This window comes from Leptodactylus fuscus, chromosome 3 (genome assembly GCF_031893055.1).
Source record: "Leptodactylus fuscus isolate aLepFus1 chromosome 3, aLepFus1.hap2, whole genome shotgun sequence".
Lineage (NCBI taxonomy): Eukaryota > Metazoa > Chordata > Amphibia > Anura > Leptodactylidae > Leptodactylus > Leptodactylus fuscus.
In genome coordinates, this window is record NC_134267.1 from 226,332,513 (window position 1) to 226,476,691 (window position 144,179).

The 144,179-nt window shown below is 42.8% G+C and overlaps 5 protein-coding genes across 9 annotated transcripts; all 5 read right to left on the minus strand.

Moving 5' to 3' along the window:
- Positions 1-3,955: 3,955 nt before the first annotated feature.
- On the minus strand, positions 3,956-74,795 carry LOC142198270 (cytochrome P450 2K1-like). The gene is made up of 10 exons (XM_075269227.1): positions 74,711-74,795; positions 11,786-11,985; positions 11,360-11,522; positions 9,694-9,843; positions 7,362-7,522; positions 6,515-6,691; positions 6,257-6,398; positions 5,056-5,240; positions 4,722-4,863; positions 3,956-4,134 (listed from the first exon to the last, which is right to left on the minus strand). The coding sequence occupies exons 2-10, from the start codon at positions 11,966-11,968 to the stop codon at positions 3,956-3,958; spliced, it is 1,482 nt and encodes a 493-aa protein (XP_075125328.1). The 5' UTR covers positions 11,969-11,985; positions 74,711-74,795.
- On the minus strand, positions 17,224-55,730 carry LOC142198271 (cytochrome P450 2K1-like). 3 transcript variants are annotated; one of them, XM_075269229.1, is made up of 11 exons: positions 33,684-33,865; positions 33,274-33,429; positions 31,998-32,194; positions 30,587-30,749; positions 29,893-30,042; positions 25,299-25,459; positions 23,764-23,940; positions 23,493-23,634; positions 22,291-22,475; positions 21,573-21,714; positions 17,224-20,902 (listed from the first exon to the last, which is right to left on the minus strand). In XM_075269229.1, exons 3-11 carry the CDS (start codon positions 32,175-32,177, stop codon positions 20,724-20,726), a joined length of 1,479 nt encoding a protein of 492 aa, XP_075125330.1. In that variant the 5' UTR covers positions 32,178-32,194; positions 33,274-33,429; positions 33,684-33,865; the 3' UTR covers positions 17,224-20,723. The 3 variants fall into 3 exon arrangements, with proteins under 3 accessions (XP_075125330.1, XP_075125331.1, XP_075125329.1); XM_075269230.1 differs by lacking the exons at positions 33,274-33,429; positions 33,684-33,865 and adding an exon at positions 55,711-55,730; XM_075269228.1 differs by lacking the exon at positions 33,274-33,429.
- On the minus strand, positions 40,624-59,077 carry LOC142198273 (cytochrome P450 2K1-like). 2 transcript variants are annotated; one of them, XM_075269231.1, is made up of 10 exons: positions 58,842-59,077; positions 51,946-52,142; positions 51,568-51,730; positions 49,280-49,429; positions 47,279-47,439; positions 46,588-46,764; positions 46,317-46,458; positions 45,271-45,455; positions 43,641-43,782; positions 40,624-42,702 (listed from the first exon to the last, which is right to left on the minus strand). In XM_075269231.1, exons 2-10 carry the CDS (start codon positions 52,123-52,125, stop codon positions 42,524-42,526), a joined length of 1,479 nt encoding a protein of 492 aa, XP_075125332.1. In that variant the 5' UTR covers positions 52,126-52,142; positions 58,842-59,077; the 3' UTR covers positions 40,624-42,523. The 2 variants fall into 2 exon arrangements, with proteins under 2 accessions (XP_075125332.1, XP_075125333.1); XM_075269232.1 differs by having other exon boundaries at positions 58,837-59,077.
- On the minus strand, positions 62,677-77,454 carry LOC142198275 (cytochrome P450 2K1-like). Of its 2 annotated transcripts, none has more exons than XM_075269235.1 (10): positions 77,365-77,454; positions 73,473-73,669; positions 73,046-73,208; positions 71,152-71,301; positions 68,161-68,321; positions 67,888-68,064; positions 67,617-67,758; positions 66,366-66,550; positions 65,742-65,883; positions 62,677-63,784 (listed from the first exon to the last, which is right to left on the minus strand). In XM_075269235.1, the coding sequence occupies exons 2-10, from the start codon at positions 73,644-73,646 to the stop codon at positions 63,606-63,608; spliced, it is 1,473 nt and encodes a 490-aa protein (XP_075125336.1). In that variant the 5' UTR covers positions 73,647-73,669; positions 77,365-77,454; the 3' UTR covers positions 62,677-63,605. The 2 variants fall into 2 exon arrangements, with proteins under 2 accessions (XP_075125336.1, XP_075125337.1); XM_075269236.1 differs by lacking the exon at positions 77,365-77,454 and adding an exon at positions 74,711-74,786.
- Positions 77,455-105,688: 28,234 nt separating this feature from the next.
- On the minus strand, positions 105,689-121,057 carry LOC142198274 (cytochrome P450 2K1-like). Its single transcript, XM_075269234.1, has 10 exons — positions 120,829-121,057; positions 116,042-116,238; positions 115,639-115,801; positions 113,797-113,946; positions 112,984-113,144; positions 111,758-111,934; positions 111,468-111,609; positions 110,128-110,312; positions 108,252-108,393; positions 105,689-106,512 (listed from the first exon to the last, which is right to left on the minus strand). Exons 2-10 carry the CDS (start codon positions 116,213-116,215, stop codon positions 106,334-106,336), a joined length of 1,473 nt encoding a protein of 490 aa, XP_075125335.1. The 5' UTR covers positions 116,216-116,238; positions 120,829-121,057; the 3' UTR covers positions 105,689-106,333.
- Between the last annotated feature and the right edge of the window lie 23,122 nt (positions 121,058-144,179).

Below are 144,179 nucleotides of genomic sequence, written 5' to 3' on the forward strand. Positions count from 1 at the left end.
CCTCTGGTATAAGTGGTGTACCCCATTGTTCAGTGCTGGGTCCTCTGGTATAAGTGGTGTACCCCATTGTTCAGTGCTGGGTCCTCTGGTATAAGTGGTGTACCCCAGTGTTCAGTTCTTGGTCCTCTGGTATAAGTAATGTTCCCCAGGGCTCAGTTCTTGATCCTGTGAAATAAGTGGTGTACCTCAGGGTCCAGTGCTTCTATTGTCCTGTTGCGACAATAGAAGCGGTGCGGTTTTCTCAGCTGTTACTACCGACTGCTGGTCCATTGCCCGGACTATTTATAGCCACCTGTATCATAGACTGAATCCTCAAGGGCTAAAAACAGACGATAACATGGAGCTGTAGGTATCAGATACCAGATGTAGGTGTCCGTCACATCTGCTCAGTCCCTATGTAGCTAAATCTAATTTCTCTTTTTATTAATGTAAATTGTCTCTAGACTATCCCTGTCCAACGCGTTTCTGCATTGTACATGTATTGTCAGGGAGTCTGCAAAAGAAAAAGACAAGGAGCGATGGCAGCCACTATCTAGTGACACTGCCTGATGTCAGCTCTTCTGTCTCTGCACTATGACCTGCCGGAGCGGCCGACATGCAGTGGGGGTTAAAATAACCCCGGGTGACCCAGAGTAGAATGAGTCACAGGAGTACAACAGTATCTAAACATATATATATATCGCAACTTTATTGAAACTGGCACTACAAGAAATAAGTCCTTGGACAATGATATCAAACATTCCTGATAGATCTGTCCTACCTAGCTGGCATGTTAGTAATGGACACTGTAAGACATAAAGGAGCGGATAAACTAACATGTAATAACTAGAGATGAGCGAGCGCCGTTCGATCAAATAAGCATTCGATCAAATATCAGGCCGTTCGAGGTATTCGATTCCAATCAAATACCACGCGGCAAACAAAGTAAAAGTTCGTATCCCCTCCTATCTATAATCCATCTATGAGTATAAATGTGGGCACGAGTATATAAGTACATGTATATATGAGTGTAGAGGAGTATATAAATATGTGTATAAGAGTATAAAAGTGTACAAGAGTATATATAAAATAAATATAAGTATAAATATAAATAAGTGCGTGAGTATATACATTTTTATATATACTGTATATATATATATATATATATATATATATATATTGTGGGGAATCGCTCAGGTAGATGCTTGTAACAGTGCAGGAAACAGGGACACAGACACTAGATTGTACACAGGCTCAGGCTTTATTCACATGTAGCGCATACACTGCTTTTGCAAAGCCACAGGATAAACTAAAACAAAAACAAAACCCTTCTCGGCTGAGAAACTAACTTAAACGTAAGGAAACTTTTCCCTGACTATACAGGAGACTGGCTACCAGTCTCCCACCTTGGCAATAACAACGGGTGGCACAGTACCTGCTTTGGAGGTCCGGTCTGGACAGGTCAGCTCTGTCAGTGTGGTGCCACCCTGCTAGTCTTCACACTCAGACTGTTATTATTAGGGCCTGATTAGTCAGCTGACCTCCCTGGTGTGAGTCTTTACCAAACACCCTTTAGCTGACTGGCTGGGACATACCTGTCTTCCCAGACCTTTCCCTTCACTCTCACACAAATAAATAAATTTTATATATATAAAAGTGACAAGGTTATCGAAAGTCACTATGTCCCCCTCTCTCAATATATATATATATATATATATATATATATGAAAGTGACAAGGTTATGGAAGGTCACTATGTCCCCCCCATATTCCTTACTTATATAATGTGAGTGGGGTTACAATACAGGTAAACCATAAAAAGAACTCAGTTGTCTTTTTCTGTCAGGGAGCATTCACACTTGCGCCTGCTGTCTTTCCATTGTGAATCTGCAAAAAGTGAAGGAAAACAGATTGGGAACGGTTTGCAAACGGTCTGTTTAAAAACCCATTCGCTTCAATTGTTTTTTAAGGTGTCTGTTTGTAGCCTCTCCGCCATGAATCCGCTTTTTTAGGATAGACACAAAGGCCTGCAAGTCCAACTTTGGTCTCCAATCAAAAGTACAACTTTTTGCCTTCTTTGTGTGAAACCCTGCATCTCATTATTCTTTCCCATTGCTTCTGTATTGAGAGCTGTTTCCGCCTCTCACTGAATGTTGCTGTGTACAGAGTACGGGGCTGTGTAACATGTAGAGTAATGAGGGGAGGTGAAGGTCACTTCAAAAAGTTATATCTCATACATGATAAAACCTATAAAAATTACACTAAGATACAGAGCTGTCTATTATTTCCAGAGCTATGACTGGATAAAAACACAGGTTGGGACTGGGATATATTGACCTTCACCTCCCCTCATTTTCTCTACATGTTACTCAGCCCCATACTCCATACACAGTAACAGTGGCGTAACTAGGAATGGCGGGGCCCCGTGGCGAACTTCTGACATGCCCATTTAGGTTGGTAGTATAACACCATAAAGAAACAAGAATGTGGGGGGTGAGAGTATAAGAGGGGTTCAGGGAATACAAAAGGCATAAACACAATGGGGGGGTGAAGGTTGTTGGAGATAAGAATTGCCTAGGTTGTATGACTGTATAGCACTAAACATGACAATACGGAGGTGGGGGTTATATATGTAGATAATACAACAGTGGGTACAACAACAGATGGATGAACCTCTCATGATTTGTTTTGCGTCTGATTCCTAGTTCATTCAGGGGCGAGCACGTTCAGCAAGAACCACATTATAGAATACTGTCAGGGCTCCTAGGAACCCATCTATAATACATAGTGTAGAATACTGTCAGGACTCCTAGGAACCTATCTATAAAACATAGGGTAGAATACTCTTAGGGCTCCTAGGAACCTATCTATAAAACATAGGGTAGAATACTCTTAGGGCTCCTAGGAACCCATCTATAATACATAGTGTAGAATACTGTCAGGGCTCCTAGGAACCCATCTATAATACATAGTGTAGAATACTGTCAGGGCTCCTAGGAACCTATCTATAAAACATAGGGTAGAATACTCTTAGGGCTCCTAGGAACCCATCTATCCAATTTTTAGCTCTAAGGCAAACACAGCCGAAGTTACATCAAAGTGAATGTATCTATAGAAAATGAATGGTAAGTTGAGAATACAAGCTCAGAGTTTGACCATACAAGGGGCTAAAACTCCCTTTTGCACATTTAAAATGCTCCAACATTACCCAATTTAGCAAGAAAATGTGCATGTCTGGTTTTTCACACACACAGCAGTTATATTGCAAATGGTTTTGTAGAAAAATTACCCGATTTTTATGGCTTGTAAGTGCTACAGAAGCTTTGTTATTTGGGAGACCAATTTGTGCCAGACACTTAGAATGTGATGAAGAATTGAATTTTCAAAAATAAAAAAAAAGCCACCAAATATTATCCCATGATGGCAGCGGATGTGAAATCGAATTTTTTTTTGTGTGTTTTGTCTTTATACCAATATCGTGCTATAGTGGAATGTGATGGTGGACCAGGCCACAGGACATGTCTATCCGAGTGGCAGTGGTCATGGCAATATGTGTAGCAGTGTGGCAAGGACGAATATGATGGACCAGGCCACAGGACATGTCTGACAGACTGGTGGCAGTGGTGGTCGGCCCTAGGCAGCTTTGGCCACGTGTATCAGACTGCAGGACATTCAAAGATTTAATTCAGAACAACAATTCTCCACCTCCTTCACACTGTGTGTGGACCAGACATCAAACCAGAGCAAAAAAAACCCATGAAATTCCTAATCCTTAATATTTTGTAGGTTAAAATGTATTCAGTGAACACACAAAAAGTCCTGCAAAAATAATGGAGATTCTTTTATTACATTAACAAAGTGTGCAGTACTAGAACCACGGCCACCGCTACTATTGTGTGATGTGTATCTAGACTGTTCTGTGGTCAGATGAACCAATTGCAATTCTTAATGGAAACCACAGACACCAGAGGTCTCAGTTACACACGGGGTAAAGCACAGATCTTATGGGGCATTGGTGAAGCTGTGAATCCAACAGCAGGGGTGAGATCTAGAGTGTCCCCAGGAGGAGCCTGGAACGTGAAGTTCTGCAACAGTTTTGTGAAGAACAGGAACAGCTCCATTTTGGCCAAGTTCTCTCCGGCACAACTTCTCTTCCCTACAGCAATGAAAGATGAAAGGGAAAATGTATGTGAAAATATGGCTTCCAATATAGACTATATAAAAAGACGGGTCAGCCTGGTGCTACAATATCATGAGTGGGCCAATCCAATATAAACATTTCCATAATCCATGACATTTAAAAATGGAAAAGAGGCAAAGCCACCCTCTCCTTACACAGATGCCATATATCCAAAAATTGAATACCATTGGAAACCAATTAGTGGTCTTAAAGGGATTGTTTCACCGGATCCCTGAATATCAAACCCACTCTGCAGGTAGATAGGTTACAATCGCCTGAATCAATCATTTGTTTTCCTCATTGTGAATCGGTGTCTCCATTGCTGAGATATCACAAAGGTGACCCTGGATACAATTAGAGATGAGCGAACACTGTTCGGAACAGTCGTTCCGAACAGCATGCTCCCATAGAAATGAATGGAAGCGTCCGGCTCGCGGGGGGTTAAGCGGCCAGCCGCCAGCAAAGTCTGCATGCCAGGTGCTTCCATTCATTTCTATGGGAGCATGCTGTTCGGAACGACTGTTCCGAACAGTGTTCGCTCATCTCTAGATACAATTACTCACCCGCTGAGAATGGCATGAATGCTTCTTTCTTTACAAAATTTCCACTGGAATCCAGAAAGTGTTCTGGATAAAACTCATCCGCTTTTTTGAAATGATCCTTGTCAAAGAGTATGGAGGTCAGCAGCGGGATCACATGGGTGCCCTGGAGGTCAACATAGGCGTAATCATATTACCAATAGGACTTAAGGAGAACCTGTCAGTGATTTAGGGCGCTAAACCTTCCATGGATCCTTATGGGCTGGAGGTTTGGTGTCTCAAATCGCCCTATTACACAATCCACATGCTATTGTACTTTAGAAAGACTAATAAGCCTCCATATTTCCATTTTACCTACTTTGGGTAGAAGATATCCCCTGAAGTTCACATCTTGAGTAGTAGCATGGGGAAGGTTAGCTGGAACAATGTTTCCAAAGCGTTGAATCTCATGGATGACGGCGTCAGTATACGGCATCTCTTTCCGATGAGTCACTTGGGGCTCAGCCGACCCAATAACTTTCTCAATCTCACTTTGGACCTTTTCTATTTTCAAAAGAAAAACAAATCTAGGAATGAAAAAGATCATTGAACAACCTGATAAAGCATTAACTTTGATCACGTTCAGTCTTAAGACTTTTGTTTGTGTGGTGATTATAGTGAAATCACCGGATAGTGCAAGCATCACGTAACCCAACTGTTCATTCATTTCTGCTATTGTCACAAATTTTTTGATGTTTTTTCCTGTAGAGAAACATTGAGATGACCCTTTCAAGATTTGTTTCGGTTTCAGAGACTCATCCCACACATTTGTTTTGGGTCAAACAAATACAGTACAAAACACAACTTAAATTAACTTAGTGTAGCACATTCACAGAGCTCCTAGGAACCTATCTACAAAACATAGTGTATAACACTGTCAGGGCTCCTAGGAACCTATCTATAAGCATAGTGTAGAATACTGTCAGGGCTCCTAGGAACCTGTCTATAAAACATAGTGTAGAATACTGTCAGGGCTCCTAGGAACCTGTCTATAAAACAGTGTAGAACACTCTTAAGCTACTTGCATACGACCAAATCTGATTCCTGTCCTATTTTGTGGCTCCTATTCAGGGCTCCTAGGAATCTATTTATAAAACATAGTGCGGAATACTCTTAGAGCTATCTATAAAACAGTGTAGAATACTGTCAGGGCTCCTAGGAACCTATCTATCCAATTTCTAGCTCTCTAAGGGCTCATTCACATGGAGTAAATGTGGCACGCAATGTGCCGCGTGTACGGGACGTTTGCACCGCGATTTTGACGGTGCATGTTTGCGGTCGCGTAAACGCGCGTTAACATGGCGCTAACACGACCGCAAACATGCACTGTCAAAATCGTGGCGCAAACGTCCCGTACACGTGGCACATTGCCTACTACGTTTACTCCATGTGAACGAGCCCTAAGGCAAACATAGCCAAAGTTATGTCAAAGTGGAAGTGAGTCATGACATTCGTTATCCCCAGGTCACTGCTTGATAGGATACAGGAGATATACCTCCACATACAGGTTAGTCACTTACTTTGGATTTCAGGATATTTCATCATCAGCAGAAGACCCCATCTCAGAGTGGTTGAGGTTGTCTCCATACCGGCCTCAAAAAGGTCATTAACAAGCATGATTAGGTTTTCATTGGTGAAGTATAGTTCAGGATTTGGCTTTTCCTAAAATATAAAATATATCACATGTAAAGAAGACACTAGACCCTGAAGCTAATGTGGTAAGTGAAACAAGTAACAAATAACACATTGCAATGTAACCATGTTTTAGTGTTTGTTACCTCTTGTTGTTTGACCAGGAATGCATCGATAAGGTTCCTCTGGTCATTGACATCTAATTCTTTCCTCTGGTTGGTGAATGTCTCTTGAAGAAACCCATGAACTTCCACTACATTCTTAGCCATCTTATCTTTGATTGAAGTAAACCATTTCATCACAGATGGATATGTATTATAAAGCTGCAAGGGGAGAAATATGATGTATGGATGTAGGAGGACCAGCAACTTACTAATATACTTTTATTTCTACTACTATAAAACCCATATCAACCTTGCACCTCTCATACAGTGTTTTGTAGTATATATCAGTCTAGGATAGAAGAGAAAAAAAATAGTTCACCACCTAGTGGTAAAATGTAGATGGCTATACATGGGGCACTTCCAGGTGACTGACTCAGTGGCTCTTATATCTTAACAATAATTTGCACTTGTACTAAACCAAAGTCAAGAAAATGTAAGAGTGGATGCATCTGTATTTCACCTTGTTAGGAGGTGCAGACTGACTGTCTTGTCAAGGGCCCTTACTGTCCTACACTGGGCTTGGCTTACTCTGTGGCTGCTTAAGAACACCCTTCACCACCTCCACCAACTCCAACACTTCGCGTCCATCAGTAGGTTCCCCCCCAATAATTCCAACTGTAAAGAGATCGCTCTGTGAGACCCAAGCCTTATATTAGTTTGGTTGGCTATGTAAATGGATATTTTTGATTGTATTTTGCAAACACCTTAATGTTTGTAAGTTTTGCCTAACCAATATCACATTAGATGTCCTAAGGATAGCCCATCTATCGTTCCATCTATCATTTCCCATAAGACCCCTTTACATATAATATGGAATGGAGCTGCTCACAATGGCCATTGTTCCTCCAGACAGTTGAACATTTTCATAATTCATCTTTAATAACTTCACAAGTGTGGGGTCTTCATAGTCAAAGCGTTTACTCAGTAGGATGAAGACGATGATGTTGGCTACGGCAGCGTTTATTATCATGATGTTATTAAAGGGCTCTCCTGGAAATACATGAAAAGACACGGGTCATAGAGACATCCATTAACATGTAGCTACATTTTTGGAGGACTTTTCAGGTTAAGCTTGTAAAGTAGACACAGACTCTGTAGAAGTTGCAAGGTAAAAGGCAGACCAATGGGTGTCACATCATTTACTTGAAGAACACGTCTTCGCCAATACACCAAGGATCTGCCTTCGTAAGTTGCAAACAATAAGCAGGTTCCGGCTGCAGGTCTATGACTGTCTCATGTACTTGCTCTAGACCCGAGCACAGACTGTATCATGTGCACTGCAGAGTAGTCTTCATGGACTGTCATCTCCCAGCTCTTTCACATTGAACATCACGGTCTCTCAGCCTTGACTCATAACCAAACTCCGCCATGACTGTTACGTTCAAATCTTTGCCTCAAATAACTACCGGTGTGAAATATCTTACTATTACACTAGGTTCACACCTGTGTTCTGGTCTCCGTTTGTGGTTTCTTTCTTCTTGCATGCAGAAGTTGGAAACCACAGACCGGGTCCGGCCGTGAGCGTTTTATGCTCTCCGCCACGAAACAGTTTTTTTTAAAATCCAGACAGTACTGCATGTCTGACTGTGTCCAGATTAAAAAACACGGTTTCGCAGCGGAGAGCATAAAACACTCACGGCCAGACAGCTTTCAAACCCATTCAAATGAATGGGTGAGAAAGAGTCCTGCAGGTTTCCGTCTCCTGCTCTGTTTTATGCAGGAAACGGAAACCTGCATAATGGAGTGCCGGGCGCACTAAACTAAAAACTAATAAACACAGGACCCCAAAACTCTAGCTCTGTATGTGATACAGTGTCCAGCACCTTCACATCCCAATGAGATTGTGAACAATCATGAACCTGGTACAGCAGTCCCTGGTCGTAAAGCCCTACACATTAAACAGACAGCCCTGTAGCTGAAACCAAACCCAAAACAGTGAATTACTGAGCATGTAACATACTGAACAGAACAATAGGGTGTACTCAACATTAACAGTGGTTTGTTAGAGAACACTAGTGAACAAACAGCATCATGAAGACCAAGGAACTCGCCAGACAAGACAAAGTTAAAGTTGTGGAGAAGTTTAAAGCAGGGTTAGGTTCTAAAAACATATCCCATGCTTTGAGCATCCCAAGGAGCACTGTTCAATCCATCATCCAAAGATGGAGAAAAAATTCTGTAACTGCAGATCTACCAACACATGGCCGTCACCTAAACAGGTACATCAAACAGAGGACTGGTCAGAGAAGCAGCCAAGAGGCCCATGGTCACTCTAGAGGAGCTGCAGAAATTCACAGCTCAGGTGGGCAAATCTGTCCACAGGACAACTATAAATTGTGTACTGTCAGCCTTCTAGTGGTATATAAAACCGCATGTGCTCGAGGACATAAAAGGTACTCTAAGTTTTTGGTTGTAAGGTGGCAAAATGTGAAAAAGTTCAAGGGGTGTGAATACTTTTGCATGGCACTGTATAAATTGTAATCACATGTTTTTAGCAGTTTTTTCATTTTTAGTCTCTAACTCTTAGTTATTCATGTGCTAGTGGGTGAGGACCAGCTACATTGATATCTCCCATAGACAGCACATGGAGGAAGCAGGAGATTTTTCCCTCTTAGGGTCCATTCACACAGCGGAAGTTGGTGCTGATTCTGGCATGGAACCCGCGTCAGAATCAGCGCTGAGAAAAAAAAAAAAAAAAAAAAAAGACTCCCATTGACTTCAATGGGTTCCGTACGGAAAACAGAACCCATTGAAGTCAATGGGAGTCTTTTCCAGCGCTGATTCTGACATGGGTTCCACGCCAGAATCAGTGCCAACTTCTTCCGTGTGGGTGGAACCTATCTCACTCAAAAGCAAGATGGAGTCCATCATAGAAGTATACTGAGCAGTACTGATGTAAGTAAAGCATTGGGGTGAGATAGAAGACTTAACCATTAAGGTCTCCTGCATATGATCAATTTTTTTTCAGATTCGGAATTGAGGATCAAAGTATGGATACACTCCTTTCTATGGGCCCATACACACAGTCATACTGGCCGTAGTGAAGAGCCATCAATGCCATTTTTACTGGCCCGTACCCCGCACCCGCTCATGTAGCCTTAGTATTTCCTAAATGTAAGATATGTGAATGGCTATGAACAAGGTTGGATTGGACGACCTACCTTTGTAAGATCTGAACTTCTGTACCAAAAAATCACTTTCTTCAGAAATCTTGTTTTCGATGGTTTTCTTCCCCATTCCAAAATCTCGAAGTGTTGACTGAGTAAACCGTCTCATCACTTTCCAGTTTTCACCAGTAGCAAGAATAACTCCTGAGGGTGTCAAATTATGAGTGAAAAATAATGAGATTTACAAGATGGCGACCAATATTTCTGGTTTATTTAGAGCGCAGTGTCAAAAGTTTTCATTGATGAAATATTGTGCCTTGACTATCTAAAGTTTTCTTAGAATCGCACATTTTAGAATAAAGTCAAGCTAAAGTTACTTGGGATGTGGAAGTTTCAAAATTTTAGACCCCACGGACCTAATCAGTGCCTTTTACTGTAGGATTATAAAGTTCCGATTAACAATTTTTCTTGTGGTCATCCTGGGTCAGGAATGGGAAGAAGTGTCACAAGAAGAAAGTCACTGTAATAGGAACTTAAGAAACTGGAAACCAATAAATGAGTGACTATTAAAAAAAAAATAAATTAGAGCAGACCCTTATACTCATGGGTCAGTCTCTCTGGCTTGTACTGTGTTTACTTTAAAGGGATCCCATCATTAAAACTGATTTTTTTCTGCCTATCACGTAGGAATAGCCTTAGATGTCTTCTCCGCGCCACCGTTCGGTATATAATCCGATTTTTGTCATTATGCAAATGAGTTAGCTCGCCGCACTAGGGGCAGTCCTCAACGCTCAAGCAGCACTGGGGGTGTCCTCAATGCTGCGAGAGAACTCTCCAGCGCCGCCTCCATCTTCTTCAGGAATGGGTCTTCCGGCGGTGTCTTCAAACTTCTAGGTCTCAGGCCTAGGGAAAAGCCGAATGCATATGCCCGTCAGCCACTAGAAAATGGCCATTTAAACAGTATTGTAAGCAACCATTTTCTTGTGCTTGGCAGGCGTGCACAGTAGGCTTACCGAGGCCTAGAAGTTTGAAGCCACCGCCGGAAGAAGACGCAAAGTAGACCCGTTCCTGAAGAAGATGGAGACAGCACTGGAGAGTTCTCTTGCAGCATTGGGGATGCCCCCATTGCTGTTTGAGCGCTGAGGACTGCCCCCAGTGCTGAAAGAGAACACATTTGCATGTTGACAAAAACCGGATTATATACCGAACGGCGATGCGGAGAAGACATCTAAAGGTAGGAGAAGAATAGCCTTTCTTAAGGCTATTCCTATGTGGTAGGCAGAAAAAAAATTCAATTTTAATGATTTTAACGTAGTTACCTGTGTCAGAATAGAAATGACCAAGGGATACAGATCAAAGGGGCATTCCCATCTCAAGGATCATATTAAGACTTAGCTTATGCTGTCTAATGCATTTTACCCAATACACTACCTTATCTATCTCGCTCCTCACCAGATACAGCTAAATTTCTCTCCTCAGCGTTTGCAGCTGGTTGCGTAGGTTACAGAACTAATCTCAGGTCGGGCTTAAAACAAAGTCCCAGCTGCTGGCCACATATTTTCTACTCTCCTTCTGATTTTAGTCTTTGAGTCCTGGTAAGCATGCTGCTGGACTGAGATGAAAACCAGGAAGTGAAAGAGAGAGGAGACAGGAGGGCAGGTGAAATCCTGAGATGAGAAAACCCCTTTAAACCATTCAGCACTAACCATACGATCCTTACCACGTCCTTTTACTATATCATCAAAAAGTGGTATTTCTGGTCTTCCTGAAAATTCATCTGCATGATTGACAAGGGCGTCTTTTACTGCCTCGTATCCGCACAGCATAACAACTTTTTCTCCTCCCATCTGTATTGTGTACACTGGTCCGTACTTCTTAGAGAGCTGCAAAAGTGAAGCAGGAGAGTCTGATAGTCTTGACACTTCTTCTTGGTGTCCATTTGCAAGATAATCTGATCACCTACAACCTGTTTATATATATCCTGCTTGAGGAACCCTACTCAGAGCCACAAAAGATCCGCCAAAACCCCCCCCAAAAAAAACGACATGAAATGGTCAATACCTTTAAATATTCACTCTATGTAGTACAAGTTTCAAGGAGACAGAACCAGAACCCTTTAAGATACAATAGCCATACAGTCTGTTACCTGATGAAGGGTTTGATACGGTCGGTTCAGGTCTAGCATGTGCAGGTTCCCAATGATGGGCAGTGGTCTAGGTCCAGGGGGCAGCTTAGAATGAGCATTTCTTTTCTGTCTATAGAAAAATAGGGCAATAAGAAGGCCTAAAAGGATAGACAGAACCAATATGGTGGGATTGGCGATGATCATGGTGCCAGGAAAGGTTTCTGTGGAAAGACAAATATGAACATGTTTTATCGACGGTATCAAGACATTGTATCCAACAATTAAAGTCTATTTCATCAATTAATAAGCAGTACAAGAAGAGCACACAACATCCTAGGGGAAGGAATTTCCATTAGACTTCCCACTAAAGGGAATCTGTCACCAGAGCCCAGCATATCAACTCAGCCCCAGATAGATAGGTTAGGGTCACCTGAATCAGTATGGTGTATTCCCCTTCCTCCATTGCTGAGATATTACTGTTTATGTCAATATGAAAATGAACTCCTTGGAGCAATGAGAGTGTAGCTGTTGCTCCAAAGAGGTCCTACTTACAAAGACAGCAATATTGCAGCAACAGAGGTACAAGAGGAAAGCACCACTTGATTTGGGTTTGTGTTATGGTCAGCGGGGTTTATTAAAAAAAAACTAAAATGAAAACCCTGCGGAGCCCTCTGGGCTATGACTACTAAAAACATGGTGTGAACAGTGACTGACAGTTGATGTCACTGCCAACTAAATTAAACCACCAGGTTTGCTCTGTTACCAGTCACAGAGTCCTGTGCAGTCAGAGCAGCCGCACAAATAAACAAACTGGCTAGCCTGAACTCCAGGACTAGCCAGAGACCATGTAAACCCTGTGTGCAGTTGTTCCACCCAGGCAACTACTGCCAAGCCCACTCCCAGTCACCATGTCTGAGAAGTATTGCTAGCTGACCCTACTGAGTTACACCACACACACAAGGCAGCATGCTGCCTGACTAACAATGGCATTGCTAGCTCAGGGGCAATTTACTAGCTAGGGCCAATAATGTTTACAGGCTGGAACCCATACATACACACACACATCGTTTCATAGAGTGCCAGGCGTCCAGACCAGCCCCCTTATATAGGCAAGGGACGGTCACCGGCAGCCCAGCTGCCCAATCCGAGCGTCCATAGGTCGACACAACAGTCCATCAACCAGTCGACCACGCCCAGCTGTTGCAAGGCAGGTTAACCCTTGCAGCCCTGGACTGTGCAGAGGAACAGACAGCGACGCCCAGATCATGGCCGCAGTTACTGCACAATCCTAACAGTTTGTATGTTGGGTTTTGGTGACAGATTCCCTTCAAAATATCTTCATTGCTGGTCATGTGTGTCTCGTGTGATCTTGGTGATCTTGATTCAGATATGATACACATATAATACAGAATTAGTCGGGGCGGAGCCTGACCGCTGAACAAGATGGCCGCTTAGTGATGGAGCTCCTGTCTGCTCGCCTGGAAAACCAGCCTATTTAGCTCTCACCTTGGCCGAAAATGGTTAAACTGCTTAAGGAGAAGGTAGGGGATAGACCGGAGACCCCGAAATCCAAGAAGGGAACAGGGGACCTTGATACATTCCTCCACAAGAAGGCCTTGTCGTCCCCGGCGCGCCTTCACAAAATGGCGCCGATACACTCCCCTGCTACAGACCCGGAAGGCCCAGAGGAATCGGATCAGGAAGGCTCAAGCTGCGGTATGGAGGTATCGGATTCATATGACTCTATTCCCATTTCCCGTGCTTACCTGAAAAAGGTCTTATCCCAAGCTTTAGCACAGGCCCTCTCCCCTGTAATGAAAGAACTGAGTGATATTAAAGCTGAGGTCAGCCACATGGGTGAACGTCTAGACATGGCGGAAACCACGCAGTCAGACATTATTTCTTTTTGCAATGCAACTGAAACATGCTGCAAACAGCAGCTTAATGCGTTAAATATTGATTTGGAGAGAATAGAAGACCAGGAAAACAGGGGAAGGCGTAAGAATATCATATTTAAAGGTATACCAGAATCTATCTCCCACCAGGACTTGCCTGAGGCAGCTGCAAAACTTTTCACTGAACTCCTGGGTGAGGAACAAGCGGTCTCCATTACCATTGAACGTATCCACAAGGCTCTGCGCCCTGCTCCACAAACTGGTGACCCACCAAGGGATGTAATTTGTGCCTTACTTTGCTACACTGATATGAAAGCTGTATTCAAAGCCTCTAGGTCCTATAAAGATTTTACCTTAGGGAGGGTTCACACGGTGTAACGTGCCGCGTGATGTGGCACGTCTACGCCGCGGGACCCTTTGCAGGCTGTACACGCTCCCATTGATTTCAATGGGAGCGGGGATCGTATGCGCCGCGCTAGTTTGCGGCCGTGATTTTGCGCGGCGCATACGATCCCTGCTCCCGTTGAAATCAATGGGAGCGTGTACGGCCCGCAAAGGGTCCCGCGGCATAGACGTGCCACATCACGTGGCACGTTACACCGTGTGAACCCTCCCTTAGACTGCGAGCCTATCTTCCTATTCCAGGACTTAGCTCCTTCTACTTTATATAAGAGACGTCTGCTGAAACCACTTACTTCCTACCTGAGATGAAAGAAAATTCCTTTTGGAATTCAGTTTCGATATGAGGGTAGACGCTGCACCATCAGAGTCCCAGATGACTTACCTGCTGCGTGGGAATGACTCCACATTGAGCCTATTCGTATCACATCATGGTTGTCAGTCACAGATGAACACCTCAAATTCCCAAAACTCCCCTCCCTGGAGCAATGGTCTAATGGTCTAAGGGGAAATCAGCGAGAATCAGAAGATTCCCTTTGTGAAGTCCCTATGCTATATCACTACCGGTCTAATGTTTTGTGTCTTTATGTTTATATGATATAACTGTCTCTTGCCTTTTAGCATGGACGTATGCAACTGCATTCATCGGGACTCTTTGGTTACTAGTCCATTGACGTTAACTTACATTTTCGTACTTGGTAATGTTTGCTAAGCAGTGGTTTTCCAGGCGGCACTGACGATCAGGTGATCATGTGCTGTACGTGGTCTTACATTATCTCCGCATCCCCCCCTCCCCCCCCAGAGACCAGTTATCCGTTCACCTTCATACCTACTTTTGATCTGTTAATGTGTGTTTGGTTTATTTGTTTTCTATTTCCCCGGTCCAGAGGTATTCGACTTATTCTGTATATGATGTAATCTCCTGATTGCTCCATTATATTCCATCCACAGTGACCACTCATGGCGACTATCAGGGTGACATCTTGGAATGTCTGTGGACTAAATACACCGCAAAATAGGTCTCAATTACTAACTCTACTGAAGAAATTTGGCTCAGAGCTTTGCTTTTTAACTCATTTTAAGGCTTCTTCTGTGCCAACGCTACCTACCACCCAGTGGCGTATCTAGGAATGGCGGGGCCCCATGGCGAACTGTTAACATGGCCCCCCCTCCCAACAAACACCGAAGACCTCGACCGACCCCCTCCTCCGCACTCTATTATGTCCCTTAGTAAGCCCTGCACACAGTATTATGTCCCTTAGTGGTCCCTGCACACAGTATTATACCCAATAGTGGCCCCTGCATACAGTATTATGTCCCCATAGTGGCCCCTGCACACAGTATTATGTCCCCATAGTGGCCCCTGCACACAGTATTATGTCCAGGATTGGCAAGTAAATAGAGCCCATAACAGCCAATTAAAAAAAACAAAAACAAAAACGCAGCGGTAGCGGCTGTCACCGGGCCCCCTAATGGCCCGGGCCCTGTGGCAGCCGCCTCCGCTGCCTCTACGGTAGTTACGCCCATGGGCACGAGTATATAAGTACATGTATACAGTATATATATATATATATATGAAAGTATGAATGTGACAAGGTTATGGAAGATCACTATGCCCCCTCCCATATTCCTCACTTGTGTATTGTGAGTGGGGTTACAATACAGGTAAACCGTAAAAAGAACTCAGTTGTCTTTTTCTGTCAGGGAGCATTCACACTTGCGCCTGCTGTCTTTCCACTGTGAATCCACAAAAATTGAAGGAAAACAGATTGGGAACGGTTTGCAAACGGTCTGTTTAAAAACCCATTCGCTTCAATTGGTTTTTAAGGTGTCTGTTTGTAGCCTCTCCGCCATGAATCCGCTTTTTTTGGATAGACACAAAGCCCTGCAAGTCCAACTTTGCTCTCCAATCAAAAGTACAACTTTTTGCCTCCTTTGTGTGAAATCCTGCATCTCATTATTCTTTCCCATTGCTTCTGTATTGAGAGCTGTTTCCGCCTCTCACTGAATGTTGCTGTGTACAGAGTACGGGGCTGTGTAACATGTAGAGTAATGAGGGGAGGTGAAGGTCACTTCAAAAAGTTATATCTCAGACATGATATAACCTATAAAAATTACACTAAGATACAGAGCTGTCTATATTATTTCCAGAGCTATGACTGGATAAAAACACAAGTCGGGACTGGGATATATTGACCTTCACCTCCCCTCATTTTCTCTACATGTTATTCAGCCCCGTACTCCATACACAGTAACAGTGGCGTAACTAGGAATGGCGGGGCCCCGTGACGAACTTCTGACATGGGGCCCCCCCCTTCCTGACTGATACTAAAGACCTCGACCGACCGACCTCCGCCACATTCCTGCGCGCTCTATTATGCCCCATAGTGGCCCCTGCATACACCATTATGTCCCATAATGAACACCCATGAGCAATTATTAGAGTATAATAATTGGAGACCCTGAAAGTAACCGCTTTTTAATTCATATAGGTTTTAAACCTGAACGCAGATGTGAACCGGGCCTAAACATCACATTATAAAATACAATTCTAGTATGTATAATTATAGACATGTATAGAAGCAAATACAAATAGATGGATGGATGGATGGATGGATGGATGGATGGATGGATGGATGGATGGATGGATAGATAGATAGATAGATAGATAGATAGATTGATTCTGTGTGGCCCTTATCTGATGGTTAGTGGTGTCTGTATTTTGTATCTTCTAAGATTACCAATATCTTAGTGTTAGGAGGTATTCACACAATGTAACGCAGCATTGATTCTGACACGATAAACACATTGAATTCAATGGGATTCTTTTTTGTAGTGCTGATCAACGCCACATTACATCGTGTGAATGCCCCCTTAACCCCTTCCCGCCGATGGCACTTTTTGACTTCCTGACCAAGCTCGATTTTTCAAAACGGACATGTGTCACTTTATGTGGCAATAACTTTGGAACGCTTTAACTTACCAAAGTGATTTTGAGATTGTTTTTTCGTAACACATTGTACTTCATGTTAGTGGTAAATTTTGGTTGATATGTTTTGTGTTTAATTATGAAAAAATTGGAAATTTGGTGGAAATTTTGAAAAATATGCATTTTATAAAGTTTGAAATGATGTGCATTGCATACAGATAGTCAGACCGCCAAAATTATATCCTAAATCTCATGTCCCAGATCTCTGCTTTATGTCGGCATCAAACTTTAGGCGCCCTTTTAATTTTTACAGACATTATAAGATTTACAAGTGAAACAACAATATTCAAAATTTTCAAGAAATTTCTAAAACCCATTTTTTAAGGGACTAATCCAGTTATGAAGGGGTTTTGAAAGACCCTTGTATTAAAGCCCCCCATAAATCACCCCATTTTCAAAACTGCACCCCTTAAATAAGCCACAATAACATATACCTAGTAATTTAACCCTATAAGTGCTTAACAGGAATTAATACAAAATGGAGGTGAAATTTTCAAATTTGAATTTATTTTACTCATATTTTCGTTTAGCCCTAGAATTTGCACATTCACAAGGGGTTAAAGGAGAAAACGCATCCCACAATTTGTTAGGCAAGTTCTCCCGACTACCATAGTACCCCACTTGTGGGCGTAAACTAATATATGGACGCACAGCGAGACGCAGAAGGGAAGGCGCGCCAAGGAGCTTTTAGAGGGCAGATCTGGCTGTGATCAGTTTCAGGAGACATGTCGCATTTACAAAGCCATTGAGGAGTCAAACAGTGGAAACCTCTAGAAAGTGACCCCATTTTGAAAACCGCACCCCTCAAAGAATTTATCAAGTGATGTAGTGAGCATTAGTAGTGAATGTGTAAGCTGTGCGGAGTAAATTGGGTACACCAAATCCCATTCTATTTTCCCACTAGCTCCTATGACACGGATGGGGAAGAGGGGCATTCTGGGGGGTCAGCACTGGTGTATTATCTCTCATAAACTCTAAATATGGGGTGTCCTCTGAAAACGCTCGCACTGATTACACATTTCCTTCTAGTCGCAGCCACTTATGTCCTAATGATTTGGCGACTTTTGGGGTTTTTGTCTTCACATTGTACAAGGTAGATTTTTATCTTCTGGCAATGTGGCCATATGAGGGCTTGGTGTTTGCGGTATTAGATGAGCTTTTCAATGCCACTATTTTTGGCCCTGTAACTTATTGACTACATTTTATTAACTCTTTCTGGGTGGGATGTAAAAGGAAAGATCAATTCTGGCATTGCTTTTCAGCATTTTTTTTTTTCCCGTGCAGCGTACAGCAAAAATAACATATTACCTTTATTCTGTGGGTCGGTACGGTTACGGCGATACCTCATTTATATTATTTTTTAATGCTTTGCTATTTGTGCAGAATAAAATTCAATTCAGGGAAGAAAATCAATTATTTTTGCATCGCCATCTTCTGAAAGGCATAACATTTTTATTTTTCGCTAGACAGAGCTGGTTGAGGGCTTATTTTTTGCGGGAAGACCTCTTCTTTTTATTGGTACCATTTTGGTTTTCATCTGACCATTTGATTACTTTTTATTGAACATTTTGTAAGGGAAAGGTGGTGAATAATCATTATTTTGTGCGGTTTTCTACGTTTTTTTTTTACGACATTCGCCGTTCAGGTTAAATAATGTTATGATTTTATTGTTCAGGTTATTATGGATGCGGCAATACCAAATATGTAATGTTTTTTTCTATTTTTCTTTATTTTACATAATAAAACATTTTATATGGGGAAAAAGGGATTTTGGGGGCTTTATTTATTTATAATTTATTTTAAACTTATTTAAACTTTTTTATTTTTACTTTTGTCCAACTTTTTTTTCTGTCCCCATGGGGGATTGAAGCAGTGATCGGCTGATCACTGCTTCAATAGAGATACGCTGCAATACACGTGTTACACGTGTATTGCATTGTATAGGAAGCTGTGAGCCTGTGTAGACGCACAGGCTAACAGCTTCCTTTACGGCAGGATCAGCCAGGTGCGAGGACGGGGTAAGTGATGGGGCAGACCCGGGGTCACTGATCAGACCCCGGGCTTCCCCCTACGAACACCGGCACCCCCCGAAACCGGCGCGGGGGGTGCCGATCGGCACCATTTGTTAACCAAACCCCGGAGGTGCCGGCGGTCATGTTGATCGCCGGCATATCAGGGGTTAACACCCGCAATCGGACCCGGTTTCGACCGCGGGTGTTACGGGGCATTGTCAGCCATGTATTACGGCTGACACCCGCAGTGCATGGTGCGCACACAGGTTCTGTGTGCGCACCATGCATCCGCAGTAATAGTACGGCGGTTTGCGGGAAGCCCTTCCCAGCAGCGCCGTACTATTACGGCGAATGTCGGGAAGGGGTTAAGCTTACTAAGAAAAGTCCTGCTGGTTTTGAATAGATAGATGAAGGGAGTGAGTACAATACAGTTCATACAGCAAAGATCATGAACATAATGGGAGGTAGCAAAGTAGAGGTATAGAAAATTTAGGTCGGTACTGCAGTATAACACCATAAAGAAACCACAAGAATGTGGGGGGTGAGAGTATAAGAGGGGTTCAGGGAGTACAAAAGGCATGAGCACAATGGGGGTGAAGGTTGTTGGGGATAAGAATTGCCTAGGTTGTATGACTGTATAGCACTAAACATGACACAATATGAAGGTGGGGGTTATATATGTAGACAATACAACAGTTGGTACAACAACAGAGAAGGATGAACCTCCCATGATTTGTTTAGCGTTCAGTTTTGGTCCTCTGATTCCTAGTTCATTTAGGGGTGAGCACGTTCAGCTTGAACCACACTATAGATTGTTTTAAAACATAGTGTACAATATTCTCAGGGCTCCTAGAAACCTATGTATAAAACATAGTGTAGAACACTGTCAGGGCTCCTAGGAACCTATCTATAAAACATAGTGTAGAATATTCTCAGGGCTCCTAGGAACCTGTCTATAAACATAGTATAGAACACTGTCAGGGCTCCTAGGAACCTATCTATAAAACATAGTGTAGAATACTGTCAGGGCTCCTAGGAACCTATCTATAAAACATAGTGTAGAACACTGTCAGGGCTCCTAGGAACCTATCTATAAAACATAGTGTAGAATATTCTCAGGGCTCCTAGGAACCTATCTATAAACATAGTGTAGAACACTGTCAGGGCTCCTAGGAACCTATCTATAAAACATAGTGTAGAATACTCCTAGGGCTCCTAGTAACCTATCTATAAACATAGTGTAGAATACTCTTAGGGCTCCTAGGAACCTATCTATAAAACATAGTGTAGAATACTGTCAGGGCTCCTAGGATCCTGTCTATAAAACATAGTGTAGAATACTGTCAGGGCTCCTAGGATCCTGTCTATAAAACATAGTGTAGCCAGTGGTCGTGGCAATATATGTAGCAGTGTGGTAAGGACGAATATGACGGACCAGGCCACAGGACATGTCTGACTGAATGGTGGCAGTGGTGGTAGGAGATATAATGTAATGGAATACAATAATGGAGATTCTTTTTTTTACATTAGCAAAGTGTGCACTACTATTTCCACGGCCACCACTACTATTATTCTACAATGTGTGATGTGTATCTAGACTCAGGGAAAATGGACAGATGAACCAAATTCTTAATGGAAACTACGGACACCAGAGGTCTCATTGGTTATACACGGGGTAAAGCACAGATCTTATGGGGCATTGGGGCACATGTAAATCCAACAGCAGGGGTGAGATCTAGTGTCTCCCCAGGAGGAGCCTGGAACGTGAAGTTCTGCAACAATTTTGTGAAGAACAGGAACAGCTCCATTTTGGCCAAGTTCTCTCCAGCACAACTTCTCTTTCCTACAGCAATGAAAGGTAAAAAATATATATTTAATTGGGAAAATTTATGTGAAAATATGGCTTCTATATCATATCATGAGTGGGCCAAACCAATATAAACATTTCCATAGTCCATGACATTTAAAAATGGAAAAGAGTCAAAGTCGCCCTCTCCTTACCCAGATGCCATATATCCAAAAATTTAAAATACCATTGGTAACAATTAGTGGTCTTATAGGGATTGTTTCACCAGAACCCAGAATATCAACCCTACTCTGCCGGTAGATAGGTTACAATCATCTGAATCAATTGTTTTTCCATTGTGAGTCCCCATTTCTGAGATATCACCAATTTTGACAATATGGAACTGAGTTCTTTAATGGGCATTTACAAATAGGTCATCTCTCTTTTTGTCTTTCAGTGCCCTGATTATTACATTTGCACAGCACAGTGGGTCGTGGTAGGGTTAAATTCTCATAGCTCTGCCTCCCCTGCTGAGGCTTAGACTATTAGTCCCATGTCCGACTCTGCACTACTCTATGTGAAAGCAGATGGAGTAGAGCAGAGTCAATGAGGTCACAGAAAGACAAAGCAGCAGCTTGGGTGGTTGAATATGGAGTCAGTAATCTCTCATATAGCTAATTACGCATTGGGAGATTGGCTGTAGATGACTCCTGATAGAATTACTCACCCGCTGAGAATGGCATGAACGCTTCTTTCCTTACAAAATTTCCACTGGAATCCAGAAAGTGTTCCGGATAAAACTCATCCGCTTTTTTGAAATGATCCTTGTCAAAGAGTACGGAGGTCAGCAGCGGGATCACATGGGTGCCCTGGAGGTCAACATAGGCAAAATCATATTACCAATAGGACTTAAGGAGAACCTGCCAGGGTGATTTAGGGCACTAAAACATCCATGAGTCCATATGGGCTGGGGGTTTAGCATCTCAAGTTAGCCTATTTTAATGCAATCCCTATGCGTAATTAAATTTTTTAAAAAGCCACAAAGAATCCAAAGAATAGCACAGAATAGACAGCTAACAGTCCTGAATACATCAATTCTTCTTCCATTACTGAACAGCACGTGGAAGGAGCTATATATGGAAACCTCAGTGGTGCTCAACCTCAATAGGCAACAGTATGGTAAAATTGTAATACACTGCACTGTTCTTCATTGAAGCCAGAAATGTAATCCACGGCTTCACTGCGCACGCGCCTGAAGTCCAGCACATGCACATTGAAATGTACTCACTGAAGAACTGCTCCAGCACGGGAAGTACAGACAATAGATGAGTACAAAGCTTTCTTTTTTTAATTCATTTTATTGTTAACAGTCTATTTATGGGCATTGCTACTTGCTATTATACCTTAGAAAGACCAATAGGCATCTATATTTCCTTTTTACCTACTTTGGGTAGAAGATATCCCCTGAAGTTCACATCTTGAGTGGTAGCATGGGGCAGGTTAGCTGGAATAATATTTCCAAAACGTTGAACCTCATGGATGACGGCGTCAGTATACGGCATCTCTTTCCGATGAGCCACTTGAGGCTCAGCCGACCCAATAACTTTCTCAATCTCACTTTGGACCTTTTCTGTTTTCAAAACAAAAACATAAATTTAGGAATGAAAAAGATTGATCACATTCAGGCTAGAGTTAAGCTTTAGGCTTTTGTTTGTATGGGGATTGTAGTGAAATATCCAGTTAGTGAAAGCATCATGTAACCCGACTGTTCATTCATTTCTGACAATTGTTTGACTTTTTTTCCGTAGAGAAGCATTAAGATGGCTCTCTCAAGATTTATTTCGGTTTCAGGGACTCATCCTGCAGATTTGTTTTGGGTTAAACAAATTCGGTACAAATCACAACTTAAATTCTCTTAAAACATAGTGTAGAATACTGTCAGGGCTCCTAGGAACCTATCTATAAAACATAGTGTAGAACACTCTTAGGGCTCCTAGGAACCTATCTATAAAACATAGTGTAGAATACTGCCAGGGCTCCTAGGAACCTATCTATAAAACATAGTGTAGAATACTCTTAGGGCTCCTAGGAACCTATCTATAAACATAGTATAGAACACTCTCAGGGCTCCTAGGAACCTATCTATAAAATAGTGTAGAACACTGTCAGAACTCCTAGGAACCTTTCTGTAAAACATAGTGTAGAACACTGTCAGGGTTCCTAGGAACCTTTCTATAAAACATAGTGTAGAACACTGTCAGGGTTCCTAGGAACCTATCTATAAAACATAGTGTAGAATACTGTCAGGACTCCTAGGAACCTATCTATAAAACATAGTGTAGAATACTGTCAGGGCTCCTAGGAACCTATCTATAAAACATAGTGTAGAATACTCTTAGGGCTCCTAGGAACCTATCTATAAAACATAGTGTAGAATACTCTTAGGGCTCCTAGGAACCCATCTATAAAACATAGTGTAGAATACTCTTAGGGATCTTAGGAACCTATCTATCCAAGTTCTAGCACTCTAAGGAAAACCTAGCTGAAGTTATGTCAAAATGGAAGTGAGTCATGACATCCATTATCCCCAGGTCACTGCTCGACAGGATACAGGAGATATACCTCCACATACAGGTTGGTCACTTACTTTGGATTTCTGGATATTTCATCATCAGCAGAAGACCCCATCTCAGGGTGGTTGAGGTTGTCTCCATCCCGGCATCAAAAAGGTCATTAACAAGCATGATTAGGTTTTCATTGGTGAAGTATAGTTCAGGATTTGGCTTTTCCTAAAATATAAAATATATCACATGTAAAGAAGACACTAGACCCCTGAAGGTAATGTGGTAAGTTGACCTGCAGTCATGTGTAATAACAAATAACACATTGCAATGTAACCATGTTTTAGTGTTTGTTACCTCTTGTTGTTTGACCAGGAATGTGTCGATAAGATTCCTTTGGTCATTGACATCTAGTTCTTTCTTCTGGTTGGTGAAGGTCTCTCGAATAAACGCATGCATTTCATTTATATTGTTTGACATCGTGTTTTTGACTGAAGTAAACCATTTCATCACAGATGGATATGCATTATAAAGCTGCAGGAGAAAAATCATGTATGGATGTAGGAGGTCCAGCAACTTTCTCATATACTTTTATTTCTACTACTATAAAACCATATCGACCTGGCACCACTTAGTGTTTTGTAGTATATATCAGTCTAGGATAGAGGAGAAAACACAATCCATCACCACCTAGTGGTCAAGTGTAGATGGCTATACACGGGGCACTTCCAGGTGACTGACTCAGTGCCACTTATTTCTTTCCAATGATTTGCACTTGTACTTAATTAAATTCTATAAAAGGTAACAGTGGACATTTTGCCTTGTTAGGAGGTGCTGACTGATTATGTTTTTTGCCAAGTACCCTTACTGATCTACACTGGGCTTGGCTTACTCTGTGGCTGCTAAAGAAGACCCTTCACCACCTCCACCAACGCCAACACTTTGCGTCCTTCAATAGGCTCTCCTCCAATAATGCCAGCACAGTTGGAATTTTTTTTTACCGTATTAAATGTAAAAATAAACAAACTATACACAGTTGATATCTCCATAGTTGTACCGTCCGACCCACCGAATAAAGATAACAGGTCATTTTGGCTGCATAGTGAACATCGTAAAAATGAAGCACCCAAAAAGGTTGCCCTAACGCAGTTTTTCCCAAATTCCACCCCATTCTGATTTTTTTCTACATTCCCAGTACATTATATGGAATATTAAATAGTACAATTATAAAGTAAAATTTTCCCAGAAAATATTAAACAAATAAATAAAAATGAAGTCTTCATACGGCTCTGTGAATGGAAATGTAAAAAAAAAAAAAAAAAAAAAAAAAAAAAAGCTATGGCTTCTGGAAGACAGGGAGTAAAAAAATTAAAATCGGAAATTAAAAATTGCTGTGGCGTGAAGGGGTTAATTAAAATTCTATGTTTACCAAAAAGCACACGCGTTATTCAGATGTGTTTACAAAATGGCATAAACTGTAAAGAAGTCGCCCTGCGAGACGTGAGCCTTGTATTAGTTTCATTGGGCTATTTTTGATTGTAATTTGGAAACCCCAGAAAGTTTGTATTTTTTTTTATTTTTTTATGTAGATTGTGAGCCCCATATAGAGCTCACAATCTACATTTTTCCTATCAGTGTGTCTTTGGAGTATGGGAGGAAATCTATGTAAACACGCGGAGAACATACAAACTCCTTGCAGATGTCCTTGGCAGGATTTGAACCCAGGACTCCAGCGCTGCAAGGTTACAGTGCTAACCATTGAGCCAGTGTTCTACCCCTCTGAAAGTGTGTAAATTTCACCTAACCAATGTCACATTCCATGTCCTATGGATAGACCATCTATCATTTCCCGTGAGACCCCTTTACATATAATATGGAATGGAGCTGCTCACTTCAGCCATTGTTCCTCCAGATATTCGTACATTTTCATTAGTAATCTTTAACAACTTCAGAATTGTGGGGTCTTCATAGTCAAAGCGTTTACTCAGTAGGATGGAGATGATGATGTTGGCTACGGCAGCATTTATTATCATGGTGTTATTAAAGGGCTCTCCTAGAAATACACGAAAAGATACGGGTCATAGAGACATCCATTAACATGTAGCTACATTTTTGGAGGACTTTTCAGGTTAAGCTTGTAAAGTTGACAAGGTGAACAGTAGACCAATGGGTGCAATAAACAACATTGTCCATTATCTGTTGTATGTGCATTAAACAACTCTTCATTTACTTGAAGAATATTTGTTCGCCAATACACCAAGGTTTTGGAAACCTTAGTAAGTTGCAAACAATAAGCAGGTTCCGGCTGCAGGTCCCGGACTGTACTGTCTCATGTACTTGTTCTAGACCCGAGCACAGATTGTATCACATGCACTGTAGAGTAGTCTCCATGGACTATCATCTTCCAGCTCTCTCACAATGAGCACCATGGTCTCTCACGCTTGACTCACCACCAAACTCCATCATGACTGTTACGTTCAAGTCATTGCCTCAACTAACTACTGGTGTGAAATATGTCACTAATGAAAGCGAAAAAATAATAAATACAGGACCCTAAACTCTAGTTCTATAGGTGATATAGTGTCCAGCACCCTCACATCCCAACGAGTGTGAGCAATCATGAACCTGGTACAGCAGTCCCTGGTCGTAAAGCCCTACACATTAAACAGCCGAAACCAAACCCAAAACAGTGGATTATTAAACATGTAACATACTGAACAGAACAATAGGGTGTACTCAACATTAACCACTTACAAGCTTCTGTGTATGGAAAGAATATGCAAATCTGTCTTCCATGATGTAATTAGGAAGTCAGATGCTGCCTCTGTATTGCAAACCAATAGAGGGCGCTCACTGGAATGTGCAAGCCTATCTTCCCTGATGTAGTTGTCTTCCCAACTACATCAGGGAAGATAGGCTTGCACATTCCAATGAGCGCCCTCTATTGGTTTGCAATACAGAGGCAGCATCTGACTTCCTAATTACATCATGGAAGACAGATTTGCATATTCTTCCCATGGTCCTTTGCAAAGTGGAGTGCTAAAGGCTTAATGAGTCTCCACACACCTATATGGTGGTCTCTCCCTAAGGAGTGACAATATCCCCGTAAATCTTCTGTGTGTATACATGAGGAGTAATACTATTTTTCCCCATTGTACTGTGGCTTGCAAAAATATTCATACACCTTGAACTTTTCCACATTTTGTCCCCTTACACCCACAAACTGAAATGTATTTTATTGAGATTTTAAGTGCTAGACCAACCTAAAGTTGCAGATAATTGTTAAGTGGAAGGAAAATGACACACACTGTTTTTAAAATTTTAATCAAATAAAAATCAGAAAAGTTTGACATGCAAAAGTCCTCAGCCCCCTGTACTCTGATAACCCTAACTAAAATCCAGAGTGTACAATTACCTTCAGAAGTCACTTAATGAGTTAGTAGAGTCTGGCTGTGTATAATGTAGTCTCATTATACATACTGGTAAGAACTTTTTCACCAGCAACCGATTTCATAAAACGTAACTTTTACTGTACAATCATAAAAAAAAATGGGAGTTACATCACCATATGAGGAACACGAACATCGATAAACAGCTGACGCGTTTCAGGCCATGTGTATCATCATCCCTTACTCATAGCTTTCACAATAATGAATGTTTAGACCGGATATATAGGATTGGAGATGAGAACCACACCCATCCACCACAACTTAAGCCTTGATAACCCTTGATACCCATAATAATAATAATAATAATAATAATAATAATAATAATAATACCACCACCCTAACTTTGGGTTCTAAATGAATGATATAAAGTTCTAACCACTAATGAACATACATATATGAACTGATCACTGATAAAATATACATAAAGACTAATAGATGAAACTTAAACCCTGTCTAATGTTCAGTCCGTGTGGATCCCTGGTATCCAGTTTCCATATCCAGTGCGCTTCACGCTTCAGGGCTCTCCTGTCCCCTCCGCGCACTGGACATGGGACATGATCAATAACAAAATATCTGAATAATGTAGTGTCACCATGATGAATGGAAGAAAAATGTCGTGAAGCATTGGACATGTTTTCAATAGATGTTCGTCCAATATCAGCCAGATGTTCAGATATATGCACCTTAACTGGACGTATGGTGCATCCTACATAAAGAAGCAAACATCTGGTACATTCAATAACGTATATTACATATGAACTGTTGCAAGTATAATGATTCAAAATTTTATAGGACTTAGTGCCTTGCGAAGTGTTAAAAGTAGTAGTTTTTTTACAGTACTTGCAAAAAGCCGTTAGATTGTAACCATGTCATTTCTTTTGTTGTACCTGAATTGAATAGGCTAGGTGATAAAATGTCATTTAAGGATCTACCTTTCCTTGATACAAACCTGATGCCCTTATTAAGGATTTCTTTAGTTGTACTGTCAGTTTCCAATATTGGGAGATTAATTTTTATAACCTGGACAATCTCCAACCCTATATATCCGGTCTAAACATTCATTATTGTGATAGCTATGAGTAAGGGACGATGATACACATGTCCTGAAAAGCGTCAGCTGTTTATCGATGTTCATGTTCCTCATATGGTGATGTAACTCCCATTTTTTTATGATTGTACAGTAAAAGTTAAGTTTTATGAAATTGGTTGCTGGAGAAAAAAATCTTACCATTTAGGCTATTACCCCTACACAGTCAGGGGGTTTCCGTGAAACCAGGTGGTTCTCAAAAAACATTTGTTATACGTGCAGTGCAGCGGTGGGTTTTGGATATTATTCATTATACATACACCTGTACTGTGAAGGCCTCAGTGAGAGAACACTAGTGAACAAACAGCATAATGAAAACCAAGGAACTAACCATAGTAGCGTTATGGAGAAGTTTAAAGCAGGGTTAGGTTATAACGGCATATCCCAAGCTTTGATCATCCCAAAGAGCACTGTTCAATCCATCATGCAAAAGTGGGAACATTATTCTACAACTGCAGACCTACTGAGACATGGACGTCACCTAAATGGACAGATTGTGCAAGGAGAGCACTAGTTAGAGAAGCAGCCATGAGGCCCATGGTCACTCTGGAGGAGCTGCAGAAATCCACAGCTCAGGTGGGAGAATCTGTCCACAGGACAACTATAACTTGTAACTTCACAAATCTGGCCTTTATGGAAAAGTGACACAGCAAACATATGGAAGAAGGTGCTCTGGTCACATGAGACCAAATTTGAACTTTTTGGCCTAACTGCAAAGCCCTATGTGTGGTGGAAAAATAACCCTGCTCATCCCCAGGGGTGAACCTGCCTGTTTCGCCGCCCGAGGTGGACGACAGAAAGCCGCCCCTCCCCCCCCAGAGTGGAGGGAGGCATGGCGAAGCGAAGGGGGCGTGGCGGAGCGGCGTTAGCAGGCAGAAAGCAGGCACAGAGAGGATCTGCTCTCTGCCTGAGCATGAGGGGAGGCCGCTGGAGCAGCGCTGCTCCAGCGGCCTCCCCAATCCATCTCTCGGTGACTCTAAGCCAGTCCAGGACACCTTGTCCTGGACTGGCTTAGGTAAGCAAAAATGCCGCCCTCCCCGGGGCCCTGGCATAGCGCCGCCTGAAGCGGTCACTTCAGGTCGCCTCATGGGAGGTGCGGCACTGCTCATCCCCGTGAACACACTATCTCAACTGTGACACATAGGGGGCAGCATCATGCTGGGGGGAGACTTTTCTCCAGCAGGGATGGGATGCTGGTCAGAGTTGATTGGGAGATGGATGGAGCTAAATACAGGGCAATCCGGGAAAAAAAACCTGTTGGAGGTGGCAAAAGACTTGGGTCTGGGAAGGAGATTCACCTTCCAGCAGGACAATGACCTTAAACCTACAGCCAGAGCTCCAGTGGAACACTTTAGATCCAAGAATATTCATGTGTTAGAATGGCCCAGTCACAGTCCAGACCTAAATCCCATTGAGCATCTGTGGCAAGGCATCAAAACGTCTCCATCCAATCTGGCTGAGCTTGAACTATTTTGCAAAGAAGAATGGGCAAGAATCTCAGTCTCTAGATGTGCAAAGAGACAAAGCCCAAAAGACTTAAAGCAGCCAAAGGTGACTCTACAAAGTATTGATATAGGGGCTGAATACTTTTGCACCTCACAATTTTCAGATTTTTATTTGATTTGAATTTTGAAAACCATGTATCATTTTCCATCCACATCAAAATTATCTGCTACTTTGTTTCGGTCGATCACTGAAAAGCTCAATAAAATACAATTAAAGAGGACCTGTCATGATTTTTCCCTCTTACTCACTTAAAAGTAAGATAGAGTACATCATGGAAGTATACTGAGCAGTACTGATGGATGACGCACATACACCAATCCATATTTCATCAATGCCATTTTTACTGGCCCGTACCCCGCACCCACTCACGCCCATGTTGCCTTAGTATTTCCTAAATGTAAGATATGTGAATGACTATGAACGAGGTTGGATTGGACCACCTACCTTTGTAAGTTCTGAACTTCTGTACCAAAAAATCACTTTCTTCAGAAATCTTGTTTTCAATGCCTTTCTTCCCCATTCCAAAATCTCGAAGTGTGGACAGAGTGAACCGTCTCATCACTTTCCAGTTTTCACCATTCGCAAGAATAACTCCTGAGGGTGTTAGATTATGAGGGAAAAATAATGAGTCTTACAAGATGGTGACCAATATTTCTGGTCTATTAGAGCGCAGTGTCAAAAGCTCTCATTGCACATTTTAGAAGTAAGTCATGCTAAAGTTCCTTGGGGTGTGGACTAATGCGTTTTACCCAATACACTACTTTATAAATCTTGTTCCTCATCAGATACAACTAAATCTCTCTCCTCAGTGTCTATCATTGATTGCCCAAGTTACAGATCTGATCTCAGGACAGGTTTAAAACAAAGTCCCAGCTCCTGACCACACACTTTCTACTCTCCCTCTCTCTGATTTTAGACTTTAAGTCCTGATACCTTCTAGTAAAGTTTCTCAATCAGTGTCTTTATTATCTGTGTATGTAAATCCAGAGATAACTGTGAAGTTTACAACAAGCACCAGCATGCTGCTGGACTGAGATGAAAATCAGGAAGTGAAGGAGAGAGGAGACAGGAGGGCAGGTGAAATCCTGAGATGAGAGAACCTCTTTAAACCATTCAGCACTAACCATACGATCCTTACCGTGTCCTTTTACTATATCATCAAAAAGTGGTATTCCTGGTCTTCCTGAAAATTCCTCTGCATGATTGACAAGGGCGTCTTTTACTGCCTCGTATCCGCACAGCATAACAACTTTTACTTCTCCCAACTGTACTGTGTACACCGGTCCGTACTTCTTAGAGAGCTGCAAAAGTGAAGCAGGAGAATCTGTTAGTCTGACAGTTGGTGTCCATTTTCAAGATAATCTGATCACCTACAACCTGTTTATATATGTCCTGCATGAGGAATAGGTGTTAGGACTGTGCGGCATGTGCAGCCATGGTATCAGGGTCACAGCCTGTTCCACAGGAACTGCTCAGTCCAGCATGCATGGGGTTAATCCCTTGCAGCCGATGGGCGTGGTCGATCTGCTGACTGGCAGTGGTGTCAGCCTATTGGCACCTGGCTTGGGCACCTGGGCTGGCTGATCAGGACCGCCTTCCCTCCATTTAAGAAGGCAGTTTTGGGCTGTCCGGTGCTCTAGCCTCAAATTCCACATAGTCATAGTGCAAGACTTAGTACAAGACTTAGTTTTGGCAGCAAGCTGCCTAGTTAGGTAGGTAAGTAGTGAGAATTGCTTCTATTTATTTTAAATTGTGGGTACCCTTTCCCTTAGCTAGTTTTCTGGGAATCTCCTACCTTAGACAGGCTGATACCTGTGGTGCTCCATAGAAGGTGGCTTAGGTGGGTGCGGCCCAGTAAGCTACTGGGAGCACACAGTCAAATTTGTGTTTGTTTTGCAGTGCAGTATCTGCAAGACTTTATAATTCATTAGCGGCTGCTCTGAAACTACAAGAGCTTTCACTGAGAAGCTATCAGAGAAGCACTCAGTTGGTGGTGTAGCCCGACAGTGACGTTAACTGTTGGGCCTTGTTCACACCAGGGTGCCCTGCAGTTCAGAGTCAAGTTGGGCTCCGCAGGATATTATTATTTAGTTTTTTTAATATATCCTGCTGACTGTAACAATAGGGTTGAGCAATCAGGATTGGAAAAGATCACATCCCAATTGGCGATCGAGCAAATTTCATGATCGGGATCGGCTGGAAAATGATCAGAAATCGCATTTTGAATTGTCAAGATCAGCTCAACGCTAAAAGTGACTTTTCCCATAGAGAAGCATTGAGCGATTGGGGTTGGGAAAGATCGGATCTCGATCGGCGATCAAGCAAATTTCACGATCAGGATCGGCTGGAAAATGATCGGAAATCGGATTTTAAAATCGATCCTGAAATCTCAAGATCGGCTCAACACTATTGAGGAACCCTGCTCAGAGCCACAAAAGACCCACAAAAAATGACATAAAATGGTCAATCCCTTTAAATATTCACTCTATGTAGTACAGGTTTCAAGGGGACAGAACCCTTCATGATACAATAACCATACAATCTGCTACCTGATGAAGGGTTTGATATGGTCGGTCCAGGTCTAGCATGTGCAGGTTCCCAATGATGGGCAGTGGTCTAGGTCCAGGGGGCAGCTTAGAATGAGAATTTTTCTGTCTATAGAAAAATAGGGCAATAAGAAGGCCTAAAAGGATAGACAGGACCAACACGGTGGGATCGGTGATGATCATGGTGCCAGGAGAGGTTTCTGTGGAAAGACAAATATGAACACGGTTTATCAATGATATCAAGAAATTATATCTCACAATTAACATAGTCTATTTCATCAATTAATAAGCAGTACAAGAAGAACACACAACATCCTAGGAAGGAAGGAATTCCCATGGGACTTCCCACTAAAGGGAATCTGTCACTAGAACCCAGCATATCAACTCAGCCCCAGATAGATAGGTTAGGGTCACCTGAGTCAGTATGGTGTATCCCCCTTCCTCCATTACTGAGATATTCCTGTTTATGTCAATATGAAAATGAACTCCTTGAAGCAATAAGGGTGTGGCCGTTGCTCCAAAGAGGTCATACTTACAAAGACAGCGATATCGCAGCAATGGAGGGTACGACAAGGTCCAAGACATTAGGGGGCCTGGTGGGTCCCTGATGTGTGTTTGTTTTTTAGGGGGCTGGGAGAGCCCCATGTCAAACGTTGGCGGTTCCTAGTTACGCCACTGATTCTCATGTACATTAAAATAACTTGGAGATCTTGACTTTCAATTCTACAACTCTGTTATATAATTATAACTATGAATACTATTATATGAACACAAAGGCCCAGTATTATGGTCATGGGAGCAGGGGGACTACGCACGAATAATATGAAAACCAAATCCCAAAGACACAAAATCCTCTTTGTTTGCACAAAGATCAAGAATTCTATAGAGACTGCAGATATAACTTATATAACACCCCACCCCATTGGATTTCATCCAGAAATGATTTCATCATCTTTCAATTCCCTAAGGAACAGGTAGAAAGTCTAGCTGACAATCATTTACTTTCTTAAAGAGAGACTGTCTTATAACTCAATAGTTCAGGGGAATGCAAGAAACCTTGTAACATATCTTATCAGATGGAAATGCTACCGATTCCTCTTATCAACTCTCGCCTGATTCCTAAATTGCCCAGTTCACTGCTCTAATTCCCTTCTTAGAGCTACTAGTTTGGCTTAAGGCCACTCTTAAGGACATTGACCAAGTGGCCTCCCTGGTCTGCAACTTTTATCTCCTGGACAAAGATCTGGACTTTTCTGCAGGGAGACCACCAGGTTGTTACCTCTTAGAGTGTCCCAAATATTGGTGACAGCGGACCAGGCAGGTGAGGGACTATGGTGCAGACCACCAAGTGGTCAGTGCTGGCGTAGCTTTCACAGAGTGGGTAAACAGTCAAGAGGTCTTGGCAGGTAGCAGAGGTTCAGTGGTCAGGAACAAGCTGGAGTCAGAAACAGGTAGTCAGAAGAGAGTAGTAGCAGAGACAAAGTCAGTGACCAAGCTGAAGTCAAACACCATAAGTTATCCGGTATACAGTATAGCTTAGCTGGAGTCTATTAATTTAGGAACCTAATACCGCATACCAGGGTGTGTCCAGTAAGATTGACTGGTGAAGAATTACTTATAGATAGGTCGCTCCGTCTTCTACAACAGTCTCTGGTTTGGCTGATATGAGTTTATATAACAAAAACTTACCGTGCTGCTCAGCAATGTCTGTGTATTGTCGCCTCCAAGACGTTCCACTTTTTAATTCCTCCTGGTTGCCTCCTCACCTTGTTGTCACTATTGTTCTGGATCCCTTTAGTAATCCAAGAAGACGTTCACGAAATACCAGAAGACTCTTCTCACAAATACTATGAGCAGCAAAAACAGTCAGAACATAGTGTAACAACAAGAACTGAGCTATGAACTGTGCGCCTCGCCAAGTTCCATCCCAATCTTGGGTTTCTTCCAGGACATACAAGTCATGTGTAGTTTAACAATTCAGTTTGACATTTCACCAAAGAATGTGAAGGAAGCAAATTTAGGTGAAGATGGTGAGGATGCAGAATTTTTGTTGGTGGAATTGAATAAAGATGTGACCACTGATAAAATTCTTTTTGGCATAATCTATAGACCCCCCAATATAACCGAGGAGTTAGAGCAGTCTTTCTCAAAGTGGGCGATAACGCCCCCTTGTGGGCGCTGGAGGCCTATAGAAGGGCAGTAAAGGGCACAGAGAAGATTGGGGGGCATTGAAGCGGTTTAGGGGGCGATGGCTAATTTAAAGGGGTGGTATCATAACAATGATCCTATCTATACTGCTTGTTAATATGGATTTAAGACTTTTCCTAAATACACTGCTTCAGCAAAACTGCTTTGTTTGTCCACTATCTTACTTTATTCTCTTCATTATGGACACTAGCACCTGGCCCCCTGCTCATTGCTGAGGGAGCCACATGACGTAGCTCCCTGCTGTGTGGGGGCTGAGTGTACGGAGCCAGCCTGTGTCTGCACCACACATACACATCACATACACATCACCTAGCTCCCTGCTGTGAGATAGAGGGGGGGGGGGGGAATAAGTGCTGCTTTCTTATATAAAGCAGTCTAAATCCTACTGGGCTAAAGGACCTGGTCTCTCTGTTCACTAGGATAAAGCTTTATTATATAGAGCAGGCTGCTAGTGGGCAGAGGAGCCAGGTCCTTTAGGAAACTCCGTACAAGGTAAATCCAAGTCTACAGGACCTTTTGATTACATCACAGGCCCTTCAGTCATCCCATAGGATCATGCTATGTGGTGGGCGGAGCTCATGCTAATTTGGGGGCGTGGCTAATTGACACGAGCAAACAGGAAGAAAGAAGATTTTTAGGCAGCTTAGAAGGCAGATCAAGCTTCATGAGGCTACCCCTTTAAAATTGTTTTTTTGCTTTTAACACAAACTTTACCGCTTTTACCGCTTTACCAAATTTTGGCTACAAAAGCCAATCCCGCAATTGTACCCTGGATTGTGGCCCATCGTTCAACGATTTTTGATAGCATTCCCATCATCGTATTTGTGTGAACGTGGATTTAGTGCTGTGGCAACGTTGCTAACTAAAAAGAGAAATCGGTTGCAGATTACCGAACGCGGTGACTTACGGCTGTTTTTGAGTAAATTCGAGCCTGATATTAACAAACTTGTTAAAAATCATCAAATTCATCCTTCACATTAGATTAGTTTTAAAATTAAAATGGAAATGTTTGTTTTAATAACATGAATAAAAGTTTTCCTAAAATTACAAAATGGTGTTTTACATTACCCTCATCAGAAAGTCTTATTTTCACATGACACACATAATTTAATTATTAACATAATGGCTGCGATTGTGATTCTTAAGATGTAGTAAAGTAAAAAAAATTGGGGGGGGGGCTAGAAAATAATTAATTTTCGAAGTGGGCGGTAGACAAAATAAGTTTGAGAACCTCTGAGTTAGAGGGTCAGTTGTATAATCAAATTGAGTGAGCAGCACAGGCAGGTACAGTGGTCTTCATGGGAGTTTTTTTTTTTTAATTACGGCAGCACTGTGGCCAAACAAAGACAAGATCTACAAGGAGTTGTATGTTCCCTCTATGATTTCCTCCCATACTCCAAAGACCTAATGATAGAGAATGTATACTGTGTGCCCTATATGGGACAGTTATTCAAAATGTCTGTCTGTAAACTGTTGCAGAATTTCATTAACTTGTTGCAGGATAATTTTATGGTCCAGCTTGTAGAAGATCTAACTAGAGGGGGCGCTCTACTGGATCTGATCATCTCTAATAATACAGGATCAAGAAAAAGTAGAGCTACCAGATGGATTCAGGGTTGGGTCCTCTGTTATAAGTGGTGTATCCCAGGGTTCAGTGCTGGGTCCTTTTTTATGTGGTGTACCCCAGGGGTCAGTGCTGGGTCCTCTAGTATAAGTGGTGTACCCCAGGGATCAGTGCTATGTCCTCTGTTATATATGGTGTACCCCAGGAGTCAGTCCTGGGTCCTCTGGTAAAAGTGGTGTACCCCAGGGATCAGTGCTAGGTCTTCTGGTATAAGTGGTGTACCCCAGGGGTCAGTGCTGGGTCCGCCATTGTAAGTGGTGTACCCCAGGGATCAGTGCTGGATTCTCTGTTATAAGTGGTGTTATAAGTGGTGTATTCCATGGGTCAATGCTGGGTCCTCTGTTATAAGTGGTGTACCCCAGGGGCCAGTGCTGGATCCTCTGTTATAAGTGGTGTTATAAGTGGTGTATTCCATGGGTCAGTGCTGGGTCCGCTATTATAAGTGATGTACCCCAGGGAACAGTGCTGGATTCTCTGTTATATGTGGTGTATTCTGGGGTCGGTGCCGGGTCCGCCATTATAAGTGATGTACCCCAGGGTCCAGTTCTGGGTCCTCTGTTATAAGTGATGTACGCCATGGATCAGTGCTGGATTCTCTGTTATATGTGGTGTATTCCAGGGGTTGGTGCCGGGTCCGCCATTATAAGTGATGTACACCATGGATCAGTACTGGATCCTCTGTTATATGTGGTATATTACAGGGGCCAGCGCCGGGTCTGCCATTATAAGTGGTGTACCCCAGGGTTAATCTTATTTATTTATGATATAGAAGATGGGATTATTAGCACTGTCTCTATTTATGCAGATGACACAAGCTATGCAGTACACTGCAGTCTATGGAGGATGGGAGTAGGTTACAAGCAGACTTGGACAGATAGTGTTTGGACAACCACGTGGCAAATGATATAAAATAATAAAATGTGGTAGAAATGGTTTATTGTTTCTACAAAACTGGTTATTAACCCCTTCCTGACACGGCGGATGTCAGATATTTAAATATGTCAGTCGCTCAGCTCCTGGGTCTCTGCTGTATTACACTGATCACTGTACTGCACTGATCGCGGGTATTAACCTCCATGGCGCCTCGGTCAAAGCTGAGATATGATTGGTTGAAAACAGTCGGGATTGGGGTATTTATATCATAAATATTATACAGCCATACAGAAATATCCTAATCCGTGTTTTCAACCAGTGATATCTCAGGAAATAATACAGATAGGACTGCACCCACCCCAGGTATAACTGTTTAAAGTGACCATCCCCCCCTTCATTTTCTGTACATGTTACCCAGCCCCCTACTCTATACACAGTAACATTCTGTAAGAGGCGGAAACAGCTCTCAATACAGACGCCAGGCACAAAGTGAAAAAATGCAGGATTTCACAGAAAGGAGACAAAATCTTTTAATAAAGTATATTACCAAATTTATTAATGACAATTACTGCCAGAAAATAAAAACTTGTCCGAAACTTTACTCTTTAAATTAACCCTTTCAGATACATATACATTTAATTACTTTGATAATCATCATTTAATCAAATAACTTCTCAGATGGCTTCAGAATGTGACTTTGAACATCACAGAATGGGAAGTTAATAAACATATCGGTGTCTCCTGTCAGTATAGACCATTATGCGCTGTCCAGATTTCCGGGTTAGTTTTGTCTATTTTGTGCACCTTCTAAGATTACCGATATCTTAGCATTAAACTTGCTAAGAAAAGTCTTGCTGGTTTTGAATAGATAAAGGGAGTAGGCACAATACAGTCCATACAGCAGTACAGCAAAGAGCATATACCCCTACCATAATGGAAGGTAGGGGTATAGCAAAATAGGGTAAAGCAAAGTAGAGCTATAGGTGGTACTGCAGTATAACACAAAGTAGCAACAAGAATGTGTGTGCCAGTTTTTATGACAGTGCTAAACTGCACTAAACATGGCACAATATGGGCATGGAGGTACAGCAGATATAGACAATACAACTGTGGGCACAAAACACAATACAGCTGGAACTTCTCAGATTCATTTTTTGTTTGGGTTTGGCAGCTCAGGTTTCCAGCTCATTTCGGGGTAAACAAGTTCAGTATGAACCACAACTTAAATTGGTATTAAAACATAGTGTACAACACTGTCAGGGCTCCTAGGAATCTATCTATAAAACATAGTGTAGTATATAGAGATGAGCGAACACTAAAATGTTCGAGGTTCGAAATTCGATTCGAACAGCCGCTCACTGTTCGAGTGTTCGAATGGGTTTCGAACCCCATTATAGTCTATGGGGAACATAAACTCGTTAAGGGGGAAACCCAAATTCGTGTCTGGAGGGTCACCAAGTCCACTATGACACCCCAGGAAATGATACCAACACCCTGGAATGACACTGGGACAGCAGGGGAAGCATGTCTGGGGGCATAAAAGTCACTTTATTTCATGGAAATCCCTGTCAGTTTGCGATTTTCGCAAGCTAACTTTTCCCCATAGAAATGCATTGGCCAGTGCTGATTGGCCAGAGTACGGAATTCGGCCAATCAGCGCTGGCTCTGCTGGAGGAGGCGGAGTCTAAGATCGCTCCACACCAGTCTCCATTCAGGTCCGACCTTAGACTCCGCCTCCTCCGGCAGAGCCAGCGCTGATTGGCCGAAGGCTGGCCAATGCATTCCTATGCGAATGCAGACTTAGCAGTGCTGAGTCAGTTTTGCTCAACTACACATCTGATGCACACTCGGCACTGCTACATCAGATGTAGCAATCTGATGTAGCAGAGCCGAGGGTGCACTAGAACCCCTGTGCAAACTCAGTTCACGCTAATAGAATGCATTGGCCAGCGCTGATTGGCCAATGCATTCTATTAGCCCGATGAAGTAGAGCTGAATGTGTGTGCTAAGCACACACATTCAGCACTGCTTCATCAAGCCAATACAATGCATTAGCCAGTGCTGATTGGCCAGAGTACGGAATTCGGCCAATCAGCGCTGGCTCTGCTGGAGGAGGCGGAGTCTAAGGTCGGACCTGAATGGAGACTGGTGTGGAGCGATCTTAGACTCCGCCTCCTCCAGCAGAGCCAGCGCTGATTGGCCGAATTCCGTACTCTGGCCAATCAGCACTGGCTAATGCATTGTATTGGCGTGATGAAGCAGTGCTGAATGTGTGTGCTTAGCACACACATTCAGCTCTACTTCATCGGGCTAATAGAATGCATTGGCCAGCGCTGATTGGCCGAATTCCGTACTCTGGCCAATCAGTGCTGGCCAATGCATTCTATTAGCTTGATGAAGCAGAGTGTGCACAAGGGTTCAAGCGCACCCTCGGCTCTGATGTAGCAGAGCCGAGGCTGCACAAGGGTTCAAGCGCACCCTCGGCTCTGATGTAGGAGAGCCGAGGGTGCACTTGAACCCTTGTGCAGCCTCGGCTCTGCTACATCAGAGCCGAGGGTGCGCTTGAACCCTTGTGCACACTCTGCTTCATCAAGCTAATAGAATGCATTGGCCAGCGCTGATTGGCCAATGTATTCTATTAGCCTGATGAAGTAGAGCTGAATGTGTGTGCTAAGCACACACATTCAGCTCTACTTCATCGGGCTAATAGAATGCATTGGCCAGCGCTGATTGGCCAGAGTACGGAACTCGACCAATCAGCGCTGGCTCTGCTGGAGGAGGCGGAGTCTAAGATCGCTCCACACCAGTCTCCATTCAGGTCCGACCTTAGACTCCGCCTCCTCCAGCAGAGCCAGCGCTGATTGGCCGAATTCCGTACTCTGGCCAATCAGCACTGGCTAATGCATTGTATTGGCGTGATGAAGCAGTGCTGAATGTGTGTGCTTAGCACACACATTCAGCTCTACTTCATCGGGCTAATAGAATGCATTGGCCAATCAGCGCTGGCCAATGCATTCTATTAGCGTGAACTGAGTTTGCACAGGGGTTCTAGTGCACCCTCGGCTCTGCTACATCAGATTGCTACATCTGATGTAGCAGTGCCGAGTGTGCATCAGATGTGTAGTTGAGCAAAACTGACTCAGCACTGCTAAGTCTCTGCATTCGCATAGGAATGCATTGGCCAGCCTTCGGCCAATCAGCGCTGGCTCTGCCGGAGGAGGCGGAGTCTAAGGTCGGACCTGAATGGAGACTGGTGTGGAGCGATCTTAGACTCCGCCTCCTCCAGCAGAGCCAGCGCTGATTGGTCGAGTTCCGTACTCTGGCCAATCAGCGCTGGCCAATGCATTCTATTAGCCCGATGAAGTAGAGCTGAATGTGTGTGCTTAGCACACACATTCAGCTCTACTTCATCAGGCTAATAGAATACATTGGCCAATCAGCGCTGGCCAATGCATTCTATTAGCTTGATGAAGCAGAGTGTGCACAAGGGTTCAAGCGCACCCTCGGCTCTGATGTAGCAGAGCTGAGGGTGCACAAGGGTTCAAGTGCACCCTCGGCTCTCCTACATCAGAGCCGAGGGTGCGCTTGAACCCTTGTGCAGCCTCGGCTCTGCTACATCAGAGCCGAGGGTGCGCTTGAACCCTTGTGCACACTCTGCTTCATCAAGCTAATAGAATGCATTGGCCAGCACTGATTGGCCAGAGTACGGAATTCGGCCAATCAGCGCTGGCCAATGCATCCCTATGGGAAAAAGTTTATCTCACAAAAATCACAATTACACACCCGATAGAGCCCCAAAAAGTTATTTTTAATAACATTCCCCCCTAAATAAAGGTTATCCCTAGCTATCCCTGCCTGTACAGCTATCCCTGTCTCATAGTCACAAAGTTCACATTCTCATATGACCCGGATTTGAAATCCACTATTCGTCTAAAATGGAGGTCACCTGATTTCGGCAGCCAATGACTTTTTCCAATTTTTTTCAATGCCCCCAGTGTCGTAGTTCCTGTCCCACCTCCCCTGCGCTGTTATTGGTGCAAAAAAGGCGCCAGGGAAGGTGGGAGGGGAATCGAATTTTGGCGCACTTTACCACGTGGTGTTCGATTCGATTCGAACATGGCGAACACCCTGATATCCGATCGAACATGTGTTCGATAGAACACTGTTCGCTCATCTCTAGTAGTATACTGTCAGGACTCCTAGGAACCTATCTATAAAACATAGTGTAGAATACTGTCAGGGCTCCTAGGAACCTATCTATAAAACATAGTGTAGAATACTCTTAGGGTTCCTAGGAACCTATCTATAAAACATAGTGTAGAACACTGTCAGGGCTCCTAGGAACCTATCTATAAAACATAGTGTAGTACACTGTCAGGACTCCTAGGAACCTATCTATAAAACATAGTGTAGAATACTCTTAGGGTTCCTAGGAACCTATCTATAAAACATAGTGTATAATACTCTTAGGGCTCCTAGGAACCTATCTATAAAACATAGTGTATAACACTGTCAGGACTCCTAGGAATCTAATCTATCAAATAAGCTTTATTAGCATGTCCAAATAGATATTTGGCATTGCCTAAGCTAGTAAAGTGGGGGGTGGGGAGAGTTGGGGGGAGAGTGGTGGGTATGGGGGGGTGGGTGGTTTGGGGTATAACAGTCCGTGGGGTCTCATCTTCCTCTTAGTTGGTGACAGCTGTATGGGGGGGGGTGAGATGGGCGATTTAGGGTATAACAGTCCTTGGGGTCTTTTGGGTTGTGGTATAAAACATAGTGTAGAACACTGTCAGGGCACCTAGGAACCTATCTATAAAACATAGTGTAGAACACTGTCAGGGCTCCTAGGAACCTATCTATAAAACATAGTGTAGAATACTGTCAGGGCACCTAGGAACCTATCTATAAAACATAGTGTAGAACACTGTCAGGGCTCCTAGGAACCTATCTATAAAACATAGTGTAGAACACTGTCAGGGCTTCTAGGAACCTATCTATAAAACATAGTGTAGAATACTCTTAGGGCTCCTAGGAACCTATCTATAAAACATAGTGTATAATACTGTCAGGGCTCCTAGGAACCTATCTATAAAACATAGTGTAGAACACTGTCAGGGCTCCTAGGAACCTATCTATAAAACATAGTGTAGAACACTGTCAGGGCTCCTAGGAACCTATCTATAAAACATAGTGTAGAATACTCTTAGGGCTCCTAGGAACCTATCTATAAAACATAGTGTAGAATACTCTTAGGGCTCCTAGGATCCATCACGGAAATGCTCATGTCTGTGTTTATTTTATACACACATTGCAGTTATATTGCAGAAAGTAATGGTTTCGTATAAAAATTAGCCTGTTCTGATGACTTGTAAGTGCTACAGGGGCTTATTGTTATTTGGGAGACACATTTGTGGCTGTCAGACACTTGAAAAGTGATGAAGAATTGTTTTGTTTTTAAAAAGTTGTGAAATCAAAATAGTTTTTTTTTTTTAATCCAAGACTGTGGTAATAGCGCCAATATTGTGTGATGGTAGATCAGGCCACAGGACATTTTTGCTTGAGTGGAAGGTGGTGGTGGGCTCTAGGCTAGACTGTATTGGGGGAACACACAAAAAAACCTCCTAAAATACCTGAGATTTTTTTCTTTTTTTACATTAGCGCAGGATGCACTACTAGGACCACGGCCACCTCTATTATTGTACTGTACTACAGTGTGAGACATATCTAGACTGAAGCAGAGCGGAAAACTGTCCTGTGGTCAGATGAAACAAAATTTGAAATTGGAACGAGTAATGGAAACCATGGACTCCAGAGGTCTCATAGATTATACACGGGGTAAAGCACAGATCTTATGGGGCATTGGTGAAGCTGTTAATCCAATAACAGGGGTGAGATCTAATGTCTCCCCAGGAGGAGCCTGGAACGTGAAGTTCTGCAGTAGTCTTGTGAAGAACAGGAACAGCTCCATTTTGGCCAAGTTTTCTCCGGCACAACTTCTCTTACCTACAGCAATGAAACATTGGATAAATAATATAAAGTTTAGATACTTTTATGGGAACATCTTACTTCCAATATAGGTGCACATTGGTCAGTCTAGTGATAAAAAATTTTTTTCAAAATTTCATGATCTTGTAAAACTGGAAAACAGACACAGCCGTCCTCTCAGCCCAGTTTGTCCAGCCTCTCATTACAAGCCAGACCTTCCATCTCATTTAATAATCTGGTTTTCTGTCTTTGAACCCTACCTTGTTCTCCGATGAACCCAAAAATTGATGGTCTTAAAGGGAGTGTATCAGCAGACCCCAGAATATCAACGCAACTCTGCAGATAGATAGGTTACAGTCACCTGAATCAATCCATTATTTCCCATTGTGAATATGTGTCCCCCATTGTCAAGATATCACCAATTTTGACAATGTGGAACTGAGCAATTCGGAGCAATGAGGGCGTTGCCATTTCTTCAAAGATGTAACTGGCAATGTTGTTGTTCTACAAAGCTCAGTCACATATATGGACAAAAATTATGATATCTTGGCATCAATTCATAGGGGGGAAGGTTAGGGTCACCTGAATCAATCTTTCTGCGCGATAAGGTTGATATATGAGATTCTGGTGACAGTCTCCCTTTAAAGGAGATTCATAGATGGGTAACACTAAATTGGGATCCTGTGTTTTTAACTCACTGTCTCTTTCAGTGTCCTTATTATTATATTGGCACAACACAGTGATGGGGTCAAAGTCTCATTCCTTTGCTGACACTCAGACTGTTGGTCGCATGTCTGACTCTTCTCTAATCTATGTGAAAGCAGATGGAGTAGAGCAGAGTCAAAGTCACAGAAACTCTAAACACCAGCAGACAAGGCTGAACTGGTAATCTCCCCACGTAACCCCTTGGAGCGTTGTCAGATTTGCTGTACAAGACTCCTGATAGAATTACTCACCCATTGAGAATGGTATGAACACTTCTTTCTTTACAAAATTTCCACTGGAATCCAGAAAGTGTTCCGGATAAAACTCGTCCGCTTTTTTGAAATTATCCTTGTCAAAGTGTACGGAGGTCAGCAGCGGGATCACATGGGTGCCCTGGAGGATTCAACATTGGCAAAGATCATATTAACAATAGGACTTAAGGAGAACATGGCAGGGTGATTTAGGGCATTAAACCAGCCATGGGTCCTTGTGGGCTGTGGGTTTGGGGTCTCAAATCGCCCCGTTATAACAATCCATGTGCATATTGGATTAAAAAAAGTCACAAACATCCAAATAACAGCTAACAGTCCTGAAATACATCCAAATATTTTTAGGTTTATAAATTGCACATGGAAGGACCTATACAGAAACTTTAGCGGTGCTCATCCTCAATAGGCGACAGTACGGCAAAGCAGTAATGCATAGTATCACTGCTAAAAAACACAAAAAACAAACAAACCCATATACTTACCCAGAAAAGTCCAAAGAGTCTCATCAGACTATGTGGTGATCCCAGTGCCTGAACTGTTCTTCAATGAAGTCAGAGATGTCCACCCTTGTTTCACTGCGCATGCGCCTGAGGTCCTGGACTTGAGCACTGAAGCCGAGATGTACTTCATTTGCTTCGCTGAAGAACTGCACCAGCACAGGAAGTATAGCCAGGGGTGAACCTACCCCTTACGCCGCCCGAGGCGAACTACGGAAAGCCGCCCCCCCTCCCCCCCAGGAGGAGGGGGCAGAGCAGAGGGGGCGTGGCTGAGCAAAGGGGGCGGGGCTTAGTGCAGTTCACAGGCAGAGAGCAGGCACGGAGAGGACCTGCTCTCTGCCTGAGCGTGAGGGGAGGCTGCCGGAGCAGCGCTGCTCCAGTGGCCTCCCCAAACCACCGCTCGGTGCTAAGCCAGTCCAGGACAGCTTGTCCTGGACTGGCTTAGGTAATCAGAAATGCCGCCCTCCCTGGGGCCCTGACATAGCGCCGCCTGAAGCGGTCGCTTCAGGTCGCCTCATGGGAGGTGCGGCGCTGAGTACAGCCCATAGGAGAGTATAAAGCTTTTATGTTTTTTAATGCGGCCATGGACTGCGTAATAACAGGGCAATTTGAAACACCAAAGCCCAGTCCTTATGGACCCATGGGTGGTTTAGTGTCCCAAATTGCCTTTACAGGTTCCCTGTAACCTTAGTGATGAATTTGATGAATTATCCTCAGAATTCTGTTTAGAGCCTTTGACAGTAAAAAAAGGAAAGAGGAGTTCTGCACGCAGCACCATTCTTTCCCTCAACAAGAGCAACCAAATTCCTCAGAACATCAAAGGGTCTATCAGAACCAGTAGTATACATCGTACGATAGATCTGACTATGTTATACATGGAAACCATAAAGCAAATATCAACATAGTCCTACAAGAAGGCAATGCATAAATATCTTGAAATCGTGTTCAAGAAAATGTGAAGTGAAAAAACTGCAACGAGCGGTTACATTTTTTCCGGGAAGGACATCTATTTACCTTTAAGTTCGTACAACTGGTAACAATCTATTTACGGACATTGCTACTTGCTATTGTACCTTAGATAAACGAATAAGCCTCCACATTTCCTTTTTACCTACCTTTGGTAAAAGATATCCCCTAAAATTCACATCTTGAGTGGTAGCATGGGGCAGGCTAGTTGGAGCAATGTTTCCAAATCGTTGAATCTCATGGATGACGGCGTCAGTATACGGCAACTCTTTCCGATGAGTCGCTTGAGGCTCAGCCGACCCAATAACTTTCTCAATCTCATTTTGGACCTTTTCTATTTTCAAAACAAATTCGATAAATAGAAGAATGAAAAATATTGTTTAAAGAGAGATTTCTTGGGCAAAATTTTTTTGCCAGTCACAAATTGATTTTTTTCCCATAGAAAAACATTGAGATGACCCTCTCAAGATTCGTTTTGTGTTCAGATTTGGCATCTTGACTGTCTGATTTTTTTTTTTAGGGTCAAACAAGTTTGTTACTAAGCACAACTTAAATTGGCTTATGACATAGTGTGGAATACTCTTAGGGCTCCTAGGAACCTATCTATAAGACATTGTGTAGAATACTGTCAGGGCTCCTAGGAACCTATCTATAAGACATAGTGTAGAATACTGTCAGGACTCCTAGGAACCTATCTATAAAACATAGTGTAGAATACTATCAGGGCTCCTAGGAACCTATCTATAAAACATAGTGCAGAATACTGTCAGGGCTCCTAGGAACCTATCTATAAAACATAGTGTAGAATACTGTCAGGGCTCCTAGGAACCTATCTATAAAACATAGTGTAGAACACTGTCAGGGCTCCTAGGAACCTATCTATAAAACATAGTGTAGAACACTATCAGGACTCCTAGGAACCTATCTATAAAACATAGTGTAGAATACTATCAGGACTCCTAGGAACCTATCTATAAAACATAGTGTAGAATACTATCAGGACTCCTAGGAACTTATCTATAAAACATGGTGTAGAATACTCTTGTGGCTTCTTGGAACCTTAATATCCAATAATCAGATCTGTAAGGCAAACATAGCTGAAATTATGTCATAGTGGAAGTGGAAATGAGTCATGACGTTCTAGTCATCGCTCAACAGGATGAGACATTCACACACATACGGTTTCGTCTCTTACTTTGGATTTCAGGATATTTCATCATCAGTAGAAGACCCCATCTCAGGGTGGTTGAGGTTGTCTCCATCCCGGCCTCAAAAAGGTCATTAACAAGCATGATTAGGTTTTCATTGGTGAAGTATAGTTCAGGATTTGGCTTTTCCTAAAATATAAAATATATCACATGCAAAGAAGAAGCTAGACCCCTGAAGGTAATGTGGTAAGTTCACCTGCAGTCCTATGTAATGACAAATAACACATTGCAATGTAACCATGTTTTAGTGTTTGTTACCTCTTGTTGTTTGACCAGGAATGCGTCAATAAGATTCCTCTGGTCATTGACATCCAGTTCTCTCTTCTGGTTGGTGAAGGTCTCTCGAATAAACGCATGCATCTCCTCTACATTCTTATTCATTGTGTTTTTGACTGAAGTAAACCATTTCATTAGAGTTGGATATGTATTATACAACTGCAGGAGAAAAATATCATGTATGGATGTAGGAGGTGAAGCAACTTTCTATTATACTTTTATTTTTACTTCTAAAAATTCACATCTACCCTGCACCTATCATACATTTTTTACAATATACATGAATCTAGGCTAGGGGAGAAAACATAGTCTATTACCACATAGTGGTCAAGTGTAGATGGCTACACAGGGCACCTCCAGGTGACTGGCTCAGTGTCTCTTGTTTCTTTTTAATGATTTGCACCTGTACTTAACCAAATTCAAGAAAAGGTAAGAGCGGACACATGTGTACTTTACCGTCTTAGGAGGTGCAGCCTGACTATGTCTTTTGCCAAGTTCCCTTACTGGCCTACACTGGGCTTGGCTTACTCCGCAACTACTAAAGAAGACCCTTCACCACCTCCACCAACTCCAACACTTTTCCTCCTTCAATACAATAGTCTCTCCTCCAATAATGCAGGCTATAATTTCCTGTAAGACCCCTTTATATATAATATGGAATGGAGCTGCTCACAACGGCCATTGTTCCTCCAGATATTCCTGTATTTTCATTAATAATTTTTAATAACTTCACAAGTGTGGGGTCTTCATAGTCAAAGCGTTTACTCAGTAGGACGGAGATGATGATGTTGGCTACGGCAGCATTTATTATCAATATGTTATTAAAGGGCTCTCCTGGAAATACAAAAGATAGAGACATCAAGACGTCATAGAGACATCAATTAACATGTAGCTAAATTTTTGGAGGACTTTTCAGGTTAAGCTTGTAAAGTTGGCACAGACTCTGTAGACATTTCAAGACAACAGGCAGACCAATGGGTGCTATAAACAACATTTCTTCTTCAATACAGAGAGATATTGGAGAAGAAATGTCAGAGACCGACCGTAACAGAGACTGACCGTAATAGAGACTGACTGTAATAGAGACCAACAATAACAGAGACCGGCTATAACAGAGACCGACCGTAATAGAGACCAACAATAACAGAGACCGGCTATAACAGAGACCGACCGTAACAGAGACCGACCGTAACAGAGACCGACCGTAACAAAGACCGACCGTAACAAAGACCGAACATAACAGAGACCAACCATGACAGAGACCAACCATAACAAAGACCAACCATAACAAAGACCGAACATAACAGAGACCGACCATAACAGAGATCGACCATAACAGACATCGACCATAACAGAGATCGACCATAACAGAGATCGACCATAACAGACATCGACCATAACAGAGATCGACCATAACAGAGATCGACCATAACAGAGATCGACCATAACAGAGACCGACCATAACAGAGACCGACCATAACAGAGACCGACCATAACAGAGACCGACCATAACAGAGACCGACCATAACAGAGACCGACCATAACAGAGATCGACCATAACAGAGATCGACCATAACAGAGATCGACCATAACAGAGATCGACCATAACAGAGACCGACCATAACAAAGATCAACCATAACAGAGACCAACCCTAACAGAGACCGACCATAACAGACATCGACCATAACAGACATCGACCATAACAGAGATCGACCATAACAGAGATCGACCATAACAGAGATCGACCATAACAGAGACCGACCATAACAAAGATCAACCCTAACAGAGACCGACCATAACAGACATCGACCACAACAGACATCGACCATAACAGAGATCGACCATAACAGAGATCGACCATAACAGAGATCGGAACAACTTAAAGACATATGAGAAAGTAAACACAGCCCTTGTAAATGTGCTTTTTTTATATATATATAGTGCTTTGAAAAATACTCTCATTGGGTGCTCAAGACTTCATAACCTCCCGGTCCAGGCAATGCATACGGAAAAACAAAACATGGGAAGTCGGCACTCCAAATGGTATCCAAGATTAAAACATTTCTTTAATGTCCATTATTAAAATATTTTTGACATAAACAGAAGACCAGTGCAAAAACTTGAAAATAGGCCAAGGTCAAGGCCCTGAAACGCGTAGGCAACTAACGCTGGTTCATCTATGCCTTAGCACGTCTATTTTTCATCATGCTGTAAGTGTTTTTCAAATTTTCAAGTTTTTGCACTGGTCTTCTGTTTATGTCAAAAATGTTTTAATAATGGACATTAAAGAAATGTTTTAATCTTGGATACCATTTGGAGTGCCGACTTCCCAGGTTTTGTTTTTCCATAACAGAGATCGACCATAACAGAAATTGACCGTAACAGAGACCGACCATAGCAGCGACCAACCATAACAGGTCCATGAATTATAACAGAGGACAACTGGGATTTATGCATTTTTGGGTACTAAAGAGTTTTCCTTTTTATATACAGTATGTATGCAATGATAACTGTAGAGGTGAACAAGTAATGTCAGAAGTAAGGATGACCTTCTTGGACTTTAGGCCTTAAAAACCATCTGTTCTGGTGGGTCCTGTGCACCCAGTCCTACTATTATAGGAATTGTAATTATTCATCATAAAGCAGCAAAGTATAATGGAACCCTTCACCAACCTTTGTAAGATCTGAACTTCTGTACCAAAAAATCACTTTCTTCAGAAATCTTGTTTTCAATGGTTTTCTTCCCCATTCCAAAATCTCGAAGTGTTGACAGGGTAAACCGTCTCATTACTTTCCAGTTTTCACCAGTAGAAAAAGCAACTCCTGAGGATTTAAAATGATGTGGGAAAAATAATAAGACGTACAAGATGGCGACCAATATTTCTGGATTATTTAGCGCGCAGTGTCAAAAGTTCTCCTAGTGCATATTGCACGTTTTAGAAGAAGGTCACACTAGTTACAGTACTTGGGATGCGGGAGTTTCTAAATCTTAGACCCCGCGGACCCATCTATTGTAGGATTATAAATTTTCCATCAACAATTTTACTTGGGGTCATCCTAGGTAAGGATTTGGAATGTGACGATTTTTGCAGAACCTGGGCAGGATAGTGAGGTTATTTTTGTATATTATGGGAAGAAAGTCACTGTAACAAGAACTTAAGATACTGGAAACCAATGAGTGACAATTAAAAAAAAAAAAAAATTAAAACATAGAGCAGACATACAGTATACTCATGAGTTAGTCTGTACAGTCTTGTCTTCTCCAAACCTGCTAGAGAAGCAGATGACCTCTCACATAGTCTAATCTCTGGCTGGTATTGTATCTACTTTAATCTCTATCACTTGTTCATTTTAATTCTGATATTGGTAACTAGATTAAGGGGGTATTCCCATCTCAAGGATCATATTCAGAATTGTAGCTTAAAGGGGTTCTCTGGGCAAAAAAAATAAAATAAAATCCAAAAGGTCAGTTAGTGCTAGTAACAGGTTAATAAGTGAACCCTAATACCTTTAGCAGTGTGATTTCTGGTTTTCTCTGTGAGCTCCTGGCATCTTCTGCATTTGTTTACTCGGTGTAGCTTCCTCTTCTGTTTTCCTCTAACTACCATAACTCCTTCTCTCTCAGTCATTCCCACTCCATCACACCCCTCCCTGTTTCTGTTTCTCTAGCTATCCTGCCTACTACTAGCTCTTCCCAACTAGAGATGAGTGAGTAGTATTCGATCGAATACCTCCCCACCATAGGTATGCGTGTAAGTGGCTGAACACCAAGGGGTTAACGCATGAAATATTCTATGTGCTTAACCCCCTGGTGTTCGGCCGCTTACACGTATACCTATGGCGGGGATGTATTAGATTGAGTACTACTCACTCATCTCTATTCCCAGCTAACTAACTCAACCCACCCCATCATACTTACTTGTCTTCCTACTTACCTCTTCTATTGCGCAAGCACTGACAGACATTTATAAGAGGAGGAACCCCCCTGAGAAGGAAGTGATGTTCTGTGCCCAAAAGATCCGGAGAGAAAGACAGGTAAGTACGATGGAGTGGGGGTTAGTATAGGAGACGTTCCGGGGCTGAAAATGTGCCCGGGGTGGTCACATGACTGCCCTGGCAATGTAGGTAAATATTTATTTTTGTAAATTAAGTAACCCCCCCAGCTCACATCTGCATTTGGAATTCCATTCAGAGAGTCCATTTGGGAAACCTCAGAACAGAAACCTATACACAATAAAAAGTGGTTAGCTAAGAAACCACACAGAACCCATAGTTTATAATGGGGTCCATGTGGTTTCCGCTTGGTGCCCGCATGAATCCTGTGGAAAGAAAAGTACTTTCCTCTCCGCATGTTTTGAATGCAGATGTGAACTGGGAGCCTAAGATAGAAAGTAGATGGGGGTGGAGGGGAGGGAGCGAGTATTTAGCTTAGTGTAGAAAGATCATTTTATCCTGGACAACACCTTTAATAAAGTTTCTTGATCAATAATCCGTGTATGTAAATCCAGAGATACCTGTGCAGTTTACAACAAGCACCAGCATGCTGCTGGACTGATCTGAAAACCAGGAAGTGAAGGAGAGAGGAGACAGGAGGGCAGGTGAAATCCTGAGATAAGAAAACTCCTTTGGCCTCATGTGGCGTCCCGCTGCAAAAAAGTACTGCGGGGAAACTCAAAGCGGCAACGCACCACTGTTCTTCCCACACGGTTTGCACAGAAAGCTTGCAGAGGTTTTCAATGGGGTCTTTCTGCTTCAATTATACCTATGGGGAAACTGCCGTCATTTCTGTAGATAGAATTGACATGTTGCAATTTCCAAACCCGCAGCGGTTTTGCAAATTGCCAAGTGTCCACACCACAAATTTTCCCACAAAGTGGGGATGGGATTTCCACTTTGATGTGACTGTATGCCACATAGTGTCCCGGCCTTAATCCATTCAGTGCTAAGCATACAATCCTTACCGTGTCCTTTTACTATATCATCAAAGAGTGGCACTCCTGGTCTTCCCGAAAATTCATCTGCATGATTGACAAGGGCGTCTTTTATTGCCTCGTAGCTGCACAATATAACAACTTTTTCTAGTCCCAACTGTATTGTGTACACTGGTCCGTACTGCTTAGAGAGCTGCAAAAGTGAAGCAGGATATCGATTTGCAAGATAATCTGATCACCTACCAGGTTTAGGAACCCTACTCAGAGCTTAGAGCCATTGTATACATCAGCTCACATCCAGAGGAACTGCAGGTGCCCACAACAATTACCCAAAATGGTCAATCCCTTTAAATATTCACTCTATATACATGCAAGGGGACCGAATCCTTTAGCCATACAGTCTGTTACCTGATGAAGGGTTTGATATGGTCGGTCCAGGTCTAGCATGTGCAGGTTCCCAATGATGGGCAGTGGTCTAGGTCCAGGGGGCAGCTTAGAATGAGCATTTTTCTGTCTATAGAAAAATAAGGCAATAAGAAGGCCTAAAAGGATAGACAGAACCAACACGGTGGGATTTTCGATGATCATGGTGCCAGGAGAGGTCTCTGTGGAAAGACAAATATGAACACAGTTTATCAATGGTATCGAGACATTCTATCCAACAATTTACAAAGTCTATTTCATCGATTAAAAACAGTGCAAGGAGAACACATCACAACCTGGGAAACCCGCGCACTCCATAGACTATAATGGGATCAGGGTTCTGCACGAAACATGCGGAGAGAATAGTCCTGCAAGCAGCACTTTTCTCTCCACATGTTTTGTGCGGAAACCGCATGGACCCCATTATAATCTATGGGTCTGTGGATTTCCCAGGTAACCGCTTTTTAATTTGTATAGGTTTCCCTAGTAGAGATGAGCGAACACTAAAATGTTCGAGGTTCGAAATTCGATTCGAACAGCCGCTCACTGTTCGAGTGTTCGAATGGGTTTCGAACCCCATTATAGTCTATGGGGAACATAAACTCGTTAAGGGGGAAACCCAAATTCGTGTCTGGAGGGTCACCAAGTCCACTATGACACCCCAGGAAATGATACCAACACCCTGGAATGACACTGGGACAGCAGGGGAAGCATGTCTGGGGGCATAAAAGTCACTTTATTTCATGGAAATCCCTGTCAGTTTGCGATTTTCGCAAGCTAACTTTTCCCCATAGAAATGCATTGGCCAGTGCTGATTGGCCAGAGTACGGAACTCGACCAATCAGCGCTGGCTCTGCTGGAGGAGGCGGAGTCTAAGATAGCTCCACACCAGTCTCCATTCAGGTCCGACCTTAGACTCCGCCTCCTCCGGCAGAGCCAGCGCTGATTGGCCGAAGGCTGGCCAATGCATTCCTATGCGAATGCAGACTTAGCAGTGCTGAGTCAGTTTTGCTCAACTACACATCTGATGCACACTCGGCACTGCTACATCAGATGTAGCAATCTGATGTAGCAGAGCCGAGGGTGCACTAGAACCCCTGTGCAAACTCAGTTCACGCTAATAGAATGCATTGGCCAGCGCTGATTGGCCAATGCATTCTATTAGCCCGATGAAGTAGAGCTGAATGTGTGTGCTAAGCACACACATTCAGCACTGCTTCATCAAGCCAATACAATGCATTAGCCAGTGCTGATTGGCCAGAGTACGGAATTCGGCCAATCAGCGCTGGCTCTGCTGGAGGAGGCGGAGTCTAAGATCGCTCCACACCAGTCTCCATTCAGGTCCGACCTTAGACTCCGCCTCCTCCGGCAGAGCCAGCGCTGATTGGCCGAAGGCTGGCCAATGCATTCCTATGCGAATGCAGACTTAGCAGTGCTGAGTCAGTTTTGCTCAACTACACATCTGATGCACACTCGGCACTGCTACAGATGTAGCAGTGCCGAGTGTGCATCAGATGTGTAGTTGAGCAAAACTGACTCAGCACTGCTAAGTCTCTGCATTCGCATAGGAATGCATTGGCCAGCCTTCGGCCAATCAGCGCTGGCTCTGCCGGAGGAGGCGGAGTCTAAGGTCGGACCTGAATGGAGACTGGTGTGGAGCGATCTTAGACTCCGCCTCCTCCAGCAGAGCCAGCGCTGATTGGTCGAGTTCCGTACTCTGGCCAATCAGCGCTGGCCAATGCATTCTATTAGCCCGATGAAGTAGAGCTGAATGTGTGTGCTTAGCACACACATTCAGCTCTACTTCATCAGGCTAATAGAATACATTGGCCAATCAGCGCTGGCCAATGCATTCTATTAGCTTGATGAAGCAGAGTGTGCACAAGGGTTCAAGCGCACCCTCGGCTCTGATGTAGCAGAGCTGAGGGTGCACAAGGGTTCAAGTGCACCCTCGGCTCTCCTACATCAGAGCCGAGTGTGCGCTTGAACCCTTGTGCACACTCTGCTTCATCAAGCTAATAGAATGCATTGGCCAGCACTGATTGGCCAGAGTACGGAATTCGGCCAATCAGCGCTGGCCAATGCATCCCTATGGGAAAAAGTTTATCTCACAAAAATCACAATTACACACCCGATAGAGCCCCAAAAAGTTATTTTTAATAACATTCCCCCCTAAATAAAGGTTATCCCTAGCTATCCCTGCCTGTACAGCTATCCCTGTCTCATAGTCACAAAGTTCACATTCTCATATGACCCGGATTTGAAATCCACTATTCGTCTAAAATGGAGGTCACCTGATTTCGGCAGCCAATGACTTTTTCCAATTTTTTTCAATGCCCCCAGTGTCGTAGTTCCTGTCCCACCTCCCCTGCGCTGTTATTGGTGCAAAAAAGGCGCCAGGGAAGGTGGGAGGGGAATCGAATTTTGGCGCACTTTACCACGTGGTGTTCGATTCGATTCGAACATGGCGAACACCCTGATATCCGATCGAACATGTGTTCGATAGAACACTGTTCGCTCATCTCTATTCCCTAGCAAAAACCTGAATGCATATGTGAATGGGGCCTCAGCTGCTGCAGAACCTCATAATGTACACCTCAGCTGCTGAACCTCATAATGCACACGTCAGCTGCTGCAGAACCTCATAATGCACACGTCAGCTGCTGCAGAACCTCATAATGCACACGTCAGCTGCTGCAGAACATCATAATGCACGCGTCAGCTGCTGCAGAACATTATAATGCACACCTCAGCTGCTGCAGAACATCATAATGCCCACCTCAGCTGCTGCAGAACCTCATAATACACACCTCAGCTGCTGCAGAACCTCATAATACACATCTCAGCTGCTGCAGAACATTATAATGCACACCTCAGCTGCTGCAGAACATCATAATGCCCACGTCAGCTGCTACAGAACATCATAATACACACCTCAGCTGCTGCAGAACCTCATAATGCACACCTCAGCTGCTGCAGAACATAATAATGCACACCTCAGCTGCTGCAGAACCTCATACTACACACCTCAGCTACAACTAGTATCCTGAATGTTGCCCACAATTCTGTCCATATTTTGAAATTGTTGATGGCCTCTCTATGGAGCCTCCTAACAGAACCTCTGCAACAAATGTGAACTCATCCTAAGGGGTCAGTCACATGGTTGTGTGTCAGTCGTATTTGCTGACCGCAATGTGTCTTATATGAATGGGACTGTTTAGCAGAGCCGGAGTTTTTCTGAAGCTTATATAAATTACTACGATGCTGTGAGATCCATTGATATGTATTCCTGGGCCTGATTCTATTTATGTGAAAGGACCCAAAAAGTGGCTGAATACTAAACCCCTCAGCATGGGGCTAGTGCTACTGTATACAAAGATATGGGCTACATGTAATCTAGTAAGGAGAGGCGTGCACAGGGTTAACTCCAGCTCTGAGAGGGCAAGGTGCAAGAGGAGACAGGTCTGTGCAGGACATTGTACGAAATCTTACTGACAAATACAGGGATAGTAGGAGGTAGAGGAGGCTATGGAGCAACCCCTCACTGGGCCCCCAGGGCAAAGGAGACTACATCATTTACTTTACACCTGGTGGCTATTGCATGCTTGCATACTACAGAACCTGAGACACTGACGCAATACAGCACTTACAGGGGGGGTACTATAAAACATAACATCCTGCTTTCAGGGTAGGGTACTTTGTATCTAATCTGTGGCCACTGAGCTTTTGGCAGAGCCCCATACATAATACCTCGCTCCTGAGTCCTCTGCTGCACTGAAAACTAAGGGCTTTTACCATTTCAAACAACGGGGCAGCTTCGAAAAAGAAAGAACTCCCCAAGGAACTGCAGAACATTAGAATTTTTACCAATCTGCAACAAAACTGAACACAAAGTGAAATACACATCTATTACTGAACGAAACCTCCTTTACAAGTGGGGATATCCAGTGAAGCCATCAGTGGTAAATAATGGAGTCCAATGTAACTTCAACACTCCTTATGTACCTTACAAATGTTAAAAATGGCCTTAAAGGGGTTGTCCCATCACAAGGATCCTATCTATACTGCTTGTTAATGTGGATGTAAGACTTTTCCTAAATACATTGCTTCAGCAAAACTGCTTTGTTAGTCCACTATCTTACTTTATTCAATTCTTTGTGGCCACAGCCCTGACTTATCTGCTCAAAAGTCAAGTGATGTATCTGCTGCTCTCAGGGGGGGAGGGAGGAGGGGCTAAGTGCATGGCAGCGAGCCTGTGTTTCTAGCTATTCCTGTGTCTGCACCACGTGATCTAGGTCCCTGCTCTCAGATAGGGGAGAGGAGCTGCTTTCATTTCTGAACTCGTCTTCTGTTTTCCCAGTTATCAGACTAGCTAATCCAATTGTGTTCATTATGGCAGAGACAGGAAGTCTCTGTATGTAACACAGAATGGAGTTGCTCCTGCCTGTACTTCATAGTCCAATATTGTGCATATAGTGTTGTTTGAGGACCTTTGATGACATCACAGGCCCTTCAGCCGCCCCATACGATCACGCTATGTGGTGGGCGGAGCTACACACTAAATTGAGGCGGAGCCAAACAACAGGTTGCATATTAAACCCCACCCACTAAATGACACAAGAAACCAGGAAGAAAGAAGATTTTACAGCAGTGAAGACTGGTGAGTATGCGACATGGGAATACCCCTTTAACCCTACAAGAAGATGAGAATCTACCCTATTTTAATTTTTTGCATTTTTCTTACTCACCACTTACAAAAAGCTATAATGAGGCATTTTTACTGACTCACAGTAAAAAACACGAACGTACACAGATTCATTATTTGCAATCTAAAATAACTGGGCTGGACCAAGTACATAAAAATAACCTGGAGATCTTGACTTTTAGCTCTTCAACTCTCTATTACATCATAGTAGCCATGAATACTATGGTATGAACAAAGACCGAGTATTATAGTCAAGGGAAAAGAGCAGGGACACTATGTACAAACGATATCATTGCCAAATCCCAAAAACGGGAAATCCTCCTTGTTTACACAAAGATGGTGAAACCTTAAGCAATTGCATATTTGTTAACACTTGCCAAATCATTTTTCACGTCCCAAAGAAAGAGGGTACAATGTCTAGCTTATAGTAATTCATTTTCTTAAAGAGAAACTGTCTTATAATCCAATAATTCAGGTGAAAGTAAATAAAACTTTGTAATATAGTTTATTAGAGGAGAATGCTTCTGTCTCCTCTTATCAACTCTATCCTGACTCCTAAACTGCCCAGTTCACTGCTCTAATACATGTTCGCTCAGGGGTGGATTGGCCATGTATATCACTGAGATCATTCCCCGTGGGCCAACTGGAATATGGACTACTGGGTTGGCCCCGCTCTATACCTTCAGAACGAAGGCATCCAGGTTGTACTGAGAATATGTGTAGGACAGCGCTTTCATTCAGACCGCAGAGGTTCGAACCAAAACTGCTATTATACTTTGGGGTCTGAAGACCTCAAAGTATAATATGCTGAGACCCAGGGGAATAAACAGTGTTACTTACCTCTCCTAGGCTCTGGTGAGGATCTCCCAGCCCCTTCTGGTCTTAGAGACGTCATGAATGATGTCAGAGACCGCGGAGGTCTGGTCATGTTGGCATCATGGTCATAATCTTATGTAATTGGGGACGAGGTGGGGAGAACTATTACCTGTGAGGGGCACCAATATCTATGTTAGGGGATGAATAGGACACTATTACCTTTGGGGTGACTGTTACCTGAAGGAGGGAGACACTTTCAGGTACCAATCCCTTCTGGAGAGTACTAGTAGTTTAAGGCCTCCCTGGTCTGCACACTTTGATTTGGACTTTGCTGCAGGGAGACCACCGGGTTGTTACCTCTTGGGATTGCCCGAATGTTGGTGACAGCTGACCAGGCACGTGATGGACTATGTGGCAAAGCACCAAAGGGTCAGTGCTGGCATAGTTTGTACAGAGTGGGTAAACAGGCAAGAGGTCTGGGCTGGCAGCAGAGGTCCAGTGGTCAGGAACAAGTAGTCAGGAGAGAGTAGCAGCAGATAGAGACAAAGTCAGAGACCAAGCTGAAGTCAAGCACCATAAATGATGTGGTACACACCAAGAGTTTGGCTTGAGTCTATTAAGTTAGGAACCTAGTACCTAATGCCAGGGGGTGTCTAGTAAAGCAGACTTTTATTCCTGAAGATTGACAGAAGTAGGAAGAATTACTGGTATGTGTCCTAGCCCTTTAAGTAGAAAAGGGATCACATGAGCGCCGAGCACTAGTATCAGGAATCAGGACTTGGCATCCATGCCTGCTGGGAGCGGTAGTAAGCTGACAGACACAGAAAATCGCACTTTCTCCAATAACATTTCTAACACTAGAAAAATAACCAAATATAACAATCATCCCTTTAATACCCCCTCTGCTTCCACTTCTATGTGATCCATCTACCCCCTCCCCCCCTCACATTCACCAATCCATACTGTTTTAAACTTTTATCCCTTTGGATTTATGTCGTTGCATTTATGTTTTCATCTCCAGACACGTGACCCTAAAAAACACCCCCAAACTTCCAATTCTGGAGCCTCTTTAGATGACTATCCTGTTGATTTCATAAATCCAATTTCTCCAGTAAGTTCTTTGATAAACTCAGAATCCCAGTCTGATGGTTTGACGTGGACCTTCTCTATCCATTGCCTGTAAATAAGTCCTCTTTTAATGGCTGGGTCTCTACAAAGGGAACCAGCACTCCCTTCTTTTCCCCCAAACTGTATTTAGTACCTCCTTTAGTAGACCCCTGATACCGATGTCTACGGATAGGTCGCTCTGTCTTCTACTGATATCAGCTTATCCACATAAAGTAATGAAAAGTTACCTTACCTCTCTGCAACGTCTGTGTATTATCCCATCCAAGACGTTCTTCCTTCTAAGAGATGATCTTTTAACTCCTCCTAGTTTCCTCCTCACTAATGTTGTTGATCCTTGTAGTAATCCAAGAAGACGTTCACGGGTTGCACAGAAGACTCTTCTCACAAATACTACGAGCTGCAGAAATGGTCAGACATAGTGTAAGAGTGTAATAACAAGAACTGAGCTGCCATTATACTGCGCCTTGGGCACCCATCCCAGTCTTGGCTTTCTTCCAGAGAATCCAAGGCCTGTGCAGTTTAACTCATTGTTAACTATTCAACTTGACATTTCATCAAATTCTCATGAATAAAAATATTTCCCGCCATGTTTAAAGTGTCGGCTTTTTTTCCATTGAATATGTATTTCCCCAAATATCCCAGGAATAGTTAAAATCAGTATAAATAGGCCGTCACAGAGGCTTTGACGTGTCTTAGAGAAAACATTGGATGTCATGTGATTTGTTGATGTTCTTATCATGGCTCTACAATGGTTGGCAGCGGTTAAATAGTATCGGGGTTTGGGTGGAGCCCATGCTTTAGGCTTTTGGGACACTGGTTTATACAATATGTTGTATACTATACTATATATATATATATATATATATATAGTGTATTATTATCACTTCTTTACCTCTCTGATTTAGTATTCTGGGACTCTTTTGTTCTGAACATGTTTTCTTAATAGGCCGTTACCAGCTGGAGTTACTCTAGCCGGTAACGGGCCCTATTTACTTACCGATCCTGGCGGGGCTGGGTTCAGTAAGTCACGCCGCGGGGCCCACAAGCACTGTCATTATACTCGGGGGTCTTTTCAGACCCCCAAGTATAATGATCGGGGGCCCCGGAAAGGTAAAGGAACATAATAAAGGTGTTACTTACTTTTCCACACTCCTGGCAGGCTTCGGGCCTAGTTGTATGACGTTCATTATGTCACATGACCGAATCCTGTGTCCTGGGTCATGTGACGTCGCGGACGTCTTTGAAGATGTCCGAGACCACTGAGGACTGCAGCGGAGCAGGAGATAGGTAAGTAACAGTGGTTTTTATGTTGGTATCCCCCCTGGGTCTCTGATTATTATACTCTGGGGTCTGAAAAGAGTATAATAATTGTTCATGGGTGTTCATTATGGGACATAATACTGTGTGCAGGGGCCACTATGGGACATAATACTGTGTGCAGGGGCCACTATGGGACATAATACTGTGTGTAGGGGCCACTATGGGACATAATACTGTGTGCAGGGGCCACAATGGGCATAATAATATGTGCAGGGGCCACATGGTGGCTGAGTGGTTAGCACTGCAGTCTTGCAGCACTGGAGTCCTGGTGTTCAAATCCCACCAAGGGCAAAAATCCATCTGCAAGGAGTTTGTATGTTCTCCCCGTGTTTGCATGGATTTCCATCCCATATTCCAAAAAGACATACTGATAGGGAAAAATGTACATTGTGAGCTCTATGTGGGGCTCACAATCTACATTAAAAAAATATATATATAATATGTGCAGGGACCACTATGGGGCATAGTAGAGCATGCAGGAATGCGGTGGGGGGGGGGGGGCGGTCGGGGTCTTCGGCGTCTGTCATGGGGGGGGCCCCATGTCAAAAGTTCGCCACGGGGCCCCGCCATTCCTAGTTACACCACTGCTCTCATGGGTTAACTCTTCTCACCGATTTTTTTTGCATTCTGCATAATTCCTTTCTCCTCTTCTTTTGCCTCTTTATACTCTGCTCATCTTCTCCCCTCTCTCCTTCTTCTCAGTCTTTCTTTCTTTTTGTGTTTTTCTAAGGCAGGGTTCACACTACCGTTGGATTCGATTTTGAAGCTTTCCATTTAACCCCCCCCCCCTAAAAAAAAAAAAATAATAAAAAAAAAAAAAAAATGTACACCTATCATAATGGACACAAATGGTCAATAACTGATGGCTTGATGGCTATCAGTTACTATCCATTAGAAATCCGTTGCCCATAGACTTAAAAAAATAACGGACTCTTGCCATACGTTTTTTTCTAACGGACAGAAAAGTCCTGCATGTAGGAAAAAAAATGGACATAAGTGTAAACAGACTCAAACGGACACAAGATCAAATACCATTGAAATGAATGGAAATTTTAACAGACTACTGACGATTCAGCTAGTGTCCGTTGCTAAAATCTTGTAATGGTCAATAGCTATGGACAGTGCTGGTGGTCACCGACGGTAGTGTGAACGCGCTCTTATGCATAAGGAATGAACCTTCCAGACAACACTCACACATTATTTATTACTTACACAAGGCGCGTGTACAGATACTGATCTTACAGGAAACACATTTCATTACTGGCCACTTCCCTCATATTGCTAACAGCCTGTACCATCTGACACCACAGCGCTAACTTTTACTCAATCTCGAAAGGGGTCAGTAGTGTCATTCTAAAATCTCTTCCACATTCTGACTTGGATGTATAGTGTGATACGAAGGGGCTTTCCCCCTTCCCCGACCGCATTCCTGCACTCACTTTTATGCCCCATAGTGGCCCCTGTACACAGTATTATGTCCCATAGTGGCCCCTGCACACAGTATTATGTCCCATAGTGGCCCCTGCACACAGTATTATGTCCCATAGTGGCCCCTGCACACAGTATTATGCCCCATAGTGGGCTCTGTATACAGTATTATGTCCCATAGTGGCCCCTGCACACAGTATTATGTCCCATAGTGGCCCCTGTATACAGTATTACACCCCATAGTGGCCCCTGCACACAGTATTATGCCCCATAGTGGGCTCTGTATACAGTATTATGTCCCTTAGTGGCCCCTGCACACAGTATTATGCCCCGTAGTGGCCCCTGTATACAGTATTATGCCCCATAGTGGGCCCTGTATACAATATTATGCCCCATAGTGGGCCCTGTACACAATATTATGTCCCATAGTGGCCCCTGCACACAGTATTATGTCCTATAGTGGCCCTTGCACACAGTATTATGTCCCATAGTGGCCCCTGCACACATTATTCTCCCCCATAGTGGCCTCTGCACACAGTATTATGTCCCATAGTGGCCCCTGCACACAGTATTATGTCCCATAGTGGCCCCTGTACACAGTATTATACCCCATAGTGGGCCCTGTATACAGTATTATGTTCCATAGTGGCCCCTGCACAGTATTATGCATCACAAACTAAGTGCTCCCTGCTACCTCACAGGGGAGTTGTCACTACAAAATCAAGCAGCCACTAAATGAATACTAAAGTCTTGCAGTTATTGCACTGCAAGACTAACACAAACCAAACTAATGCTGTGTGCTCCCAGTAGCTTACTGGGCCGCACCCACACCACAGCCACCTGCTGTGGAGTACCACAGGTAGCAGCCTGGCTAAGGTAGGAGATTCACAATATTAACTAGGGGACTGGGTTCCCACAATTTTAACCCATAAGGGGGAAATTCTCCCTACCTGCCTGATTAGGCAGCTTGCCGCCAAACTAATGTCTTGCACGGCCGTGCACATGTTTCGTATGAGGTTTGAGGCTAGAGCAACGGACAGCCCAAACCTGCCTCCTTCAATGGAAGGAAGGCGGGTCTGACCAGCCAACCCGTGTTCCCAAGTCAGGTGCCCATAGGCTGACACCACTGTCAGTCAGCCAACCGACCATGCCTATTGGATGCAAGGGGATTAACCCCACGCATGCTGGTCTGAGCAGAAAAAGCAGAACAGGGGGGAGGGAGGGGCACATCAGTCAGGGGGATGCCCATGTCGAAAGGAGAAAATCTTTTAATAAAGTATATTACCAAATTTATTAATGACAATTACTGCAAGAAAATTAAAAGTTTACTCTTCAAATTAACCCTTTCAGATACATTCATAATAAATTACTATGAAATAACTTCTCAAATGGCTTCAAAATGTGACTTAGAATGGAATAGAATGGGAAGTTAATAACATATCAGTATCTACTTTCAGTAGCGATGATTCTGTGTTGTCCAGATTTGACGGTTAGTGGTGTCTATTCTTTGTACCGTCTAAGATTACCGGTATCTTAGCATTAAACTTGCTAAGAAAAGTCCTACTGGTTTTGAATAGATAAAGCGAGTAGGCACAATACAGTCTATACAGCAGTACAGCAAAAAGCACAAACACAATGGGAGGTAGAGGTATAGCAAAATAGGGTAAAGTGAAGCAGAGGTATGGGCGGTACTGCAGTACAACACAATAATGCGACAACAAGAAAGTGGGTGTGTGTAAGGGGGGTTGGTGTGGATAACAATTACCAGTCTGTATGACAGCGCTGCACTAAACATGGCACAATATGGGAATGGGGGGTACAGCAAATATAGACAATACAACAATGGGCTCAAAACACAACAATAGAAATGGAACCTCTAAAGATCAGTTTTGTGTTCAGGTTTGATGGCTCAGGTTTTCAGTTTGTTGCAGGGTAGGTATGAACCACACTTTAAATTGGCTTAAAACATAGAGTAGAACACTCTTAGGGCTCCTAGGAACCTATCTATAAAACATAGTGTAGAACATTCTTAAGCCTCCTAGGAACCTATCTATAAAACATAGTGTAGAATACTCTTAGGGCTCCTAGGAACTTATGTATAAAACATAGTGTAGAATACTGTCAGGGCTCCTAGGAACCTATCTATAAAACATAGTGTAGAATACTGTCAGGGCTCATAGGAATCTATCTATCCAATTTCTAGTTCTGTCAAATTGACAGTGAAATGTATATCTATGGAAAAATGAGGTTATACACAGGGTAAAGCACAGATCTTATAGGGCATTGGTGAAGCTGTTAATCCAATAGCAGGGGTGAGGTCTAATGTCTCCCCAGGAGGAGCCTGGAACGTGAAGTTCTGCAACAGTTTTGTGAAGAACAGGAACAGCTCCATTTTGGCCAAGTTCTCTCCGGCACAACTTCTCTTACCTACAGCAATGAAACATGGGATAAATAATAAAAAGTTTAGATTCTTTTATGGGAACATCTTACTTCCAATATGGACTATTTAAGCACATCAGTCAGTCTAGCTAGTGCTACAATATCATGAAATTTTGAAAACATTCTTAATAGACCATTACATTTACAGCCGTCCTCTCTCATTGTAAGTCAGACCTTCCATCTCAGTTAATAATCTGGTTTTCTGCCTTTGCACCCTCTCTTGTTCTCCTATATAGAACCTAAAAATTAAATAGCATAATTGGTGTTTCGTAAAGGGAGTGTGTCATCAGACTCCAGAATATCAACCCAACTCTGCAGATAGATAGGTTACGGTCACCTGAATCAATCCATTATTTCCCATAGTGAATCAGTGTCCCCATTGCTGAGCTATCACCAATTTTGACAATATGGAACTGAGCTCTTCGGAACAATGAGGGTGTTGACATTTCTTCAATGATGTAACTAGCAATGTCGTCGTTGTTCTACAAAGTCCATTTACATATAGACAAAAATTATGATATCTTGGCATCATAAGGGATCAAAGACCATTCAGTTAGGGTCACCTGAATTAATCTTTCTGTGCGACTAGGTTGATATATGGGTTTTTGGTGACAGACTCCCTTTAACCACTTCAGTATCGGGCCAATTTGTGGTCCAGGACCAGACACATTTTCGGGGTTTTTTGTATGTGCGCTTTAGAGGGCTGTAACATTTTTCCCGTATATCTCAGTCAACTAATTTTTGCGTCTTTTTTTCGGGGACACATAGGGCTTTATTTTTATGTTGTTTTTATTTTCGAATGTGTTTTCATTTTTTTTTTATATCCGGGAAAATATAAACATAATAGGAGGGAAATTGTGTCTGGTTTTCAATTTATTATTATTTTTATTTAATAACACAAAGTGTCGCTGAAAAACTTTATAATATAGTTTTTCCTCTCTGTTAAGGTAATTTTTATTTTGCATGGTGTCGTTGGGGGTGGGGCTATAACCTTTAATAACGTCATTTTATTAGCGTATTATTTTATTATTATTATTATTATTATTTTATTTACATTTTTTTAAAAACTTTTTTTATATATATATATATATATATATATATATATATATATATATATATACAGTATATATATATATATATATATATATATATATATATATATATTTTTTTTTTTTTTCAGATTGTGTCCCCATAAGATGATAAGAGACCTTTGGGGACATCTGATCACTTTTTTTTTGTACTGGAGGATGATTTCTCCTATAACTGGGGCTGGTACATTTAGCCTCAGTTGCAGGAGAAATCCAGCCTCCTGCACGCTGTATACACAGTATACAGAGCTGATCTGGGTCCTGTAGGACCCAGCAGCTGTTGTAAGACGCTGCTCCCGGCGGATCACGTGACCGCCGGGTCAGAGGGCGGCCGCATCATGGCGGCGCCCATAGCTGTGTATACAGCGCTCATTGAGCACTGTATACACAGAGATCGAGAAGGCAGGGGAGGTAATAAATCTTCCCTGTCATCTCTCTGGGAGCTCCGGCTGAAGTTACACCTGGCTCCCAGCTTCAGCAACTGCATGATCTCAGTGCAGCTGCTGTTTTCTGATTGAACGTACAGGTATGTGCTGTCAGAACAAGGCAACCACTTCCCGGACATATATACTCTATGGGCGGTCCGGAAGTGGTTAAAGGAGATTCATAGATGAGTAATATTAAATTAGCACAACGCAGTGATGGATCAAAGTCTCATTCCTTTGCTGACACTCAGACTGTTGGTCGCATGTCTGACTCTGTGCTACTCTATGTGAAAGCAGATCGAGTAGAGCAGAGTCATATAAGTCACAGAAAGCCAAAGCAGCAGCAGGAGAGATTGAACTAGTAATCTCCCCACATAACCCCTTATAGCATTGTCCGATTTGCTGTAGATGACTCCTGATAGAATTACTCACCCATTGAGAATGGTATGAACGCTTCTTTCTTTACAAAATTTCCACTGGAATCCAGAAAGTGTTCCGGATAAAACTCGTCCGCTTTTTTGAAATGATCCTTGTCAAAGTTTACGGAGGTCAGCAGCGGGATCACATGGGTGCCCTGGAGGTCAACATAGGCAAAATCATATTAACAATAGGACTTAAGGAGAACATGGCAGGGTGATTTAGGGCATTAAACCAGCCATGGGTCCTTATGGGCTGGGGGTTTGGGGTCTCAAATCGCCCTGTTAAAACACAATCTACATGTGTATTAAATAAAAAATAGCCACAAACATCCAAATTCCTCAGAACATCACACACCAGTAGTATACATTGTATGATAGATCTGCCTATGTTGTACATGGAAACCATAAAGCAAATGTGAACATAGCCCCACAAGAAGGCAACACATAAATATCTTGAAATGGTCTTCAAGAAAACGTGACGTGAAATAACTGCAACGACTGGTTATGTGTTATTTCCAGAAAGAACATCAGTTTACCGTTAAGTTCCGACAACCGTTAACAGTCTATTTATGGCCATTGCTACTTGCTATTGTGCTTTACAATGACTAATAAACCTCAATATTTCCTCGTTACCTACCTTGGGTAGAAGATATCCCCTAAAGTTCACATCTTGAGTGGTAGCGTGGGGCACATTGGATGGAACAATGTTTCCAAAACGTTGAATCTCATGGATGACGGCGTCAGTATACGGCATCTCTTTCCGATGACCCACCTGGGGCTCAGCCGACCCAATAGCTTTCTCAATCTCAGCTTGGACCTTTTCTATTTCCAAAAAAGATAAATATAAGAATGAAAAAGATCATTTAAAAAATGTTGCAGAATTTTAATTCACAGTATGATCACATTCAGTCTACATTTAGGCTTTAGACTTTTGTTTGCATGATGATCATAGTGAAATGACAGGTTAGTGCAAGCATCATGTAACCCGACTGGTCATTCATTTTTTGCCATTGTCACAAATTGTTTAACTTTTTTACCATAGAAAAACATTGAGAAGGCTCTCTCAAGATTCGTTTCGTGTTCGGATTTAGCATCTTGACTGCCTGATTTGTTTAGGGTCAAACAAGTTTATCACGAAGCACGACTTAAATTGTCTTAAAACATAGTGTAGAATACTCTTAGGGCTCCTAGGAACCTATCTATAAAACATAGTGTACAACACTGTCAGGGCTCCTAGGAACCTATCTATAAAACATAGTGTAGAACACTCTGAGGACTCCTAGGAACCTATCTATAAAACATAGTTTATAACACTGTCAGGGCTCCTAGGAACCTATCTATAAAACATAGTGTAGAACACTGTCAGGACTCCTAGGAACCTATCTATAAAACATAGTGTAGAACACTGTCAGGACTCCTAGGAACCTATCTATAAAACATAGTGTAGAACACTGTCAGGACTCCTAGGAACCTATCTATAAAACATAATGTAGAACACTGTCAGGACTCCTAGGAACCTATCTATAAAACATAGTGTAGAATACTCTTGGGTCTCCTAGGAACCTATTAGAGATGAGCGAGTATATTTCATCGAATACCTCCCCTCCATAGATATTTGTGTTAAAAAAAAAAAAAAGGCGCCAGGGAAGGTTGGAGGGGAATCGAATATTTCCCGTGTAATACTACTCACTCATCTCTAGAACCTATCTATAAAGCATAGTGTAGAATACTCTTAGGGCTCCTAGGAACCCATCTATCCAATATCTAGCTCTATAAGGCAAACATAGCCATATGTCAAAGTGGAAGTGAGTCATGACATTCGTCATCCCTAGGTCACCACTCAACAGGATAAAGTAGACATTCCTACACATACAGGTTGGTCGCTTACTTTGGATTTCTGGATATTTCATCATCAGTAGAAGACCCCATCTCAGGGTGGTTGAGGTTGTCTCCATCCCGGCATCAAAAAGGTCATGAACAAGCATGATTAGGTTTTCATTGGTGAAGTATAGTTCAGGATTTGGCTTTTCCTAAAATATAAAATATATCACATGCAAAGAAGAAGCTAGACTCTTAAAGGTAATGTGGTAAGTTGACCTGCAGTCCTATGTAATGACAAATAACACATTGCAATGTAACCATGTTTTAGTGTTTGTTACCTCTTGTTGTTTGACCAGGAATGTGTCGATAAGATTCCTCTGGTCATTGACATCTAGTTCTTTCTTCTGGTTGGTGAAGGTCTCTCGAAGAAACGCATGCATCTCCTCCACGTTCTTAGTCACCGTGTTTTTGACTGAAGTAAACCATTTCATCACAGATGGATATGTATTATACAACTGCAGGAGAAAAATATCACTTTACATGTCCTGAGAATAGTCCACCTATCATGTCCCGTGAGACCCCTTTAAATATAATGGAATGGAGCTGCTCACTTCAGCCATTGTTCCTCCAGATATTCGTAAATTTTCATTAGTCATCTTTAATAACTTCACAAGTGTGGGGTCTTCATAGTCAAAGCGTTTACTCAGTAGGATGGAGATGATGATGTTGGCTACGGCAGCGTTTATTATCATGATGTTATTAAAGGGCTCTCCTGGAAATACATGAAAAGATACAGGTCATAGAGTCATCAATTAACATGTAGCTCCATTTTTGGAAGACTTTTCAAGCTATGCTTGTAAAGTTGGCACAGACTCTGTAGAAGTTGCAAGGCAACAGGCAGACCCATGGGTGCAATAAACAGCATCTCTTCTCCAATACAGGGAGCTTCTGTCTTAGGCTGGGTTCACACCTGCACCTCCATTCCCTTCAGGGTTTCCATGCAAGTAGGACTTTTCTCCGAAATGTTTCGGGTGGAAACACAATGGACCCCATTATAGTCTATGGGGTCTGTGGGTTTCCACATAGAAACGCTTTTTAAGCGGGTTAGGTTTCCATTCTTCACGTCCCCAAATGGACCTAAAAGTGAAAACCCAGGTGCAGGTGTGAACCTAGTATTAGTAACTTGCAAACAATAAGCAGTTTCCGGCTCCAGGTCCCTGACTGTACTGTCTCATGTACTTGCTCTAGACCCGAGCACAGATTGTATCACATCCACTGCAGAGTAATCTCCATGGACTATCATCTCGCACCTTTCTCACAGTGAGCACCATGGTCTCTCAGAACCAAACTCCATCATGATACGTTCAAGTCTTTGCCTCAACTAACTACAGGTGTGAAATATGTCACTAACAAAAGCTAAAAACTAATAAATGCAGGACCCTAAACTCTAGTTCTATAGGTGATATAGTGCTATATTTTGCCACTGTGTGTTCAGGCCACATCGAAGAGCCACAAAATATGAAGCAGGCCCTATACTTGTCCTTATTTGAGGTTTGGTCAATTCATTTCATTTAAAGTTTCATTGAATTGAAAATCTGCATACGGAATTTAAATATACAAAGGGGTTATGAACAAGGTTGGGTTGGATTCTCCACCAGAATATCAGCGACCAACCATAACAGGTCCATGACGTATAACAAGAGAGTTTTCCTTTTTATATACAGTACTAGAGGGAGGACCCGGCTTTGCACGGGTATATTACATTTTATGTTTGTGTAGTGGCCCCATAAGAATTGTCCAATTTTGCACTGGTGTATTTTGTATGTGGTTTGTGTGTATGTCCATAAGCGTCATGTGATTATGTGTATCTCATTTTGGATATCAGTGAAAAACCAGTGATCAGTTGGTATGGATACCTGGAGTAAAGCTGCATCTAATCCTTCCCCATGTAGTACTGTGTTTAGACGCAAGTATCTAATCCTTGTTGGTGTGGTACTTTGTGCAGATGCACATATCTAATCCTCCGGCAAGTGGTACTGTGTGCAGACGCGTGTATCTAATCCTCCCCCGTGTGGTATTGTGTGAAGAGGCGCATATCTAATCCTCCCCCGTGTGGTACTGTGTGCCGAGACGCGTATCTAATTCTATATCATGTGGTACTGTGTGCAGAGGCATGTATCTAATCCTCCAAAGTGTGGTACTGTGTCCATACGCACGTATCTAATTCTCCCCTGTATGGTATTGTGTGAAGAGGCACGTATCTAATCCTACGGCATGTGGAACTGTGTGTAGACTTGCATATCTAATCCTGCAGCATGTGGTACTTGTGCAGACGCATGTATCTAATCCTATGGCGTGTACAACTGTGTGAAGACGCACATATCTAATCCTCTGGCGTGTGGAACTGAAGCAGACGCGTGTATCTAATCCTACGGCATGTGGTACTGTGTGCAGACGTTCTTATCTAATCCTCTGGTGTGTGGAACTGTGTGCAGATGCGTGTATCCAATCCTCTGGCATGTGGTATTGTGAATAGATGCATGTATCCAATCCCCCGGTGTATGGTACTGTGTGCAGACGTGCGTTTCTAATCCTCTGGCGTCTGGTACTGTGTGCAGATGCGCGTATCTAATCCTCTGGTGGTGGTACTATGTGAAGACGTGTATCTAATCCACCGGCGTGTTGAACTGTGTGCAGATGTGCGTATCTAATCCTCCCCTGTGTGGTATTGTGTGAAGAGGTGCGTATCTAATCCTCCCCCGTGTGGTACTCTGTGCAGACACACGTATCTAATCCTTCAGCGTGTGGTACTGTGTGCAGACGCGCGTATCTAATCCTCTGGCGTGTGGTACTGTGTGCAGTTGCGCGTATCTAATTCTCCCCTGTGTGGTATTGTGTGCTGAGAAGCGTATATAATTCTCTGGCTTGTGGTACTGTGTGCAGATGCCTGTATCTAATCTTCCAAAGTGTGGTATTGTGTGAAGAGGAGCGTATCTAATCCTACGGTGTGTGGAACACTGTGTGCAGAAGCGCGTATTTAATCCTCTGGTTTGTGGGACTGTGTGCAGACGCGTGTATCTAATCCTCTGGCGTGTGATACTGTGTGCTGATCTGTGTATCTAATCCTCTGATGCGTGTATCTCAGTTTGGATATCAGTGTTGGGTTGTGTATGTGGAGTGACCATGTGTATTGCAGTTGGAATATGAGTGAAAGACTTAAAGACTTGCAGGTTTGTATTGACTAAGGGGGGGGGCATTGTGTTTGGAATGCTGTATCTCAGCAACGGTACGTCTGAGCGAGTTGGAGTCTCGTCTTAAACCTTCCCGGATACCTGAAGTATGTCTGTATCAAATTTGGTGAAGATCGGTCCGGTCGTTTGGTTTGCATTAGAGAACAGACAGACAGATGGACGGACAGACAAGAATTAATTTTCATAACATAGAGAGATATATGCAATGATAACTGTAGAGGTGACCAAGTAATTTCAGAAGTAAGGATGACCTTGTTGGACGTTGGGCCTTCAGAATCATTTCTTCTGGTGGGTTCTTTGCCACCAGTCCTACTATTATAGTAACAAAGTAGAACAGAACCGTTCACCAACCTTTGTAAGATCTGAACTTCTGTACCAAAAAATCACTTTCTTCAGAAATCTTGTTTTCAATGCCTTTCTTCCCCATTCCAAAATCTCGAAGGGTTGACAGAGTAAACCGTCTCATCACTTTCCAGTTTTCACCATTAGCAAGAATAACTCCTGAGGACGTAAAATGATGTGGGAAAAATAATGAGACATACAAGATGGCAACCAATATTTCTGGTGTATTTACAGCGCAGTGTCAAAAATTCTCAGAAATGAAATATTCTGCCTTGACTATCTATGTAAAGTTTTCTCGGGATCGCATGTTTTAGAATAAAGTCACGCTAAAGTTACTTGGGGAGTGGAAGTTTCTAAATCTTAGACCCCATAGACCCAATCGGTGCTTTCTTCTATTGTAGGATTATAAATTTCCCATCAACCATTTGTCTCGTGCTCATCCTAGGTCAGGATTCGGAATGTGGTAGTTTATGGAGAACCTGGGCAGGATAGTGAGGTTATTTTTTCACATTATGGGAAGAAAGTCACTGTAATAAGAACTCAAGAAACTGGAAACCAATGAGTGACTATTAAAAAGAAAAAAAAAAAAAGTTAAACCATAGAGCAGACATATACTCATGGGTCAGTATGCAGGGCCTTGTTTAAGCTCTTGCTCATACTGTCTTCTGCATGACCTCTCATGGAGTCTAATTTCTGGCTGGTATTGTATTTATTTTTGTATTGTATTTAAACTAGTTACCTATATCAGAATTGAAATAAAGGGGTATTCCCATCTCAAGGATCATATTAAGACTTGTAGCTTTTAAAGGGGTTTTCCATGCATAAAATCATTGTTCAAAAAAGGTCTGCTAGTGCTATTAACTTTAGCAGTGTTTTGTGATTTCTGAGTTTCTCTGTGAGTTCCTGGCATCTTCTGCATTTGTTTACTCGGTGTAGCTTCCTTTTCTATTTTCCTACAATTACCATTCTGCATTGTGCTTCACTCGGAGCTGACTCACATTACCTTCCATCTCTCTCCTTCCACCTCCATCTCTCTCACACCTCTCCCTGTTTCCCTAGCTAGCCCGCCTACAACTAGCCCTTCAAAACTAACTCAACCCACCCCCTAATCCCATCATACTTGCCTGTCCTCTTACTTACCTCCTCTATTGTGCAAGCACTAGCAGACATCTAGAAGAGGAGGAGCTTCCCCCCGCCCAGAAGGAAGTGATGTTCCGTGACCAGAAAATCTGGACAGGAATACAGGCAAGTATGATGGGGTGAGGCTAGTATAAGAGACGCTACGTCTCCGGAAACGGGGAAACTGAACGTCACTGAAAAATCTGAAAATGTGCCTGGGGTGCCTCCCAACCACATATTCTCTACTCTCCCTCTTTCTGCATACTAATTTTAGTCTTGAGCCCTGATAAATTTTAGTAAAGATTCTTGATCAATATCTTTGTTATCAGATAACTGCAGTTTACAACAAGCACCAGCACGCTGCAGGACTGAGCTGAAAACCAGGAGGTAAAGGAGAGAGGAGACAGGAGGGCAGGTGAAATCCTGAGATGAGAGAACCTCTTTAGCCTAAGGCCCTACGTGACCCTCCTGCAGCAAAAAACACTGCGGGAAAAACTGTGGTGGCAACGCATCACTGTTCTTCCCGCAACGCTTTGCACAAAAAGTTTGCAGAGGTTTTCTATGCAGACTTTCTGCTTTAATTATATCTATAGGGAAACCGCCGTCATTTCCGTAGACAAATTGATTTGCTGCAATTTCCAAGGCCACGACAGTTTTGGAAATTTCCGCGTGTCCACATCGCATATTTTCCCACAAAGAGGGTTTGGGTTTTCCGCTTTGATGTGACTGTACACCACATGGGGCCCCGGCCTTAATCCATTCAGTACTCAAATACAATCCTTACCGTGTCCTTTTACTATCTCATCAAAGAGTGGTATTCCTGGTCTTCCCGAAAATTCATCTGCATGATTGATAAGGGCGTCTTTTATTGCCTCGTAGCCGCACAATATAACAACTTTTTCTTCTCCCAATTGTACTGTGTACACCGGTCCGTACTGCTTAGAGAGCTGCAAAAGTGAAGTGGGACTTTCTGATACTCTGATATCGCTTTGCAAGATAATCTGATCCCCTACAAACTGTTTATACTGTATATGTCCTGCTCAGAGCTTAGGGTCACTCCATAAAGCAGCTCACATCCAGAGGAACTGCCCACACACACGAAAATGACATAACATACTCTGTATAGTACATGTAGCCTATTATTCTTGCTCTTGCTTTGAAGGGAACAGAACCAGAACCCTTTAGGATACAATAGCCATACAGTCTGTTACCTGATGAAGGGTTTGATATGGTCGGTCCAGGTCTAGCATGTGCAGGTTCCCAATGATGGGCAGTGGTCTAGGTCCAGGGGGCAGCTTAGAATGAGCATTTTTCTGTCTATAGAAAAATAGGGCAATAAAAAGGCATAAAAGGATAGACAGAACCAATATGGTGGGATCAGCCATGATCGTGGTGGCAGGAAAAGTCTCTGTGGAAAGACAAATATGAACACGGTTTATCGATGATATCAAGAAATTGTATCCAACAATTAAAGTCTATTTCATCAATTAAAAACAGTGCAAGAAGAGCACACAACATCTTAGGAGAAGGACATGGGTAAAATTACTTGTATAGTAGCAGAGCTGCACGTTCCGTCCACTAGCAGCTTCCTGCACGGGGGCTGCTAGAACTGATGATCTGTGTGGGGTCCGGGTGTTGGGCTATCCACAGTATGAAAATTCGATTGGGGCCCTTAGAGGATCTTGTGTTTACTGTAGTTTTAATATCCATAGAGCTTCTCTACACAAAAAGATCAGGGCTGTTTTAACCCATTGGTGGGCCCAGTGCAAAAGATTAATCAGTGGGTCCCGTAAGCTGCTGCACCTCATTGTACATAAAACCAGCTGCTGCAGAACCTCATAATACACAACTAAGCTACTGCAGAACCTCATAATACACATCTTAGCTGCTGCAGAACAACATAATACTCACCTGAGCTGCTGCAGAACATAATACACACCTCAGCTGCTGCAGAACCTCATAATACACACCTCAGCTGCTGCAGAACCTCATAATACACAACTAAGCTACTGCAGAACATCATAATACACACCTCAGCTGCTGCAGAACATCATAATACACACCTCAGCTGCTGCAGAACCTCATAATACACACCTCAGCTGCTGCAGAAACTCATAATACACATGGGTTACATGTAATCTAGTAAGGTATGTACAGGGTTAACTGCAGCGCTGAGAGGGCAAGGTGCAAGAGGAGACAAATCTGTGCAGGACATTTTTGAAATCTTATTGACAAATACAGGGATAGTAAGTGGTAGAGGAGGCTATGTAGCAGCCAGCTATTACATACTTGGAGACTACAGAACCTGAGACTATGACACATTGCAGCTCCATCAGAATCTCCTGAGGAGGGAGGGGAACTATAAGACATAACATCCTGCTTTCAGGGTAGGGTACTTTGTATCTAATCTGAGGCTACTGGGCTTCTGGCAGAGCCCCATATATAATACCTCGCTCCTGAGTCCTCTGCTGCACTGAAAACTAAGTCTCCTCTTCACTTCTGTACTGTAAACTTCCTGCTTGAGTCTGCAACCAAATCAGGCATTGGCTGAATTTAATCCATGCTCCCTTATCTTTGGTCTTTGCCTCCTCCCCTACCCTTGGTCTTTGCCTCCTCCTGCAGAGATTTGCTGTGTTTGCAGTGCAATGAATGCAATGCATTTTGACAACCCTGGTCATGTGATGTGGCAGAAGGCGGTGTTATACTTCTGTACCTTGTGCACTATGATTGAAGCGTACCTGAGTAAGAGCCTGGGCAAAGCAGTAGATCAATTTGGTTTGAATAAAATTTGTTGCAAATTTCTCAAAAGTTTTGGATTTTACTGAATCCAAATCTTTGAGGATTTGCACAAACCGTTCAAAATGGTGGCTACCATTTTACAACTCAGAAAACCAACAAGAAGGATCTTATGTTGTCAGATGGACTTCCCAGTTCAGGGGTTCTCAACCTGTGGTAAGCGTATCCTATAGGGTACACTGTGTAGTCTCTTGCTGTAGCTGAAAACTCTGCTCTAGAAGTGGCAGCTTTAGTGAGTGCTCAGGTTCTGAGACTCATGGGGTGTTCGTGCCACCCAAACCGCCAACACATCTTCAAATACTGAGGCTGCCAACCAGTGGCATAACTAAAGTCTTGTGAGCCCGGGTGCAAACTTCTGTCCCCTTTTTGGCTTCCTACCCCCTCCGTAAAGCGAATTCTTGACAGTGTCGGTTATGGGCGCTGATGCGATATGTCAGATACTTGAAAGGGGTTCAGCTTTAGTGCCCACAACTGCAGGTATCAAGAATATGCTCAGTCGCAGCACTCAGCATGTACATAGTACATGCTCTACAGTGTACCCCAAATCGTACTACATGCTCCACAGTGGGCTCCACACAGTATTACATGCTCCACATTGGCCATCAAACAATATTATGTGCTTTACATTGGCTCCCTAAACAGGATTACATGCTCCACAGTGGCCAACAAACAGTATTAAGTGTTCCTGAGTGGCCCCCATACAGTATTACATGCTCCACAGTGGCCCCCACACAGTATTATTTGCTCCACAGTAGACCCCACACAGTATTATATGCTCACAGTGGCCCCCACACAGTATTATATGCTCTATAGTGGCCCCCACACAGTATTATATGCTCTATAGTGGCCCCCACACAGTATTATTTGCTCCTCAGTGGCCCCCGACACAGTATCATATGCTCACAGTGCCCCTCCCACTTGAGTCGGTGCTATTATTATACTCTGGGGTCTCCTCTGAAGACCCCAAAGTATTGTATGCTGAGGCCCAGGGGAGGTGATCAAATATAATAAACAGTGTTACTCACTTTCCCTGGGCTCTGGTGAGGATCTCCCAGCCTTTTCTGGTCTTAGAGACGTCATGAATGATGTCAGAGACCGCTGAGGTCTGATCATATCGTCATCATGGGAGTAACCCATGTGATGTTATATAATTGGGGATGAGGTGGGGAGAACTATTATCTGTAAGGGACACCAATATCTATGTTAGGGGATGAATAGGACACTATTACCTATGGAGGGAACTGTTACTTGAAGGAGGGAGACACTTGCAGATACCAATCCGCCTCTGTGTTCACTAATCCCTTCAGGAGAGTGTTAGTAGTATTAGGCCACTACTAAGTGGCCTCCCTGGTCTGCACCCTTTAACCCCTGAACAGAGATCTGGACTTTGGTGCAGTCAAAAGGTCTGGGCTGGCAGCAGAGGTTCAGTGGTCAGGAAAGAGTAGCAGAAGATAGAGACAAAGTCAGAGACAAAGCTGAAGTCAAGCACCATAAATGATGTGGTACACACCAAGAGTTTGGCTTGAGTCTATTAAGTTAGGAACCTAGTACCTAATGCCAGGGTGTGTCTAGTAAAGCAGACTTTTATTCCTGAAGATTGACAGAAGTAGGAAGAATTACTGGTATGTGTCCTATCCCTTTAAGTAGAAAAGGGATCACATGAGCGCCGAGCACTAGTATCAGGAATCAGGACTCGGCATCCATGCCTGCTGGGAGCGGTAATAAGCTGACAGACACAGAAAATCGCACTTTCTCCAATAACATTTCTAACACTAGAAAAATAACCAAATATAACAATCATCCCTTTAATACCCCCTCTGCTTCCACTTCTATGTGACCCATCTACCCCCACACACACACACACACACACACCAATCCATACTCTTCTTACACTTTTATTCCCCGTGATTTATGTAATTGGATCTATGTTTTCATCTCCAGACACATGACCATAAAAAAACACCCCCCCTTCCAATTCTGGAGCCTCTTTAGAGGATTACCCCGTCAATTTCACAAATTCAATTTCTCCAGTAAGTTCTTTGATAAACTCAGAATCCCAGTCTGATGGTTTGACGTGGACCTTCTCTATCCATTGCCTGTAAATAAGTCTCCCTTTAAAGGCTAGGTCTGTACCAAGGGAACCGGTACTCCCTTCTTTTCCCACAAACTATATCTAGTACCTCCTCTAGTACCCTTCTCTAAACAAGAACCCTGATACCGATGTCTACGGATAGATCGTTCTGTCCTCTACAGAAGTCTCAGGCTTGGCTGATATCAGCTTATCCACATAAAATAATGAAAAGTCACCTTGCTGATCAGCAACGTCTGTGTATTATCCCATCCACAATGTTCTTCTTTGTAAGAGATGACCTTTGAATTCCTCCTGGTTTCCTCCTCGCCTTGTTGGCACTAATGTTGTTGATCACTGTAGTACTCCAAGTAGATGTTCACAGGTTACCAGAATACTATGAGTTGTAGAAACAGTCAGACATAGTGTGAGACCATAACAACAAGAACTGAGCTGCCATTATACTGCGCCTGGGCAATCCATCCCCATCTTGGCTTTCTTCCAGGGCGTGTGTAGTTTAACTCATTGTTAACAATTCATCTTGCCATTTCATCAAAGATTCAGGAGTTAGAATAAATTCTGAAAATATTTCATGTCCAAATATTCTATAATAATTTGCTACAAAATTTATGTTTTTATTACTTTCTCCATATTTTCCGCCATCTTTAGAGTGTTGGCTTTTTTCCACTAAATATGTATTTTCCGAAATATCCCTGGAATAGTTAAAATCAGTATAAATGGGCTGTCAGAGACTTAGAGAAAACAGTGAATGTCATGTGATTTGTTGATGTTCTTACAGTCCTATGAAAAAGTTTGGGCACCCCTATTAATCTTAATCATTTTTAGTTCTAAATATTTTAGTGTTTGCAGCAGCCATTTCAGTTTGATATATCTAATAACTGATGGACACAGTAATATTTCTGGATTGAAATGAGGTTTATTTTACTAACAGAAAATGTGCAATATGCATTAAACCAAAATTTGACCGGTGCAAAAGTATGGGCACCTCAACAGAAAAGTGACATTAATATTTAGTAGATCCTCCTTTTGCCGCTAGTCGCTTCCTGTAGCTTTTAATCAGTTCCTGGATCCTGGATGAAGGGATTTTGGACCATTCCTTTTTACAAAACAATTCAAGTTCAGTTAAGTTTGATGGTCGCCGAGCATGGACAGCCCGCTTCAAATCATCTGAAAACAAAGATTGTTCAACATAGTTGTTCAGGGGAAGGATACAAAAAGTTGTCTCAGAGATTTAACCTGTCAGTTTCCACTGTGAGGAACATAGTAAGGAAATGGAAGACTACAGGGACAGTTCTTGTTAAGCCCAGAAGTGGCAGGCCAAGAAAAATATCAGAAAGGCAGAGAAGAAGAATGGTGAGAAGAGTCAAGGACAATCCACAGACCACCTCCAAAGAGCTGCAGCATCATCTTGCTGCAGATGGTGTCACTGTGCATCGGTCAACAATACAGCGCACTTTGCACAAGGAGAAGCTGTATGGGAGAGTGATGAGAGAGAAGCCGTTTCTGCACGTACGCCACAAACAGAGTCGTCTGAGGTATGCAAAAGCACATTTGGACAAGCCAGCTTCATTTTGGAAGAAGGTCCTGTGGACTTATGAAACAAAGATTGAGTTGTTTGGTCATACAAAAAAGTGTTATGCATGGCGTCCAAAAAAACAGCATTCCAAGAAAAACACTTGCTACCCACTGTAGAATTTGGTGGAGGATCCATCATGCTTTGGGGCTGTGTGGCCAATGCCGGCACCGGAAATCTTGTTAAAGTTGAGGGTCGCATGGATTCCACTCAGTATCAGCAGATTCTTGAGAATAATGTTCAAGAATCAGTGACGAAGTTGAAGTTATGCCGGGGATGGATATTTCAGCAAGACAATGATCCAAAACACCGCTCCAAATCGACTCAGGCATTCATGCAGAGGAACAATTACAATGTTCTGGAATGGCCATCCCAGTCCCCAGACCTGAATATCATTGAACAAACTTAACTGAACTTGAATTGTTTTGTAAAGAGAAATGGTCCAAAATCCCTTCATCCAGGATCCAGGAACTGATTAAAAGCTGCAGGAAGCGACTAGAGGCAAAAGGAGGAGCTACTAAATATTAATGTCACTTTTCTGTTGAGGTGCCCATACTTTTGCACCAGACAAATTTTGGTTTAATGCATATTGCACATTTTCTGTTAGTAAAATAAACCTCATTTCAATCCTGAAATATTACTGTGTCCATCAGTTATTAGATATATCAAACTGAAATGGCTGCTGCAAACACCAAAATATTTAGAACTAAAAATCATTAAGATTAATAGGAGTGGCCATGCGTTTTCATAGTACTGTATGATGTTTTTACAATGGTTGGCAGCGGTTAAATAGTATCGACCCATGCTTTAGGTTTTTGGGACACTGATTTATACAATATACTGTATACTATATATATACTGTATTATTATCACTTCTTTACCTCTCTGATTTAGAATTCTGGGACTCTTCTTCTGACCATACTTTCAGGTCCCCCTTCATCTGCCCTCTCATTGGATAACTCCTCTCACCAATTTTTTTGCTTTCTGCATTATTCCTTTCTCCTCTTCTTTTGCCCCTTTATACTCTCCCTCTTCTCAATCTTTTTCTTTCTTTTGTGTTTTTCTAATGCATAAGGAATGAATCTTCCGGAGACGCCCACACATTATTTATTACTTGCACAAGGCGCATGTACAGATACTGATCTTACAGGAAACACATTATAATACTGGCCACGTTCCTCGTACCACCTGGCACCATAATGCCAACTTGTACTCATACTCGAAAGGGGTCAGTAGTGTCATTCTAAATTCTCTTCTACATTCTGACTTGGATGTGTGGTGTGATGCAGAGGGGCGATTCATGTTGGTTAAGCTTTCTATTCGAGACAAAAAATTTCACTTTTGCAAATTTCAACCCACCTCACAGGATCAGATGAGAACATGCAAGACCTTGTATAAATTGTAGGAGCTTGCTAAGGGTTTGGTCATCACTGGCAGTGACTTCAATTTCATTTTTGAAAGACAGCTGGATTCCTCTTCGAAAGGAGTTCTATGTTCCCGTCACAGATGCGACCCTTGTATCCATACTCCATGCCCAACAGTTTATTAATTTTTGGATGGATCTTCACCTCCGGGTCGGAGGATACATGTATTTCTCTACTCTGTACACTATGTATAGCAGTCTGGGCTACTTTTTACTACGTCATCTCATCACCTTCTCACATGGCAGGCCATGACCTCAGTGAGGTCTGTTTTATGGTCAGATCATGCCCAAGCTTTTAAATTTCTTATGTTCCCTTATTCAGTGAATAATGTATCTAAATTAAAACTTAACGTTGTCCAGGTTAAAATGTAATTTTTTTAATTAGGCTGGGGAAGGTGAAAAAAGATGAAGGTGAAAAAAGAAAAAAAAAAACAACATACCACCCAAATGGAAATCTAATTTGATTAACCCTTTCCCGCCGATGGCATTTTTTGATTTTCGTTTTTTGTTTTTGACTCCCCTCCTTCTAAACTCCATAACTTTTTTATTTCTCCGCTCCCAGAGCCATATGAGGTCTTAATTTTTGCGGGACAAATTTTTCTTCATAATGCCACCATTAATTATTCTGTATAATGTACTGGGGAGCAGGAAAAAAATTCAGAATGGGGTGGATTTGAAGAAAAAATGCATTTCTGCGACTTTCTTACGGGCTTTGGTTTTATGGCATTCACTGTGCAGCCAAAATGACATGTCCCCTGTATTCTGTGTTTCGGTACGGTTCCAGGGATACCAAATTTATATGGTTTTATTTACATTTTGACCACCTATCCAAAATCCAAAACTGTGTTAAAAAATTTTTTTTCTAAAAGTCGCCATATTCCGACAGCCGTAACTTTTTTATACATAAGTGTACAGGGATGCATAGGGCGTCTTTTTTTGCGGGGCCGGGTGTACTTTTTAGTTCTACCATTTTCGGGAAATGTTATTGCTTTGATCACTTTTTATTCAAATTTTTATCAGAATCAAAACAGTGAAAAAACGGCGGTTTGGCACTTTTGACTATTTTTCCCGCTTCGTTTTTTTTCTTCTTTTTCCCCCTTTTCTCTTCTCTTTTCTCCTTTTTTCTTCTAATACGTTAGTTTTCTGTAAAAGTACCATAAGTTTATATATATATATATATATATATATATATATATATATATATACTAATCAAAGTAGCGAGACACTACAGTAGCTTTCCGCATATAGAGGATGTTGATTGGTCCTTTGTGAACATGTGTTTTCCATGACAGCGAACTTGTGCTATCTATGATCCAATGTGTATATAATGTGGTGACTTTCTCCTCTATATCTCAGATGGAATGCTGATAGGCTCGTTTTTCATCATGTGATTTCAGTCATTCCTCCTTCTACTATTTTTATGAATGGACTTACAACTGGAACATGATTGGTCTGCTATAGACACGTGACCGGAGGATGTCTTATGAAGAAGGTTCTATACTATGGAGTCTTTGAAAATAAAGAGGGAGAGAAAACGAAGAAGGAAATCAATGAAGGGAGAAAGAAATATTATGAATAAGATTGATACAAAGTATATGTGTGTTTTTGAAATATAGTACATGTGTTTTAGATAGAGATCTATGTAGTGTGTTGTGGATAGACATTAGACCAGCACACAGATGCATTCAATTGACCTTTATTATTAACCGATGTGCAACAAATCTTGCTGTTAGTCTTTCTTATATATATACTAGCATGTATGTGTTCAGTTAGAAAGCCATGATTAAGGAACTGCGTGTTCTGAAACGTGTCGGCGTTTTTTAATGTGTTTTTTTGTCATTACTTTTTCTTTATTGTTGTATGTTTTTTACGCTTAATATGGATTAAAGAACTCTTTCTACATTTTCCACGGAGTGATGCTGATCTTCATCTCTTGTTGATTATCTATAATTGAGTCCGCCTGTTTTCCGCCTGAAAAGAGCGGAAAATGCGGAGAGAAAAGTGCTGCTTGCAGGCTCGGGGACAGAAACCCTGAACGGACCCCCGAGTCTCTGACATCACATGAACCTGGCCTGCGACCTTGGTCATGTGACGTCTGACGTCATTGAAGAAGGACAGTAGCAGAGGCCGACAGCGTAGGAGCCGGGGACAGGTAAGAAACAGTAGTTTTTTTTATGTTTTTATTCCCCCTGGGTCTCCGATTATTATACTCTGGGGTCTGAAAAGACCCCAGAGTATAATAATTGTTTATGGGTGTCCACAGTGGGACATAATACTGTGTGCAGGGGCCACTATGGGGGATAATCCTGTTTGCAGGGGCCACTATTGGGGATAATACTGTGTGCAGGGGCCACTATTGGGGATAATCCTGTTTGCAGGGGCCACTATTGGGGATAATACTGTTTGCAGGGGCCACTATCGGGGATAATAGTGTGTGCAGGGGCCACTAAGGGACATAATACTGTGTGCAGGGACCACTATGGGGGATAATACTGTGTGCAGGGACCACTATGGGGGATAATACTGTGTGCAGGGGCCACTAAGGGACATAATACTGTGTGCAGGGACCACTATGGGGGATAATACTGTGTGCAGGGGCCACTAAGGGACATAATACTGTGTGCAGGGACCACTATGGGGGATAATACTGTGTGCAGGGGCCACTAAGGGACATAATATTGTGTGCAGGGACCACTATGGGGGATAATACTGTGTGCAGGGGCCACTAAGGGACATAATACTGTGTGCAGGGACCACTATGGGGGATAATACTGTGTGCAGGGGCCACTAAGGGACATAATACTGTGTGCAGGGGCCACTATGGGACATAATACTGTGTGCAGGGACCACTATGGGGGATAATACTGTGTGCAGGGGCCACTAAGTGACATAATACTGTGTGCAGAGGCCACTATGGGAGATAATACTGTGTGCAGGAGCCACTATGGGGCATAATACTGTGTGCAGGGACCACTATGGGGGATAATACTGTGTGCAGGGGCCACTATGGGGGGATAATACTGAGTGAAGGGGCTACTATGGGGCATAATAGAACGCGCAGGAGTGTGTAGGAGGTAGTTGGTTGAGGTCTTCGGTGTCGGTCGGGGGGGGGGGGGGGGGCATGTTAAAAGTTCGCCACGGGGCCCCGCCATTCCTAGTTACGCCACTGATATCAGGGATTATGAAATGTAGAAACTTGATTCTGGTGTCATATGAGGAGAAGGAGAAAGAGGAGAAGATTGAAGATCTACCTGTATTATTTCCAGAAATAGCAATTGAAAATACAGTTGGAGTTGGGAACAGCTGCAGCTACATATAAATATCCCAATCCCGACTGTGTTTCCAAGTGATGATATCTCTGGAGATAACATATGTAGTACTGCAAAGTGAGTGTCCTATGAAAGATGAGAACCTCCTCCTTCAAACAACAGCACATTGCTAACTTGTATAGCGCCTGAGATCAGATAACAGGCAACCCAGCCTTGACAACTGTGTGTAAACAATGGGGTCAGTAGGGTCAATAGGGTCACTTATGGAAAACAATCATTTCACTTTTAAGGTTTTCTATCTGAAAAGAGTAAATTGATACCAGCCCTGTACACACAATAGAACTTCACCTTGAACTAAATCCTTTCGTATGACAAGTGGATTTGGATTAAGACCAAGTCTCAGTACTAAAACAAATTTTCACCTTTTGGTGACGGCTCTGGCAACCTCGTTGAAAGGTAGCTATAAAGAGACAGAGAGTCACGAGCCTATTTATAAAGTTGTTTTTCCACTGTTCCTGCTGTCATGTCATGTTTGTGCCTGTAGATCTTTTAACACTGTTGGGGGACTTTGCCTTAAAACTACAGTATCATGTTCTATGCTGGTTAATGTGAGTATAGGACTGATTCTACTAAATATGGTATATCGTATACCACTGCATTGTACGTGGAGTGTGTATGTGCCCACTACACCACCGAGACAGCAACTACTGCAGTGGGACATTCTGTGATCTACTTATGGTTAGGAGACCTTTCATAGAAAATACTAGGTCACCTACAACCCTACAACCATACTTGCCACCATTGATGGCATGCTCAGAGGGGCCACACGGTGGCTCAGTGGATAGCACTGCAGCCTTGTAGCGCTGGAGTCCTGGGTTCAAATCCTGCCAAGGGCAAAAAAAAACATCTGCAAGGAGTTTGTATGTTGTCCCTGTGTTTGCGTGGATTTTGATCCCATATTCCAAAGACATTCTGATAGGGAAAAATGTACATTGTGAGCTCTATGTGGGGCTCACAATCTACAAAAAAAAAAAAATAATGGCATGCTCAATGTGCTATGGAATTTTCAAGGGAGGCCATGCACACTAGGTGTGGCCACACTCCTAATGGACATTTTCACTTACCCTTGTAAGTTGGTAGGTGTGCCTACAGCAATAGTTCATAGTTCATGTAAAAGGATTGAAACACTATTTTCAAATGAGGAAGATCCTTAGGTGGAAATTTTGAGTTAAAGGGTTCTCCGGGAAGTTGTAATCTACTTATCTGTTCTGGGGCTTACTAATGGTGGACCAGGGGGCTATGGAACCATCACAACCTCAGGGTGCATGATCGCACACCATCAACATTAAAAACTTATCTGGCCAGTCGGGGGACAGTTTGGTTACAAAATGCAGTAGGTCTGCCCAAGTGGAAAGAGGCAGCGGGGGTGTGATCCTACTTTATCGCCAAACTAGTTTGGCATAGGGCCGTGCCTAAAGACGTTGTAAAGTGGTCCTTTAGTATTCACTCTTTAACTCCCATATGAGCAGATATGTACTTTGCTGCTTGGAGACCTCCAGGTTACTACCTCTTGGGGTGGTCGTGGTGTTGCTGACATCTGACTAGACCAGGGGTAGGGAACGTATGGCTCTCCAGCTGTTGCAAACTCCCAGCATGCATACTTCCTCTGCTGTTCTTGGAACTCCCATGGAAGTGAATGGAGCATGTTGGGAGTTGTAGTTTCGCAGCAGCTGGAGAGCCAAAGGTTCCCTACCCCTGCACTAGACGGATCAAAAAGCAGATTGCGAGCACAGACTAAGAGCGTAGCAGACAGCAGAGAACAAATAGGTGTTCAGGACTGATACGAGAGGTACTCAGAAAAGAACAGGCCAGAACGTACAGATAAGAGTTCAAAGCAGGACAACATAGTACAAGTACATAGATAACAGAAGAGCTGGAGGCCAAGAAAGCATCAGAGATATGACTATGAATATTATAGCAGCAGCAGTGGAGCCAAAGACATACGACACAGACTCCAAGGTAAGAAAAGGTTCAAGATGTAAGTCCAACTCCAGACCCCAAGACAAGGTAAATGCAGGGAAAGGAATTCTCCAGGACTCAGGGTGTCCAATAATACTCCGATTCATGCAGACAGAGATAAAACATAGAAGTGTTACATTGCTCAAAACACATATACTCAATTGAGGAAAATAGAAACAATCAAGAAATCTTGTTAAGCGTTTTACAGAAAGAGTTTCAAGCAACAAAAACATTAAAAATTGGCCATAAAATATCTAAGAACACATCTAGAGCTTCTCTGCTAAGCTGTAACAGAACACAATAACGGGATTAGAAGAAAAGGATCAGGAACTCCTATTTACTACATTACACAATGGAAGGAAATGAGGGATAGTATGAACAAACATTGAGCCCGTGAACAAACAGAGCCCGTGCTTTCAAAACATCTCCCTCCCTAACAATAGTCATTCCAGGTTACAGAAGTTGACAAACAAAGTCCATAGTCACTATATTCTTCTGATAAAGAAAGTGATGTGTCCCTCCGAGGATTGTAAGGCTTGTGAGAACAGTGGAAGGACTGAAGAGTTTCATGGTGGGAATCTTTATGTTTCAGTAGATATTTATTGAATATTTTTAGAAATAACAAGGTCAGGTAGGCCACAAGATCAAGGAGTTCAACATGGCCACCCAGTTTGCCAATAAAAAGCATGTCAAGTCAAAGACACTGGTCTATAGTCTCTCACTCTGCCAAATCAGTATCCCTGCGCTATGCTGAGGAGGCCCAATAGACTGAAACAGCGCTGTCCATAGCTGGGAATCTGTTCCTTTTGGGATAGAAATACTAATTTGGCAATTAAATCTGCATCATGATATTAGACTTTTTAACTGAGTCATGCATGATGTTAAGGATGCTGCCCTCTAGAGGGCGGCATACAGAGGCACTGTTCTCCTAATTACATCCTGGAGAATAGATTTGCATATTTTTTAACCTTTAAGTCAAAGACAATGTTTAGTAAGGCACAAGATATCTAGCCGTGTAACCTATGAGCTGTTAGTTATCGGTAACTATAGATGGCGCTATACAGTTGTGAAGGGCACTAGCGCTGGTGCCAAAGCACAGAATCCAAGAAAAGAAAGGAAAGTATAGAAGAAAAGGTGTTATGAGTAAGGCCCTCTCTTCCCTGTGCTCCCGAGTCCCTTGATTCTGGATCTCAGGAGGCAGGCCAGAACCTCTGCAGAGTTGTATGGGGGTTACCCATCTCCTCCTGAGCCATCTCTTCAGGCCTAATGTGCGAGCCAGAGCCTATTTAAGGATAGTCACTTGCTCCAGACCACCGCTGGCTATTCAGTTTTTCCTCTGGTTCCTGATAGTAAGCGATCTCGGGGGGTGCTGGACACTCAGCGCCATGTTAACTATGTTGATCAGTGTGTCTAGTACTGGTTCTCATTACTGGCTCAGCTCTGACATTGTTATCCTAACAGAAGGGAGTAGAGGGAAGGGTCAGGGAAGGTATAGGGTCAGTAGGCCAGGGTAGGGAGTAAAAGTTCCAACTTTTTCTATGGCCCCTAGACCTTCCCAAATTTGTCCAATGTATCAGATAGGATGTGGGACACAAGTTGTCATTTGCCATGATCTACCAGACCTTCATAGCCAACAGGGCCATTACGTGGGAATATGTCATGCTAAAGCAATAGTGACCTTAGCAATAGATTATACTGATGGGACCTTTTAGTAAAGATGTAGAAGCATCCACTGGGGGTGAGACATGTACAACAGATTTGATAAATTGTTTAACCTCCCTCAAAATTTGAGACGCTACCGGGCACTCTGAGAACACACAATAAGAGCCCTTCACCCACTGTCTGAACAACTTGAGACAACAGCAGGATGCTTGCGAGAAAGAAGTGTTGGGACCATGTACCACCTCAAGTGAATTGTTGACAGAGGTAAAAAATGGCATCCCCTGCCACTGTGCCAACTTTAGCCATACCTGTGTCTCTAAAGGCTCCCGCTCTATGCAATCATTGGGGACATTAAGGTCTAAGAAAGATATCAGTCATTTATGTTAGCTATTTTGCATTATACTACTGAATGATATTGGGGATTCCAATATTCCCAATCCCCCTTTGACTTTGGGTTTATAGGGGGTACATCTTTGTACTTGGAGTCATCCCCATACGAACTTCATTATAAGATGTTGCATGCTCCTGAGTGTACTGGCTGTTATCTTCAAGGGGATAGTATTTCAATGGAATAAGAAGGTAACTTTTATTGTGGTGAAACGGCCAAGCCATGATTGATTGTATTGGGGCAGGTTTGGGTTTTTACTGTAGACCACTCTTCTGCTTCCCATTCCTTGGCCAGAGAGAAGGGTGACTACAAGGCTCATCGCTTGGTCTGAAGAACCTATCCTGTCCTTCATTACGGAGACAATTTATTGACTTGAATCAACACTGCGTAATGTGTTATTTCCTAATTATTTCCTAAATATTATTATATTCGTTTCATGAAGTTCTCTGTTACACATGAATATAACTCCTTACTTTTTTTTAGATTTTCTTTATAGAAAATGTACAACATTTGGCAAAAAGCTTTTTAAGTAAGATGAGTTAAACTGTAACAAAAAGTTGTGGCCTTGTTTTCAACTCAATTGGATCTTCTCATGATCGTAATAACCATGAATTGGTCAGTAGGTGCCATGATGAATCCTGCCATAAATGGTATGGAGGAGATAGTCCTTTATGGTTAAAGACACACATGTCAAGTTTTTGTTGATACAGTTTAAGTGAAAAACAGGAGATTGAAAAAAGAGAATTACCATCTAGGTTTTCAATTGCTCTACTTTTCAGAGATAATAAACATTGTTTGTGTAAGGGAATTTCTAGAGCAGCAATTCTCCAGTAGCTTCTGGTGAACCCTGGGTGAGGGGCACAATAGACAGTGTGTCCTAAGCTAAACCCCCCCCCCTCCCCGCTGTCCCTTCATGCTTGCTGGTCATATCTTAGGCAATAAGTGGCAACTGGTCGACGGGCCATTCCTATATAAGAGACAACATAGAATGACGACAAGACAAACAACAACAAAGGGAGGTCAACTAGCTGAGGGTCCAGTAACAGTCGAGCAACACAGTACAGAATCAAAATCCAAGAGAATAGTCAAAGGGTAAGCCAGAGGCCAGTAATTCAATAGCAGCAGACAGAGGAGCTTAGCAGGAACAAAGTCTAAGGACTGAGTCACAATAGCCAGCAAGTCTGTGCGGGCTGATAGCCTGTATATAGGAAGTCAAAGACACACCCTAGGCTTGACTGGTAGACAGGTTGTCTCACGCAGGTTAGACTAGAATCAACCATTTGATGATCAGAGAGAAACAAGGTGCTGGAAATGGGTGTGGCGGAAATTAAATTACAGAGGAAAAGTAATAGAGCAGTATTCACACAGTGCAATGAAAAACTCTAAGCAAATAATCAAAACGAGCCCGCCTTCTGCGCTGCAGAGTGCATGCGAAGAGTGGTGCAGAGACCTGAACAGGCAGAGACGTTGCAGTTTGCCATATCTCTTCTCTATGTTCACATCCAGAGGTGGAATGGACCCTGGAAAAAAATCTGAAAGTGGTCCCATGTTATATAGGGAGCGTAATTTGACAGAAGACACGAGCAACATATAAGTCTAAGGCTGGATTCACATCGACGTTGGAGACTGTCGCAGATTTTTCTTAAATTGGCTGAGAGTAAAGTCCAGCAAGGAGGATTTTTCTCTGCACTGGTTTTCAATCTGGCGGTTTTGTCATAGTGTTTTTGTTTGCTGTGTCTCGGTATGTGGGGCCTTAGCTTAAAGGGATTTTTCCATGAACACAACCTTATTTCTATATTAAATCTTACCTTTAAAAGTTTACATCATTATAATAAAAAATGTTTAACTTTTAATTGTCTACAAACCTAGATATGGCTATGTTCATAAGACAACCCCTTTAACGATTGACACTCATTTCTGTATGCAGACTCATAAAAGGAAGGCTCTTATTCCTTGAGTAGGACTGCCCATTAGCCTTCTAATGATTTACTTTCATGATCTTCATTTTGCACATGGCAATAAAAAAATTGTTTCTGGAGAACACATTGGTGCTTGTATGGAAGTGTCATGTACAGTAAATATTGACCTTGACAAGTTTACCAGTATGTGTTAGGATTGGGTCTCGCAGGGTTCCCGTCCAGCGCATAGTGCCACCTGCGGGCCAATCCAACCCTTGGCATCGTGCAGTGAAATGTCTGGAGTCTAAGTCCAGCTTTCGGCCCACTGAGCATGCTCAAACATTTTGGAGCCGCTCAGAGGCTAAGTCCCATTTTGCCCATACTGAGCATGATCGGTGACATCATGGCCACCACCCTGTTGGGCGGGGACTAGCCTTTATATGGCGTGAGCTGACGCCCGCCCGGTGCTCACACTTTGACTAAGTACCTTAAGACAGGAGGTTAGGGCCAGGTTCCAGTTAATGGTAAGAGCAGTCTCTAGGGATCTAGGTAGGATTCCTTGGCTCTGCCAGTGGGAATCAGTAGGCCATTTAACTGTCTACTCACTTAGTAGCTTCTAACTATTGCAGGAGCATGTTTTGTTGATGACCTGGGGTGAAGTTTAACCCTTGGCAGCCTTGCTGTTTCAGCTGTACTGTGCACCTGTCCAGTGAGATTAACTGGTAGGGTGTTGTTGCAGCTTGTTCACATTGTGTACCGCGCCACCTGACTGCCAGTGCAGTTTAACTGGCAGCACACTGTTTAGACCTTACAGCCACCCATCTGGGTCTGTTGACCTCACTGCAGTGCCTTGCAGACTAGCGGGTCTGTCGTTTAAAAATATTATTTTTAAATATATACACAGAACCGTAACAGTATGTTAGTGTTAAATACAAGAAAAATCCTGCAGATTTGAGTCCTTCAGAATATAATCACCATAAGCACAACCTTGCCATGTTCCTTGATTATTCAATTGTAGACACCAGCACATTGGCTTGGAGAAAGTTCACTTTGAAGATGTTGGATTGAAGGATGTTGACACGGAAATGTTTGGCTTAATGGTTATCTTGGAGAACATTGCTGCTCGGACCTGTTGGAGCCGCTCGGATACTAAGTCCCATTTTGCCCATACTGAGCATGTTCAGTGAAGTTATGGCCACCGCCCTGTGGGCGGGGACTTGCCTTTTTATAGTGTGAGCCGACGCCCGCCGGGTGCTCACACTTTAACTAAAATTCTTTGAGACAGGGGGTCAGGGCTAGGTTCCAGTGTTAGGCAGGTTGCCAGACTAGGCTGCTAGGATAGCATTCCTTGGACCAACCAAGGTACTGCCGTTAGGGACCAGAAAGCTGACTTAACTGCCTGTTCTAATCAAAGAGACCTGAGTACGTTACTCCTGCTAGGCACGTAGCCTGACTAAGGGCTCTGTGCAGTGGTTGCTGTTCCAGCCCGTGGCGCTGCCAGCAGGGCTCTGTGGAATATACTATTGGTAGCTCCAAGCTGTTGTGGACCATTTTTGCGTTGCTGAATAGGGGTGACGTTTAACCCCTTACAGCCTTTACTTAATAGCACCTACACACAGGTGCAGGTTCAAAGTGAAGTTGACTGGTGTAAAGTCATTGCAGTCTGTTCACACTAAACAAACACAACTACCCAGTGCCTTAAGTGGTGGTTCGTACGTCAGGCCGCACACACTAACCGTGCCTGTGAGTTAACTGATACAGTGTTCAATCGAATAGGTATTTGATCGAATATCAGGCTGTTCGAGGTATTCGGTCCCGATCGAATACCACGCGACATACGCAGTAAAAATTCGGATCCCCTCCCACCTTCCCTGGCACGTTTTTTGCACCAATAACTGTGCAGGGGAGGTAGGACAGGAACTACGACAATTTTAAAAACCCATTGGCTGTCGAAAACATGTGCCCTCCCATTCATAAGAACGGCCGCTGCCATATTCGCCATTTTTGCGGTGAGAGATAGGGAGAGAAACATATCTGCTGAGGGCTAGATAGGCATTAGCTTGAGATAGGCAGGGGAAAACCGAAGAACAACAACAGATCTTCTCAGAGCTATACACTGCAGGGAGAGGAGTCCAGCTTTCCCCGGACGGTGGAAAACAGGGATACAGAACAGTTACTTCTTGCTATATACGTGCACACAAGCTATTGTTAGGGGTGTCCCCCACATAAAATAGCAGGAATCCACAGCAGTTACTTCTTGCTATATACGTGCAAACCAGCTTTTCTTTTGGGTGCCCCCCCTCAAATTTGCATGAATACAGAGCATACAGAGCCTGGCAATCATAAAAATAACATCTAGCTTATTATACTCACAGCCACCTTCATGCAACTTTTTATCAAACATTGATTTTTTGCAAAAATTATACAAAAGTTCAGCTTTGAGACTAAATCTCTGAGACAGTTTGAACTATATATACAGAAAACTGTCAAAGCCGAGTTCTTTGTGCACTAAGCAATACTAACTTTTAACATTAGATAATTGCTTATATTTAAAGAAGAATCCCTTAACTTAATGAAGTTATAGGAAATAGGGGGTTTGGATAATAGAAGGGGAGTGGGGTCGGTATATCAGGGACAGGGGTAAGGTGCTAAGAAATTTAAAAAGGGTATGTAAGTGTATAAATGTTATTCTGTTAGTGTAAGTGAATGTGGTGGAAGTGCTTAGTGGTTGGTGACACTGCTTCCAGGGCTCCTCACTTTAGACAGGTAAGGACAGTTTCTATGCAGATAGGAACGATCGGATGACCTATTGGTCACTAGATGTTACCTTACTCTGAAGCTCAGACATTTAGCTTCCAAATGAGATGTGTCACAATACTCAGTAGCACAGTGCCCATTCTTCAGCACCACAGATAAGAGAGGGACAGAGATAGCAGGACCCACCGTCTTTTTTATGTGATAGCTGTGATCAGTGACCTTTTGGTCAGCTTATCACTGGCTTATCTGATACCTAGGAACACGGGCTATAAAATAAGCCAGTGATAAGCTGACCAAAAGGTCACTGATCACAGCTATCACATTAAAAAGACGCAGTACGCTCCCTCTGTCCCTCTTATCTATGGTGCTGAGATTGTGCAGCGATCGTATAAAGTGCTACTGTGATATGAATCTTGTGAATAGTGTCACAATTTTAATATCATTTGGAAGCTATGAACATGGGCTATAAAATAAGCCAGTGATCAGCTGTCCAAGGGGTTGCTGATCACAGCTGTCAACTAAAGAAGTCAGCGGTACCGCACAGTGTCAGCACTATAGAAGGGGGTGAGAGAGAGCTCACATACAGTGTTACAGTTAGATGAAAACTGCAAGTAGATTCACAATTCTAAAAAAGAAAAATTGGCATTTAAAAACTAATCTTTATTGATATTACCATTAAAAATAACTCCCTGGGTACAAAAATTTTTTTTTAAAATAATTTATTTTCATGCACCATTTGTTTCAAAACACCAATGGGTATCAAATACACGTATGAGAGCCTCTCATACACTCCCTATTCAATGGGTGTTTTTAAAAAAAAAAAAAAACTACTACAAGGTATTGCATATAAATAGCATGGCTGTAGTCATAAACTATTGAATGGGTGCTAGTTCCAATCCCCAGTCTATATATTCTGAGGATCAATTAGATACAATTCATCTCAGACTAGTTGACTGCTGAGTTGTAATATATGACTGCTTCTTAGCTCTTGCAAGTTCAGAGAGACATAAAGTAACTTTGTATCAATATTGCTATTGCCACAAGATTGTCTGTAGCAAATATATATCTAGCTACTATGTCTCTATATTGCATGCCAGCAGCACAGTAAGTTCGCTGATGGCATAATTGGAATCTCAAATGACCAGCAGATATCTAATAAATAGGCGTCTCTACGCGTTTCCCCCCTGTTATCGGGGTTCCTCAGGAGACCTTTTATGTAAATACACCCCACGGTTTTAATGCGATACCGCGTCGGTAATGAACTCCTATCAACTGGGACTATCTGCAACAATATTCACTCCAGCAGATTCTACCATCCCCCAGTTTGCCGAGTCCACTAATCCTGCTCTAATAGCACAGCCTAGATGTTCAGTTATGGCGGTTATAACCACCGTTCTCCGTGCCCTGATGGTAGGCACGGATAATTTCTATCAGCCGAAGGCAGAGCGCCGCAGCGAGTCCCTTTATACCCAGGACAAAAGGTGCGTACTTACCCGCCTTCCCGCTCGTCTCCCATGGCTGAGGGCGTGTCATAGACTCCGCCCCTCGTCAATGATTGGTCAGCGAGCGGGACGCTCAGTAACTATGGTAACGGAGACGCTTATCCCCGTACCCAGCTAGATGATTGCCAGTCTGCAGTGAATCGCACGTCTCCCGATCTTACTCTATGTGTCCCTTAATACAATACAACTTCGGGTGACGCTTCAGAGATTTCAAAAGGACAGTAACACCCCATGGTCACAAAGATGTTATATTTAAACTTTACCCATACGGTAAGCAAACTGGTGCCTTATTCCTATAGATCGCTTAATGTTGGACAACAGAATGCCACATCTGCACTGCAGTTTATTAAGAATGCAGGGCTTCCCAGCTATTATATACAAATTATTATTAACCCTAAATTTGTTTATTAATTTAGAATACTTGTCCCCAACATTATCAGAATAGATATACCTTATCCAATAGTTATCTTAAAAACGGCTCCAAAACATGACCCGCATATCCTGAGTAACTGTCAGATTGAAAAGACGTCTCACATCTACTTGTACGATTATGAAACTACAGACCCACCCTATCTATCAGATAAACCTCACATAAATTGATATTAGAAAAGTACATGCGTATCACCGATCATAGTGGTCTTATCGCACATACAGACCAAATTAACCCTGAACGTTAGCTTGTTAAAAAGAATGTCCATATCCACTATTATTAGGGGGTATCCCACCATGCATAATAGACGATTACCGCGGTATATCGGTAAAACGATCAGATATCGCAGAACCATATCTACCATACACCATATTATGAGAAAATCTACCTCCAAAAGACAAAAACATGTTAAATGAAGGATGCATATGAAATGATTTCATTCAAGCCATCCGGCTTGACAGATTGTAGGCGGTATGTCCATTTTGCCTCTTGTTGTAAAAGTTTGCGGTCAAAATCCCCCCCACGTATGGAGGGCTTTACCAGTTCAATTCCCTGAAAGGATAGAGCCCTGAGATCCCCATTATGCTCTTCCCACAGGTGTCTGCTTATTGGTTGATCCTCTTTACGGTTCACATAGCCAATGTGTTCCAAAATCCTGCGTCTCAGTTCTCTGGAAGTCTTACCTACATAGTTCTTATTGCAACTACAGGTTGCCAGGTAAATAACTCCCTTACTTTTACAATTAATGTACTCCCTAATATCATAGGATTTCCCTGTCTTGGCACTTTGGAACCTAGCACCTTTCTTAACATATTGACAGGCCTTACAACCCCCACATTTAAACATTCCCGCAGGAATACTTCTATCCAACCATGTACCGTCTTTCTGTTGTACTCCCAAATGACTATGTACAATATGATCTTTAATGTTTCTGCCTCTCCTATATATAATAGTGGGCTTCAAAGTCAAAAAAGGATTGATGTCCTTATCCAATTGCAGAACCTTCCAGTAGTTATTAATAATGTCCCTCACTTCTTTATGTTTGCTGTCAAAGGTGCCAATAAGCCTAATGGACCCATCGTTCTCTTTTTTGGGTTTGGGCACTAACAGTTCACTACGGTCACATGAGGAGGCGTAATCGAACGCCGTTTTGACTGTATCCAGTGGATACCCTCTCTGTCCAAAACGCTTGCATAGATCCAACGCTTTCTGATTAAACTCTCCCTCCTCAGAACAATTTCTTCTCATCCTTAAAAATTGTCCCTTAGGGATGCCTTTCTTTAGGGATTGAGGATGAAAGCTATCCCACCTCAATAGATTGTTCGTGGAGGTGGGTTTCCGATAAACCGTGGAACTCAGTGTGCCCCCTTCATTAATCTTAATGTGCAGATCCAAGAAATCAATCTCTGTTGAATGTATTTCAGATGTAAACCTTAGATTAATTTCGTTACAATTCAAAGCTTCCACAAAAGACACAAATTGTGATGATGTACCTCCCCAAAAAATTAAGATGTCATCAATGTAACGGAGCCACAAAATAATGTGCCCCGTCCATTGATCCATTGTGTCCGTGAAAACTAGGCGCTCCTCCCACCAGCCCAGGAACAGGTTGGCATATGTGGGGGCCGCAGGGCTCCCCATCGCTGTTCCCCTGAGCTGGTGGAAGAAGCGCCCGTTAAAAACGAAATAATTCCTCTCCAGGATGAATCTCAAAAGGCCAAGAACAAAGTCATTATGGGATGATAATTGGTTCCTTCTTTGCTCCAGAAAATACCGAACCGCCCCACACCCCAGATCATGGGGTATGGAGCTATATAAAGCCTCAACGTCGAGGCTTGCCACCCAGGTGCCAGGGGGTAGGACCAGATCTTCCAGCTGTCTCAGGACGTCCATCGTGTCCCGGACATAGGAAGGCAACGCAGTGACAAAGGGTCTTAAAATAATGTCAACATATGTACTAATGTTCTGCGTTACACTTCCTATGCCCGAGACTATCGGACGCCCCTTCAGCGGGTCCACCCCCTTGTGCACCTTCGGGAGAGAATAAAAGGTGGCTATTTGTGGTCTCCTGGGCAACATGAACATATATTCCTGCCTACTGATTAGGTCAGACTCCAAGGCTTCTGATAATATATTGCTTAGTTCCCTAATAAAAAGATCTGTAGGGTCACTTTCCAAGATCCTGTATGAGTCCTCAAATTTTAGAATGTCCTCACACATTTTGATGTACATGGGTCTGTCCATGAGGACCACATTTCCCCCTTTGTCAGAACTTTTGACAATCAGGTTGGTATCCATTTCAAGATCTTTAAGAGCTGTCAATTGCGTCTTTGGAAGATTTAAATGTTCTGATCTACCGGGGGGTAACTGTTTTATCTCTTCGATTACTAGAGATTCAAATGCATCAATATGTCCAGTATCAAAAGCAGGAGGTGTCTTAGTGCTTCTTGGACGTAAATCAGTACTGGGTCTTGGGACAACCTCTCCCTGTCCCTCTCTAAATAGATCTTCTAGGGTTTCAAGGCCAGGCAGATCTTCAATATCCACTCCCCAGTCATCACATTTCCTTTGTTTAACCAGACCCATATATTTAGCCCATCTTAACTTCCTACAGAAAAGGCTGACATCTTTTACCCATTCGAATTCACTAAATTTGTTAGTGGGAACAAAGGACAATCCCTTTGAAAGCAATAATTTTTCATCCCTAGATAATACATGTTTCGAGAGATTAATAATCTGGGTATCATCCAAGATCTCATCTATCTTTTCTATTTTGTGGAGTCCCCTTTTCCCCTCAGAAGATATTGGGAGATGGGTGGGCCTTGACCTAAAAAACTACTCGACCCTTCCCCAGCATTAGGAGCTTCCGATGACCTGTTCTTCCTTCTATCATTCTTGGACATAGGACCTTGCCCACCTCTACCCCTATTTCTAGTGTTTCTATAGGGGGGTCTCTTGGGTTTTTCACTATCGGAAGTCTCATATTCAGAAGATGACATATCTTTTTTCTCCCTTTCCTCCATCAAATGATCATAAGCTTTATTCTCTCTAAACTCAGCCAAATCTCTTTGGAATTGGAAATGCTTCCTAGTTTTTATCTGTGTCACAAACTGCTCAATATTGTTCTGCAAAGATTTTTCTTTTTTGTCAAAATCTGGTTCCTGAGAGAATTTTTTTGTTGCCTCAATCATATCTCTGAGTTCAGAGGTTGATTTCTCCAAATTCTTTTGCTCTTCTTCTATCAGAAAACCCATTAGACGTAAAGAGCTCTCAGTAAACTCCTTCTCCCATTTTTTCATTAGTCCAGAGTTTCGCAGACGTTTATTTGGCAGCACCGAACTCCTCAATCCTCTAGGCACTATCCTATTCTCCACATATTTTTTGAGACCCTGGACCTCCCACCATGACCTAACATGATTACGATATACCCTAGTAAGATCCTTAAAGGCTATCTTAATTGATGAGGTATGAAGACTAGGTGTGAATTCATTCTCCGAAAAAACTGAATTGGCATCATCTACCCAGGATTCCACACTAAGTGCATTAGATAGAAAGCCTGCCATATTAGCTCTCAATTTGATTCAAATACTCTCATGAACATTAACTTCCACTAGAATCTTTCTTTCCTATAGCAAATCCAAAAAAGAAAAATTGGCATTTAAAAACTAATCTTTATTGATATTACCATTAAAAATAACTCCCTGGGTACAAAATTTTTTTTTTTTATTTTTTTTTTTTTAAATAATCTATTTTCATGCACCATTTGTTTCAAAACACCAATGGGTATCAAATACACGTATGAGAGCCTCTCATACACTCCCTATTCAATGGGTGTTTTAAAAAAAAAAAAAAAACTACTACAAGGTATTGCATATAAATAGCATGGCTGTAGTCATAAACTATTGAATGGGTGCTAGTTCCAATCCCCAGTCTATATATTCTGAGGATCAATTAGATACAATTCATCTCAGACTAGTTGACTGCTGAGTTGTAATATATGACTGCTTCTTAGCTCTTGCAAGTTCAGAGAGACATAAAGTAACTTTGTATCAATATTGCTATTGCCACAAGATTGTCTGTAGCAAATATATATCTAGCTACTATGTCTCTATATTGCATGCCAGCAGCACAGTAAGTTCGCTGATGGCATAATTGGAATCTCAAATGACCAGCAGATATCTAATAAATAGGCGTCTCTACGCGTTTCCCCCCTGTTATCGGGGTTCCTCAGGAGACCTTTTATGTAAATACACCCCACGGTTTTAATGCGATACCGCGTCGGTAATGAACTCCTATCAACTGGGACTATCTGCAACAATATTCACTCCAGCAGATTCTACCATCCCCCAGTTTGCAGAGTCCACTAATCCTGCTCTAATAGCACAGCCTAGATGTTCAGTTATGGCGGTTATAACCACCGTTCTCCGTGCCCTGATGGTAGGCACGGATAATTTCTATCAGCCGAAGGCAGAGCGCCGCAGCGAGTCCCTTTATACCCAGGACAAAAGGTGCGTACTTACCCGCCTTCCCGCTCGTCTCCCATGGCTGAGGGCGTGTCATAGACTCCGCCCCTCGTCAATGATTGGTCAGCGAGCGGGTATATCGTAATCATGTTAGGTCATGGTGGGAGGTCCAGGGTCTCAAAAAATATGTGGAGAATAGGATAGTGCCTAGAGGATTGAGGAGTTCGGTGCTGCCAAATAAACGTCTGCGAAACTCTGGACTAATGAAAAAATGGGAGAAGGAGTTTACTGAGAGCTCTTTACGTCTAATGGGTTTTCTGATAGAAGAAGAGCAAAAGAATTTGGAGAAATCAACCTCTGAACTCAGAGATATGATTGAGGCAACAAAAAAATTCTCTCAGGAACCAGATTTTGACAAAAAAGAAAAATCTTTGCAGAACAATATTGAGCAGTTTGTGACACAGATAAAAACTAGGAAGCATTTCCAATTCCAAAGAGATTTGGCTGAGTTTAGAGAGAATAAAGCTTATGATCATTTGATGGAGGAAAGGGAGAAAAAAGATATGTCATCTTCTGAATATGAGACTTCCGATAGTGAAAAACCCAAGAGACCCCCCTATAGAAACACTAGAAATAGGGGTAGAGGTGGGCAAGGTCCTATGTCCAAGAATGATAGAAGGAAGAACAGGTCATCGGAAGCTCCTAATGCTGGGGAAGGGTCGAGTAGTTTTTTAGGTCAAGGCCCACCCATCTCCCAATATCTTCTGAGGGGAAAAGGGGACTCCACAAAATAGAAAAGATAGATGAGATCTTGGATGATACCCAGATTATTAATCTCTCGAAACATGTATTATCTAGGGATGAAAAATTATTGCTTTCAAAGGGATTGTCCTTTGTTCCCACTAACAAATTTAGTGAATTCGAATGGGTAAAAGATGTCAGCCTTTTCTGTAGGAAGTTAAGATGGGCTAAATATATGGGTCTGGTTAAACAAAGGAAATGTGATGACTGGGGAGTGGATATTGAAGATCTGCCTGGCCTTGAAACCCTAGAAGATCTATTTAGAGAGGGACAGGGAGAGGTTGTCCCAAGACCCAGTACTGATTTACGTCCAAGAAGCACTAAGACACCTCCTGCTTTTGATACTGGACATATTGATGCATTTGAATCTCTAGTAATCGAAGAGATAAAACAGTTACCCCCCGGTAGATCAGAACATTTAAATCTTCCAAAGACGCAATTGACAGCTCTTAAAGATCTTGAAATGGATACCAACCTGATTGTCAAAAGTTCTGACAAAGGGGGAAATGTGGTCCTCATGGACAGACCCATGTACATCAAAATGTGTGAGGACATTCTAAAATTTGAGGACTCATACAGGATCTTGGAAAGTGACCCTACAGATCTTTTTATTAGGGAACTAAGCAATATATTATCAGAAGCCTTGGAGTCTGACCTAATCAGTAGGCAGGAATATATGTTCATGTTGCCCAGGAGACCACAAATAGCCACCTTTTATTCTCTCCCGAAGGTGCACAAGGGGGTGGACCCGCTGAAGGGGCGTCCGATAGTCTCGGGCATAGGAAGTGTAACGCAGAACATTAGTACATATGTTGACATTATTTTAAGACCCTTTGTCACTGCGTTGCCTTCCTATGTCCGGGACACGATGGACGTCCTGAGACAGCTGGAAGATCTGGTCCTACCCCCTGGCACCTGGGTGGCAAGCCTCGACGTTGAGGCTTTATATAGCTCCATACCCCATGATCTGGGGTGTGGGGCGGTTCGGTATTTTCTGGAGCAAAGAAGGAACCAATTATCATCCCATAATGACTTTGTTCTTGGCCTTTTGAGATTCATCCTGGAGAGGAATTATTTCGTTTTTAACGGGCGCTTCTTCCACCAGCTCAGGGGAACAGCGATGGGGAGCCCTGCGGCCCCCACATATGCCAACCTGTTCCTGGGCTGGTGGGAGGAGCGCCTAGTTTTCACGGACACAATGGATCAATGGACGGGGCACATTATTTTGTGGCTCCGTTACATTGATGACATCTTAATTTTTTGGGGAGGTACATCATCACAATTTGTGTCTTTTGTGGAAGCTTTGAATTGTAACGAAATTAATCTAAGGTTTACATCTGAAATACATTCAACAGAGATTGATTTCTTGGATCTGCACATTAAGATTAATGAGGGGGGCACACTGAGTTCCACGGTTTATCGGAAACCCACCTCCACGAACAATCTATTGAGGTGGGATAGCTTTCATCCTCAATCCCTAAAGAAAGGCATCCCTAAGGGACAATTTTTAAGGATGAGAAGAAATTGTTCTGAGGAGGGAGAGTTTAATCAGAAAGCGTTGGATCTATGCAAGCGTTTTGGACAGAGAGGGTATCCACTGGATACAGTCAAAACGGCGTTCGATTACGCCTCCTCATGTGACCGTAGTGAACTGTTAGTGCCCAAACCCAAAAAAGAGAACGATGGGTCCATTAGGCTTATTGGCACCTTTGACAGCAAACATAAAGAAGTGAGGGACATTATTAATAACTACTGGAAGGTTCTGCAATTGGATAAGGACATCAATCCTTTTTTGACTTTGAAGCCCACTATTATATATAGGAGAGGCAGAAACATTAAAGATCATATTGTACATAGTCATTTGGGAGTACAACAGAAAGACGGTACATGGTTGGATAGAAGTATTCCTGCGGGAATGTTTAAATGTGGGGGTTGTAAGGCCTGTCAATATGTTAAGAAAGGTGCTAGGTTCCAAAGTGCCAAGACAGGGAAATCCTATGATATTAGGGAGTACATTAATTGTAAAAGTAAGGGAGTTATTTACCTGGCAACCTGTAGTTGCAATAAGAACTATGTAGGTAAGACTTCCAGAGAACTGAGACGCAGGATTTTGGAACACATTGGCTATGTGAACCGTAAAGAGGATCAACCAATAAGCAGACACCTGTGGGAAGAGCATAATGGGGATCTCAGGGCTCTATCCTTTCAGGGAATTGAACTGGTAAAGCCCTCCATACGTGGGGGGGATTTTGACCGCAAACTTTTACAACAAGAGGCAAAATGGACATACCGCCTACAATCTGTCAAGCCGGATGGCTTGAATGAAATCATTTCATATGCATCCTTCATTTAACATGTTTTTGTCTTTTGGAGGTAGATTTTCTCATAATATGGTGTATGGTAGATATGGTTCTGCGATATCTGATCGTTTTACCGATATACCGCGGTAATCGTCTATTATGCATGGTGGGATACCCCCTAATAATAGTGGATATGGACATTCTTTTTAACAAGCTAACGTTCAGGGTTAATTTGGTCTGTATGTGCGATAAGACCACTATGATCGGTGATACGCATGTACTTTTCTAATATCAATTTATGTGAGGTTTATCTGATAGATAGGGTGGGTCTGTAGTTTCATAATCGTACAAGTAGATGTGAGACGTCTTTTCAATCTGACAGTTACTCAGGATATGCGGGTCATGTTTTGGAGCCGTTTTTAAGATAACTATTGGATAAGGTATATCTATTCTGATAATGTTGGGGACAAGTATTCTAAATTAATAAACAAATTTAGGGTTAATAATAATTTGTATATAATAGCTGGGAAGCCCTGCATTCTTAATAAACTGCAGTGCAGATGTGGCATTCTGTTGTCCAACATTAAGCGATCTATAGGAATAAGGCACCAGTTTGCTTACCGTATGGGTAAAGTTTAAATATAACATCTTTGTGACCATGGGGTGTTACTGTCCTTTTGAAATCTCTGAAGCGTCACCCGAAGTTGTATTGTATTAAGGGACACATAGAGTAAGATCGGGAGACGTGCGATTCACTGCAGACTGGCAATCATCTAGCTGGGTACGGGGATAAGCGTCTCCGTTACCATAGTTACTGAGCGTCCCGCTCGCTGACCAATCATTGACGAGGGGCGGAGTCTATGACACGCCCTCAGCCATGGGAGACGAGCGGGAAGGCGGGTAAGTACGCACCTTTTGTCCTGGGTATAAAGGGACTCGCTGCGGCGCTCTGCCTTCGGCTGATAGAAATTATCCGTGCCTACCATCAGGGCACGGAGAACGGTGGTTATAACCGCCATAACTGAACATCTAGGCTGTGCTATTAGAGCAGGATTAGTGGACTCGGCAAACTGGGGGATGGTAGAATCTGCTGGAGTGAATATTGTTGCAGATAGTCCCAGTTGATAGGAGTTCATTACCGACGCGGTATCGCATTAAAACCGTGGGGTGTATTTACATAAAAGGTCTCCTGAGGAACCCCGATAACAGGGGGGAAACGCGTAGAGACGCCTATTTATTAGATATCTGCTGGTCATTTGAGATTCCAATTATGCCATCAGCGAACTTACTGTGCTGCTGGCATGCAATATAGAGACATAGTAGCTAGATATATATTTGCTACAGACAATCTTGTGGCAATAGCAATATTGATACAAAGTTACTTTATGTCTCTCTGAACTTGCAAGAGCTAAGAAGCAGTCATATATTACAACTCAGCAGTCAACTAGTCTGAGATGAATTGTATCTAATTGATCCTCAGAATATATAGACTGGGGATTGGAACTAGCACCCATTCAATAGTTTATGACTACAGCCATGCTATTTATATGCAATACCTTGTAGTAGTTTTTTTTTTTTTTTTAAAACACCCATTGAATAGGGAGTGTATGAGAGGCTCTCATACGTGTATTTGATACCCATTGGTGTTTTGAAACAAATGGTGCATGAAAATAGATTATTTTTAAAAAAAATTTTTGTACCCAGGGAGTTATTTTTAATGGTAATATCAATAAAGATTAGTTTTTAAATGCCAATTTTTCTTTTTTGGATTTGCTATAGGAAAGAAAGATTCTAGTGGAAGTTTAGATTCACAATTCTATCTCATGTTATAGCCGATGTTCCTAGCTTTCAGATGAGATGGAAACTGCAAATCTACTTGCAGGTTTCATCTCACTGTAACACTTTGTGAGCTCTCCCTCATCCCCTTTAATAGTGCTGACACTGTGCGGTACCGCTGACTTCTTTAGTTGACAGCTGTGATCAGCAACCCCTTGGACAGCTGATCACTGGCTTATTTTATAGCCCATGTTCATAGCTTCCAAATGAAGTTAAAATTGTGACACTATTCACAAAATTCATATCACAGTATTAGTACCGTGTTTCCCTGAAAATAAGACAGTGTCTTATATTAAATTGTCACTCTAAATATAGGACCTGTCTTATTTTCGGGGGGTGTCTTATTACACCCGGCAGTCATGCCGGCACTTCCTTAGTAGAGTGTCAGCATGACTGCCGGTTGTAGGTAGTGTAGTGTAGGGGAGGGGGGAAGTTATCATACTTACCTTTCCCTTCTTCCTAGCAGCGCTGGTGCTGCTGTTCGTCCTGGAAGTGGTGAGCGGGGCTTAGCTAGGTTTTGGGGGGCGGGGCTTAGCAAGCTCCACTTCACTGACACAGCAGCCGTGCTCTGTGCTCCGTGTGCACAGGAAAGCCGGCTGCTGCCTCTTCTGTATGGAAGCTGCTGTCTCTGCCTCTGGGATGAGCTGGGAGAGCTCATCCTACAACAGCAGAGGCAGCAGCCGGCTTTGCTGTTCACACGGAGCACAGAGCATGGCTGCTGTGTCAGTGAAGTGGAGCTCGCTAAGCCCCGCCCACGAAACCTCCGCTAAGCCCCGCCCCCCGAAACCACGCACACCACTGCCGGTCATGTCTTTTTTTCGGGGGATGCCTTATATTAGGCAATTCAACAGAAACCCCCCGCATGCCTTACTTTCAGGGGGTGTCATACTTTCGGGGAAACACGGTATGTATGAGCGCTGCCCATTCTTCAGCAGTACAGACAAGCGAGGGACAGATGGAGCGATATCGCCATCTTTTTTATGTGATCGCTGCGATCAGCGACCATTTGGACAGCTGATCGCTGGCTTATTTTGTAGCCCATGTTCCCAGCTTTCAAATGAGATGAAAATTGCAACGCTGCTTGCAATTTTCATCTCACTGTAAAGCTTTATGTGAGCGCTCCTCCTCCCCTTCTACTGTCGCGTCATAGAGCAGTACCGCCGTGTTTTTTAGTTGACAGCTGTGATCAGCGACCGCCTGGTCAGCTGATCGCTAGCTTATTTATTTTAAAGGGCAGACTCTTGGCTTTCATATAAGCTGAAAATGGCAGCGCAGCAGGTACCGCCCCTAACTCACATGATCGCACTGTTTTCTGTAAAAGACTGATTATCCATTCTAGCGAGTGAGACGCTTTCCCAAGCGTCTCATGTAGCTATGCTTACTCTTCACGTGGTTTATCCAATAGGAGTTAGGGGCGGTACCTGCTTCCACGCCCCCCTTTTCACTGACGTGTGATTGGTTAGCAGGGAATTCCTCACCTCCATATAATCCGGCCCGATGGCTTAACATTGCGGACGCCGGCACCCACCATCAGGGTGTCGGTAATTGAGGTTTTAACAGCACGTTTTTTGTTTTTGTGGGGGTTAATTAGATTTTACCTGAGATTTTTCTCCTGATGAACCCAGGGTATCATGTAATCCTGGGGGAAACGCGTTGAGAAGTATTTAGTATTTAAGGGGGAGAGTGCAATTGTGTATCTGGTTTAGGTGAGAGAGTGTGATTGGGCAATAGACAGAATACATAAGGCAGAGCTGTTAGGCTATCATCAGCTGCCCAATCGCGCTCCAGTGCCTGGCTATCAGAACTAATACTTACTGCCACCCCTATTTTACCGCCGGATCGTTGGTCAAATAGATATACATATATATCCTGGCCTTCAATCTGTTTTGGTAATCCCCTATCAAGTGCAGACTGGAATTAATACATTTATGTCAATCATTGGGTTTGGATAGAGGTTGGATACCCCATTTCTAATATCCTAGGGAATGTCCAGCTTTTAAACAATCACTAGTCCCCTATATGTTCCAGAGACAACCAATAGACGCTACACGCTAAGATATACCAGGTGTGGTCACAAAAAAACAAGCCTATAGTGATACACCTGGTGTGTTTGTGTCTAAATATCACTAGTGTCCCCGTTTTATATGTCTTTTCTAATACCTTATCATAGGAAAGATATTCCAATGCGAAATGACACGTTTATTTTAAATAATGTACACACTTTAGGAATGAGGTTTTTAATTAATAGTCAATAAAAATTGAGTTTTATCGTTATCACATTATTTTTGCCAATTTTTTTCATGATTCAGAAAATAGACCATTGTTACTTTCTAAAAACTGTGACTGGGGCTTGTTAGATGCCCCCAGACATGCTTCCCCTGCTGTCCCAGTTGCATTCCAGGGTGTTGTCCTCATTTCCTGGGGTGTCATAGTGGACTTGGTGACCCTCCTGAGTCGAATGGTGGGATCCCCTGAAACAAAGCATTTTCCCCCATAGACTATAATGGGGTTCGATATTCATTTGAATAGTCGAATATTGAGAGGCTATTTGGAACAAATATCGAATATTTTACTGTTCGCTCATCTCTAGTAACAATGTCATGCAAGTGCACCTCAAATACTCTTAACTCATTGGGCCACTAGCCAACTAGGAGGAGTACATTTCCCCCATTGTTATTGGAACGACACTTTAGGTCATCAAGTTCTAAGTACCTAGAAATAGGTGTAATGAGAATAGGTGGACTGCAGACCTGTAATACATATGAATATCCAATCAAGATACAAGTTGGCGAGATAGCGGAACCTTGTTCATGGTAACACTCCTTCACGTGTGAATTTTCAAGGTGTAATAGTTGATACTCATAGGTTATACACGGGGTAGAGCACATATCTTATAGGGCACTGGAGAAGATGTGAATGCTCCTGCAGGGGTGAGATCTAGCGTGTCCCCAGGAGGAGCCTGGAACGTGAAGCTCTGCAGTAGTCTTGTGAAGAACAGGAACAGCTCCATTTTGGCCAAGTTCTCACCAGCACAACTTCTCTTACCTACAGCAATGAAACAGGGGGTAAAGGATGAAAGTTGAGCTTCTTTTATGGGTAAATCATACTTACAACATTTGTCAATTTAATCTCATTTATGGGGCTAGTGCTACAATATCATGTGCAGGTCCCATACAGACATATTCCCTAGTCCAAGAAATTTAAAAATGGAAACATGGGAAAATTATTTCTGGTTACATAGATTCCCCTTAGACAAATGACACTATAAAGTTCCTTAGATGACCCCAAATTATTCCCAGGTGCTCCTGGACTTCCAAGTATTGAGTAGTGGATAGTCACAGATCACTGTGCATTACTAATAGCAGATCTGATACCATAAGTCTATTAGAAAGAAAATTTAACAAAATTAGATTTTTGGCACTTAAAGGGTAACCTGGTCATTGTACATGTAACAGAGTACATATAACTTCAGTCTGCTCCCCTATGATTATTTTGCTTGACTAAAATTGATTAAATCTAACTAAACTGTCCTCTCCTGTAACTCTGTAGTCCTATTGGTGTTGTTTTTTGACTGCACAGAAGAAATTGCTTTGCACCATGCAATGATAACACATCTTTCCCCTGCTTGCAGAATCACAAAATGGCTCTAGTTCTTCCTGTGCAATATCCTATCTGCTGATATGACATTAGCTCTGTAACCATTCCCCATACTCCTTATGATTGGGTGAGAGGCTCTCAGGGGATACCAGAAACCTGTCTAGGTCATAGATACATAGGGACTTAGTTCGAGATAAATTGCAAAAATTTAGATTTTGTTAAAATTAAAAGTTTATAGGGGGCAAATCATCCCTTTTATAGGGTTGAGCCGATTTTGACTTTTCAGGATCGATTTTGAAATCCGAATTTCCAATCATTTTTCATTTGAACCCGATCTCGATCCCAATTCCGATCCCAATACAAGTCAATGGAATTTTTTTACTAATCGGAGATCGGATTTTAAAAACAATCCTATTCACTATACAGCATGGAATCTAACAAATGAACATTTAAATTGTTAGAATCCACGCTGTGTAGTGATTTGTTTTAATTACTAAGTAGCCAGAGGATTTTTTTTAAATCCTCTGGCTACTTAGTCCCCCCTGGTGTCCACTTACCTGCAGAGATGGCTGGTCCGGTGCCCGGTGTTCTCGTTCTTCTTTGCCTCCCAGTTTAGGAGAGTGTGGGCGGGTACAGGGTGGGGAGACGTGACATTTCCCCTCCCAGTACCCGCCCACACTCTCTTAAGCCGCAAGCCCCACCTTCTTCCTAGCTCTTTAACACAAACCTGGGAAGAAGAAGAACGAGAACACCGGGCACCAGACCAGCCATCTCTGCAGGTAAGTAACTACTAGAGATGTTAGCTAGTCTCCCATTAGAATGAAAGGAGGCAGCCGGCGTGCAGGGGGTTAAGGCTGTGTGTCGGCTGCTTCCATTCATTCCTATGGAACCGCAGCGGAGCCTTCACACTGAGTATACACTCTGATCAGAATGAGCACAGTGTATACTCAGTGTGAAGGCTAACATTGTTAGCTTTTCCCACAATGCTTGGCCAGTAGCAAAGCATTGTGGGAAATAATCACCGATCTCGATCCCTCCTAAAAAGATCATGTTCGGAATTCCGATCGCGATCGTGAAATTTTCTCGATCGCCGATCGGAATCCGATCTTTTCCGAACACGATTGCTCAACCCTACCCTTTAAGCATTGTGAGATTTGCGGTAGATAACGCCTGATAGAATTACTCACCTGCTGAGAATGGCATGAACGCTTCTTTCCTTACAAAATTTCCACTGGAATCCAGAAAGTGTTCCGGATAAAACTCCTCCGGTTTAATGAAATGATCCTTGTCGTAGAGTACGGAGGTCAGTAGTGGAATCACTTGGGTGCCCTGGAGGATTTATTGTTTGCATAAGTCAAAATTTCAATAGAACTTAATGGAATTAAATATTGTAGTTACATCATAGTTCTCGAGGCAATTTTAATGTATTAGAAATAAAGGTTATATTGTATTTGGCATTGTGGAGGTGGGGTCTAATTCACCCTTTAGCGGATGTATAACTTTGATTAACCCCTACCTCACTTTGGGCATTCATATGCATATGTAATACTTTTTTTTTGTTTTTTAATTGGGCACAAATGTGTAGTCTACCATAAGAAACAGATGGTAAAAAATATTATGTGAATGTTCCACAGCAAGATGGCAACAAATTAATATGGACGCTATTCTTTTTGACCACTGGAACAAAATTTACTCCCACAGTATCAATGAATGTGAATGGTTTCATGGGTAATTGTGCACCCACTAGCAGTCAATATGCAGCTGTCGCTATATGGTACTGCTGCTATTTTTGGCACTGAAAGGGTAACCTGCTCAGTGTACATGTAACATAGTGTACTTGTAACTTCACTCCCTTGTAAGACTATTAAAATGTTTTTCCAGAGCAAATAATTGATGACCTATCTTTAGAATAGATCATTAACCACTTCTGGACCGCCCCTAGACTATATACGTCCGGGAAGTGGTTGCCTAGTTCTGACAGGACGTACCGGTACGTCCAGTCAGAACACAGCAGCTGCACGGAGATCGTGCAGCTGCTTTCACTGGGAGCCAGCTGTAACTTCAGCCAGAGCTCCCACAGAGATGGCAGGGAAGATTTATTACCTCCCCTGCCTTCTCGATTGGTGTGTATACAGCGCTCAATGAGCGCTGTATACACGGCTATGGACGCAGCCATAAATCAGCTGCCTTCTGACCCGGCGGACACGTGATCCGCCGGGAGCAGAATCTAGCAAAAGCTGCTGGGTCCTACAGGACCTCAGTATACTGTGTATACAGCGTGCAGGAGGCTGTATTCCTCCTGCAACTAAGGCTAAATGTACCAGCCCCAGTTATAGGGGAAATCAGCCTCCAGTACAAAAAAATAAGAGATCAGATGCCCCCAAAGGTCTCTTATCACCTTATGGGGACACAATCTGAAAAAAATAAAAAAATAAAAATATAATACGCTAATAAAACATCGTTATTAACGGTTACAGCCCCACCCTCGACGACAACATACAAAATAAAAATTACCGTAACGGAGAGGAAAAACTATATTATAAAGTTTTTCAGTGACACTTTGTGGTATTAAATAAAAAAAAATAATAATAAATTGAAAACCAGACACAATTTCCCTCCTATTTTGTTTCTATTTTCCTGGATATACAAAAAATTAAAACACATTTGAAAATAAAAATAACATGAAAATAAAGCCCTATGTGTCCCCGAAAAAAGACGCAAAAATTAGTTGACTGAGACATACGAGAAAAATGTTATAGACCTCAAAACCGCACATACAAAATAAACCTAAAATGTGTCTGGTCCTGGACCACAAATTGGCCCGGTACTGAAGTGGTTACACAAATATAGGCAGGGGTCCGATACCCAAACCCCAACAAACCAGCTGTTAGAGGACACAAAATGCTCAACCCGATGCTGCAGCCTCTTCAGCGCTCACCAGTCACAGCAGTGGCTATACTTGGTATTGCAGCTCAGCATAGTCACTTGAACGAGACTAAGGAGAGGTCATCAATTAAAAACCCTGGATAACCCCTTTAATCCTCAATATTTCTTCTTACTTACCTTGGGCAACAAATATCCCCTGAAATTAACATCTTGAGTGGTAGCGTGGGGCAGGTTGGATGGAATAATGTTTCCAAATCGTTGAATCTCATGGATGACGGCGTCAGTATACGGCATCTCTTTACGATGAGTCGCTCGGGGCTCAGCCGACCCAATAACTTTCTCAATCTCATTTTGGACCTTTCCTATTTTTAGAGCAAATAAAAATAAAACAATAAGTAGAAAAGACAATTAGATATGAAGTTGCAACACTAAGTTTGTTATATTTAGTGCAGGAGTTGACAATTATTGTGAAATCACAGGTAGAGATTCGTGAACCAGTTGGTAATAAGTTGAGTATGTTACAAATTTTCCAAAAATTTCAGGGGCTTGCCACTGATATAGCATTGTTACAAATGTTATGTCATTGCCACATGAGTGCGGAGGCCGAATTTTTAAGCCCAGTTTTTGTTCTTAAAAAAACCCCCTCGTCTTATACTCGAGTCAGCCAAATTCTCTTTTTTTTTTTTTTTTTTTTTTTAGGAGGGGGGTCTATGACCAGCCACAATATTAACGTATAAAATCTCCCATAAAATAGTGCAAAAAAAAAATAAAAATTTCTAAATCTCTCCTTTCCCTAGAATACTTAAAAAACTAGAAAATGACTGTGAAACACATACACATTAGGTATCCCTGTGTCTGACAGTGCCCGGTCTACTGAATATAGGGGATCTGCAGTGCTCCTGTCCCATCGAGAAGGGGTTAATAGGAGCACTGCAGATCCCCTATATTCAGCCAGGCTGAATTCCAAGTGGGGGAGGGGGAGAGAAAAAACCCCAGTCCTCAATCTCAGGGAAGGGGCAGACAGACAACCAAAACACCCCCTCCCCTTCCCCAGCACCCAGCAACTACTGCACCCAAAAACTCCGGCCATTTTAATTTTTGAAATTTTCCAGTAACTGCTGCATTTCCTCCCCTTGGCTTATACTCGAGTCAATAAGTTTTCCCAGTTTTTTGTGGTAAAATTAGGGGCCTCGGCTTATATTCGGGTCGGCTTATACTCGAGTATATACGGTAATAGGTGCCCAATCAGTCATGTGGTGTCATCAAGGAGGCCACAAAAGGACCCCAATGGAGCACCAGGAAAGGTATCAGAGTTTATTAATTTTCCACACCTCCCCTGAAGAGACTCCATAGTATATTAGTGGAAGTTCTGTTTCAGTCCGAGTCCTGATAGGAGAACCTCATGAATATTTTCACAAGATTTTTTGCAAGCTTCACCCATCTCTACTCACAATTCCTGCGACCATCATGTGACTTCATTGATAATATGTTATCACACATACAGTTTGGTCTCTTACTTTGGATTTCTGGATATTTCATCATCAGCAGAAGACCCCATCTCAGGGTGGTTGAGGTTGTCTCCATGCCAGCGCTAAAGAGGTCTGTAACGAGCATTGTTAGGTTTTCATTGGTGAAGTATCGATCAGGATTCGGCTTTTCCTAAGATGTAAAATGTATCAGATTAGACGTTAGACCCCTGAAGATTATGTATGAGGTTTACCTATAGTCCTAGACTAAATAACAAATAACACATTGTAATGTGTGAGATGAGAAATTCTGCTGTCACATATGTATCAGTGTTTGTTACCTCTTGTTGTTTGACCAGGAATGAGTCGATAAGATTCCTCTGGTCATTGACATCCAGTTGTTTCCTTTGGCTGGTGAAGGTCTCTCGAATAAACGCATGCATCTCCTCTATATTCCTGGCCACTGTATTTTTGACTGTAGAACACCATCGCATCACAGATGGATATGAGTTATACAGCTGCAGGGGAAAAAAATCAAGGATGGATGTAGGAGGACCAGCAACATTCTTATATTCTTTGTGTTTCAATTCCAGACTATTGTCAGGATCTCTGATTTTTGTTTATGAATTGATATTTACTGCACTAGTATAAGGCCCGGATCACATCTGCATTCGGTATTCCGTTCGGGGAGTCTGCTTGGGGACCCCCTGCATGGAAACCTATAGGCATTAAAAAGCGGTTAGCTAAGAAGCCACATGGACCCCATAGACTATAATGGTGGTTTCCACATGAAACATGCAGAGAGAAAAGTGCTGCTTGCAGCAGTATAAGTTTCCATTTGGGGGTCGTGAAGAGGACTCCCCAAACAGAATAGTGAACCAAGACTTATTCAGTTCAGTGCAGTTTACATTTTCTTGGATATTAAATAAAATAAAAATATGAAAAAATAAAAATAACAAAAATAAAGCCCCATCAGAGGCGTAAATACCAGGGTAACAGTGATTGATGTTTTTGTTTTTTTAATAGGCCGTTACCTGCTGGAGTAGCCCCATCAGGTAATGGGACCTAGTTACTTATTGATCCCTGCTCCTGCACAAAGCCGCTAATACTGTGCGCAGGAGCCACTATGGGACATAATAGTGTGTGCAAGGGCCACTATGGGGTATGATAGAATGTGCAGGGGCCACCATAAGGTATAGAAGGGGCCACGGTGGGGGATATAAGTGTATGCAGGGGCAACAGTGGAGAATACTAGTGTGTGTACAGGGAGCACAGTTGGGCATAATAATGTGTTATGTCATGGGGGGCCCAAGTCAAAATTTTTCTTGGAGGCCCAATCTTTGCTCGTTACACCACCGAGCCCCATGTATCACTGAAAAAAAGCAAAAATTATTTGAATTGTCCAAATGAAAAAAATATTATAGCCCTCAAAAGTGCATGTATCAAAAAAAACCCCCAAAACTAATGAGTCTGGTCCTGGTCTGAGTACTAAAGTGGTTAAAGATAGTCCATCAATGTTATTTTCCCCAAAAATCTTTTAAAGATAATATAGAGTGGAGCTACTCACCGTCGCCATTGGGCTTCCGATTAATTTGACATTGTCATTTGCAATGTTTAAGAGCTTTAGAAGTGTGGGGTCTTCATAGTCAAAGCGGTGACTCAGTAGGATGGAGACGATGATGTTGGCTACGGCAGCATTTATGATCAGGATGTTATTAAAGGGCTCTCCTGGAAATACAATGAGGAGACAAAGGTCATAAGAATATTAGGTACATCATTGATAGCTTACCTAACTGGATGACTTTTTGGGATGTCTTGAGTGTGTACTATAGGAATAACAGTGTTACGGACCATTATATGACTTGTTATTCACCTTTTGTGCATTATTAAAGAGCATTCCTTATTATATTAGTGTGCAGTAATCACTGCACAGCTGATCATGTGACTAATAGGGTTGAGCAATTGGAATTGGAAAAGATTGGATCCTGATTGGCGATTGAGCTGGAAAATGATCGTAAATTGAATTTTGAAATCTCAAGATCGGCTCAGTGACTTTTCCCATAGAGAAGCATTGACTATGGTTGAACAATCGGGAAAGATCAGATCCGATCGGCGATCAAGCAAATTTCATGATCGAGATAAGGATCGGCTTGAAAATGATCGGAAATCTGATTTTAAAATCGATCCTGAAATCTCAAGATCAGCTCAACCCTAGTGACTACAAGTCAAGGATTGACCTTAGCCAGATGATGGACCTCCAGAAAAGTTTCCTTTGGTGGGCCTGTTGTGTTCCATTTCAACATTCCCTACTATTAATAATAGTCATTTTGATTTAAGAAGAAACACACATTCTTAAAGTATAATGGAAACATTCACCCACCTCTGAAAGATCTGAACTTTTGTACCAAGAAATTACTTTCTTCAGAAATCTTGTTTTCAATGGTTTCCTTTCCCATCCCAAAATCTCGAAGTGTTGACAGAGTAAACCGTCTCATCACTTTCCAGTTATCATCGTATGCAAAAATAACTCCTGAGGATGTTACACAACGAAGGAAAAATAATAGACATTGTTACGGAATTGCTAGGACAGCAATTCCCCTGGGGTGGGGCACAAGAGACAGTGAGCCCTAAGCTGAAGCCCCCCACTGTCCCTTCCCTATTGCGAGGCCCTATCCTACGTAATAGGCGGCAACTCGGAGACGATCCCTTCCTATATATGTGATACACAAAACGCAGACAAGACAAACAACAACAAAGGGAGGTCAGCTAGCCAAGGGTCAGGAAACAGTCGAGCGATGCAGTGCCAAATCAGAGTCCAAAGAATAGTCAGTAGGGAAAGCCAGAGGTCAAGGATTAGAATACAAGTAATAACAGCGACCAAAAAAGCAAGTACACACAAGGCAATAGCAATCACTGGTGTGACTGTGAACCAAGACTAAATAGGGAGGAAGAACCCGCCCTGGAGTTGATAGGAAGGCAGGCTGTCAATCACAGGGCAAAGGCTAAAATTAACTGTTAGAGGAGCAGAGAGAAATGAAGGTGAAGGAGATGGCTGTGGTGGAAAATCAATTACCAAGGTGAAAGAATAGGACAGTGTTCAGACAGTGCAAGAAAAACCCAAAGGAATAAATCACAGCCGAACACGTCTCCTGCGCCACAGTGTGCGGCCGGATGATGACGCCAAAGCCCGGACGGGCAAAGATGTTACAGACATATAAGATGATGACCAAAACTTTGCCATGATTTAGCTTAGTCTTCTCAGAATGAGACGTTACAAGGATGTTCTACTACAGTTACTTAGGTTTATCCCTCAGTGCTGTCTGATATTGTAAGATTATACATTTCTTCTCTACAATTTTTATCTTATGCGGATTCCGAGTCAGGAAGATGGCAACTTTTTGAGAAGTGGGGTAGAATGGTAAGAGGTATTTTGATAGAGGAGGAGAAGAACGTTACTGTCAACCAGTCTACGAAGTCTTGACCTATTCCCAAACTTATTGGTGGATTTTCTAAAGTAGTTACTTAAGCTTTCTGGCTATAAAAAGTCACAATGTATGACACTTGACTGATTTTGTGTGAAAATGTGCAACTTTTTAGACTCCACCTAGAGAACTTTCCCGAAAGTGGTTGTGCTGGGTCAGGGATTTGAATGGCTTCCAATGAGCATATTATAGATGGGGGGATATGTATCATAAGCCAGTTTTGCTGAATCCTTTGTTGCCTAATATGCACCATATTTATCAAATGAATGGAAAGTTTAGGCTTTCTATCTTGAGATGTTACTCCATATTCTTTGGAATATTACTGTCTAAAGCATCCAGATATTTCCTAGCACAAGACTTTTAGAGCCATATACCTACTCATTACCATTTGGCAACCCTAAACCTGTTAAATTTCCCATCATCTTGGCAGTAACGCCCTGTACAATGGGATAATCGTCCATAAGAACAGCCTTACCGCAGCTGTGGAAATGGAGATGCCCAATTATACAAGGTGGGCACCGTGTTTCCAACCACTGCTGTGTTGTCCCATATTTTGCTCTAAGTATGACATTCTAAGGTCGATGGGGACTTAAAGATCAAAACCAAGACAAGCAGACTGTCTCAAGTTGATCTCAAGTTGACCTGAAGTTCTTGAAACCAGAAAAACCATATCAGATCGAGATAAAAATGGGAACGCAATTAATCCTTCCACCAATCATTGCTCGTCATATGATCTTTACCATGTCCTTTTATTATTTCATGAAAAAGTGGAACTTTTGGTCTTCCCGAAAATTCTTCTGCATGATTGACAAGGGCGTCTTTCACTGCTTCATATCCGCATAGTACAACAGCCTTCTCTTCTCCTAATTTTATTGAGTACACTGGTCCGTACTTCTGAGAGAGCTACAAAGGGAAGCAGAACATTCTGACTATCTGACACCAAGGCTTTGCACAAACTTTTTACATATACCTTGTTAGGGAACCCTACTTAGGTATCCAGAGCTTAGAACCATGGCACGGCATATGAAATCCACAAAAACTTACATAAAATGGAAAAAATTTTTAAACATTTACTCTATGTACTGTACTGTACGTAGCATATTATATACAATATTAGGATACAATACCCATACAATCTATTACCTGATGAAGGGTTTGATATGGTCTCTTCAGGTCTAGCATGTGAAGGTTTCCAATGATGGGTAGTGGTCTAGGTCCAGGGGGCAGCTTGTAAGGAGCATTTTTCCGTCCATAGAAAAATAGGGCAACAAACAGGCATAAAACGATAGACAGAACCAATATGGTGGGATCAGCCATGATGGTGGTGGCAGGAGAGGTTTCTAGTAGAAGATACATAGAAACAGGATTGTAAAGGTAAGAGATGATATATTAAAAAATCATCACTTGTCCACTCGGTTATTACATGAACAAAGTATTAGACTTAATCTTATAAACACTTATATTTCTCCAAAACAAAGGCTACATTCCAGTATTGAAATCCGTTATGGAGATGGAGGGGAAATTTCCAGCTAGAAGATGTGAGTTTGGTTCTAGGTTTAAGACGGTGTACAAATTAGATCCAGAGGGATATGAAGAATATGCAAATCTGTCTCCCAAGATGTATACAGGGAGACAGTGCCTATATTATGCTGCCCTCTATGGGAAGCACCCTGAACATCATGCCTGACTTTCCCAGAAGTCTTTACTGCTTAATGCGGGGTTATAACCAAATCAATTTCTCAGCTACGGACGGCACCGTTTCTGTCTGGTTGGACTTCATCAGCGCAGCCTAGAGAGAATTGATTTGGTAGAAGTGAGAGGCTGAGAGACCAGATTATGGGGATAACATCCATACTTAGGGAGAGACCACCTTCTCAGGTGTGTGGAGACTTATACAGCCATAGTTGCTCCACTGCAAGGGAGTTCTCTCTAGGCTACCAAATCAGTTCTCTCTAGGCTGCGCTGATGAAGTCCAACCAGACAGAAACGGTGCCGTCCGTAGCTGAGAAACTGATTTGGTTATAACCTCGCATCATGCAGTGAAGACTTCTTGGAAAGTCAAGCATGATGTTCAGGGTGCTTCCCATAGAGGGCATCATAACAGAGGCACTGTCTCCCTGTATACATCTTGGGAGACAGATTTGCATATTCTTCCCATGTTCCCTTGCAGTGGAGCAACTATGGCTGTATAAGTCTCCACACACCTGAGAAGGTGGTCTCTCCCTAAGGATGGACGTTATCCCCATAATCTAGAGGAAAGTGATGCTTGGGTAGAGCCAGTCAGAGCTGATCCATCAGTTGTAAACCTCTCTAGAAAATCCTTTTTTTCCCAGCAGTTGAGTCATATTTTCTTAAAGGATCTTCTTAAATGGATCGCAGAGCTGACATTTTTCTTAAGAAAGTATCCTTAGCAGTTTTATCTAATGCCATGATGGCAGCCCTTCCTTTGTCCTGGGCTCTGAGTTAAGCCAGTTGGGAAGAGATATTCAAGATGGTGCCCCAAGGGAAATGGAGCTACTTTATTCACTTGCTGACTTTTCTTTAGGTAGGTAGCAAAGACTCTAGCAGTTACCAATGCGGCAAGATGAGCCAGTCGGAGACATTTTTAAAGCAAATTAGGAACCTGAGGCCGGAGGTGAAACCTCCTGTACAGGTCTGGGACTTGTCCGTTGTGTTCAATGCTTTGACATCTCATCCATTTAAACCTATCCAGAACTTTGACCTTAAATGGTTATCATGTAAAGTAAATTTTCTAGTGATCATTGCATATGCTAGAAGCCTGGGAGATCTACAGGCCTAGTCTTCAAAAAGCCCGCACCTAAGGAATCTGTCCAATGAGAACTTTGCCAAATTTCATACTTCTTACCAGTCTTCTATCCTCATCCTGAGATGGAAGAGCGGATACATTTTTATACCTTAGATGTCAAAAGAGCTATTCTGACCTACCTGGATGGAACCAAGATTTGCGGAAAAGAAGAAAATCTATTTGTACTTTTGTCAGGCGCTAATAAAAGGATTGTATCCTGGAAAGACACATTGGCCAGATCAATCAAGTCAACTATTTTGAAGCTTACAGATTGGCAAATCTCTCTTTGTCCTCTACACCATAGGCACATTCTACACGTTGTAATGCTACTTCTTGGGCTGAAAATGTACAAGTATATATCCTGATATTTGTAATGCTACTTCCAGGAGCTCTTCTTCTACCTACAACAAACATTATCATCTGGACATCCACTTTGAGGATCCAGCCCTTAGCATAGTAGTATCTAATACAGCTTTCAAATAATGATCTTCCCCTCACTTGGGTTGCTAGTTAGGTCCCATCTTTGCTGCCACAGGATGAATATGAAATCCTAAATTGGGTTTTATCTGAAATTTTGCTATCTTTGCGTCCAAGGCAGTACAGTGTTACGGTTCTGTGTGTATATATAAAAATGATAATTAACACAAACACAACCGCTAAACTGCAGACACTGCAGTGAGGTCCACAGGCCCAGATGGGCAGCCGTCTGCCTGAATGCGCACTGGCAGTTAACTGCACTGGCAGTGGTGTCTGTGCGGTTCTGGTGTGAACTAACTGCAACAAACTCTCACCAGTTAACTTCACTGTGAAAGTAGACTTGTGTATACCTGCAGGATGAAGCCGATTGAGGCCTAGCAATAAAGATCTGTGAACCTTCAGCAGAGAGCTAGACTCAAGCACCTGCTTCACAGGGAAGGCTGCCAGGGGTTAAACGTCATCCCTGTCAGCAACACAAAGGACTCCACAACATCTTGGAGCCACAATACAAATGTACAATAGGCCCTACAGATTCCCACTGGCAGAGCCAAGGAATCATAACTAGATCCCTAGCACTGACAACCTGCCATTAACGGGAACCTAGCCCTGATCTCCTGTCTCAAGTATTTGTAGTCAAAGTGTGAGCACCGGGCGGGCGTCGGCTCACACTGTATAAAGGCTAGTCCCCGCCCAACAGGGCGGTGGCCATGACCTCACCGATCATGCTCAGTATGGGCAAAATGGGACTTAGCCTCTGAGCGGCTCCAAAAGGTCCGAGCATGCTCAGTGGGCTGAAAGATGGACTTAGATTCCAGACACCTCACTGACGCCGAGGGTGAGGGTTGGATTGGCCCGCAGGTGGACGGGAAGCCTGCGGGACCCGATCCTAACACACAGCAAATTAAAAATGAAGTAAAAAAACTCATCCAGTAAAAAACACAAGGAAATGGTGAAAAGGGGAGGTCCTTACACCAACAATTAACTGTTTCATAGCTACCAAGGCGGGCTGGTCCTAAAAGGAATCGAAGCCGGGGCTAAAGATCCATCTGTGCCGCCTGGGACTCGAAGAAAGCAAAATTTCAAGTAAAAACCCAATTTTGTATATATACAGTACATAGATTTACCAAAGTCCGACAAGTTATATGATCAGGTCCATCAAACATGAACTTGACTTTTCTCTCTTTTGTTCTCATTTTGTAGCTATTGCATATGCGAGGCTCCCAATGGATTGTTATTGTCCACTGATCATTTTCTTGAGCAGTTCAACATAGATGAAGACATCCCCCCTGCCCTAAGCAAAACACATTGGGTCGGACAGTACCCCCATCATAAAAATGGCTTTGTAGTCCTCCTATATGTCCAAGGATAATTGAAATAGAGTATACTTGCCTAATAGACCTAAGCTGTAGGTCTAAGATCCAGGTCCAAGATAGGTATATTGGTATAGTGTAGGGTCCCATCTGATTGAGGTCACCTTGTTGGGGTAGATGGGCTCACAATTTGATCAATTAGTATGCTAAGAACCTCACATTTCTACACACAATGATCATAGAGGTAGTGCAGCCTATACCTATTATTATACCAAGCAGTGCCGTAACTATCACCATAGCAGCAGAGGCAGCTGCCACAGGGCCCGGGACATTAGGGGGCCCGGTGACAGCCACTGCGTTTTTTTAAAAAAATTTTAATAGGCTATTACGAGCCCAATTTACTTACTGACCCTGGCTAGGCCGGGATCGGTAAGTGACGCCACGGGCCCCACAAACACTATCATTATACTCGGGGGTCTTTGCAGACCCCCAAGTATAATGATCGGAGGCCCGGGAGAGGTAAGAAACATAAAAACACTGTTACTTACCTGTCCACGATCCTGCCAGGCCTCCTTCCTAGTTGTCTGACGTCACAGGAACCCAGCCTGCGTCCCGGGTCATGTGACGTCCGACGTCATTGAAGAAGGATGGCAGCAGACGCCGACAGCGTAGGAGCCGGGGAACAGGTAAGAAACCGTAGTTTTTTATGTTTTTATTCCCGGGTCTCCGATTATTATACTCTGGGGTCTGAAAAGACCCCAGAGTATAATTGTTTATGGGTGTCCACGGTGGGACATAGTACTGTGTGCAGGGGCCACTATGGGGCATAATACTGTGTGCAGGGGCCACTATGGGGTATAATACTGTGTGCAGGGGCCACTATGGGGTATAATACTGTATGCAGGGGCCACTATGGGGCATAATACTGTGCGCAGGGGCCACTATGGGGCATAATACTGTGTGCAGGGGCCACTATGGGGCATAATACTGTGTGCAGGGGCCACTATGGGGTATAATACTGTGTGCAGGGGCCACTATGGGGTATAATACTGTATGCAGGGGCCACTATGGGGCATAATACTGTGTTCAGGGGCCACTATGGGGCATAATACTGTCTGCAGGGGCCACTATGGGGCATAATACTGTGTGCAGGGGTCACTATGGGGCATAATAGAGCGCGGAGGAGGGGGTCGGTTGAGGTCGTCAGTTGGGGAGGGGGGCCATGTCAAAAGTTCCCCACGGGGCCCCGCCCTTCCTAGTTACACCACTGATACCGAGCTTATATCTATTTATCTAAGTATTGCCCCAAGTATGAAATATTTCTAACGCTGTCCTACCTTATATGCTGCAGAGGTCAGTACGATTCCTCTATCAGTCCCCGGTAATGTTTACATGGATAGTAGACCGTGTCCTGCTCTCCAGCTTCATCCGCCAGTTCTGTTTCATATTACCCAACACGGAGACTGTATACAGATATCTGTGAGCCGTTCGGGTGCGGAGCCAATAGAAATTACAGGGATGAAGGTTCAGTCAAACAGGAACAGTAAATGATCATTGCTCAAATATTATATCATTTCTGGCACATTTACAACCACGTAAGCACAAATAAGGATCACATGACCTCAGGCGCCGGCCAAGTTGGCTTCCTTACAGGTTGCCCTCAGCCAATCATCAGGGACTATTGGCATGAGGTCACAGACGACCTCTAAACCCTGACATAGACATGTGCCATATTGTGGGGATGCAAATAGGAGAGCAGATCTCAGACAGAGAAGTGAAGAATAGTAAAAGACAGACTGCAGATACGTTTTTGCATCAGTGTCAGTGCGGCACACTTAACCCCTTAAGGACCAGGCCATTTTTTGCATTTTCGTTTTTTCCCTCCTCACATTTCAAGAGCCATAACTTTTTCATTTTTCAGTTCACAGAGTCACATGATGGCTTATTGTTTGCGGGACAAATTGTACTTTGTAATGGCAGCATTCAATAGGCTGTGCAAGGTACTGGGAAGCTGGAAAAAAATTCAGAATGAGGTGCAATTGGCGAAAAAATGCATTTGCGCCATTTTCATATGGGTTTAATTTTTACAGCGTTCGCTGTTTGGTACAAATGACATTTTACCTGTGTTCTACGCGTCAGTACGAACACGATGATACCAAATTTATATCGTATTTGAAATGTTTTGATACTTTTTAAAAAATGAAAAACTTTGCAAAATAGAAAAAAAAATTTGTGTTGTCATGTTCAGACCCCTGTAACTTTTTCATATTTCCATGTATGGAGCTGGGTGCGGTGTCTTTTTATGCGGGACAAGATGTCGTTTCTATTGATACCATTTGGGGAAAGATCTGATGGTTTCATCACTTTTTATTCAATTTTTTATAGGAAGCAAAGTGTTGAAAAAAACGCTATTTGGCTATTTTTATTTTTTTTGCCGCTACGCCATTAGCAGTACGGGATAAATGTTTTAATAGTTCGGGCATTTTGGAGCGCGGGGATACCTTATAGGTTTATGTTTAATGTTCTTTATTTACTTTTATATCTGATCTAGGGAAAGGGGGGCGATTTGAACTTTTATATTTTTTAAATTTTTTTAGTACTTTTAAAAACTTTTTTTTTCTTCTTTTACATTTATGATCAGACCCCTTAGGTACCTTGAAACCTGGGGGGGGGGGGGGGGTGTCTGACCCATGCAGTAATACTATGTCATGGGTCGCTTACTTGTGCAATTTATGAAGCAGTTACACCATTTTTCCAGATTTTATGCTGTCCTCATTCTTGCCTTTGCTTTTTGATGAGAAAAGGAGGGCTTGTCTAAATGGAGATCCTTTTCACACTATATTTATGACTTGCACCTTTTTAAAAAAGGAGCAAAATAAGGCACAAATGCACCAATAAGGGGAAACATACACATGGCCGAAAAAGATGCATCTGCTCTAAGAGCAGGTTCACACCTGCGCCCAGTCTCCGCTTTAGGGTTTCAGTCTTCTGCCCGAGAAACTTGATAGGACGGAAACCCTGAGGTCAGTTTTCAAACCCATTCACTTGAATGGGCTTGCAAAGTGTATATACAGTGTATACAGCAGTATATAGTGGAATATAGAGTACATACAGTGTATACAGCAGTATATAGTGGTATATAGAGTACATACAGTGTATACAGCAGTATATAGTGGTATATAGAGTACATACAGTGTATACAGCAGTATATAGTGGTATATAGAGTACATACAGTGTATACAGCAGTATATAGTGGTATATAGAGTACATACAGTGTATACAGCAGTATATAGTGGTATATAGAGTACATACAGTGTATACAGCAGTATATAGTGGAATATAGAGTACATACAGTGTATACAGCAGTATATAGTGGAATATAGAGTACATACAGTGTATACAGCAGTATATAGTGGTATATAGAGTACAAACAGTGTATACAGCAGTATATAGTGGTATATAGAGTACATACAGTGTATACAGCAGTATATAGTGGTATATAGAGTACATACAGTGTATACAGCAGTATATAGTGGTATATAGAGTACATACAGTGTATACAGCAGTATATAGTGGTATATAGAGTACAAACAGTGTATACAGCAGTATATAGTGGTATATAGAGTACATACAGTGTATACAGCAGTATATAGTGGTATATAGAGTACATACAGTGTATACAGCAGTATATAGTGGTATATAGAGTACAAACAGTGTATACAGCAGTATATAGTGGAATATAGAGTACTGTCACGGGATGGTTAGAGTCTATACTATACGCAATGTGTAATATATATTTCATGTGGAATGTATTCTCTAACCTGTTGTATACATCAATGTGTAGTTGGCTGATTGGGGTCTAGTGTGTTAGCACATTGTATGCAAATACCTCTAACTAGTGAGGACCAGTGAGGACAATGGGTGGGTGGAGATAATCTGATCAGTGTCTCCAAGAAGATGTTGGATGGTGCATTGTCCATAGTAGACAGGGAGTCTGCTCTCCTTGGTATAGGTGAGGGGGAAAGGATCTGTGACTCAGCCCTTCCCACCCACAGATATAGGTGTAACAGTCTTAGTATATAGTTGTAGTGAGCAGTTAGTATGTGTTAGCCGGCCTGTGCACAGCTCTGCAGAGAGCCAGGATTTAGTTACAGGACCCAGGAACCAAAGCTATCATTGGATTGTGACTTCTGTGGACTTATTGTTATTACGGTTGATGTGACCGCCGCCGGCTACTAACTTTGTGGATTACAATAAATTGCTGTTGTCTCCCGACCTCTTGCGTCCGTGTTGATTCAAAAGACCATCCGGAGGAAGACGTATACCTTTGCTCCGTGACAACTGGTTGGCAGCGGTGGGATCAACAGCGGACAGCGAGATGGACTACAGCAGCCCAGCGATTAATGGAGCCACAACCTCAGAATACAGGAACTGGACTATGGCAAGTCTACAAGTAAGGGCCCGGGAACTAAACCTGAGTTACCAGGGAAGAACGAAAGATCAACTGATCGAGGCACTGGAGGAGATGGCCCTGCAAAGCGACCATGAGGAGGGCTGCCCCCAGGAGACAGTAGAGATACGGGAGTGGCAGGTACAGACGCAAAAGAGCAGATGGGTTGTTTTGTATGAGGAGGAATTGGCAGTGCTGGGGCTAGGAGCAACTGCAGAGCAAAGTAGTAGAGCATTACAGAGGGCTCAGGAAACGGAGAAGGAGGAACAGAGAATGGCGCATGAAAAGGAAAGAATGGCGCATGAAAGGCGAATGGCTGAGATAACTACGAGGAATTATAATCAAACGCCGACCCCCAGCCCAACAGTGAGAGAACCACCATATGTCTCCCATAAACACTTCAAGACCTTTGATGAAGCGGCTGGGGATGTTGATGGATATTTTCAGGACTTCGAACACCAGTGCCGCCTGATGGAAGTCCCAGAGAAGGATTGGGTCCGGTATCTGGTGGGGCACCTACGAGATGGGGCTGCGGAAGCTCTCAGAGCCATGGACCCTAGTGATCAGCGGGACTATGAGGCCATTAAAAGAGCGGTGCAGAAGTATTATGCAGTCACTCCAGAGACCTACCGAGTTCAGTTCCGCTCTTTGTCTTACAATGGGGGAAGCTCCTTCCACATGTTCGCCCACAAGTTGAAGCAAGCATGCAAGCGCTGGCTAGAAGGAGAGGAGGCTGTCACAGTCGATAAGGTCCTCCAAGTCATACTTAAGGAACAGTTCTTTTCCCAGTGCCCCGCTGAGATCCGTGAGTGGGTGCTGGAACGGAACCCAGCCACAGTTGAGCAAGCTGCTTCTCTTGCAGATGAGGGCCTGACCATCAAGCCGCAGTGGAAGAGGTTGTTTGCAGAGGAGCGGAAAACTACCACAGTCCGCCAGACACCCTTCAGCCAGCCACCCACCTTTCGTGTCCGGCCTCAGGATTACAATTCCCCCTCTACCCCTGCCCCAGCCCATCGGCCTCCAGCTATGAACAACCCTGTCCCTAGACAACGACCCACTGGAAGAATGCTAGAGCGCAGATGTTTTGGGTGCGGGAGGCCTGGACATTTGCAAGCTAGTTGCCCTGCTAACATGGGGGCACGGGCCACCGTGGCATCCCGGCCTATTCACTACCTGGGAACCACCCCTAGGACAGAAAGTTTGGCCCCATTTCCAGATGACTCCATGAATGACCCATCTGTTCCACCTCCAGGGGTCTATGGGATTCAGCCTTCCGCCACACATCCCGCAAACCTTCAGAGGAAGCACTTGCAGGAGGTCCTACTGGATGGCCGAACAGTTGTTGGATTCCGGGACTCGGGAGCTTTCCTAACGGTAGCGGACCCCCGAGTTGTGCGACCCGAGGCCCTAGAGGAGGGCCCTGGCATTTCTATCAAGTTGGCAGGGGGTACTCAAAGATGTATTCCTAAAGCTACCGTGGAACTCGACTATGGTTATGGACCAAAACGATGCACAATTGGTGTGATGAGCGGGCTGCCGGCCGATGTTCTGTTAGGCAACGATGTTGGAAATCTACAGTGCCACTTTGTGGGAGCAGTGACCCGAAGCCAAGCTCAGAGAGACGCCAACATGGATCGACCGGATTTTCTGCCAGATGCCAGCCCTTCAAACCTACAACTTTACCATTCAGTACCGCCGAGGGAACCAACACCAGAACGCAGATGGGTTATCCCGGCAGGAGGACATATGAGCTATAGAGACTGATGTGCATTCCCCAATTTACCTGTGTAGGCCCATTGTGTAATGCACATGTTTTGAGAGGGGGAGGGGTTGTCACGGGATGGTTAGAGTCTATACTATAGGCAATGTGTAATATATATTTCATGTGGAATGTATTCTCTAACCTGTTGTATACATCAATGTGTAGTTGGCTGATTAGGGTCTAGTGTGTTAGCACATTGTATGCAAATACCTCTAACTAGTGAGGACCAGTGAGGACAATGGGTGGAGATAATCTGATCAGTGTCTCCAAGAAGATGTTGGATGGTGCATTGTCCATAGTAGACAGGGAGTCTGCTCTCCTTGGTATAGGTGAGGGGGGAAGGATCTGTGACTCAGCCCTTCCCACCCACAGATATAGGTGTAACAGTCTTAGTATATAGTTGTAGCTAGCAGTTAGTATGTGTTAGCCGGCCTGTGCACAGCTCTGCAGAGAGCCAGGATATAGTTACAGGACCAAGGAACCAAAGTTATCATTGGATTGTGACTTCTGTGGACTTATTGTTATTACGGTTGATGTGACCGCCGCCGGCTACTAACTTTGTGGATTACAATAAATTGCTGTTGTCTCCCGACCTCTTGCGTCCGTGTTGATTCAAAAGACCATCCGGAGGAAGACGTATACCTTTGCTCCGTGACAACCATTTTTCCAGATTTTATGCTGTCCTCATTCTTGCCTTTGCTTTTTGATGAGAAAAGGAGGGCTTGTCTAAATGGAGATCCTTTTCACACTATATTTATGACTTGCACCTTTTTAAAAAAGGAGCAAAATAAGGCACAAATGCACCAATAAGGGGAAACATACACATGGCCGAAAAAGATGCATCTGCTCTAAGAGCAGGTTCACACCTGCGCCCAGTCTCCGCTTTAGGGTTTCAGTCTTCTGCCCGAGAAACTTGATAGGACGGAAACCCTGAGGTCAGTTTTCAAACCCATTCACTTGAATGGGCTTGCAAAGTGTATATACAGTGTATACAGCAGTATATAGTGGAATATAGAGTACATACAGTGTATACAGCAGTATATAGTGGTATATAGAGTACATACAGTGTATACAGCAGTATATAGTGGTATATAGAGTACATACAGTGTATACAGCAGTATATAGTGGTATATAGAGTACATACAGTGTATACAGCAGTATATAGTGGTATATAGAGTACATACAGTGTATACAGCAGTATATAGTGGTATATAGAGTACATACAGTGTATACAGCAGTATATAGTGGAATATAGAGTACATACAGTGTATACAGCAGTATATAGTGGAATATAGAGTACATACAGTGTATACAGCAGTATATAGTGGTATATAGAGTACAAACAGTGTATACAGCAGTATATAGTGGTATATAGAGTACATACAGTGTATACAGCAGTATATAGTGGTATATAGAGTACATACAGTGTATACAGCAGTATATAGTGGTATATAGAGTACATACAGTGTATACAGCAGTATATAGTGGTATATAGAGTACATACAGTGTATACAGCAGTATATAGTGGTATATAGAGTACATACAGTGTATACAGCAGTATATAGTGGTATATAGAGTACATACAGTGTATACAGCAGTATATAGTGGTATATAGAGTACAAACAGTGTATACAGCAGTATATAGTGGTATATAGAGTACATACAGTGTATACAGCAGTATATAGTGGTATATAGAGTACATACAGTGTATACAGCAGTATATAGTGGTATATAAAGTACAAACAGTGTATACAGCAGTATATAGTGGAATATAGAGTACTGTCACGGGATGGTTAGAGTCTATACTATACGCAATGTGTAATATATATTTCATGTGGAATGTATTCTCTAACCTGTTATATACATCAATGTGTAGTTGGCTGATTAGGGTCTAGTGTGTTAGCACATTGTATGCAAATACCTCTAACTAGTGAGGACCAGTGAGGACAATGGGTGGGTGGAGATAATCTGATCAGTGTCTCCAAGCAGATGTTGGACGGTGCATTGTCCATAGTAGACAGGGAGTCTGCTCTCCTTGGTATAGGTGAGGGGGAAAGGATCTGTGACTCAGCCCTTCCCACCCACAGATATAGGTGTAACAGTCTTAGTATATAGTTGTAGTGAGCAGTTAGTATGTGTTAGCCGGCCTGTGCACAGCTCTGCAGAGAGCCAGGATTTAGTTACAGGACCCAGGAACCAAAGCTATCATTGGATTGTGACTTCTGTGGACTTATTGTTATTACGGTTGATGTGACCGCCGCCGGCTACTAACTTTGTGGATTACAATAAATTGCTGTTGTCTCCCGACCTCATGCGTCCGTGTTGATTCAAAAGACCTTCCGGAGGAAGACGTATACCTTTGCTCCGTGACAACTGGTGGCAGCGGTGGGATCAACAGCGGACAGCGAGATGGACTACAGCAGCCCAGCGATTAATGGAGCCACAACCTCAGAATACAGGAACTGGACTATGGCAAGTCTACAAGTAAGGGCCCGGGAACTAAACCTGAGTTATCAGGGAAGAACGAAAGATCAACTGATCGAGGCACTGGAGGAGATGGCCCTGCAAAGCGACCATGAGGAGGGCTGCCCCCAGGAGACTGGAGAGATACGGGAGTGGCAGGTACAGACCCAAAAGAGCAGATGGGTTGTTTTGTATGAGGAGGAATTGGCAGTGCTGGGGCTAGGAGCAACTGCAGAGCAAAGGAGTAGAGCATTACAGAGGGCTCAGGAAACGGAGAAGGAAGAACAGAGAATGGCGCATGAAAAGGAAAGAATGGCGCATGAAAGGCGAATGGCTGAGATAACTACGCGGAATTATAATCAAACGTCGACCCCCAGCCCAACAGTGAGAGAACCACCATATGTCTCCCATAAACACTTCAAGACCTTTGATGAAGCGGCTGGGGATGTTGATGGATATTTTCAGGACTTCGAACACCAGTGCCACCTGATGGAAGTCCCAGAGAAGGATTGGGTCCGGTATCTGGTGGGGCACCTACGAGATGGGGCTGCGGAAGCTCTCAGAGCCATGGACCCTAGTGATCAGCGGGACTATGAGGCCATTAAAAGAGCGGTGCAGAAGTATTATGCAGTCACTCCAGAGACCTACCGAGTTCAGTTCCGCTCTTTGTCTTACAATGGGGGAAGCTCCTTTCACATGTTCGCCCACAAGTTGAAGCAAGCATGCAAGCGCTGGCTAGAAGGAGAGGAGGCTGTCACAGTCGATAAGGTCCTCCAAGTCATACTTAAGGAACAGTTCTTTTCCCAGTGCCCCGCTGAGATCCGTGAGTGGGTGCTGGAACGGAACCCAGCCACAGTGGAGCAAGCTGCTTCCCTTGCAGATGAGGGCCTGACCATCAAGCCGCAGTGGAAGAGGTTGTTTGCAGAGGAGCGGAAAACTACCACAGTCCGCCAGATACCCTTCAGCCAGCCACCCACCTTTCGTGCCCGGCCTCAGGATTACAATTCCCCCTCTACCCCTGCCCCAGCCCATCGCCCTCCAGCTATGAACAACCCTGTCCCTAGACAACGACCTACTGGAAGAATGCTAGAGCACAGATGTTTTGGGTGCGGGCGGCCTGGACATTTGCAAGCTAGTTGCCCTGCTAACATGGGGGCACGGGCCACTGTGGCATCCCGGCCTATTCACTACCTGGGAACCACCCCTAGGACAGAAAGTTTGGCCCCATTTCCAGATGACTCCAAGAATGACCCATCTGTTCCACCTCCAGGGGTCTATGGGATTCAGCCTTCCGCCACACATCCCGCAAACCTGCAGCGGAAGCACTTGCAGGAGGTCCTACTGGATGGCCGAACAGTTGTTGGATTCCGGGACTCGGGAGCTTTCCTAACGGTAGCGGACCCCCGAGTAGTTCGACCCGAGGCCCTAGAGGAGGGCCCTGGCCTTTCTATCGAGTTGGCAGGAGGTACTCGGAAACGTATTCCTAAAGCTACCGTGGAACTCGACTATGGTTATGGACCAAAATGATGCACAATTGGTGTGATGAGCGGGCTGCCGGCCGATGTTCTGTTAGGCAACGATGTTGGAAATCTACAGTGCCACTTTGTGGGAGCAGTGACCCGAAGCCAAGCTCAGAGAGACGCCAACATGGATCGACCGGATTTTCTGCCAGATGCCAGCCCTTCAACCCTACAACTTTACCATTCAGTACCGCCGAGGGAACCAACACCAGAACGCAGATGGGTTATCCCGGCAGGAGGACATATGAGCTATAGAGACTGATGTGCATTCCCCAATTTACCTGTGTAGGCCAATTGTGTCATGCACATGTTTTGAGAGGGGGAGGGGTTGTCACGGGATGGTTAGAGTCTATACTATAGGCAATGTGTAATATATATTTCATGTGGAATGTATTCTCTAACCTGTTATATACATCAATGTGTAGTTGGCTGATTGGGGTCTAGTGTGTTAGCACATTGTATGCAAATACCTCTAACTAGTGAGGACCAGTGAGGACAATGGGTGGAGAATCTGATCAGTGTCTCCAAGAAGATGTTGGACGGTGCATTGTCCATAGTAGACAGGGAGTCTGCTCTCCTTGGTATAGGTGAGGGGGAAAGGATCTGTGACTCAGCCCTTCCCACCCACAGATATAGGTGTAACAGTCTTAGTATATAGTTGTAGCTAGCAGTTAGTATGTGTTAGCCGGCCTGTGCACAGCTCTGCAGAGAGCCAGGATTTAGTTACAGGACCCAGGAACCAAAGCTATCATTGGATTGTGACTTCTGTGGACTTATTGTTATTACGGTTGATGTGACCGCCGCCGGCTACTAACTTTGTGGATTACAATAAATTGCTGTTGTCTCCCGACCTCTTGCGTCCGTGTTGATTCAAAAGACCATCCGGAGGAAGACGTATACCTTTGCTCCGTGACAACCATTTTTCCAGATTTTATGCTGTCCTCATTCTTGCCTTTGCTTTTTGATGAGAAAAGGAGGGCTTGTCTAAATGGAGATCCTTTTCACACTATATTTATGACTTGCACCTTTTTAAAAAAGGAGCAAAATAAGGCACAAATGCACCAATAAGGGGAAACATACACATGGCCGAAAAAGATGCATCTGCTCTAAGAGCAGGTTCACACCTGCGCCCAGTCTCCGCTTTAGGGTTTCAGTCTTCTGCCCGAGAAACTTGATAGGACGGAAACCCTGAGGTCAGTTTTCAAACCCATTCACTTGAATGGGCTTGCAAAGTGTATATACAGTGTATACAGCAGTATATAGTGGAATATAGAGTACATACAGTGTATACAGCAGTATATAGTGGTATATAGAGTACATACAGTGTATACAGCAGTATATAGTGGTATATAGAGTACATACAGTGTATACAGCAGTATATAGTGGTATATAGAGTACATACAGTGTATACAGCAGTATATAGTGGTATATAGAGTACATACAGTGTATACAGCAGTATATAGTGGTATATAGAGTACATACAGTGTATACAGCAGTATATAGTGGTATATAGAGTACATACAGTGTATACAGCAGTATATAGTGGAATATAGAGTACATACAGTGTATACAGCAGTATATAGTGGAATATAGAGTACATACAGTGTATACAGCAGTATATAGTGGTATATAGAGTACAAACAGTGTATACAGCAGTATATAGTGGTATATAGAGTACATACAGTGTATACAGCAGTATATAGTGGTATATAGAGTACATACAGTGTATACAGCAGTATATAGTGGTATATAGAGTACATACAGTGTATACAGCAGTATATAGTGGTATATAGAGTACATACAGTGTATACAGCAGTATATAGTGGTATATAGAGTACATACAGTGTATACAGCAGTATATAGTGGTATATAGAGTACATAGAGTGTATACAGCAGTATATAGTGGTATATAGAGTACAAACAGTGTATACAGCAGTATATAGTGGTATATAGAGTACATACAGTGTATACAGCAGTATATAGTGGTATATAGAGTACATACAGTGTATACAGCAGTATATAGTGGTATATAGAGTACAAACAGTGTATACAGCAGTATATAGTGGAATATAGAGTACTGTCACGGGATGGTTAGAGTCTATACTATAGGCAATGTGTAATATATATTTCATGTGGAATGTATTCTCTAACCTGTTATATACATCAATGTGTAGTTGGCTGATTGGGGTCTAGTGTGTTAGCACATTGTATGCAAATACCTCTAACTAGTGAGGACCAGTGAGGACAATGGGTGGAGATAATCTGATCAGTGTCTCCAAGAAGATGTTGGACGGTGCATTGTCCATAGTAGACAGGGAGTCTGCTCTCCTTGGTATAGGTGAGGGGGAAAGGATCTGTGACTCAGCCCTTCCCACCCACAGATATAGGTGTAACAGTCTTAGTATATAGTTGTAGCTAGCAGTTAGTATGTGTTAGGCGGCCTGTGCACAGCTCTGCAGAGAGCCAGGATTTAGTTACAGGACCCAGGAACCAAAGCTATCATTGGATTGTGACTTCTGTGGACTTATTGTTATTACGGTTGATGTGACCGCCGCCGGCTACTAACTTTGTGGATTACAATAAATTGCTGTTGTCTCCCGACCTCTTGCGTCCGTGTTGATTCAAAAGACCATCCGGAGGAAGACGTATACCTTTGCTCCGTGACAACTGGTTGGCAGCGGTGGGATCAACAGCGGACAGCGAGATGGACTACAGCAGCCCAGCGATTAATGGAGCCACAACCTCAGAATACAGGAACTGGACTATGGCAAGTCTACAAGTAAGGGCCCGGGAACTAAACCTGAGTTATCAGGGAAGAACGAAAGATCAACTGATCGAGGCACTGGAGGAGATGGCCCTGCAAAGCGACCATGAGGAGGGCTGCCCCCAGGAGACAGTAGAGATACGGGAGTGGCAGGTACAGACCCAAAAGAGCAGATGGGTTGTTTTGTATGAGGAGGAATTGGCAGTGCTGGGGCTAGGAGCAACTGCAGAGCAAAGGAGTAGAGCATTACAGAGGGCTCAGGAAACGGAGAAGGAGGAACAGAGAATGGCGCATGAAAAGGAAAGAATGGCGCATGAAAGGCGAATGGCTGAGATAACTACGAGGAATTATAATCAAACGCCGACCCCCAGCCCAACAGTGAGAGAACCACCATATGTCTCCCATAAACACTTCAAGACCTTTGATGAAGCGGCTGGGGATGTTGATGGATATTTTCAGGACTTCGAACACCAGTGCCGCCTGATGGAAGTCCCAGAGAAGGATTGGGTCCGGTATCTGGTGGGGCACCTACGAGATGGGGCTGCGGAAGCTCTCAGAGCCATGGACCCTAGTGATCAGCGGGACTATGAGGCCATTAAAAGAGCGGTGCAGAAGTATTATGCAGTCACTCCAGAGACCTACCGAGTTCAGTTCCGCTCTTTGTCTTACAATGGGGGAAGCTCCTTCCACATGTTCGCCCACAAGTTGAAGCAAGCATGCAAGCGCTGGCTAGAAGGAGAGGAGGCTGTCACAGTCGATAAGGTCCTCCAAGTCATACTTAAGGAACAGTTCTTTTCCCAGTGCCCCGCTGAGATCCGTGAGTGGGTGCTGGAACGGAACCCAGCCACAGTTGAGCAAGCTGCTTCTCTTGCAGATGAGGGCCTGACCATCAAGCCGCAGTGGAAGAGGTTGTTTGCAGAGGAGCGGAAAACTACCACAGTCCGCCAGACACCCTTCAGCCAGCCACCCACCTTTCGTGTCCGGCCTCAGGATTACAATTCCCCCTCTACCCCTGCCCCAGCCCATCGGCCTCCAGCTATGAACAACCCTGTCCCTAGACAACGACCCACTGGAAGAATGCTAGAGCGCAGATGTTTTGGGTGCGGGAGGCCTGGACATTTGCAAGCTAGTTGCCCTGCTAACATGGGGGCACGGGCCACCGTGGCATCCCGGCCTATTCACTACCTGGGAACCACCCCTAGGACAGAAAGTTTGGCCCCATTTCCAGATGACTCCATGAATGACCCATCTGTTCCACCTCCAGGGGTCTATGGGATTCAGCCTTCCGCCACACATCCCGCAAACCTTCAGAGGAAGCACTTGCAGGAGGTCCTACTGGATGGCCGAACAGTTGTTGGATTCCGGGACTCGGGAGCTTTCCTAACGGTAGCGGACCCCCGAGTTGTGCGACCCGAGGCCCTAGAGGAGGGCCCTGGCATTTCTATCAAGTTGGCAGGGGGTACTCAAAGATGTATTCCTAAAGCTACCGTGGAACTCGACTATGGTTATGGACCAAAACGATGCACAATTGGTGTGATGAGCGGGCTGCCGGCCGATGTTCTGTTAGGCAACGATGTTGGAAATCTACAGTGCCACTTTGTGGGAGCAGTGACCCGAAGCCAAGCTCAGAGAGACGCCAACATGGATCGACCGGATTTTCTGCCAGATGCCAGCCCTTCAAACCTACAACTTTACCATTCAGTACCGCCGAGGGAACCAACACCAGAACGCAGATGGGTTATCCCGGCAGGAGGACATATGAGCTATAGAGACTGATGTGCATTCCCCAATTTACCTGTGTAGGCCCATTGTGTCATGCACATGTTTTGAGAGGGGGAGGGGTTGTCACGGGATGGTTAGAGTCTATACTATAGGCAATGTGTAATATATATTTCATGTGGAATGTATTCTCTAACCTGTTGTATACATCAATGTGTAGTTGGCTGATTAGGGTCTAGTGTGTTAGCACATTGTATGCAAATACCTCTAACTAGTGAGGACCAGTGAGGACAATGGGTGGAGATAATCTGATCAGTGTCTCCAAGAAGATGTTGGATGGTGCATTGTCCATAGTAGACAGGGAGTCTGCTCTCCTTGGTATAGGTGAGGGGGGAAGGATCTGTGACTCAGCCCTTCCCACCCACAGATATAGGTGTAACAGTCTTAGTATATAGTTGTAGCTAGCAGTTAGTATGTGTTAGCCGGCCTGTGCACAGCTCTGCAGAGTGCCAGGATATAGTTACAGGACCAAGGAACCAAAGCTATCATTGGATTGTGACTTCTGTGGACTTATTGTTATTACGGTTGATGTGACCGCCGCCGGCTACTAACTTTGTGGATTACAATAAATTGCTGTTGTCTCCCGACCTCTTGCGTCCGTGTTGATTCAAAAGACCATCCGGAGGAAGACGTATACCTTTGCTCCGTGACAACCATTTTTCCAGATTTTATGCTGTCCTCATTCTTGCCTTTGCTTTTTGATGAGAAAAGGAGGGCTTGTCTAAATGGAGATCCTTTTCACACTATATTTATGACTTGCACCTTTTTAAAAAAGGAGCAAAATAAGGCACAAATGCACCAATAAGGGGAAACATACACATGGCCGAAAAAGATGCATCTGCTCTAAGAGCAGGTTCACACCTGCGCCCAGTCTCCGCTTTAGGGTTTCAGTCTTCTGCCCGAGAAACTTGATAGGACGGAAACCCTGAGGTCAGTTTTCAAACCCATTCACTTGAATGGGCTTGCAAAGTGTATATACAGTGTATACAGCAGTATATAGTGGAATATAGAGTACATACAGTGTATACAGCAGTATATAGTGGTATATAGAGTACATACAGTGTATACAGCAGTATATAGTGGTATATAGAGTACATACAGTGTATACAGCAGTATATAGTGGTATATAGAGTACATACAGTGTATACAGCAGTATATAGTGGTATATAGAGTACATACAGTGTATACAGCAGTATATAGTGGTATATAGAGTACATACAGTGTATACAGCAGTATATAGTGGAATATAGAGTACATACAGTGTATACAGCAGTATATAGTGGAATATAGAGTACATACAGTGTATACAGCAGTATATAGTGGTATATAGAGTACAAACAGTGTATACAGCAGTATATAGTGGTATATAGAGTACATACAGTGTATACAGCAGTATATAGTGGTATATAGAGTACATACAGTGTATACAGCAGTATATAGTGGTATATAGAGTACATACAGTGTATACAGCAGTATATAGTGGTATATAGAGTACATACAGTGTATACAGCAGTATATAGTGGTATATAGAGTACATACAGTGTATACAGCAGTATATAGTGGTATATAGAGTACATACAGTGTATACAGCAGTATATAGTGGTATATAGAGTACAAACAGTGTATACAGCAGTATATAGTGGTATATAGAGTACATACAGTGTATACAGCAGTATATAGTGGTATATAGAGTACATACAGTGTATACAGCAGTATATAGTGGTATATAGAGTACAAACAGTGTATACAGCAGTATATAGTGGAATATAGAGTACTGTCACGGGATGGTTAGAGTCTATACTATACGCAATGTGTAATATATATTTCATGTGGAATGTATTCTCTAACCTGTTATATACATCAATGTGTAGTTGGCTGATTGGGGTCTAGTGTGTTAGCACATTGTATGCAAATACCTCTAACTAGTGAGGACCAGTGAGGACAATGGGTGGGTGGAGATAATCTGATCAGTGTCTCCAAGAAGATGTTGGATGGTGCATTGTCCATAGTAGACAGGGAGTCTGCTCTCCTTGGTATAGGTGAGGGGGAAAGGATCTGTGACTCAGCCCTTCCCACCCACAGATATAGGTGTAACAGTCTTAGTATATAGTTGTAGTGAGCAGTTAGTATGTGTTAGCCGGCCTGTGCACAGCTCTGCAGAGAGCCAGGATTTAGTTACAGGACCCAGGAACCAAAGCTATCATTGGATTGTGACTTCTGTGGACTTATTGTTATTACGGTTGATGTGACCGCCGCCGGCTACTAACTTTGTGGATTACAATAAATTGCTGTTGTCTCCCGACCTCATGCGTCCGTGTTGATTCAAAAGACCTTCCGGAGGAAGACGTATACCTTTGCTCCGTGACAACTGGTGGCAGCGGTGGGATCAACAGCGGACAGCGAGATGGACTACAGCAGCCCAGCGATTAATGGAGCCACAACCTCAGAATACAGGAACTGGACTATGGCAAGTCTACAAGTAAGGGCCCGGGAACTAAACCTGAGTTATCAGGGAAGAACGAAAGATCAACTGATCGAGGCACTGGAGGAGATGGCCCTGCAAAGCGACCATGAGGAGGGCTGCCCCCAGGAGACTGGAGAGATACGGGAGTGGCAGGTACAGACCCAAAAGAGCAGATGGGTTGTTTTGTATGAGGAGGAATTGGCAGTGCTGGGGCTAGGAGCAACTGCAGAGCAAAGGAGTAGAGCATTACAGAGGGCTCAGGAAACGGAGAAGGAAGAACAGAGAATGGCGCATGAAAAGGAAAGAATGGCGCATGAAATGCGAATGGCTGAGATAACTACGCGGAATTATAATCAAACGTCGACCCCCAGCCCAACAGTGAGAGAACCACCATATGTCTCCCATAAACACTTCAAGACCTTTGATGAAGCGGCTGGGGATGTTGATGGATATTTTCAGGACTTCGAACACCAGTGCCACCTGATGGAAGTCCCAGAGAAGGATTGGGTCCGGTATCTGGTGGGGCACCTACGAGATGGGGCTGCGGAAGCTCTCAGAGCCATGGACCCTAGTGATCAGCGGGACTATGAGGCCATTAAAAGAGCGGTGCAGAAGTATTATGCAGTCACTCCAGAGACCTACCGAGTTCAGTTCCGCTCTTTGTCTTACAATGGGGGAAGCTCCTTTCACATGTTCGCCCACAAGTTGAAGCAAGTATGCAAGCGCTGGCTAGAAGGAGAGGAGGCTGTCACAGTCGATAAGGTCCTCCAAGTCATACTTAAGGAACAGTTCTTTTCCCAGTGCCCCGCTGAGATCCGTGAGTGGGTGCTGGAACGGAACCCAGCCACAGTGGAGCAAGCTGCTTCCCTTGCAGATGAGGGCCTGACCATCAAGCCGCAGTGGAAGAGGTTGTTTGCAGAGGAGCGGAAAACTACCACAGTCCGCCAGATACCCTTCAGCCAGCCACCCACCTTTCGTGCCCGGCCTCAGGATTACAATTCCCCCTCTACCCCTGCCCCAGCCCATCGCCCTCCAGCTATGAACAACCCTGTCCCTAGACAACGACCTACTGGAAGAATGCTAGAGCACAGATGTTTTGGGTGCGGGCGGCCTGGACATTTGCAAGCTAGTTGCCCTGCTAACATGGGGGCACGGGCCACTGTGGCATCCCGGCCTATTCACTACCTGGGAACCACCCCTAGGACAGAAAGTTTGGCCCCATTTCCAGATGACTCCATGAATGACCCATCTGTTCCACCTCCAGGGGTCTATGGGATTCAGCCTTCCGCCACACATCCCGCAAACCTGCAGCGGAAGCACTTGCAGGAGGTCCTACTGGATGGCCGAACAGTTGTTGGATTCCGGGACTCGGGAGCTTTCCTAACGGTAGCGGACCCCCGAGTAGTTCGACCCGAGGCCCTAGAGGAGGGCCCTGGCCTTTCTATCGAGTTGGCAGGAGGTACTCGGAAACGTATTCCTAAAGCTACCGTGGAACTCGACTATGGTTATGGACCAAAATGATGCACAACTGGTGTGATGAGCGGGCTGCCGGCCGATGTTCTGTTAGGCAACGATGTTGGAAATCTACAGTGCCACTTTGTGGGAGCAGTGACCCGAAGCCAAGCTCAGAGAGACGCCAACATGGATCGACCGGATTTTCTGCCAGATGCCAGCCCTTCAACCCTACAACTTTACCATTCAGTACCGCCGAGGGAACCAACACCAGAACGCAGATGGGTTATCCCGGCAGGAGGACATATGAGCTATAGAGACTGATGTGCATTCCCCAATTTACCTGTGTAGGCCAATTGTGTCATGCACATGTTTTGAGAGGGGGAGGGGTTGTCACGGGATGGTTAGAGTCTATACTATAGGCAATGTGTAATATATATTTCATGTGGAATGTATTCTCTAACCTGTTATATACATCAATGTGTAGTTGGCTGATTGGGGTCTAGTGTGTTAGCACATTGTATGCAAATACCTCTAACTAGTGAGGACCAGTGAGGACAATGGGTGGAGAATCTGATCAGTGTCTCCAAGAAGATGTTGGACGGTGCATTGTCCATAGTAGACAGGGAGTCTGCTCTCCTTGGTATAGGTGAGGGGGGAAGGATCTGTGACTCAGCCCTTCCCACGTACACAGATATAGGTGTAACAGTCTTAGTATATACAGTCCTATGAAAAAGTTTGGGCACCCCTATTAATCTTAATCATTTTTAGTTCTAAATATTTTGGTGTTTGCAACAGCCATTTCAGTTTGATATATCTAATAACTGATGGACACAGTAATATTTCAGGATTGAAATGAGGTTTATTGTACTAACAGAAAATGCGCAATATGCATTAAACCAAAATTTGACCAGTGCAAAAATATGGGCACCTCACCAGAAAAGTGACATTAATATTTAGTACATCCTCCTTTTGCAAAGATAACAGCCTCTAGTTGCTTTCTGTAGCTTTTAATCAGTTCCTGGATCCTGGATAAAGGTATTTTGGACCATTCCTCTTTACAAAACAATTCAAGTTCAGTTAAGTTTGATGGTCGCCGAACATGGACAGCCCGCTCTCAAATGATCTGAAAACAAAGATTGTTCAACATAGTTGTTCAGGGGAAGGATACAAAACGTTGTCTCAGAGATTTAACCTGTCAGTTTCCACTGTGAGGAACATAGTAAGGAAATGGAAGACCACAGGGACAGTTCTTGTTAAGCCCAGAAGTGGCAGGCCAAGAAAAATATCAGAAAGGCAGAGAAGAAGAATGGTGAGAAGAGTCAAGGACAATCCACAGACCACCTCCAAAGAGCTGCAGCATCATCTTGCTGCAGATGGTGTCACTGTGCATCGGTCAACTATACAGCGCACTTTGCACAAGGATAAGCTGTATGGGAGAGTGATGAGAAAGAAGCCGTTTCTGCACGTACGCCACAAATAGAGTCGCCTGAGGTATGCAAAAGCACATTTGGAGAAGTCAACTTCATTTTGGAAACAAAGATTGAGTTGTTTGGTTATAAAAAAAGGCGTTATGCATGGCGTCCAAAAAGAAACAGCATTCCAAGAAAAACACTTGCTACCCACTGTAAAATTTGGTGGAGGTTCCATCATGCTTTGGGGCTGTGTGGCCAATGCCGGCACCGGGAATCTTGTTAAAGTTGAGGGTCGCATGGATTCCACTCAGTATCAGCAGATTCTTGAGAATAATGTTCAAGAATCAGTGACGAAGTTGAAGTTACGCCGGGGATGGATATTTCAGCAAGACAATGATCCAAAACACCGCTCCAAATCAACTCAGGCATTCATGCAGAGGAAAAATTACAATGTTCTGGAATGGCCATCCCAGTCCCCAGACCTGAATATCATTGAACATCTGTGGGATGATTTGAAGCGGGCTGTCCATGCTCGGCGACCATCTAACTTAACTGAACTTGAATTGTTTGTCCAAAATACCTTTATCCAGGATCCAGGAACTGATTAAAAGCTACAGGAAGCGACTAGAGGCTGTTATCTTTGCAAAAGGAGGATGTACTAAATATTAATGTCACTTTTCTGTTGAGGTGCCCATACTTTTGCACCGGTCAAATTTTGGTTTAATGCATATTGCACATTTTCTGTTAGTACAATAAACCTCATTTCAATCCTGAAATATTACTGTGTCCATCAGTTATTAGATATATCAAACTGAAATGGCTGCTGCAAACACTAAAATATTTAGAACTAAAAATGATTAAGATTAATAGGGGTGCCCAAACTTTTTCATAGGACTGTAGTTGTAGCTAGCAGTTAGTATGTGTTAGCCGGCCTGTGCACAGCTCTGCAGAGAGCCAGGATTTAGTTACAGGACCAAGGAACCAAAGCTATCATTGGATTGTGACTTCTGTGGACTTATTGTTATTACGGTTGATGTGACCGCCGCCGGCTACTAACTTTGTGGATTACAATAAATTGCTGTTGTCTTCCGACCTCTTGCGTCCGTGTTGATTCAAAAGACCTTCCGGAGGAAGACGTATACCTTTGCTCCGTGACAAGTACATACAGTGTATACAGCAGTATATAGTGGTATATAGAGTACAAACAGTGTATACAGCAGTATATAGTGGTATATAGAGTACAAACCGTGTATACAGCAGTATATAGTGGTATATAGAGTACATACAGTGTATACAGCAGTATATAGTGGTATATAGAGTACATACAGTGTATACAGCAGTATATAATGGAATATAGAGTACATACAGTGTATACAGCAATATATAGTGGTATATAGAGTACATACAGTGTATACAGCAGTATATAGTGGAATATAGAGTACATACAGTGTATACAGCAGTATATAGTGGTATATAGAGTACAAACAGTGTATACAGCAGTATATAGTGGTATATAGAGTACATACAGTGTATACAGCAGTATATAATGGAATATAGAGTACATACAGTGTATACTGCAGTATATAGTGGTATATAGAGTACAAACAGTGTATACAGCAGTATATAATGGAATATAGTGTACATACAGTGTATACAGCAATATATAGTGGAATATAGAGTACATACAGTGTATACAGCAGTATATAGTGGTATATAGAGTACAAACAGTGTATACAGCAGTATATAGTGGAATATAGAGTACATACAGTGTATACAGCAGTATATAATGGAATATAGAGTACATACAGTGTATACAGCAGTATATAGTGGTATATAGAGTACATACAGTGTATAAAGCAGTATATAGTGGTATATAGAGTACATACAGTGTATACAGCAGTATATAGTGGTATATAGAGTACATACAGTGTATACAGCAGTATATAGTGGTATATAGAGTACAAACAGTGTATACAGCAGTATATAGTGGTATATAGAGTACATACAGTGTATACAGCAGTATATAGTGGTATATAGAGTACAAACAGTGTATACAGCAGTATATAGTGGAATATAGAGTACATACAGTGTATACAGCAGTATATAGTGGAATATAGAGTACATACAGTGTATACAGCAGTATATAGTGGTATATAGAGTACATACAGTGTATACAGCAGTATATAGTGGTATATAGAGTACATACAGTGTATACAGCAGTATATAATGGAATATAGAGTACATACAGTGTATACAGCAATATATAGTGGTATATAGAGTACATACAGTGTATACAGCAGTATATAGTGGAATATAGAGTACATACAGTGTATACAGCAGTATATAGTGGTATATAGAGTACAAACAGTGTATACAGCAGTATATAGTGGTATATAGAGTACATACAGTGTATACAGCAGTATATAATGGAATATAGAGTACATACAGTGTATACTGCAGTATATAGTGGTATATAGAGTACAAACAGTGTATACAGCAGTATATAATGGAATATAGTGTACATACAGTGTATACAGCAATATATAGTGGAATATAGAGTACATACAGTGTATACAGCAGTATATAGTGGTATATAGAGTACAAACAGTGTATACAGCAGTATATAGTGGAATATAGAGTACATACAGTGTATACAGCAGTATATAATGGAATATAGAGTACATACAGTGTATACAGCAGTATATAGTGGTATATAGAGTACATACAGTGTATAAAGCAGTATATAGTGGTATATAGAGTACATACAGTGTATACAGCAGTATATAGTGGTATATAGAGTACATACAGTGTATACAGCAGTATATAGTGGTATATAGAGTACAAACAGTGTATACAGCAGTATATAGTGGTATATAGAGTACATACAGTGTATACAGCAGTATATAGTGGTATATAGAGTACAAACAGTGTATACAGCAGTATATAGTGGAATATAGAGTACATACAGTGTATACAGCAGTATATAGTGGAATATAGAGTACATACAGTGTATACAGCAGTATATAGTGGTATATAGAGTGCAAACAGTGTATACAGCAGTATATAGTGGAATATAGAGTACAAATAGTGTATACAGCAGTATATAGTGGTATATAGAGTACATACAGTGTATACAGCAGTATATAATGGAATATAGAGTACATACAGTGTATACAGCAGTATATAGTGGTATATAGAGTGCAAACAGTGTATACAGCAGTATATAGTGGAATATAGAGTACAAATAGTGTATACAGCAGTATATAGTGGTATATAGAGTACATACAGTGTATACAGCAGTATATAGTGGTATATAGAGTACAAACAGTGTATACAGCAGTATATAGTGGTATATAGAGTACATACAGTGTATACAGCAATATATAGTGGTATATAGAGTACATACAGTGTATACTGCAGTATATAGTGGTATATAGAGTACAAACAGTGTATACAGCAGTATATAATGGAATATAGAGTACATACAGTGTATACAGCAGTATATAATGGAATATAGAGTACAAACAGTGTATACAGCAGTATATAGTGGTATATAGAGTACAAACAGTGTATACAGCAGTATATAATGGAATATAGAGTACATACAGTGTATACAGCAGTATATAATGGAATATAGTGTACATACAGTGTATACAGCAGTATATAGTGGTATATAGAGTACAAACAGTGTATACAGCAGTATATAATGGAATATAGTGTACATACAGTGTATACAGCAGTATATAGTGGTATATAGAGTACAAACAGTGTATACAGCAGTATATAATGGAATATAGAGTACATACAGTGTATACAGCAGTATATAATGGAATATAGTGTACATACAGTGTATACAGCAGTATATAGTGGTATATAGAGTACAAACAGTGTATACAGCAGTATATAGTGGAATATAGAGTACATACAGTGTATACAGCAGTATATAATGGAATATAGAGTACATACAGTGTATACAGCAGTATATAGTGGTATATAGAGTACATACAGTGTATAAAGCAGTATATAGTGGTATATAGAGTACATACAGTGTATACAGCAGTATATAGTGGTATATAGAGTACATACAGTGTATACAGCAGTATATAGTGGTATATAGAGTACAAACAGTGTATACAGCAGTATATAGTGGAATATAGAGTACATACAGTGTATACAGCAGTATATAGTGGTATATAGAGTGCAAACAGTGTATACAGCAGTATATAGTGGAATATAGAGTACAAATAGTGTATACAGCAGTATATAGTGGTATATAGAGTGCAAACAGTGTATACAGCAGTATATAGTGGTATATAGAGTACATACAGTGTATACAGCAGTATATAGTGGAATATAGAGTACATACAGTGTATACAGCAGTATATAGTGGTATATAGAGTGCAAACAGTGTATACAGCAGTATATAGTGGAATATAGAGTACAAATAGTGTATACAGCAGTATATAGAGTACATACAGTGTATACTGCAGTATATAGTGGTATATAGAGTACATACAGTGTATACAGCAGTATATAGTGGTATATAGAGTACAAACAGTGTATACAGCAGTATATAGTGGTATATAGAGTACATACAGTGTATACAGCAGTATATAGTG

Excerpts from the sequence above, each read along its gene's own strand:
- LOC142198275 (XM_075269235.1), bottom strand. The coding sequence starts at position 73,646 with ATGGCTGATCCCACCATATTGGTTCTGTCTATCCTTTTATGCCTTTTT. Across the intron at positions 71,302-73,045 it reads TGAGATAGTAAAAGGACACG|GAGTTATTCTTGCTAATGGT; the intron begins GTAAGGATTGTA and ends TTACGTCCTCAG. Across the intron at positions 68,322-71,151 it reads GAAGTTCAGATCTTACAAAG|GAGAGCCCTTTAATAACATC; the intron begins GTTGGTGAACGG and ends ATGTATTTCCAG.
- LOC142198270 (XM_075269227.1), bottom strand. The coding sequence starts at position 11,968 with ATGATCATCGCCAATCCCACCATATTGGTTCTGTCTATCCTTTTAGGC. Across the intron at positions 9,844-11,359 it reads TGATATAGTAAAAGGACGTG|GAGTTATTCTTGCTACTGGT; the intron begins GTAAGGATCGTA and ends TGACACCCTCAG. Across the intron at positions 5,241-6,256 it reads GAAATATCCTGAAATCCAAA|AAAAGGTCCAAAGTGAGATT; the intron begins GTAAGTGACTAA and ends TTTTGAAAATAG.
- LOC142198271 (XM_075269230.1), bottom strand. The coding sequence starts at position 32,177 with ATGATCATCACCGATCCCACCGTGTTGGTCCTGTCTATCCTTTTAGGC. Across the intron at positions 30,750-31,997 it reads CATATCAAACCCTTCATCAG|CTCTCTAAGAAGTACGGACC; the intron begins GTAGCAGATTGT and ends TCACTTTTGCAG. Across the intron at positions 20,903-21,572 it reads GTTCATGCCATTCTCAGCGG|GAAAGAGAAGTTGTGCTGGA; the intron begins GTGAGTAATTCT and ends TCATTGCTGTAG.
- LOC142198274 (XM_075269234.1), bottom strand. The coding sequence starts at position 116,215 with ATGGCTGATCCCACCATATTGGTTCTGTCTATCGTTTTATGCCTGTTT. Across the intron at positions 110,313-111,467 it reads GAAATATCCAGAAATCCAAA|GAAAGGTCCAAAATGAGATT; the intron begins GTAAGAGACCAA and ends CTCTAAAAATAG. Across the intron at positions 106,513-108,251 it reads GTTCATGCCATTCTCAGCAG|GTAAGAGAAGTTGTGCTGGT; the intron begins GTGAGTAATTCT and ends TCATTGCTGTAG.
- LOC142198273 (XM_075269231.1), bottom strand. The coding sequence starts at position 52,125 with ATGATCATCGAAAATCCCACCGTGTTGGTTCTGTCTATCCTTTTAGGC. Across the intron at positions 45,456-46,316 it reads GAAATATCCTGAAATCCAAA|AAAAGGTCCAAAATGAGATT; the intron begins GTAAGAGACGAA and ends TTTTGAAAATAG. Across the intron at positions 42,703-43,640 it reads GTTCATACCATTCTCAATGG|GTAAGAGAAGTTGTGCCGGA; the intron begins GTGAGTAATTCT and ends TCATTGCTGTAG.